This window comes from Orussus abietinus, unplaced genomic scaffold (assembly GCF_000612105.2).
Source record: "Orussus abietinus isolate OABI.00-Male unplaced genomic scaffold, Oabi_2.0 scaffold23, whole genome shotgun sequence".
In the NCBI taxonomy this organism is placed as follows: domain Eukaryota; kingdom Metazoa; phylum Arthropoda; class Insecta; order Hymenoptera; family Orussidae; genus Orussus; species Orussus abietinus.
In genome coordinates this window covers 438,895-580,954 of record NW_019394258.1, presented here as the reverse complement: position 1 = coordinate 580,954, position 142,060 = coordinate 438,895, and the positions used below count along the sequence as shown (strand labels likewise).

The 142,060-nt window shown below is 49.6% G+C and overlaps 6 protein-coding genes across 9 annotated transcripts in view; 2 read left to right on the top strand and 4 right to left on the bottom strand.

Annotated features, from left to right (window-relative positions):
- LOC105696644 (zwei Ig domain protein zig-8) overlaps window positions 1-12,031 on the bottom strand; it is a 19,422-nt gene extending 7,391 nt beyond the window's left edge. The window contains exons 1-2 of the mRNA XM_012419264.1: window positions 11,905-12,031; window positions 8,787-8,983 (exon numbers count right to left, since the gene is read on the bottom strand). Coding sequence (XP_012274687.1) covers window positions 8,787-8,983; window positions 11,905-12,031 — 324 coding nt within the window. The remainder of the gene's footprint in view (window positions 1-8,786; window positions 8,984-11,904) is intronic.
- Window positions 12,032-39,169: 27,138 nt separating this feature from the next.
- Window positions 39,170-40,306, bottom strand: LOC105696656 (histone deacetylase complex subunit SAP18). The gene is made up of 4 exons (XM_012419276.1): window positions 40,213-40,306; window positions 39,882-39,988; window positions 39,608-39,802; window positions 39,170-39,538 (listed from the first exon to the last, which is right to left on the bottom strand). Exons 1-4 carry the CDS (start codon window positions 40,282-40,284, stop codon window positions 39,445-39,447), a joined length of 468 nt encoding a protein of 155 aa, XP_012274699.1. The 5' UTR covers window positions 40,285-40,306; the 3' UTR covers window positions 39,170-39,444.
- Window positions 40,307-40,920: 614 nt separating this feature from the next.
- On the top strand, window positions 40,921-49,381 carry LOC105696654 (neurogenic protein big brain). The gene is made up of 4 exons (XM_012419274.1): window positions 40,921-41,695; window positions 41,905-42,031; window positions 47,488-47,695; window positions 47,777-49,381. Exons 1-4 carry the CDS (start codon window positions 41,386-41,388, stop codon window positions 48,887-48,889), a joined length of 1,758 nt encoding a protein of 585 aa, XP_012274697.1. The 5' UTR covers window positions 40,921-41,385; the 3' UTR covers window positions 48,890-49,381.
- Window positions 49,382-49,560: 179 nt separating this feature from the next.
- On the bottom strand, window positions 49,561-54,331 carry LOC105696706 (cholinesterase). 2 transcript variants are annotated; one of them, XM_012419399.1, is made up of 12 exons: window positions 54,032-54,331; window positions 53,397-53,686; window positions 53,084-53,213; window positions 52,869-53,022; window positions 52,620-52,797; window positions 52,127-52,533; window positions 51,870-52,060; window positions 51,615-51,801; window positions 51,435-51,540; window positions 51,145-51,340; window positions 50,933-51,048; window positions 49,561-50,630 (listed from the first exon to the last, which is right to left on the bottom strand). In XM_012419399.1, the coding sequence occupies exons 1-12, from the start codon at window positions 54,287-54,289 to the stop codon at window positions 50,255-50,257; spliced, it is 2,589 nt and encodes an 862-aa protein (XP_012274822.1). In that variant the 5' UTR covers window positions 54,290-54,331; the 3' UTR covers window positions 49,561-50,254. The 2 variants fall into 2 exon arrangements, with proteins under 2 accessions (XP_012274822.1, XP_012274823.1); XM_012419400.1 differs by having other exon boundaries at window positions 50,498-50,630; window positions 50,923-51,048.
- A 521-nt stretch (window positions 54,332-54,852) lies between these two features.
- LOC105696675 (probable multidrug resistance-associated protein lethal(2)03659) lies at window positions 54,853-67,598 on the top strand. 3 transcript variants are annotated; one of them, XM_023434672.1, is made up of 16 exons: window positions 54,853-55,101; window positions 55,162-55,205; window positions 58,124-58,238; window positions 59,786-60,085; window positions 61,264-61,694; window positions 62,331-62,487; window positions 62,716-62,927; window positions 63,029-63,423; window positions 63,515-63,729; window positions 63,814-64,032; window positions 64,095-64,278; window positions 64,352-64,531; window positions 64,607-65,048; window positions 65,211-65,583; window positions 65,655-66,351; window positions 66,443-67,598. In XM_023434672.1, exons 3-16 carry the CDS (start codon window positions 58,162-58,164, stop codon window positions 66,584-66,586), a joined length of 4,026 nt encoding a protein of 1,341 aa, XP_023290440.1. In that variant the 5' UTR covers window positions 54,853-55,101; window positions 55,162-55,205; window positions 58,124-58,161; the 3' UTR covers window positions 66,587-67,598. The 3 variants fall into 3 exon arrangements, with proteins under 3 accessions (XP_023290440.1, XP_012274748.1, XP_023290437.1); XM_012419325.2 differs by having other exon boundaries at window positions 54,854-55,101; window positions 55,162-55,221; XM_023434669.1 differs by lacking the exon at window positions 55,162-55,205 and having other exon boundaries at window positions 54,855-55,101.
- Window positions 67,599-67,742: 144 nt separating this feature from the next.
- Window positions 67,743-138,885, bottom strand: LOC105696709 (single Ig IL-1-related receptor). The gene is made up of 7 exons (XM_012419404.2): window positions 138,218-138,885; window positions 96,674-96,855; window positions 85,505-85,718; window positions 74,345-74,478; window positions 73,627-73,791; window positions 72,119-72,256; window positions 67,743-71,623 (listed from the first exon to the last, which is right to left on the bottom strand). Exons 1-7 carry the CDS (start codon window positions 138,493-138,495, stop codon window positions 71,169-71,171), a joined length of 1,566 nt encoding a protein of 521 aa, XP_012274827.1. The 5' UTR covers window positions 138,496-138,885; the 3' UTR covers window positions 67,743-71,168.
- Window positions 138,886-142,060: the final 3,175 nt, after the last annotated feature.

Genomic DNA, 142,060 nt, shown 5'->3' with positions numbered 1-142,060 from the left:
CTTCCATACGTGATTTACTCTCTAAATTTTCCGAAATCTACGAGAATTTACCGAGGATTCGGCGGGGTGCAATCAAAGAGCTCCTCTTTGAGGGAAAGTCCTTCGGCATTTCCTCGAGGTATCCTCGGGGGGGCGTAAAGGGGCGATTAAAAATTGCAAATTCCCTCTCCGGGGCACTGTCTCGGGAAAAAGAGTCTCTCCTCCCCATCCCAAGAGAACAATGGCTCCAGAGGTGGGCGACGAGGAAGTTACCCTGGGGTGTCGCCGAGATTTTTTGCGTGACCGGACTTCTGGCCGCGAGATCGGAGCAAACTGTGTCGCAAAATGGCCGGGGGTTGGAGTATATCCGAAAAAGACTGGCTTCTTTTAGTGTGCAGAGGCGAGCAATCGCCTTCAGTTGGGTATTTTGAAAATTCGCATCACGAGTTATCCGAGGTCGATAACTCTTTTCGGGCCGCAGAGGTCCGTCCCCCCGACCCCCCCGCGAAGGGAAATGTATATTTCACTGTCGTGCCTGACTTGCTCTATTCACTGGCCGGGGGATATCCATGTCGGAGTAAACCGATAAAAAATTCCCCGTTGTAAATTCAATGACTTCGTGCAACTCCCGGACTGCCCCGTCGATTTCCCACCGGGTGTCCGGGCAGGACTCCTCGGTTTTCCAGGCTCCCGAAATCCATCTCTGGAGAGGGCTTTTCCATTAAGCGGGCTGATATTTCTCTCGGGTCATTTAATTTCCGCGGTGGTACTAACTAGGCGGGACATGGCGAAAACACGAGAGATTTTCGATGACCGGATTGCGAGGACGGATGGGGAGGCGACCGATTCTGGATAGCCCCCGGGGGAGGGAATAAAATGAATATAACGAATAAAACGAATAGACAAAACCCGAGGACGGCCGATGAATGAAATAAATAAATGACGCCCATCAATCGAGCGGACGAGACGCGCCGTTTCGCCCGGATTGAAGCGGCCGATAAGAGGACCTTCTCTTTTTACCGAAGTAGTCCGCTCGCGAAGGGAGGAAAAAAGGTGAAAAACGCCATGTAAACTTTCGGAGCATCAGGGGGAGCCTCCACCCTCCCAGTTCCCAACTTTTTGACTTCGATGCCGACAAGATGGCAGCCACCTGCCCGAGGAGGCGTCAGCCTTTTTACGAGGATCTCGACCTGTCGACGGTATGAAAGAAAAAAGAGTAGAAAAAAAAAAATCCTACCCGGAAACTTGCAAATCACTCGACGCAGTGTCTCCTTTACCGTCCACTTTCTCTGGGGCACAATGGAGGTGCCTTTTTGTCCGACTTTCCAAGTTTAAGGACATTGGCGAGGCGGATTCTAAGGGGAGGTTCGGAGTCGGGTCGTTTTCTTTCCTTTTTCCCTTTATTTCTGTACTTCCGCCGAATGGACGACTCGAGAGTATCGAGTGGCCTCGGCGGGGGGGAAATTCGGCGGAAACGTCGCATAAAATTGGATCGGGCCCATCGGACGATGGACGGCCGACGGAGTGATTCATCTCTGGCCGTCCCGCGGAAACGATGGGTCGGACCCCGTGCCCATCGGAGCTGGTGGACACCAAAAAATGATCCATCTCCGCCGGCCGATAGTTTCTGCGTCATAATGTGCGCGGACAGTCGATTTCGCGTCAGGTCCGCGATACGGCCGTGATGAATGCGATATGGCTGAAAACCAGGGCCCTATCCGATAACTCCTCGACGTTTACCTTACCATCATAAATTTCAGCCCCACTCGCGCGCGTCCACTGGCCAGGGATCGTATACGACCTCATCGGTCGTGAAAGAAAAGCACCCGGCCGAGTCGCGAGATCATCCCCATAAACGCGAGATTTATTAACGAGTTTTTGTGTTTAAACCGTGAACGAGGGGCCAAAAAAGGACACACTCGTGATGGATACCATTGGAAGCTACTCGGCTCCCGTCCGATATCTCCTTGACGTTTACCTTACCATCATAAATTCCGCCCCCCGCGAACACAGGGCTCCGGCGTATCTTCCCCTATATCCACGTCGGCCTGCCTCTTCCTCCGTGGCCGCGTTATCAATTTCGAAAGAAGAGACGCTGCCAAGATCGCGCCGATCCTGGGGAGGGCCGGTGACATCTCCCCGAAGGACGATAAATTTAAAATAAAGTAGCTCGCCTAAATGTCGCCTCGCCCGGGGAGGGTAAAAGGAGATTTTTCCGCCTAATAATCCCGGCCTCTCCAATGTCGGCCGGGACGGGGCCGTGCATAAATAACCGGCGCAATTTCAGGAGAACTTGACCCCCTTGGGCTGTGTCAGGCGTTTCGCCACTTCCGGGGGCACATCCCGATCCAGCTCCGTATTCCGCTTTCCCGATTCGCCCTCTTCACCCTTTTAATTCGACGTCTCTCCCCCTGGAACGAGTCTCGTTACGGGCGCGATTACGCGGCACGTATCATCGGTAAATTCCTCATTTACGTATGTTACGTCCCGGCGGTGCGTAACGCAATTACGCAGCCCGGGTAACGCAGGGAACGGACCTCTGAAAAGGGGGACCTCGAGGCTCGTTACTCTAAAATTACCTGACAGGAATTACATGACAAAGTACTGCCGCATTAATGGCCCATTAACGCGCCGATCGCAAGAACGACGGCCTGACTAATTGCATCTCGGAAATGCGAAATCTAACCCCGAGTTTCGGCCATATTGGCCGGAGTCGTATCTCTTCGAGTCATATCTTGTAGTTTAATAATTTTATTCCTCGACCACTGAGGGTGGAATTGCCCCTCTCGAGAGGGGACACCTCGAAGGAGGTCCCCGGATCGATGATCGGTCGCAAAGCGAGCTGATTGCGATCACAGGGGATCAATGGGGCGGCTCTTGAAGCGGGTGGAATTTCATTATCCAGTAATTAGGCCCAATCGAGCAGCGCCAATCGCTCTAACTCGCAACAATCGAGGCCCTGGGACTTGTTTCCGAAATATTCCTCGACAAATCATACGACATGAAATTTTTCCCCGCGAGATTTCCCGCGTCTTATCGCAAAACCCTTGCGGACCCATTAAACAAAAAATCGGGATTTTTCGCGCTAGGTTAATTACCTAAAAAGTGTGTGCAGATATTAACCATGTTTGGATAAAATAGAGAAGAACGTAAGAGATTCCGAGCCAGGGGAAGAGAATTCCCCCGAGTTTCCAGCTGGAAGAAAAGCAAGTTCAGCCAGAGAGGAGGGTTTAGCTCCACTCTCCTCCAGCGTTCGTTTTTTATTTCCCATTTTTATGAAACGTTATCGGGTTAGTACGCACGGGCCAAAACCGTTGACAAGCCAATGCCCGAGTCGTAAATCCCGGGAAATCGGCCCCTAGGGCTCGACCGAGTCGGGAAAAGCGAGGAAAAGTGACGTACAATTAGGTCGACCCGAGGGAGAAGGGAGGGGAAAAATTCGAGAGAAAGAGAGAGAAAAGGGATCTAAAATGGCAAAGAGGATTTTCATTAAAGAGGAGGTCTTCTTGCTAGGGGAAAAATCTACTGTCCACGCGACGAGGGGGAGAGGCTCTGGAATTTCGCGAAACTGTTATTCCCCGATAAGGAGGGGGCAAAAAATCGGCGCGTTTAATCCCGGGGGCGGGCACGTGAAAAACGCTCCCCCTTTTCCCGAGATTTATTGCGGCAGTCAAGCAAATCTCTCGCCCCCGCCTCCTGAAGTCTTCACCCCCTCCATGGAGGAAGATCGGCCTCGGAGGAAAAAAAGGGGTCGAAACGTTTGGCGCCAGGTAGGGATGTTCATTGACCAGAAAATTTGGTAAATCGAAGAGCGATCGATCCTTTTCGTATTTACATTCACCCTAATTAAAATAAATTATTCGGTAAAGTAGAAAAGATAAAAATGCGCGACGAGTGAGAAGCTGAGAGGAGGAATGGGAGTAGCGGCGCACGTGGGTGTGCGAGGGGAGGGGGCGGCGGGGACTGCGGGCTATATAAGGCAGCGCGGAGACGGTAGCGGCATTCGGCGGGGAGCTCTCGAGGGGTGAGGACCGAGAGGTTGGTAAGTATTGAAACTCCGGGTAAAACGAAGGAAGTGGTAAAGTAGGTGAAGTAGGGTTACCTAGGTGGGTCCCAAATGCAGTACCTCCCCCGTGAACCCGGGAAAGGCAGGCCGTCCTCTACTGCTGAACGACGTCGCCTTGCGATTCACTGCGGTAAGGTTAGTCCGGTTCATCGGAAATCGGGCAGTCTTCGGGAGCCCTCCTTTTTCTGTTTTAGCCGGGCTTTCAACGGCGGCTGGAGGGAACATCTCCGACATGGCGCATTCATCGATCGGACAAAAATCGGGCTCGGTTGATTAATCGACAGGGTCGATTCGCGTCAGGTGAATCATCCCGGGCAAACGGTGCACGTAGGTACAGTCAATACTTTATCGGAGCCACGTACGCTTTACCGATGGCCGCTCCGTGAACTTTTCCCCCTCTTACAGGCCGCTAAATTCATTGCGGCTGTTACAGGCGGTCGAGCCGTGAGATATCGTGCGAGTCGGCCCGTTATTTCTCTTAACAATAGCGGATTCATAGACTCCGAGGAGAGATCAACCCTGGGTGAGAAATCTTCGAAAACTGAGCCCTTTCTCTGTAAATTTCGCCAGGGATTACGGTAATTACCAGTGGGTAATTCCCGTAATTCTCACCGTTTGTAAAACGAGCTTCTCCTAAGTCATTAAGAGATACTTAAAAGCGGGTTTTTCAAAAACGCGCTTGCTTATGTATATATATATATATATATATATTTGTATATAAATCTGTATCCACGTCTTCAGCCGCTCAAGAGACCTCGCAAAGAAGCTGGGAAAGCCAGGAAGAAAAACCCGCTTGAGCCCTTCATATGTCAAGTGACTTGAAACGTGCCTTTCCCACTGACTGGAAATAACTCGATGACGTTCGAGGATCAGCCGATGTTAGAGGATGCTCAAACTCTGGTCCATTTCCCCCCTGGTCTCGTCGACACCCTGACCGGCCAATTACTGCAAATCGAACCTCGGAAATCCTCCCTGGCGAGATTAAGTGTTGCCTAATTAATCGACACGAAATATCGCCGGGATTTCCTTTCTCATCTGCATATCCTTAACCGAGCGAAGTCGGGGATCGTCCTTTTTAAGGCGAATCCCGAAATCCCTAGCTTGACTCCGGAATGGCCAACCACGCTTTTTAACGACCCCTCCTGGGAAAGAAATGATCTCCCTTAGAGTCCGAGATCATTTCGATGAAGCTCGAGCCCCCCTCCGTTTTCGGACACCTTACTTTATCGACGTTCGGGTCGATACATCCTCGTTTGAGGTTAATTGGCCCGCCGATACGGGGCCAATTAATCGAGCCTCGACCAGCCGGAGGGAAATTTGCCCGGTATGAAGTTCAAATTTGCCCAGACTCATACGACGTGCATTTAAGCCCATCAGCGATCTATCGAGGGCGTTAAACGATATCGGGATGGGTTTCTACCCTCGACCATATCTTCAGGACTCGCAGGTGAGGTCGATTTTTCTCCATTCTGGAGGGAAAGCCCTACGCGTTCTCCCTTGATTAATCGAGGATCAAACGCCGGGCTCCAGGGAAATTTCCTCGACATTATTCTTGCAGAGGACGCTGGATAAAGTGTACGGGGTAAGGTTGTCACGTCTCTTGCGGGGAAACGGTCCAATTTAAAGGCGTCTTCAGGACTACGGGGTAACCTAAATAAGGCTCGACGCTCGCAAGGCTTGATCGTAAGTTCCCGGGTTAGCTGGAGCCGCGTAACGACGTTAATTAGAGACAATTTAATACATTCGCCTAAGTCCTCTCGAGAGCGTAGCACGCAGTTACGCGATTACGAGATGCTCTCGCGAGCCATAGCGCCAGATTTTGACTCGTCCTTTGACGAGGACCTCCCGAAGGACCTTAAAGAAATGGTCGGCCTTGAATTTCCCTGGCATGGCCACTTGATTGCGAGGACATAACGCCGTATAACCTCGAGGGGGAGATATATCCTCGAGGTGACGCGATAATTCGACTTTTTACGACGGATAAGCCGCGGGATGTTTTATTTCCCGAACCATCCCGCGGAAACCCCGGCATTTTCTCCAGGCGCGTCATAACGCGACGTATGGATCTTTATTTTATAGGCACGCATCCGCCGTAAACGCGCCCGGTGATAAATAAGGCCTGAGTGATCTGCCATCGACGCCCTGAGAGACTTCAGAAGGGCCGGAGTTAGAGGCACTTGAGAGAGGTCCAGGCGTGACCGTGGTTTATTTCTCTCCAAAATAAAAAGAAATAAAAAAGGGAAGGTAAAAGTGCCCTTTGCGGCGCCCTGGGGGAGGAAAAAAGCGCCCCTTCGGTGGTGTCGAGATCAACCCTTCCCGCTTTCCGATAATTATTGGAAGTCTTCCAAGATTCGGCGGACCGGCGCCCTTCTACAGGGCACAGATCGATGCCCGGGTTGACGGAATTATCCGAACACGGGAGGGGGCTTAATCGTAAATCCCCCGGGTTAACTCGAGGTGTAACGACGTTAATTAAAGACAATTTAATGCGTTCCCTAGAGCACCCTTAATGGCGCCGTCGCGCAGTTTCCCGATTATTACGGACGCCCTTGCGAGGTGCAATATCGAGCCGATCGACGAGGAGGGCTCACGGAGGGCGATCCATCTCGGCAGCGATCTTCGGGGAGAAAAATTCCCGGAGAAAAAAAAAAGAAACTCCAAGAAGATTTAATTATACGCAGAGACGAGGCCGCGGGGATGCGCTAAATGTCCGAGGCAAGGTTACTTCGACGAGTTCCGGGGACATTTTGAAAAGCACCCCCTGCTACATCCTGGAATTGCTCTCTCACGATACAAGGTCCCCGGCAAAGATTTCACCACGTTACGGGTAACTTAGCAAACTCGCAAGAGGCCCTTTAAGGTGAAGTGAAACACGTCGAGGAACTTGATCGACGTCGGTAAAGAAGATTCTTCTAAATGTCTACGTCGCCGAGGTTCGTTTTTATATCGACAGCCGTGTCGAATAATATTGGGTATTGTACCAAATGGCATACTCCACCTGTCGTTACCGTACAATAGACCTCCTAATTACCACGTGGCCCTGCAAATTGCGTAGCCCCGACACAGCGCGTGCACGATTCGTCAAAGTTCACGTTTTTCGACTACACACCTCCGAGGAGACTTTCCCGAAGTACCCGTAAAGCTCCTCGAAATTATCATCGCGTGTACTAGTCCCGCTATCGGCGATTTATTCCGGCGTTATCGGAGCGCCGTGTTCCCTGGCAAAATAATCCAAATGAAGCTCGCCCCCTCCCCCGTCGTAGGCCGAGGGACTCCGCCGTAATTTCCGGCATTAAGCCGGCTCGAAAGGGCGATAATTAACAGCAGCTTCCACGTACCAACGATCGCCTTACCATGTAATTACGGGGCCGGGGATTGTGATCCGTAACACCCGCGAGACGCGAGTTTCGCTATTCGATCGTCCTTCTCGACGAGTCCCACTCTTCATTCGTTAATTCCCCTCGAAGCGAGCCCTCCTAATTAAAAGTTACGGTCATTAGGCGTACCGAGTTAGTTAATAACGAACCACGCGACATCCGGTTCCGGAACTCCTCCTGAAATCCCTTCCCAATGTCCAGGACGAAGAGTCCTCCCGTTGCCTCCGGATTGGAGCCGGCCTTAATCGTGCCACTGGGCCACATATTGCGGCGGATTTTCCGCGACGTGCACTTAGAATAAAGGACCTGGCTTAGGAGACGGAGATACGCCTTTATTCGCGGGGGGGGGGGGAGGCAAACGCTGCAAGGCAGCGATATTGCCATATTTAATATGCCGCATAACTCCCCCGGTTTTCCGCGACAGTTGGGCGAGTAACGTCGCCGATTTGCTCGGCATTTTTTTGCGGCCGGGTGTTTGAAAAGAAAAAAAGAAGAAGAAAATTGGAACGATCAATTGCTATCAAGCCCCCGCGGTAACGCATGAAATCAAAGGGGAGGGGGTGTGTAGGGGGGCAATGCAATCGAGACTAATTTCAACAGCGGTTGAATTCGTGAAAGGCCGAGCCGTGCGTGAGCGGCCTCGCAATTGCCGTATAAACCGAATTTCCGCGGCGCCTCTCCACCTCTCTTTCTCTCTCAGCCTCGTTAACAAAACAATAAATAATTTTTCCCCGCCGATGAATAATGCAGGAGGAGTCCCCGTTAATCGGGGAAGCGGGGCGAATGCCAGTCAATTTCATGCATTAGAAACTTGGCCCCGATTATCCCTGGCACGAGCTGCTGCACCGGAGTGCAGTGCATACATCCCCCCACGGCCATAAACAATTAAACAATTATGTCAAACATAAAAGCCCCCGAGCACTTGACTCCGCACCGACAGGGGGGTGGGATTGCGAAAAGCAATGCTGAAAGCACGATTAATAATGGCCGGTTGATAAATAATGTCGACCTGCGCCCCCGAGGTTTCTCATTTTCGGGCCCTTTTCTTCGTGGGTCCCGGTTTTCCTTCGGGGGGAGGGAAAGTCGAGAGAGGTCCAGATAAGTAGGGAATCGGAGGAATCGGCTGGTGGACCTGGCGGCGGTTTTTCATCCCGATAATAGTGATAACGTTCAATTGGAATAACCCGCGGTCGCGGTGCACACTTACGGTAATTGCAGACGAAGTTGCGGAGGGGTGCAAACGATGGCCGAGGGTGTATTAACGATCTTATCGATCGGTTCAACGGCAGGAGGGGGGTGGGAGGTAATCTTGCAGGTCGCAAGATGGGGAGGAAGAGGCTGATTGATAAATATGGAGCACTGACCATGCCGTCGCCGATGTTGCGCACCACGCAGGGCAAAAGCGCCGTTGAGCCCGACTGGGCTGACACAATGGTGGAGTTGGGGGTGCCAAATGTCATGGGGATGACCGTCGACAGGTCCAGGTCGGAGGTCTTCGAGGCCCTCTCCAGGGAATTCCCATTGGCCCCCTGCATCTCCGCACTGGCCGCCATGGGGCTGTCTGAAAAATGAAACTCGATGAGACCCTCGAACTCTGACCTGCCTACCTTGGGATAATTAATAACCTAATCAAGAAGGCGCGAAAAGAAAAAATGGCGAGGCAGAAACCCTCGGCGAAACACCTGTTGCTCCCCGATCGGCAAGGGTCCCCGGGTCACCGCATCGATTCATCGACGTCCCTGGAAAGTCACCTGGAAAATCGCTCCCTAAATGCGATCCCTAGAGAGGAGACACCAGGTGGTGGCGGTCCGGAAAAATGCGGGAACGCGGGAAATAAATGGGAGGTCTCTTAACCCTGGGGACCGTTCCACCCTGGCGTTGCCGTTTGACGTCCCCCTCGTATTTTCCGTCTACCCTGCCCTAAACGGCGCCCCTAAGCGGGTTTAATCCTCGAACCAGGGCACGAGATTTGTCCTGCCTAGGCTCATGTTTAACCCATCTCCAGGCTCCACCTGCAGGGGGTCGCGGAGTGACGTTCGAGGGTGCGGCAAACGCGATTCCTGGGGGCGTCCCGTAGGAATTCCTAATACTTATTTACACGCGGGGGAGGGCAGATTGGGGGATGCGTCGACTGCGAGGGAGGCTTCCCTGGGTAACCCGCTTTCAGGGGGCCCGATGCACCTGCGCCACCTGCCGAGGGGCGGTTGACGCTCCGGAAAGCTGCTTTCTGGGGACGAGAGAGGGGATCGAGTCATGGCGGAAAATTGTCCACGGTTAGGGGAATCCCCGGGAAAGAATTACTACGGACGGCCCGGCTTGTTTAGTCGACGTTAATTCCCCGGCTCGAGCGCTCCAGGGTCGGGCTCCATTAAATTAGCCCATTAGATTAGGCCGTTAAATTAGACCATTAAATTAGACCATTAAATTAGACCAATGAAAGGTGCGTCGCCGCCGACACCCCTCTAGGTCGCATTATGCAAATTACGCCCTGCGAGCGGCTGCATTGATCGGCCTCGAGTTTTTGTCTCTGCAGGGGTCCTCCCAAGGGGTGTCTCGACAGGGGTGGGTCTCCCTTCCTGAAGAGGTACCCCCAAAAGCTCCCGGTTGACCCAGCTTCCTTGAGTAGGTCCTTATCAGCCGTTTCTTAAGATATTAACGAGCAGAGCCGCACCCTGGCCGGAAACGGCGAAACAAACGCCGGATGCAGTTTCTTGAATAGGAGCCCGGGAGGAAACAAGGGCGCAAAAATTTCGCGCCAGGATTCCTCGGTTCTTCCTGATCTTCCGTCTTGTTCTTCCACGTCTCGCGACGTCCCTTCTGCCTCGAGACAACGAAACTGCCCCAACGTTCATCCACTCGGATAATCCGAGGACGCTCTCCTGGGCGAAATGCAGAGCTCAGACTTTCCTCGGAGGATCGTCGTCGCTGTTGCCTTGAGAAAAGGAAGAAAAGAAAAAGAGATATTCTCGAATGAAAAAGAACCCCGCCCTTCCCCCCCCTGCCTTCCTCGAGGACGAAATTGGGGTGGCGCCTCCGAAACTCTCGTAAAAACCGAGAGGCACCCCTTGTTGGACATCGGTTGCAGGCCGGCCTTGGAGATATTAAGAAATACTTCCACCCTCTTTTTCAGGTGGGGGATTTTCCCCCGCAGAGGGCACGACCCATACCGAAATCCTGCTCTCTTTTCTATGGGGTCGAACCCCACAAATTGGAGTCTGGACCCAAACACCAGGCCAGAGGACTTCGGAATTTTTGGCAGATATTCATTAGGTTCGTCCATTCATTGCTCGCTCCTGGGAATCATGGAACCGGACGGTTCCATCGGGTGGTCCTGTTTTTTACTTTATTTTTCTTTTTTTACCTAGTCCCTCGTCCGCTAGATATTTTCCACGGCGAAATGACGGCGAGTTATCGATCTCCTGATTGCTCGCTCGGAAAGAGGCATCGGACCGTGCCGGAACGAGTGTCAACTGTGCTTGAAAGCAAATACCGATTCGACGCGGTGCCGTTTCCCAACAGGGCGGAACAATGCGAATCACAATACATATTGGGTCACTCCGAGCCTACGCGTTCTACGTTCCCGGTGATGTTTCAATGTTTCGAAGTTTCGAGAGCCATTAAGTCGCCTGCACGGACCGCGCCGTATCGACTTCCCCAGAAAACCGAGAACCCCCCGGTCGATCAAGAGTTCCCCCGGAAAAGAAATCGATTATCTACCCGAGAGTCACCTAACCTCGATCGATTAATTTCCAGCGCACCTCTCCTTCGCTCTGGAGCGATCCTCGAGGACTATTTACGACGTGGACGCACCTCGGGGCTGGAACATCCATGGCACGTGGTCAATGTACGGAGGTTTAATGGACAAATTCTGCAACGGGCCCTCGAGTCATCGATATAGACGGGAATACCTCCACGGACATTCTGGCGAGGGAGGAAAAATCTCGGGATGGGTAAAGTGTACCTTGGGGAACGTTTAACCCCCCCGGGTCGTAAGCCCTGACCTAAATCGGTGACGTTTTCAGGAACCTGGAAGTCTGAAAAAAAAAAAATCGAGGTGTCGCTCATGTAGGAATATTGGACCATGACCACTGCAGTCTGGTCCAGATTCTGGTACCTCTGAAATCTCAAAATCCTTTATCAATCTCAAACCTCTTTATCTATCGCAGTAGTTCCGTTTCTCCGCCGCGTTGGAACGCCAAGCCTAAATCGGTGACGTTTTCAGGTACACCCGAACGCCTGAAAACGTCAAAAAAAGAAATAGAGGTGTTGGTCATGCAGGGACATCAAACCACGACCGCTGCAGTCTCTGCTCGAATTTCTGGTACCTCTGAAATCTCACATTATCTATCTCGGTGATGCTATTATCTTACGGTTCGAGATTCACGGTTTATTATACGCTAAAGGAACGTCGGACGTGCAGTTACTTCCGCTGCGCATGATGGTGGATTCCATTAACAGGAGTAATGAGAAATCTGAGCTCACCAGCGCGCAGGCCGAAATTGAGCAGCACGGCGAGCAGCAAAGCCGCAGCGGTGCGGAGCCCGCGGAAGAGATGGAGCGGATTGAACGCGTGCGGAGGGCCGGATCGAGCGGCCTCTCGTAGCTCCATTTCGCAGATACGCGGCGAACCTCCTAGCCGCTTCTTCTCTCAGACGCCACATCCACCAGGTTAGTTTTTCCTCGATCTCGGGCCCAGGAAGTGGAGGCGTCGATGGCTAAGGATCGTCCTATCCGCTTCTTGCCCACCCCGTCGTCAAAGTCCGCTCCCAGGACGGCGCTATTGCTGGAGTTTGCGGCGGCACGTCGCGGCGTCCTCTTCTTGTCTCGGCGTCAACTTCAAAATGGCCACCCCGGACATTGACCGATCCTGGAAGACGATATAACAGGCCTCGTTATCCTGGCCGATAAGTTGGACGCTAACGCGCAGCGGGCAATTACATTCCCAAGGACCCTCGCGACCCTAGGACGAGAAGACATCCGAAGGAAGAGTTAGTAAAGAGATTTCCCGGATGGAGAACAAGTACCCCGGGAGGAGGCAAGAGACCCGTCTAGATCCGCATAAGATAACGAGATACGCCGCGGAAAATATTTATAACTCCCTCGAGATAAGATAGTTTAAGTATAACCAGTAGAAGAAAATCGACGGACTCGGCGGGAAGTTAAAATGGGTTTCGTATTGGGTAGAAGACTTAACGAGGACTGGGGCTTCTTGTTAGGCGGTACAGAAGTCGAGTGCGTGCGAGAGAGCGCGGAAAAAACTTGGCAGGATCCCTCGACCGGAAGTCAGGGATTTTCGCTCGACAGGCTTCCCGGGACGACGTCACCTGGGAGGCGTCGAACGCGGGGAATTCTCTCGGAGGATTGATCCCGATCGGCGACCCTGAAGAGATAGCTCCATCAATCGAAGACCGCAGAACTCGAGGGGGGAATTTATAATGCACGACTCGGTGCTTTCGGCGTGGTGCGAAGAATTGCGTCGCCCCTTGTAGCCATTTTGCAAATTGCCCGTGGCACCTGCGAAGGCCGCCATGTTTTATGGAGTCCATCTATCAGGGGGACGTCTTACCGGTGGGGGTCTTCTTATTTTTTCGTTCTTTTTTCTGCGGGATGGACGGCCATCGGGACATATTTACCGTTTCGTCGCGGCCAAAGGCTTCCGGAAAACGCGGTTACCAGGACCACGTGGGAGGAACGTCGGCGAGGCAAAGGCTTCCGGCTGCATCCGGTTCAAAGGAAATCCTTCTACATGCGTACATACGCTTTCGAGAGCTCCGAAAAACCTCCCTCGGAAGTCCGCATCTCCATCGATTCCTAGACGTGACTTTGAGACCGCAAACAGTTCCTTAGAGACCTTAAGCTGAAGTGAAACCCCCTTAAAATCAGTCGATTCGAATACAACACTTTTTCTTAAGGGTATTAGACCAAACTGTCCGAAACTTTGACACGTCACTCCTGATCATCTAAGAATTGTCCTGGCACATTCGAAATTTGGATTTTTGGACAACATTTTTTAACACAGCCCAAACCAGAACCAAAATGGCGTCGAGCTCTCATATTTCGATCAATATACAATTATCGAAAGCTCTGACATAAGAATCGAAAGGGTCAGGACAATTTTACGACAATTTAGAACACTCTGATAATCGATAAACTCGCATTTGAAAGGGATAAGGGCAAAAAAAGTGTTGTACGTGCTTCTATGCTAAAACGATGCCGCGAACAGGAGAGTCCTCCGAGCATCGTCCTGCCGGAAGACGCGTTTGGCCGGCAGACCGGTAAACGGAAGCTCCGCCATTTTCTCGCGGAAACCTCCTTGGCGAGCCGGAGAAGTAATTAAAATCCCAACTGGAGCGCGGGGGAGCTTCCGGGGGAATATTTATTGAGGAGTTCCCCGGAATCGGGGGAACTTTTCGGTAACAAGTTCGCCGGCCGCACAAAAGGACGAGCCCTCCAGGAAGCCGCAATTACGGGACGGAAGGAAAAAGAGAGGGGTCGGAACCGCTCCGCAAACTGGCCCGGAAGTAGTGCGACCCTTCGTGTTGATTTTGGGGTCGGCCCCGGTACAATTTGAATTTCAATCGGATTGCAACCGAGGACCGAAGACGCCCAGCGCGGATGCAAATGCGCCCGAAGAGAAGGACGTTTCGCCGCCGATAAAATCCGCGATCCCGTCCATCTCGTCCCAAGTGGTACCCGTCGACGTTCCTGGAGGGTCGCCCCCTCATCGGCCGAGATCCCGGCGATAAACGACGGGAAATGGCGGAAAGGATCCCGAAAGAAATCCGCTCCTTCCCACCCTAGAGCCGGAAGGAAGTCCTCGAGTTCCAGCGGGGTCCCCTTCAAAGGCCGGCCTCGAATACTTGGCCGGCCCTGTGGAAGAGTTTCCAGCACTCGAGGAAGTTTCGCCATTGATCGGCGGACAAGCGGCTAGCTCGATGCAAAACGTCCGGCAGCGAAATTACACGTCGGATGATGGGCCTGCAAACACGATTCGGCAATCATGGAGCCGCGACTCGTGGTCGACTTTGGATTTTGATTCGGCAGTTGGGAACTTAAAGTGATACGAAAGGGTCGATCTAGATATATCAATCTCTGGAAATATTTATAAAACTTCTCCAAACTGGGTGCACCGAATAAAAAGTGCAAAAAAAGAAAAACTCCGACCCACGATCATGGAGGCCTTAACGAAGGAGGGCCTTCTTGAAACTCGGGCAATTTCATGTTTCAAGAATAATTGTCTTGCATTCCCCCCCTGATGAGAATGAAAAAGGGACATTTCTCTTCGTCATGTCTCGCCGTCGATCGACTCGCTCAATGCAAAACGTCCAGCAACGAAATTACACGTCGGATGATGGGCCTGCAAACACGATTCGGCAATCATGGAGCCGCGACTCGTGGCCGTCGGCCAATCGACTTTGGATTTTGTTAAGCCGTTGGGAACTTAGGGGAACCGGTTAACGAGAGATAAACGAACACGGATCCTCCGGTGCTTTTCGCCCCTGTCCGGCATTCCGGACGACCGACCCAATTTCCAGGAGTGGCCGGTTTAGCGGGACGCAAACGAGCCCGAAAAGCGCGCGCGACACTCGCGAGTTCATCTCCTGTCCGATGGGACAGGGTTTCATTTGTTTTTAATTAGCGCCCGGGGACACGGCCAACGCGAAATGGCCAGAAAATCTAGTCACAAAGTGTCCCTCGTTAGCAGAGACCAGGAGATATGGAGCTGATGGGGTTGGTCTCCTTTCAGCACCATTTCTCGAGGGCCGATGCCCGTTTAGCTACCACTAAATCGCCATGGACCACAAGATGCGGTGCTCGTCCCAAATTCGTCTCTGCTGGGCCAGAAATTCTACCTTCCGTGTTTTCACTCCAAACACCAAACGGACGCTTCGAGAAACACCCTCTGAGCGGCTTTGTACCCGGCGATATCACCGCTGGTCAACAGGAAATGGAAATCAGAAGCCAGGAGAGATGGAGCTCATGAGATTGGTCTCCTTTTCGTACCGAAGTCAGTTTAGCTGCGTATAGGTCGCCATGGACCACAAGATGTGGTGCTCGCCCCAGCTTCGCTCCTGCTGGGCCAGGAATTCCACGTTCCGTGTTTTCAATCAAAACACCAAGCGGATGGTCCAAGAAACAATCTCTGAGCGGTTTTGTACCCGGCGAAATCACCGCTGATGATCAACAGGAAATGGAAATCAGAAGCCAGGAGAAATGGAGCTCATGAGATTGGTCTCCTTTTCGCACCGAAGTCAGTTTAGTTGCCTGTAGGTCGCCATGGACCACAAGATGTCGTCGGCGAAATCACCACTGATGGTCAATAGGAAATGGAAATCAGAAGCCAGGGAAAATGGAGCTCATGAGATTGGTCTCCTTTTCGTACCGAAGTCAGTTTAGCTGCCTATAGGTCGCCATGGACCACAAGATGTGGTGCTCGCCCCAGCTTCGCTCCTGCTGGGCCAGAAATTCTACGTTCCGTGTTTTCAATCAAAATACCAAGCGAATGCTCCAAGAAACAGTCTCTGAGCGGTTTTGTACCCGGCGAAATCACCGCTGATGGTCAACAGGAAATGGAAATCAGAAGCCAGGAAAAATTGAGCTCATGAGATTGGTCTCCTTTTCGTACCGAAGTCAGTTTAGCTACCTGTAGGTCGCCATGGACCACAAGATGTGGTGCCTGCCCCAGCTTCGCTCCTGCTGGGCCAGGAATTCCACGTTCCGTGTTTTCAATCAAAACACCAAGCGGATGGTCCAAGAAACAATCTCTGAGCGGCTTTGTGCCCTGTGAAATCACCGGCTCCGCCGACTCATCGAACATAACGAGGTGACCAGCACCGGTATGCGAGCCCTGCAAACGTAATCCAGCTTCGGGCCGGCGTTTCATTTGTTTTTAATCAACGTCCTCGGATGCAGCGACAGGCAAGCCGGAATCTAAACACAAGGTGCAGTTCGTTAACGAACACGCCGATGGAGGACCGGATGAAGAGCGCCAGGAAGCGTCGCGGGGGGTCAGAAAAACCAGGATCCCTTTGTCAGAGGCGATTGCGTCGGCGAGGTCCCGGGCTGGACCACCCAGGGAAATCCACCTCGCATATCGGCCCAAAGATACGTCGGGAAGTTGGGGAGGCACCAGCTGATGACGTCCCGGCACTCATCGACGTCCTTCGAGTCATCTTCGCGACCGAGCAATAATTTCTCAAGGTTTAGGCGGCGGGGCCATCTTCGAAATTCCCTAACTACTCGGTCGCCAATGCAAACCGATTGGACGGGTCGGCGATAAAACCCGAGGGATCGACGGAGTTGCTGGCAGAATGCGAGATCCAACAGCCAACTCCGGGAAAATGGGAGAAATTCTGGAATTCTGGCGCTCATCGACGAGCGACTTGCTCCGGCTGGACCCACGTTTCGGGAGCTGATAAAACTCGTATCGGGAGTTCTCCATCGCGATCACGTCGCTTCCGATAAGGCCACTTTACATGCTAGCTCACGCCTGGATGAGGTGCCTGGATCCCTTCGCGGGGAGTCCGTCCAGGACCCCGAAGACAAAAAAACAGGACCCTCTGAACAAATTCGAGCCACAATCCAGCCCGCGGTGAATCGACAAAAGGGAGCAAAAGACGTTCCGAAAATCCCTCGCAAGGATTTTCGGCTCCGGAGCTTCTTTTCCAGAAACCATCGCGATCTCGAAGAGGTGTCCTGATCAAACCCACCTCGAAGGATCCTACTTAAAGGACTCGAAGGGTGCAGTTGGAAGAATCGAAGAAACAGCCCCTGGATCTACAAACCATTCCATGTTGGACCTGGAAAAGGAGCAAGAGGTGTTTCCTTCCTAACCATCCAAAGCCGTTCAAGGATCCCCGGCTCCGCAGCTTCCTGGAACTTCGTCCTGGGGCGTAACGGATATTTATTTGACAATACTTAGCGAGGGATGAGAATTTACGGAGGACTCGCGAGTTTGGACAACCGAGAGTCCGCGGAGTCTCCCGGTTTTCGCAGAAGCGATGGCCCCCTCCCTCCGGGGTCTCCTTCCCCGGAAGTGTCCTCTCGAGTCGTCGGCTCCTCCACCCGGAAGAGGATCTCCAGGACTCGAGGGCCCAGTTCGCCGCGTTAATTCCGCGGAACTCGATCTCGAACGAGCGATTCCATTACCCTAAGCGTCCCTATCGCTTTCTGGCTGCTCATCACGAGGGTGTTAAAACTCGAATAGGACTTCCTGCCCAAATTGAATCCCTTCGGCATCCCCTCCCGATGGCCCCGTCTCCAGGATCCTCCCCCACGTCTCAAAATCTAAGCCCATCCAAGTTTCAGACATTCAAAGCGGGCGATAAAATCCCCAGCTCCATATAGAAGGATCCAAATAGTTGGAGTAAAAAAATCCGACGGCAGGAGAGAAGGGGAGGAAAATTGCCCTTAATATTTCACCCAAGGGATCCTCTCTTCCAGAGGGACGTGGGGGATGTCAGCTCCCGCTGACCGGACCAATTCCATAAAACTCGCCGATGGAATTAGCCAAGTTGGTTTCACCCTTAAGCGGCGTACCTCCGCGAGATGCCGGAACTTTTGCCGAACTTTCTATCTCGAATTAATTCCCTCCATCCGTTCCGGCGGAAGCCTCGATATCCCGGACGCCCCCGGGTATGGGAGTTCCTCCCCAGATAAAAGTCCGTCCTACGGAAGGGGGCCGACGATCGTCTCCCGAGAGCTCCGGGGAATTCGACGGGGGAGTCTTCGACCTCCCTCGGGAATTCCGCGGAAATGACGCGCGGTTAAAATTCCCACACCTGCCGCGGGGGCTGAAAAACAGCGAAGCTCCCCCTGCCGCGTATAAACGCGGTTATGTACGTACATACGGTTATTATACGCGGTACATACGTATTACATACGTCTATACAATCTCGGGCACCATTCCTCCCCAGAGGGTGGCGGGTCGAGGGGCCGTCAAATCTGCGAGTTTCATTAGAATGCCGTCTACATAATCCCGCGAGTCCCCTTATTGACGATCCTTGTCGAATCCGCAGGAGTCGGGGCCGACGGAAAAATATTCCGCGTCTCCTTCGAGACATCGTGCCACGCGTTTGCCGACGAAACGAACCGTGGAATGGGGTCTCGGGCTGATTGGCGATCACATTAGAGAGACCTCGAAGAGGAGCAAATCCTTGTTCTTTCCGTTTCTTTACCGCGGACAACCTTGGAAGAGAGCGACGCACCTGCTGGAGAGAGAGAAAAGGAGCTCCGTAAACCCCGTCAAAGTTTCAGAGCACTCCGCTGCGGGTGCTTTCCGCCCACCCCTTGCGTTTATTCATTATTAGAGCAGTCCCGCGATTTCCGCTGCGTCCTCCACGCGGCCGAGTTTTCGCGCGGAATCGATACCGCCCGCCTAACAAGGTGAGGGTGCAGAGAGCATGGGTAAATATTCCCAACCCTCGTGAGAGGGGGATGCAGGGCGAGACCATGAGGGTGGAGTCGTCGAATCTCGTCGGGTGAAACAATTTCGCGTGGGGTTCTCTATGGGGATGGAAATGGGTGCCGATGAGTATCTATGGGTACCCATGAGTATCAGCTGACAAGGAGGGTCGATGGGCGCTGCAGGCTTTTCCAGCTGTTTCTGAAGACACCTCGCAAGAATCGAGGCAATATGCCGGCACCGGCTTAGAGAGGGCATCTCGAGTCCTCGTTTAAAGCCGCAGTACTAAACCGGGAATGACGCGAGTCGGCCCTCCCCTCCGCAATCCCGGCTGAAAGCCCAGCGCCCGAAAACACTCATTTGCATACCCACCCACCCCGCGAGGGCAAGTTCGCGCGAACAAAGCGACTCCTCGCGCGGTCCCTTTCAAGCCCCAACTTCCGCAGGCACTCGTTTGCACTTCTTCCGGGCCTAGGGAAATTCGATTTGCATTCATCGCGGGAAAACGATTCCGCCGTGGATCCGATAATCCCTCTTAAGAGGCGCGACCTCGGCGAGGAGTCCCGCGGGTCTAGAGGGGTGCTCCGAAATTCTTACAATAATTTTTCCCATTTTCCAAATCCTTCGAATTCCCCAAATTTGCTCGAATTCATGAAAAGTCAGGAAATTCTTTCAAATCTGCCGAATCCGCCAAATTCAGGCGCGCCCGCGGGGGTCGGCAGCCCTCGAGGAGCATGACACGACCTCGGGGTCATTTTAAATAAATTATCGGGATTACCCCGGTCATTACGATTCCAAATGAAGGGGGCCCAATAGCCTGTAAACGCGCCGGGCGAATCGGACGGCGCGCATTTAATTCCTAATTAATATTAACGTCACGGCCGGTGCGCGCGCATTAGCCCCTCGCTCGCGGCCCCATTCCCTCTCCCTCGGGAAAGGGGCTCGTCGCGTCGGTCTCCTCTCCGATCCTTTTTCTACATGTAGATTCTTGTCCAAGTGGCGCGCGTCGCTTCGAGTTCCCTTTAATTACCGAGACAACGGGGCGCAACGCGTCGTGGAAAATGGAAACGCGAGGGTACGCGGAATTAAAGTCTCCCTTAAGACCGGAGGACGCGTTTAAAATTCGGGCCTATCATTCCGCCCCTGTTTCCGCATCTCGTCGCGTGCATCCCGCGCTTTCCTAACCCAGTTTCCATTGAAGACCCCCTGCGAAGATGCGACACGCCAACCCCAGGGGGTATGACCGCATCTCCGCAGGACAAAGGAGGAAAATTCCCAGGAGGCCCAGTAGCCATCTAAACGATGGGTTTTCCGGCACAAGGAGAAGAAAAAAAATCACGTTCGCGAAGAACAAGGCCGCCCCCCGGGGGGTGGTCGCCGCATCCCCTCAGAACAAAGGAGGAAAATTCAGAGGACCTCCGGTAGCCATTTAAGCGATGCGTTTTCCGACACGAAGGAAAGGAATCACGTTCGGAAAATGGCACAAGGTCGACCTCGCGATAAACGCCAAGGTTTTACGAGGATAAATAAAGGGGAAGGTGGGTGCGCGTATTTTTTATCGCCCCCGTTCCAGGGAAAGGGGGGTTAACCCCCCCGCGGAAACCCCTAATGGAGGCCTTAAAGACCGCGCCAGGATCTCCTCCGGCTTCCTCATCCTTCCGTTTAAGTAAGGAAAAATAAGTAAGGACAAATAAACCCGGCAGACTCGTCAAAGTTTCTCCACGTTCCAGAGTTTGCTTCCGGGATCAGGAGTTCGTCCTCGGGTCTCGGTTCCCGTCCAGGAGGCGCCCCAGAAGTTCTAGGTGTGCCCCGAAACCGATCGCCGAAGAGATTCGCCCAACACCTGTGCGCTCCCTCGAAGTTTCGACGAGTAAAGGGGAAAAGCCCCGGCGAGGGGGAGGAAATATATAAAAAAGAAAGAGAAAGAGGGGGGCTAGGGAGTAAGCAGTGGAAATGAATTATGGAATCTTGCCGCGAGATTCGCGCTCCGGGCCGGAAATTATGAAACGGCGAGAGGCGCCGGCTTCGGGGGAACCGCCCTAGAAATGGGGAAAAATGGGGGAAAGAAAAAAGAAAAGTGTGGGGGGGGAAGAGGAATTTCGCCGGCCCGTTCATCCGGGGCGAGTAAAATCGCTCGCGAGGGGGCAAAAAAGGCCCTCGTATAAGCCGGTGTCAAAAAGGCATAAATATGAACGAGGCCGTTTCCCCGGTGGAAAAGGAAGAGAAAAAAAAAGAAGAGTCGGAGAAAGGGGGTGGACCGGAAATATGAACGAGCTCGTCGCGTTTCTACATATGTGGAACGAGGAAACGAGCAGGACACCCAGGTCCTCCTCGGGTCTCGTAAAACCGCTGCCCGGCAATTGCGGCGACCACGTCGCGTGACTTACGCCGTGTTTATAGACAGGAACTCCGTACTTGAAACCCGGAATACCTTGGAATACCCGAGGATGTTGTTACGGTAAATACCGCCTCCATGGGAAGTGCACAAAGTCGGCCCGAAATATGACTCGACGCGGTGAAAATGATCCCCTCGGAGGGAAGATCCACCCCCTCGGTTGCGTCGCTCGGCAAATTGAACGACTTGGTGGTGATTTAAGAGTCTGGATTAGAGGAGGAGGTCCTTCCCTCCGGACCAAGGGGATGTCGCCCATTCGGACGAAAACCTAGCTCGGAAAGAAGTACAACAATTATACCCACGCGTCCGCGAATCTCTGCGATCGTCCTGCGTCGCGTAAATTTCAAAATGGCGGCGTTAAGGTTAAGTGAAACACGTCGAGGAACTTGATCGACGTCGGTGAAGAAGATTTTTCTAAATGCCCACGTCGCCGACGTTCGTTTTTATATCGACAGCTGTGTAGAATTATATTGGATATTGTACCAAATGGCATACTCCACCCGTCGTTTTCGTACAATAATTATAAAGAAATCGAAGTAAAACTCCAGAAATCCTCTGGATTCGTGATTTCTGGAGCCCTAATCTCTGCAGAGGGACCCCCTGCCCCATCTGTGATTTCCAGGTCAATTAAATTTTCACTCCGAGACCTCGTATTCCCATCGTTTTAGCATAGAAACGCATACAACACTTTTTTTGCCCTTATCCCGTTCAAATGCGAGTTCATCGATTACCAGAGTGTTGTAAATTGTCGTAAAATTGTCCTGACCCTTTCAAGTCTCATATCAGAGCCTTCGATAATTGTACATCGATCGAAATATGAGAGCTCGGCGCCATTTTGGTTCTTGTCTGGGGTAAGTTAAAAAATTTCAATGTGTCAGGACAATTCTCAGATGATCAGGAGTGATGTGTAAAAGTTTCGGACAGTTTGGTCTTTTACCCTTAAAAAAAGTGTTATATTCGAATCAACTGATTTGAAGGGGGTTTCACTTCACCTTAAGTATTTTTAAATGCCTCTTCGCCTCTCTTTCGCAAGTTCCGGGTTTCACGTGGATGTCACCCTACCCGCGTACTGTTTTTACGGTTAAATTAATCCCTATCGGGTTCCAGGGGGGAAGAGGGGAATCCAGCGGGATTCCTACAAAAGCTCGGCGCTTGTTCGAGGTATCGCCGAGGACTCGATACGCGATGCCAGGACTCGCGGAAAGAGCGGGTCCGGATTTCGGAAACGTAATCCCTCATCGGCGGTACCACGCGGCTCGATTTCCCTGACGTAATGAACGCGTGCGAGGCCATTAACGTGATTTAGAGGCGGGCGTCCCGAATCGCGGCAGTTAATAAAATCGAACCGACGTAAACTGCGGATTCGACACGGTCCAGAAATTGGGGACGAGTTGGTCCTCGCAAGGGGTCCTAGAAAAGGGCCCAGCGGGCTGGGGAATTTCCTCGTCCCCTAGAAAGTCCCGTCCATCCCCTTAAACGGCCGGCTGATGGAAGCGCGAAAAGTGGCCATCTAAGCCCTCCCCTGGCCGAGAGATCCACGGAGGACGTCGAGGCACCTACGCAGGTATTACTTAAGCGCACATCTCGCCTATTTACGGGCCGCGTGTTGCCACCGAGTGGTAAATCCCGTTTTAAAGCGCGGCGACGACGCCATTAGGGGCCTCTTCAGGGCGGGAAGCCAGCTGCCGTCTCGAGTCCGAAAGGATTTCTCTCGTAATTATTCCCAGCCCCCCCGTCCCCCGGAGGACTCTGGAAACCCGCGGACTGGATTAAACGCTGAAGAGGCAAGGTCGGCCCTGCACGGGAGGTAGGCCAACTTTGCCAGGGTCGAGAACATCGGGAACGAGGAACTCGACCTGGCTAATTTTAATCAACACTCCAGAGGAAGAGGAACCTCGTCCTCCGGAAATCCTTCCGGAGAGTATTAACAAGGAGGGAGGGAAAAAGGACTCTTAGGGGTTGCCGAGATCCTGAGGAATTAGGCGCCGTTAATGCCCCTCCTGGATCGATCAGACCTCGTGGCCTGTCCAGATAATCAAGAGGGCTCGATCGATCAGGATGGATATTCCATGGAAAGAAATGATAAGTGATTAAACAACAGGGTGGAAGAGCATTTTTCGATTATGCCGCGTCGAAGCCCCTCGCGGACGTCCCCCACGTCGATATTCCGCGATATTGCTCCGCGGCTTTGGAGACCACTCGTGATAATTGCAGTAATGAACGAGGACGTACTCGTACACGCGCGCCTGCTCGTCGGTCGAGTTTTTCTCCCCCCGTGGGTGTAGGGTTGTCTCTGGACCGCAGTGGTACCAGATCCTGCAGGACCCTTTGACAAAAACCGGATAAAGGGGAGCTTCCGGATTCGCTTCCCGGGAAGGAACGTGCGTTTCCGCTCCCCCCTTGCTCCCTCGCTCGCCCTATTTTCGACTTTCCGGACCCTGAAGGGAGTCGTCCAAGTTCCCTTCTCCCTTCTATGGGGTCCTGGAAGGGGAGACGCGGAAAAGGGCCTCCTCGATCGCCACCCTACATCTCTTAGGATGGTTACGTTCGAGAGAAACACTTTCCCCGGTCCTGAAAATCCTCTTTGGCGTTTGATCTCGCGGGGATTTATGCGAGCAAAGATGTCGCCGGATTTGGGCTGGGGTGGCTTCAATTTCCCGGCCCATGAATAAATTTTCCCCGGGACCGAGGCGCGGACAAAGCCGCGCCCAGTCGGACACCCGAAAACGCAACCACCGGCGACATCTTCCCCGAAGTTCTCCCCGAAGGAGCGACATTATCCCCGGGAATCCTCGGCAAAGGACCCCGATAGGATCTCCCTTTGACCCGACGACGGGGACCCGAGATGCGAAACTACATATCTAGGACAAAGGAAAAGCGTCGGTCTCCAAAATGGCCGCCAAACGACGCGCCTCTCCTTTGCAGTGTTTTCCCTGGGAAATGAGTCAGAAACCGGCGGAAGGAGGGAAAATAGACGGCAAAGTGATAAGTGAAAATATGTCCTGGGAGAGATGCGGAACCACCGGGTGCACCCGGGGAATCGAGTCTTTTTTCCGAGGTCGACCTTCGGCTCCAAAATGGCCGCGATCGACGAGGAGGGGCGAGAGAGAAGCGGGAGCACGACGGCTGGAAAGAAAGAAGAAAAGGAAAACCAGGAAACTCAGAAAAGGGGAAAAAAAAAAGTCCGATCTAGGAACCTTTCCCTGAAACGCGGCGCGGCGTATAAAACGCGTCCCCTGAGGGGTGGGTCGGGATATATCGACTCGCGATATATCGAACTCTTTTTCCGCGGCCCCGAATTGGACCGCCGTCGTTTCCTTGGTATTCTCGAGATCCCCGCTAACGAGGGCCCGGAATAAGGTCGTAGAGGTAACGCAACACCGAAGCTCCGAAGCCGTGGCAGGAGATCGAAGAGCTGACGGCGTGAGCTCAGCGCTTCGCACTTTCGAGGCTCGAGTCCTTTCAGAGTCGGGATTTGTGGCCGCATCGCCTACAGCGTAACCGCATTAACGCTGGCCGGGTCGTTAGTCGCGGAAGGGAAACGCAGGAGAGAGAAAAAAAGCCGATCGGGATCCCGCGGGATGAGGATTTATCGCGACCCCCTCTTGGCTTCCGAGACCGACCGACGACCCCACGGCCATCTTGGCGACGTCCTAAGGGTCGGACTGCAGTCCGGGTCGTGAATTTTTCACCGGCCGGGGTGCAATCCTGGAACCAGGGTCAATTATACGGAATTCTCCCTCCCCTGATATATCGGTTTGATGCATAAGTCATTGCGCATTTTTTTCAAATATAAAAATGCCCCCAGAAATTAAATGTTTTAACACGATCTTATATGTTATTTTGAAGAGAAATTTTTCCTCTACAAGGCAGGGTTTTAATATTCCTGTTAGATTTAATTTTTGAGTCCATTTCTCTGGTAATTGTCGCGGATTTTCACGGATAAGCTGGTTCAATCGCTCTTCGTCAAATTCAACCGGGCGTCCAGAGCGAGCGCTGTCTGAGTTCGAAATTTCCATTTTTAAAGCGCGAAAACCATCATCGAGCCGTCCTTGTGGTCATAGCTTCTTCTCCGTATATAGCGCAAATTTCACGAGCCGCTCTGGAAGCATTTGAGCCGCGATTAAACTCGATCGAAAGAAAGGGTCGGAAATGCTCATTTTTGTCCACCTGACCCTCCACTTTTAATTGCCTGAAAATTCGCAAAAATGAAATCTAACGAAAATATTAAAACACTGTCTTGTAGAGCAATCATTTCTCTTTAAAGTAACATATAACGTTATGTTAAAACATTTAATTTCTGCGGGCATTTATATATTTGAAAAAAATCCGCAATCACTTATGCACCAACCCAATAAAAAGAAACAGCTATCCAGCGGCACTCCTGCCATTAATTGGAAAGAAAAGGCGGAAAAATGATGGAGGCGCGCGAAAGTGGAACCCCACTCGGACGAAGACCGATTTCCGACATGTCGGAAGTATCGCTCGCGAGGGTAATTTTTCTGCCCGTAGAGAAGGGCATGCTCGGTCCTGCAGAATAACGGAAACGCATAATCCGGGGAGCTTTTTCCGGGATGTTCCAGGCCGATACGCGAATATGGGGTGTAGTCGAAACTCTCCTCGAAATCGGTCCTACGCTCTTCCACGCACCGGGCCGCGTTTCGGGCGTGCTCCAATTCCTGGGCGCAAAACCATCCCCTGGGATCACCCCCTGCGGGCAGCAGCGGCCGCTTTAAAATAATCCCCGACCCTCGTAAAAGGTTTATCCCCTCTTAAAGTAATCAGTTCGCCCGGTCACTGGCCCTTTTTCCCTAAACCGTCCGAATTCCCGGCGTTTACGAGGCCCTCGCCTCCGCAGCGGCCGTTCCTCCGCGTAAAGCCCGGGAAGGTTACACGCATGGAACGAGGTGTTCCAATTTGCCGCGACAAATTCCGATCGACCGTTCCCTAGGTCCCGTGGGACGTTTTGCGATACGCAGAGCCACCAATTTTCCGGGGACGGGGAACCTTCGGATATCTCGAAAGGTTTTCCTTGTCAGGGCGGAAAGCTGCGGTTTCGGCCAGGTTTTCGGCGGGTCGCGCAATCCGCGCGTACACGGCCCCGCAATTCGGCCGTCCATTAGGGTCGCGCCCGGAGACCTCATCAGCGGCGGGGCGATTGTCGCGAAATCGATTTCGCGATTAGGGAACCACCTCCCTCCCAGGCGGTTCCCGTAAAACCCGGGGCCGTCCCAGGAGGTCCTGTCCACCATCCCTGCGGAATCCTGCGCCCCCTGTTACCAGGGCCAGATCCGCGACTACGGTAACGCGTGCAACCGCAAAACCGCAGCGCCGCAGACTCATTGAAGACCGTCCACCCAATGTTCCAAAACTCCACTTCCACCCCGGAAAAAAAAAAAAATAGGAAAATTAAGCCTACGAAGCACAAGAAAGACCTCGGGTCCTGCTTTATTTTCTCCAGTCCTCCTTTCAACCTTCCGCGTCCTGCTTCGTTCGAACGAAGTCGAAATTCGAGTCTAAGAGTGGAAGAAATTTAAATATCCGCCATGTTGAAGAACCAAAGGGGGACCTCAGACCAATGAGAGAATATCTCATTGAACCCCGTTTAAGACCTACAATTGAAGGTTCTGAGTGGGATAAAAATTCGAGTCTAAGAGTAGAATAAAAATGAGCAGGATAAAAATTCGAATCTAAGAGTAGAAGAAATTTAAATACCCGCCACATTGAAGAACCAAAAGAGGACCTCAGACCAATGAGAGTATATCTCATTGAAACTCATTTAAGACCTACAATTGAAGGTTCTGAGTAGGATGAAAATGTCTATCAGGGAAATCGAACGAGTCAAGCCAGGAGGAAATCACACCGGTTCTCTTGGAAGATCGAGGTGGAAAATGAGGATAAGGGTGTTCAAGAAATCTTTCTTGCGCCAGAACAGGTGGATTATCGCCGCGAGTCCACCCATCCCCAAAGCTGTGTCTAAAAAGATGGCGATCGAGAGTCGATCGGGATTTCCCCTCAAAGAGGAAGACGAATCCCCAGCTGTATCACAATCGGGCCATCCCCGCAAGGGAAGCTCATCTCTGCTAAGGTCGGCTCCCCGAGGTTGATTTCCCGACCAGCGAGGCGCAATTTGCAGTTAACGGCTGGAACCTCGGCTCCCTCCCTAAGTTCCCCATCGGAATCAGCCAGACTCATTGGGGGATCTTCTGGGGCATTTACATCTCGGCTGCGGAGACGGCGCCGCGGAAGCCGTTCCATTTCAAGCGGAAATGCAGGGGCCAGGGTAATGGAGAAAAGGGTGGAGGGACCAGTCATTCCGTCATCCCTGATCGTCCCTGAATAAACCTGGTCTATCGGTTCGCCACTAAGTTAAATTCGGTCGAAAGAGAGCAGAACCCACGGAAGGACCCTTGATTAAAGGAGAAACCTCCCCCGGGTCCTCCTCCCGAGGATTACACCAAGTGGAGAGGAATCCCTGCCGATCTGGAGGCATTCCGGATTACCACTTTATTCCACTCGACGTTGTCCCACGACGGAGAGGGGACTCTCAAAGGGTGGAGATTAGCGAGGAGGGGCTCGATCGAGGTCCTTAAACCAAAGAAGGACGATATCGAATTCAGGTCCTCGTCCGGACCGATTAAGCGACCTCGTCGAAGACCTCGGTGGAGGGTCCGATCGACGCACCGCAAGACTCGACTCGACGGGACTTTATCCACTTTCTTCGCCGAGTTAAGCGGCGCTAAAGTCACGCCCGGGTGGAGGAACCGCGAAGGACTCATCCTCCGGCGATTTGACGGTGGAATTGGTCCTGGGATGGGAAAAGTCGCGGTAACGACGCCGAGTCCGGCGACACCTCTCGTCCGATCCAATTAAGCGTCGTAACGGGGAACTCTTCTTCGAGGTAGAGAACGTATCCCTCCTCGCCACCTCCGGATGAGCAGGAAGAACGTCCCCGCGTTCCGTTCGATTATAACTTCCGAAGGACTCGGTGTTACTCCAGAAGAAGTGCGGTTAAGTCGGGAAGTTAAGCTGCCGCGTAAGGACGCCTCATTCGGGTCTACCTCGACGCGAAGCGTCAGAGATATTCGAAAGGGGCTTTAAAATATCTCCCTTTTTCCGAAGTCACCAGGACGCGGGATCTCGATTCGATTGGTCCCGTCCAATCGAGCTCGGTCCTTGTCGATCATCGAGAGGGGTCGAATAAACTCGAAGCTCAGTCGCGGTCTTGGCCACGTAGCGCGACGTCAGGATTTTCCATCGGTGCCCCGAATTAAAAGACTTCATTTAACCAAAGAAATATTTCTTCCTACAGTCCCAATGAAACGTTCCGTTAAGGTGAAGTGAAACACTTTTAAGTGTAAGTTAAGTTGAAGTACAACACTTTTTTTAAAGGGTATTAGACCAAACTGTTCGAAACTTTGACACATTACTCCTGACCATCTAAGAATTGTCCTGACACGTTCGAAATTTGGATTTTTGGAAACAATTTTTTAACTCTGCCCAGACCAGAACCAAAATGGCGTCGAGCTCTCATATTTCGATCAATATACAATTATCTAAGGCTCTGATATGAGAATCGAAAGGGTCAGGACAATTTTACGACAATTTAGAACATTCTGATAATCGATAAACTCGCATTTGAAAGGGATAAGGGCAAAAAAGTGTTGTATACGCTTCTGTGTTAAAATGATGGTAATACGAGGTCTCGGAGGGAAAATTTAATTGACCTGGAAATCACAGATGGCGCAGGGGGTCCCTCTGCAGTGAATTAGGGCCCCAAAAAGCACGAATCCAGAGGATTTCTTGAGTTTTACTTAGATTTCCTGATATTTATTGTACGAAAAGGACAGGTGGAGTATGCCATTTGGCACAATACCCAATATAATTCGACCCAGCTGTCAATATAAAAACGAACGTCAGCAACGTAGGCATTTAGAAAAATCTTCTTTATCGACGTCGATCAAGTTCCTCGGCGCGTTTCACTTCACCTTAATTCAAAGTGAAATCATTGGACTTCGATAAATTCTCACGATGACGAATAAATATTGCCTCCAACTTATTCGAGTTCCCTCGAGTCGAATGATTGTTCTTAGGATCAACGAAACATTTCTTTGATTCAATGAGATGTTTCTCCCAGCACGTGATGTCCCATAAAAATGAAGCGACACCCAAGGCTCCTTTCAATCACGCGGGGGTTAATCATCGTTAATCACCTCTTGCCGAAGATCGTTTCGATCGGTCGTCCGAGACTGAGCTCGAGTCTTAACCTCGACTATCGACGTCGGGAATTCGAGCGATGGAACGTCCCATAAAAATGAAGCGAATCCCGGTGGATCCCATCACCCGAAGGCTCGTTTCAATCGCGAGGTGTTAATCATCGTTAATCACCTTTCGCCCCAGGTCGGTCCACGGGGAGCGTCGAGTCCGACTGATCCAGCGTTCGAATTAACGAGCCCATCCGGCCGTTTAACGCCACCGGACGATCCCGTATTTGCCCCGGATGAGTTGATCGAATTAGCCCCGTAGCCCGAAGGACCGACCACGGTGCCCGATCGGGATATCTCCAGGGCAAAACGTCGAACAGCACCAGGATCGCCTCCAGAGTCCAAACCCGAAGAGACCCCCAAACTTGGAAGCTTCCCCAGCCTCCCTATCGCGTTCCCCGGTATCGTCCACCCTTGGATTAGCATAACGGCGGGACTTAGGACGGCGCAAAATTACATAATTAAATAACGACGGAAATTATTCACGGATTAGTGCGCGGAGCATTAGGTCGGAAGGAGCGAAGGACCTAGAGTCTCATCGGAGCGCGTTACCCGGGTCGCCCTAATCTGTCCTAATGTACCTTAAGGTATCATCCGGATAAGGATTAGGGTAAACCAGAAGATGCACGACCTCTGGTGCCAGCTCCCCCCCGAATTCGCGCCCCCGCCCGAATCCCGGATGCAAATATCGAACGTAAGATCGATCGCCCTCGGAACCGCGAAACGACCAACGTCTCTCTCTTCGCGTTCAAGAGTCAAGGGTCGCTCGTACAAAATCCCCATCTCCGGCGTTAACCCCCGACCCCCGGCCCTCCGCCGTCGAATTAATCTCCCGAAGGACTCGCGGGACAGTTTGAAATTAGAATCTCCATCCCGAAAAGGTCGAGGCACCATTATCGAGACACCAGGCCGCACTCCATCACTGTCGAAAGCTACCCAAAAACCCTCTCCGGCGCCGGGACGCTCACCGGCCGTGAGCCCTCGGCCCAAAGCCGCGCCATCTTTCGCCACGAGACTTACGGATATCCGTGACGACTCGGTGGGACTTCGATGCGAGAGTTACGTAGGAGAAATTTCATCCGAGGCACCTCACCCATACGGGACGGAGCACCGGTCCTCCACACTCATTAACCCGAAACATTCGTAATAAGCACCGTCGCCGAGCCGAGGTCGTCGGTAAAACTCGTAGAAGCGTCCGGAATAACGAGAAGGCGCGACCGGGTGTAGACGCCGGTCGGCGTCGCGGATGCACCTGACATGGGAGAATCGGGGCAGGACGCAGCGCCACCTCCCGGCGCTAATTCGCGGCCGCGACTCAAGCGAAGTCCCGCAGAGTCAGAAGCGCGAGTCCCGCAGTCGGACGCCGACAGCGAACCCGGACGAGTACCCTACCTGGGTATGTGGGATCGGCGACGCAACCGCGAGGAGGGGGTGGGGGACAACTCCGCCCCGAGCGTCGAGTCCCCCAGAGCGCGTTCCCCGGCGGCGCGGACCGCGCATCGAGTCGCCACCCGGCAGCCGCCGCCGGAGGACCTGCCGACTCGACGGGCCCCGCGCGAGTGCCGAACCACGGCGCGCAGCGGCGGGCACGTGGCCCCGAGCCGCCGAGGCCGGCAGCCAATCAGCGCGGCCGATCGCGCGGCGGCCAATCGGCGCGCCGCTCGGCCCGCCGCGATTGGTCGGCGTCCGAGGTCCCGAGGCGGGGTGGGGGGTATAAGGCTCGCGGCGCGATCTCGGTAATCGGCAGTACGGCGTCGGACGCGACCCGCGCTGGTCCCGGCCTGGAGCACACTGCCCGGCGCGGCCCTTTGCGCCGCTCTCGGGGCGGCGACCGTCCGGGTGGGGACGCTCCGCCGAGGAGGGGATGCGCCCCGACTACGCCGGCGAAGATACTAGCGCCCTGCGCGCGAGCTTTCCGAAAGTGCGCGCCCTTGCGAGGGGCGCGCACCTGGGCGCGGCGCCGATCCGGCATCGATCGAACGAGTTAAGCGCTTCCGGTTAATCCTAAGAAAGGATAATAGTAAAAAGGTACCCAATGTCCCTTTGTTTCGTTATCGGGTAGCACGAGATGTGAGTAAGTCAATCGCGAGGCATTCGAGGAATGGATAGGGGGCTCTCCCATCTCCTGGCGATACACGACGCGCCCCATTGTTAATTATTGGAAATTACTTGCCAGGGGGGAATTAGGGGAGCAGGGGATACGGGGACGCCCAGGCGAGGCAATTTTCCGGCGCCGCCAAAGCGGGCGAAACGGACCGGAAGGATCGATCACGGAGCAATTCCTTCGGCGCGGACGCGCGGCAGACTTCAAAGGATCCAGGGGACTCCGGGTAAATGAAAGAGTGCGAGAAGAATCGCAGACGGCGGGAGACGACAGGACGAGGAGGTGCACACCCGCGGTTTTTTTTTTTTTTCAAGAGGACTAAGAGGAACACCCACGCGCCTTTTTCAAGGACCCGCGTCGAGGGACCCCGAGGAAGCCTCGATAGGACGGTTTTAATTTCTCGCGCGGTCTCCCGGGAAATGGGGGAGAAAAAAAAAAAGGAAAAGAAAGAACCGGAGGGAAAACGTTAATCCCGCGCTTTTTGCCGCAAAGCGGCGGTTTCGGAACTCCTCCGTCGGGCGTGAAATTCACCCCGGCCGATGAGGACGAAACTTTTCCACTCGCAAGTTGGAAACCAGGGTTTCTCTGTCTCTTTCTGGGAACGTTCAACTCCCGGTCAACTCGCGGCCAATGCTCCCCCCCTCACGGGTGAAATAATTTATGCCGCGGAATTCCGGCCGCAGCTCGGAATTCCATTTTCCCGGCGAATTTTCGCAGGGGCTGCGGCTGCTTTTTTTCAAGGCCTCTCTTCACCGAAGACAGAAAGAGAGAAATACGATTCGAAAATAAATCGCGCTTTGACTTTAGTTTCGTCCAATTTTTTAATCTCCACCCCACGGCATTATCGTCTCGAAATGTTCGCGAAAGCCACCTCGAGGTATCCACGGAAATTCGACGGGCCGAAAGAGAGTCGGCCCGCTTTTCGCACGCGGAATCGAAACCGGAAGCTGCTGAACATGCGGAGTCGTTCCTGCGGAATTGGGAGCGGCTTCTTCCACCGGGGTGACTCGATGATGCGTTCTTGCCGCGAGGCCGCGGCGCCGAAGAAAACGCAACGCGGAACGCGTACGCCAGCTACGGAGCCTTCTAAAAAGGGATCCCTGCAGCGTAACAATGCCTTTAATTATCCCCCTCGAGTAACGTGAATTGCGTGTGCAGATACATACGCATCCGTTGTAATTTTGCGAAAATTTTCCCGCGGTTCCTCTCCGCGGAGGAGACCCCGGCAAAATTTCCGATCCGCGGAAACGGGTCACGCGAGTATTTCCGCGCGGGTTCATTTTTCAAGGAACGTGGGAAAACGATGGGTGGCCCGGGTCCCGGTCAATTACCGGGACCACTCGGACAGGGATGGGAAAATATTTCCCTCCTTGAAAATTCATCGGCGGAAGGGAGGAATCCTGGACGAGGTTAAGGTGAAGTGAAACGCGTCGAGGAACTTGATCAACGTCGATAAAAAAGATTTTTCTAAATGCCTACGTTGCCGACGTTCATTTTTATATTGACAGCTGTACCGAATTATATTGGGTATTGTGCCAAATGGCATACTCCACCTGTCGTTTTCGTACAATAAATATCAAGAAATCGAAGTAAAACTCCAGAAATCCTCTGGATTCGTGCTTTCTGGGGCCCTAATTCACTGCAGAAGGATTCCCTGCGCCATCTGTGATTTCCAGGTCAATTAAATTTTCACTCCGAGACCTCGTATTACCATCGTTTTAGCATAGAAGCGCATACAACACTTTTTTTGCCCTTATCCCGTTCACATGCGAGTTTATCGATTACCAGAGTGTTCTAAATTGTCGTAAAATTGTCCTGACCCTTTCGATTCTCATATCAGAGCCTTCAATAATTGTATATTGATCGAAATATGAGAGCTCGACGCCATTCTGCTTCTGGTCTGGGCAGTGTTACAAAAACTTTTTCCAAAAATCCAAATTTCGAATGTGTCAGGACAATTCTTAGACGATCAGGAGTGATGTGTCAAAGTTTCGGGCAGTTTGGTCTAATACCCTTTAAAAAAAGTGTTGTATTCGAATCGACCGATTTGAAGGGTCTTTCACTTCACCTTAAGCATCCCCGGGAAAAAGGAGGGAAATGCCCCGGGGCGGAATGTCCCCCGCGGAGCCGCATCGGATTAACCCCCGGAGATGTTGGTAACGTCCGAGTGCGAGTCTCTCCTTCGAGGGGGAGGGGAAAAGTGGGTTTCCTTAAACTTCTACGTTGATCGAGTTGCCATTATTTACGCGGCGCGCATCGTGCGCCGGACGCTACGTGTACACGGGGAACCCTGGCATTGAATTAAGACCGTATTAGCCGTCTATTGTCGGCACGGAGGACTCGGGGAAAACGGAACAACGAGCAGAGGGACTCTTTTGTCTCTTTTCCCCACCTCGATTCCACCCCATCTCCGCTCCAATACATGTCATAGTACCGTCGCCGTTATTTATCGACTGTATCGCATCTACAAGAAGAGAAAAAAAAAAGTACCCCGTTTCCTGGTGAACCTTCTGACGCTCCACCTTCGTTCTCGCGCCCCGGGGCACGTCGCGAGGACTCGTTCAATTTCCACCTCGTGCTTCCTCGACGCGGTTGTTAAAAATCCAGCGACCAAACTCGTCCTTAAGGGGTTACACCACTTTGACCGACCCGAAAATTACGGTTTTTCAAGAATTTTTTTTTTAAGAATTAAAAACGTTTTTATCCAAATTAAAGTACAGTAAGGCATTATACTACTATTAAACCAAAAAATGCCTTTTTTGCATATTTTTTATTTATAAAAATGGCGGCTTGAAAGGCGATTTACCAGAGCGCTGCGAAAATCGATGATCGTGCGGTGGGCACGATAACTCAGTCCAGGTTTAAGTTAGAACAATAAACGAAAAAGAATTAGTATCTGTAGCCCAAAGACTAACGAAATACGTAGCCGTTTTCAAAAATATGCATCTTTCACAAAATGGCATCGATTTGATAGGAAAGATACGTATTTTGCCCTAAATTTCGTTAATTAATGTTGCACAAAAAATGCGAATATCAATACATTGAAAGAAACCATACGTATTTCGCTGGATAAACATATCGCGAATAAAATAAAAAAAAGAATCAAGACGATTGATTGAAAATTGACGGGGCTAGAGTGCCCACCGATTTTTCAAATGCAGTTTTAAGAAAAACGCGTTTACACCTATACACCTGCCCACCGCACGATCACCGATTTTCGCAGTGAGCGAGATTAATAGTAGTATAATAACTTACTGTACTTTAATTTGGATAAAAACGTTACAACTCTTAAAAAAAAAAATTCTCGAAAAACCGTAACTTTTGGGTGCGTCAAAGTGGTGTAACCCCCTAATAAAGAACAAAATGAACCGAGTCCGTACGGTATTCATATTCTTATACCAAACCACCCCCTAAATTGGGGTGTTTTTATATAAATGTCGCGAGGACTCGGAAAATGTCCACCTTGTGGAAGATGCGAGAAGGATCACTCACGGTCCAGAAAGACTAAACTCCCCCTTAGTGACGAAAAGGTTATTCTAGTCGACGCGACAATGTCTTTGGGGCAAACCACCCCCTGGGGGGAGCGTTTTTGTAGGCGTCCCGCGATAATAATCAGAGCGGGGAGAGGGGTGGGTCGCGGTCCCCCAATTTCGGAAGAGAGTTACCGGTGCGAGCTTAGAGTTATCGCTATCCGGTAATCGCGTCCCATGGAAACGTCCCCTGGCCGGGAGAAGTTATGTCCAGGCACTCGCGCGTGTACCGTATAAAGTGCGCCGTGTGTGCCCCGTGTACACGGTGCGGTACATCGAGTACCACGTGCTCGCCTCGGTACGGGGCAGTCGATACACGCATCGGGAGGAAAAGGAGAGCCGACCGACCCGGCCCCGGGCGCACCTGTGCTCGCACCTGATCCAGATCAGCCGAAGAGGACCCCGAAGTGTCCCTCGAGAAATTCAATAAAAAATGTTCTGCGGCTGCAAAAGCCAAGCCAACGGTCGAATGTCCCATTGTACATCACGTAGTGATGACTTACGACCCCGGATGACTTATCGCGCCGCGAATTATACGTTATCGGCGGGACGGGCCTATCAGGCGAACGCGTTTTGCGGAGGCCTGTCCGGCGCGGAACGCCCGCCACGCCCGACAGACGTCCTAACTCGACGATGACAGCCACCGATACTGTCGGTGTGGGTACCACTTGAATTTACAGGAGCCCACACGGCCCGACATTACTCGAGGGTGGTTCGCCCAGAATGTGCATTGTATTCCTTGTCGGCGGCGAGAATGCGTGTACCGCGTCATGCACCTAAGTTGCGCACTCAATTATGGCATAAAGCCAAAGGGGTAGAAGAGGGGGCACCGAACTTGAATTTAACGCGATGCCACGAATTACGGTGCTCTTTAACATAATTTATGAAGGAAACCCCGCCCGATGCGATGCAGAGTTTACGGCCGTTTCTCTTTTCGCCTCCGTTTGTAATTCCCTACCCCCCCTCGAAATTTTTTTAAACGTTTCATATTTTCCCTGGGAAGACGAAGCGACTTTCTGGGACCTCGTTTCTCTCGTTCCTGTGAACCTTACCTAAAAATCGATTTCATATCCCCCGAGAGCGGTACCCCGTACATCGAGGTCCACCCGACGGTTGTTCCGAGTACAATGCGCATTGTATTCCTTGTCAGGAAGGGGGGTACCCCTAACGACCGGGTGTATACCGAATTTCGCGTTAAGTCTCGACATAAATTCAGGACGAATGGATCTCTAAAATAAATTAAGGATCGACACGGTGCCCCCGGAACTTTACCGTAGATCAATGGTACCGCAGATGCGAGAATTACCTAAGGAACCTATCGGCGACACGGATCGGAATAATTGATCTTGACAAGGGATTAAGAGAACATCGGGCCGCTCATCATGACCTACGTTAACACCTCACCGACCGGAAGCCTATTAATCGATATCGCGATACCCGCGATCGCGATTTACATCCAAATTCCCCGGTCGGTAAAGCGTTAATAGGACGATAATTAATCTACTCCCTAAGTTTTATATCCGATTACGGCGCACTTAATATANTATATATATCTCGCTTATTAATCGTTCCATGTACTTAGAGGGATTTTCCGACGGAAACAATAATCCCAATAACGCTCTAATTTATTCTAAGTCCCATCTTGGCTTCGACCTAATCCCCTAGGCGTCCCGGGATTATTCCCCGGCAAATTGGGCCGGATGATAGCTGCATCTAAGAGATAATTGCGCCGTGCAAAATAACGCGGTAGAGGACCAATTCGACGTTTCCAGGGGGGAACGTAAACGCGCGTTGCACGCCCAAATGGGAACAATTTGAAGGGCCTACGTACCGACGTAATCTCCATACAGGCGGGGAGGGAACTCGTTCCCTTCAATCTATTTTTTTGATTTTTTTTTTTACCTTCCTGCCGATTTTCCCTTTTCACCCTTTCCCTTTATAGAAACGCGGCGTAAACCGCGTCCATGGTAGCGATCGAGCCGCGGTATAAAATAACGTGCAATCTTCGCACACGTCCCCCGGGTCGGCCGCATTCGTTAATTTCATTCCTCTTTTTAGTCCGGACCCGAACCATCGGCGATGTAAACCGGATATCAGAGTGTGCTCTGGATGGACGGAAACAAAAATAATAATAATAATCCCGCATCGCGAATAATTGAAGAATTAAACCCTTGAAAGCCCATTGAAAATACGCCGAATGTGGTCCGCGCGTATTTTTGCGATATAAAACCGAAGAACAAAAAAAAAAGAAAAAACAAAAAATGAAAAAGGTCAACCCTTCGCTCGATAGACCTCGTTAAACGGTGGAACGAGAGAGACAAACTGATAGCCGGTCAATATCCCTCCACCCCTTCTCGTTTTCTTTCCGATAAGCCGTTTAACCGTCGGGAATTAATTTATTCCCCGTTGTAATTAATTTCGCCTCGCCAGTCGCGAAACGCCCGCTCGCTTAATTCGCTGCAACGGACGGAGCGCTCTTAGGAGGGATGCAGCGGATGCCTTTAACCACGATATGAAGTTCCTTGATAATTTATAGTGTAAGCCCAGATGTTAAGTGAATAAATTTACCCGGGGGCGAAAATTTACTCCTGCGACGACGCGACCCGGGGAGGTACCCTAGAAACGCCGCGCTTTATTAGTTTTCGTGCCGAGGCCAATTTAAATATGTCAAAAGTGCAATTGACACGCGGAATGCCGTATCGGGTTTCCTCGTCCTTTCCGAAGGTAACACGGCGCGAGTTTCCCCGAAATCCCCGGATCTGTTCGGAATTAAAGGGGACTTTTGAGTGATATATCTCGCCTTAATGCGCCGGCATTATTGGTCTTGTGATGTCGGTCATAGTAATTCGCCCCCGCCTCCATTATACACCTGGCAAACGAATTCGAATTTCATGCTTAAGTATAATTAGATGCGGAATTGCGTATTTCGCGTCCTATGTTTACTGACCAGGAGGCACCCCCTTCGGTAACCCAAATGCTTTGTGCACAATTATTTCAACTTTGAATACCTAATTCTATTTATCCGCACACGCAACGACTGCACAACAAACATTTCCCTTGCAGAGAATTCCGTGCCTTCAATTAGCCGAAATTTACCCGCAACGCGTGAACCTCGAATTACATCGGAACTGTCTACCGTGTAAAAAGAGCACGTGGAAAATTCTCGACATTTCGACCCGATCGGCTAACCTAGGAAATCGGTCTTTACTTCGCAATTTCCAAACGGTTTGCATATCATGGAAATTTAATGAAAGGCATCGCAAAACCCTGCAAAAGATCGAAGCAAGATGCCTTTAGATGGTGCACTTCCGATGCACTCCCCGCAGCCCGCAGACGAGCGCTCGAGTTTCATGCTAATTTATAATGGATTCCGATGTTAAATAAATAAATTATGCGCCGCAGAAATTCCCCCGGCTGCGCCGGAAGTCGTACCAGAACGAACCCCGTGAAACATCGCGGTTTATTAGGTGTCTCGGGCTGCGAAGGAATTCCTACTAATTTATAATAGGTCCCTGCACTAAAGGGATCGGTTTACGGGAATGAGAATTTACTCGGCACCGGGGGGGAAGGGGTACGAAACAATTCGGAACATTAACCTTCGCCCCGGTTTCCTTTCGTTTACACGTCTCGCCTAGATTCGGGACGTAGACCGTAGAATCTACGGCATTCCTCTTGAAATCCAAAAACGAGCTCCTAAAATCGGAAATAAACAGGAAATTTTGCTTAAAGTCGATTCATTCGTGGGAAATTAATTACGGAAAATAAACGATACCTTTTTAAGCCGTCAAATCCTCCGAAAAGGCTGGTGCGGATAAACCGCAAGTGGATTCTATCTCGTACGGCCATCGGAACGTGGCGCAATAATTTACAACTGGACCTGATGCCGACTAGATAAATCGCCCGTCGTGGAAATTCACTTGCCGAGTACATGTCACTGTTTATTAGTTTTCACCTAGAATGGAAACTCGAGCAGGGGCCGGCAAAACGGTTCCCATTGTAACTCCACCCTCACCACAGGATCGACGCCTCTACAAAATTGTACACGTGGAATTCATTCGCGTAGTTCTCATATATTCACACATGTATTTGGTACAAGACTTACGATACTATCTCTGTATTTGTATCACTTTGTATGGTACAGTCATTAATTTAAACGGGTCATTCTTAGTGCCTCTCTTACACGATGTCAACGAATTGAGTAACTTCGGGCAAATGAAAGGAAGGAATACTGTGTAAACTGTGCAAAAAATCTTGTCAGGAATGAATATAAAGTGTTAAAGAAACATAGAAAATCAAATACTATATAGAAGAATTTTTCACTTATATCAGTATTGCCTAAGACCTCCTCGACGGATCATGGGCTGCATCATTCTGTTGGGTGGAGTAATAGAGATGTCCAGGTAATCGCCTATTGTAAACCTGAAGAGTAAAAATAGTATTTACGATAACCGAAGTGTCAGAATACAATGTTATATTATTTAAAATTACCTCGCTTGGGCCAGGGTTTTATTGTCGTCGGCACCTTTTTGCCCCGAGCAAGTTACGCCAATTTCTCTCATGCGGTAGCCAGAGTTACGCAATTCAGGAGTAACCAGAGAGAAATCGAAGTACGTCCCTTTGCTGCGGGCGTCGGGATTAACTTCTTTGACCAGTCCCGTAATCTCTCTCAACGTAGCATCCATCCTTTCGAAAGAAAAATTAACCCAACGATATGTGGCTGGCGATTAAAATATTTTTAATCATGCAAATCGTTACAACATACCAGGTGTAAATTTGCAATTCATTCGACGGCACATTCCCTCTGCTGTATTCTACGATGTTGTGGTGTCGTCCGGTATTACAAAATACCCGGAGAAGAAGAGGACACGTCTGAAATAAAATATTACCATTGAATGCATGCCGAGGATAATTTTTAAAATTTGCTACAAGTCAAGCAGTTTCCAGAAAACACTATCAATGCTGGACGCACAGAGAGCAAAGTTGGCGTCACTTCATAGGTTATGTATCACACATTTTTCGCAAACATAGCATTCCACCCGTTCCACATAATCGCTCGTCACTATTAATAGATAATAACCTAAATTGAGAATTACCTTTTCTCTATCTACCGGCTTTTCCGGGATTTGTTTCTCGTCAACAACCATGGACTCCAACGCGGTCGCCATTTTGTCTTCCTCTGCCGATGAATTCAGCATTCTCCATTCCCTATTTACCTACAATTCCGAGAATAGTGCTGCCCTCTCCCTTCCATCGATAATAAACCGACAGTCGACATCCACGCTTCCGTAATATTCCAAGTCGATCAGTCTACAGCGCCGCCTGGCGACGACTCGGAAAACTAAAATCGCGAATGTCGACCTAACAGATTCCCGTCATGCGCGCACAAAATTGCAATTATCCAAAAAAAATGAATTGCATCCCTAACCTTAAAATCTAAAATCACCTAAAACTTCCCTAGAATCTGGAGAATAATACCCGAGATAGCAGAAATTACAGGATTTAGTTAAACTTTGTTTAGCAGCATCGACATTGTTAAACGGTTCCTCCACCTCCCTTTCGCGGTAACGGCACGCCGAGCCATGCAAAACCCCAAAAACCTAAATCAACCTAAACTGGTTCGGAGCGAAGTCCGCCAGTGTCCGAGCAGATGCACGGCGGTGGGTGCATGGTGGGGGTGTGGAGCGAGCCGAGGCGCCGCTCGCCCACTTGTTCGGCCTGTCACTCGAAAGCGAGTTGCCGTCGGGGCAACATCAGCGCCCTCCCAGTCCCACCCCTCGACGGTCTCCGCGCGCAAATGTGAGCCGCTTAAGCCTTAAACGGAGCAAAGTAAGTGCGCCCTCGCCGCTTCTCCTGTTCCGTCGCCGTTCCACTGGAGCCGCGCCCCTATTGGCGGAGAGCCCGCAGATCCAGGAGAAAGTGAACTCAAGGAGATGCGAACAGTGCCGAGGGCCAACTTACCCAAGGACTCCGCGATTCGCGGGTAGTCCGTTCGATCGGATCCAAGGGAAAGCACCGGAACTCCCCGATCGGCAGGTGGCGCGGATGGAGCGGAACGAAGCCGGCAACGATTTCGGCGTTTGAAAGTGGAAATCGGCTCACCGAGTGGCGGATTATTCCCCGACGTCCTGACTCGTATCGATACCTCGATGATCTAAGACCCTCCGAGCGAAGGATGTCGCCGACGTGAAGACGCTGATCCCGGGCATAGAAAGTATCCAGGTATACTACCGTATATATTCTACATAGCGACCAGGAAAAAGGGCAAGATGAACGCCGAAGCCGTGCCGCGGGAGGTCAACGCCAACATCGTCAGTCTGCTGAACAAGTTGTCGGCCCTTCGAGAGAGCACCGGCGAGCCCTTGGCCAGGGCCGTGCCGATGTCCACCGAGGCGCGGAGCCTCGAATTCTGGAGGGCGGTCGCCGTCGAGTGCTTTGCTACGTTTCTTTTCGCCCTGGTCGTTTCCGGGGCCGCTGCGGCCTCCGCCGTTTCCGGTAGCGGCCTTTCCGTCCTGGCCACCGCTATTGCGTCCGGGTTCTCCATCGCCGCGATCTCCATGATCTTCGGGCACGTAAGCGGTAAGCCACTGCATTCATATAAAAATTTCATCTTTTGCAACACGCTATATATATAACTTCCCGAAAAAAATAAAAGAAATTAATACACTCGTACATGCCTCTGGATAAGCATTGGGAGCTAAAATGATAATATAAGGAAGTTAAGTTTTCAAGAATTAGAATATTATATGACGAATATTTTTACTTAAATAAATGCTGTCTCTTTTTAGGTGGACACGCGAATCCTGTGGTGTCGATATCCTTCGCCCTGTCCAGGAGGATCTCTCTGTTACGAGCGATTCTCTATGTAGCGGCACAATGCGGCGGTGGAATTGCCGGTGCAGCCATGCTCTACGGGTGAGTGCAAACCGTCCTCGAATTTCTCATCTATATTTACCCCGGAAGGGAAGGAACTCCCGAAAATGTGGGATTCCTTTTTTTTCCCCTCCCCCTATACGGCGAGCCTTGCAAGTCATACTCTGGGTTACTTGCATAATAAGCGCAGGGCTTTCATGCTTGATATATCCTGCTTTCTTTTTTTTCCCCCCCAGAGTCTATGAAAAATGTTGCCCCGGTGGATATTATTAATGGAAAAATCGGAATACCTCTCCTGCCTCGTCATTATTTACCGAGTATGCACGTTTACTTGGTGCCGGTGCATGTGCAGAAAAAAAAGAAAAAGAAGAGAAGGAGAAGGGGAGACGTAACGCATCCCCGGGAAGGGTGTCCGTGTGTTTTACACCAGGAGATAGGGAGGAACTTACACAGTTGTACACGACGCCGCATAGATCGCGTAAACCATGGCACACATGACCGAGTCGCAACAGATGCACTCTTTTTTACGAGGGGTCGTGGCCGAAATGCAATGGAATATAAGTGGCCGGGGGCAAAGTCCCCTGAGACGTCTCAGTTAGGGAAACCCTGCGGTCACCCGGTTAACTAGAGTATTGTTCGATTATTATTTCAGTACATATCACGCACTTGTTACCTCTTTGTATGGTGGCTCGTATGGTGGCTCCAGGACTGATAAAACGCCTCCCGCCGGCGCTTTTTATGGCGCCCTTAAACGCGTCCTAAGGGAGCGACGCATTATGCGCGCGATTTATGCGATCTGTGCGGCTCGTGCGAATTGTGCATTAAATTAAACCGCCCTCCCCGGTTCGATATTTTTTTTTCTCCCGCGAGGAGGAACCATGCGAGGCAGCATAGAAAGCCTTCCCCGACGCTGTGAAGTCGGTAACTTTTCGCGTCTGAAGCGTCGGTCGCCCTGTTTTCATACGAGATCCAGAGGGGGCTTTCCCCTATTCCCCGCGTAATCATTTAATTGGACGGCAAGGAAGGTCAAAACAAAAGGCGACTCTCGTAATTGTGACAATTGCCTCGGCGCGTTGCTTTCGAGTCGTCGGCGCCGTTTCGTCGCCGCGACGTTCCTCCCTTCCGTTCTTTTCCGCGGTGCAGCTGCGCCGACTTTCCGTGGGTTTGCTGGACGAGTTCGCTTCTTTTTTCTTTTTTCATTTTTCTTTTTTTCACGCGTTCGCTTTTTCACCGGCCGGAAGAATTCGCCCGATGGTCCTGACGGAGAAATTAGGCTCGATCCCGGTTCGAGAAATTCCAGGTCCGCGTGCCCCATGTAATCGTCGCCTTCCCTCGGCCTAGGAACTTCGCCAACGCCAGACACTCACCCTGGTCCCCGAGACCCAAGAGTTCCACTTTCCAAAGTTCGACTCCGATAATTGCAACATCTGCCGTCTCGCTGTCGCGTGTCTCCTCGAGAGATGCGCTCGCCTTTCGTGAAACTTGTCCCGGCCGCGTGCACGGGCCCCATAGGTATTCATTATATATATCTCCGTCTTACGGGCCCGCTCCTCTTGATCTTTTTTGGTCCAGGGAACATCTGCGGCAGCTGCGAGGCGGTGGCCGTAAGGACGAGAGAGGCAGGTGCGCCGAACCTCCGAACTCCCTCTCTCTTCCTCGCTCCCCCGCCAATTATCCCTCGGCTGCCTTTTTCTGCCTTTCTCCGTCCTCCCTCTCTCTCCCGCACCCGCGGCCGCCGCTCGCCCTCTCTCCCTCGCTCCTTCTCTTTCCGCCGGGAATCTAGGAGCGGGCCCCGGACGCGTGCAACGCCCTATCCTGCCGCCGACCAGGCGTCGTCCCTCCCTCGAGGAATGCTGAGGAACACCCGAATAAATATGCATTAACGATATCTCTCCACGAATCGTCCATGGGTCTGCGAAGAATCGAAGGTTAAAGTGAGACTTCAGGCGGGAGCAAACGAGACGCGGCGGCCATCTTGAATTTCTACCCACGCACTCAGTTTCCGAATTTGCGAAAAGCGTAGCTCTTTAAATACATTTAAAACGCGTGCCAAAGGGCATAGACGCTGGTATCGGATTCAGGGTTTGTGTTATCATACAGAGGAACGTGAACATCACGAATTTCGGGGGGTAACGGGTACTTTAGAGCATTTTATTTCCATTTGAAAAAAGGCGAAAGCGCTTGCGGACCAAGATCCAACATGGCGGCCGTCTCGTCCTGCCCCTCGAGAGTTACTTGGCTGTGCTCTCGATTCTTTTTTTTTTTCTTCTTCTTCATGGATCTACGGTCCCTGGCAAGCTCCGCTGTTTGGCAAGTTCTTCTCGGATTGTATATACAGGGTGGTGCAGTGCCAAAGCCGGGGCGAGTAGAAATGATCGATGCACTTGATTCGAGGCCCCGGGGGCAACCTGTGCCCCGTTTCGCCGATTCACACGCGGGGGTTCGGTGCCCCCGAGACCGATAGATTTTAAACAGCTCTCGATTCGAGTGCGGAAGCCCCGCTAGCTCTTTAACGAGCTATTGATACTCCCCGATCCCCCTGCCTGCGTCACCCTCCGCACATTCGCGGACGTGAACGTAGACACTCATACTTTTACCCTGTACACGGGGCAACATATGAATGGGATATCCAGCGCTCTCAGGACGCCCTCCTCTGGTATCACGTGCACCCCCTCTCGGTGAAAACCGCACATGCGATATGGTAAACGGGGAGCTAATACGGAGTCGACATGATTCCATTATAAAGTCGAGGCTGGGAAACTCTTCGCCCGACGAAATCGACGCGAGGCGAATCCACGTGAGAAACGTCACATGCGAGATACGCCCTCGATTCCTTTGGGGGTTTGCCCCCCCTACTTTTCAAAGCACGTGGACGCTTTTGCGTTACCTGGTTTCCCTCGCTTTGCCACGACGAGGCTGGGGTATAAAAAGTGGACGCGAGGAGTGCCTTCGTATCGGAATTCTCGATGAAACACTCGACTCGTGGAGGAACCGGCGCTCGGTGTACAGAGAGGGTCCCTCCCTTTCTTTCGAGTGCAGAACGTCCACCGCACAAAATGGAGCGGACGGGATGCGGAGGAAAGGGGAGGAAAAAATGCCGAGTCGCGGCGACGGTATCCGCGGGCTGTCCCGCACAAGGGAAGATCGGCACAATGCACGGGGATCTCTTTTAATGCTCGGCCCCCGGGAAGGCCGATCCAAGATGGCCGATCAAAAGGGCCCTAGGTGCCCACAAAAGGGCAGGGGCAGGAAACGCACGCCCACGCATGCTCCTTCCAGGTGCACCTTTCGACACGGAGAGGATTATCTGCGTACATGCTTTACGCACCTCCTGGCCGCAAGGTCCAGGGGGATGTTTGCACCTAGCCACCCTAAGGGTGTACCTATTGATTACTAGGCCGATGAAATTCAATGATTTGACGTTTGTTTATCCTAGGTTCTAATGAAATTCTTAATTGCACGGCTTGAGCGAGAAAAGTGAATTTCGGGAGAAATTTGATATTGGGCGCGACATTTACTCGGAATTGCGACGATTTATTGGGGTGAAATAATTATCTGTGGAATGAAGAAAATATTTCTTCGGTTCAATGAATTTCTTTTTTCTTTTTTTTCTTCCTCTCAGGGTGTGGACGCGTATATGGAATTTAATAAAATTGTCACGTCGAGGAAAATCTCAGCTGATTAATTCGAGGGTCGCCAGGACGAAGCGGCCGAAGTGCCCCGATTTTGTATGTCCTCGCTGATTGCTTTGTGCCTTTTGATTTCCGGTTCCATAACGGGATCCTTGGAGAGGGTTTTTCGCGCAGATCCTTCGACGGACCCACCGGTCCTGGATCAGCCTGTATAGGTGGAAGACCCAACCTATACGAGGGGGGGGCGGGGGTCGAGCTGGGGCAGCTGTTCCGAGATACCGACGGATCCTCCTCGGCCCTCTAAATCGTACCATTTGCCTTCTTCCAAAGAAACACGTGGCAGCCACATGTTGCTCCAAAAGGAATCTCCATCCTCGGCCGCCACCCTCGGCCCCTGACAAAGGATCCTTGGGGGCTCCGTGATTATTTCCAGACAATGTCGAGGATCTCTCCCGGAATCGGCGAGCGCCTCTCTCCCCCCTGCGAGGCGATCCTTCCAGTTTCCTTTTTATTTTCACTCTTACTTTCAATTACATATTCCTTTTTTATTTTATTTTCCCCTTTCCTTTTCCGGCAGCCTCGACTCGTCCGACTCCAGTTGGGAGCTAACGAGTCGACCCTTTGACGGAACGAACGAGGGAAGAAGGCGCGAGGGAACGCGAAGAGAGGTCCAAATGTTTCCAAAGTCGGGACCATCTGTTGGCAACTTGGGCCCAACCTAACTTCGCTTAATCCGGACCCTCCCTTTTCTTTTTCTCTTTTTTTTTTTTCACTCGGACGACTCCTCCGTCGTGCTCAACCTCCTTCCCGGAGGGCCATTGACTGGTCGCCGTGCCGATCGAATCGGAGCTTTGCGATAATTTATGCACGACCCTTAAGGTGAAGTCAAACACGTCGAGGAACTTGATCGACGTCGATAAAGAAGATTCTTCTAAATGCCCACGTTGCCGACATTCGTTTTTATATTGACAGCTGGGTCGAATTGTATTGGGTATTGTACCAAATGGCATACTCCACCTGTCGTTTTCGTACAATAAATATCAGGAAATCGAAGCAAAACTCCAGAAATCCTCTGGATTCGTGATTTCTGGGGCCCTAATTGACTGCAGAGGGACCCCCAGCGCCATCTGTGATTTCCAGGTCAATTAAATTTTCACTCCGAGACCTCGTATTACCATCGTTTTAGCATAGAGGCGCATACAACACTTTTTTTGCCCTTATCCCGTTCAAATGCGAGTTTATCGATTACCAGAGTGTTCTAAATTGTCGTAAAATTGTCCTGACCCTTTAGTTTCTCATATCAGAGCCTTCGATAATTATATATTAATTCGAAATATGAGAGCTCGACGCCATTTTGGTTCTGGTCTGGGCTGAGTTAAACAATTTTGTTAAGAAATCCAAATTTTATATGTGTCAGGACAATTATTAGATGATCGGGAGTGATGTGTCGAAGTTTCGAACAGTTTGGTCTTTTGAAACGCTGCACCCTCTACCTTCCCCCTGTACCGAGATTCCGGGATCTTAGGATCCTCGACGTAGCACCCCTCGTAGCAGGGATTCCGGATTTCAGGATCCTCGAGGCTGCATCCCGAAATACGCCAATCCGAAATATGGTCGTCGGACCTTGAAGCTCAGGGAAAAGGTGCGCCATTGCGCAGGTAAAATTCCTTTCAACGGAATCTGAACGGCTGTTCTACCTGATTCACCTGGGTTCCCGTTTGCGCACAGCCGTCGGGCCTCGAGAGATTCCAAAATTGAGGATCGATCTAACGGTTTGAAATAATATCATAGAAGGTGTCAGGACGCATGGTGAAGGATTCCCCGATTTGGTAGAATAATAACGAGTGGGCGAATTTCTGCTTTCAGGGTGACCACTCCATCCGGAACGCAGACGCTGACTTCGTCGGGGCGGCTAGGAGGAGCCATAGAGAGACTTCTGGTGGAGCTGACCCTGTCGGTCCTGATAGTCCTGGCACATTTGGCGTCGGAATTGCCGAAGGCCCTTCCGGTGACGGTCTCCACGAAGCCTGCCGTTATCCTAGCAGCTGCTTACACCGCTGCGACTCTCGTCTCGGTGACTAAAAAATTCATATTCATTAGTTAAAGCCGCACAGTGTCCCGAGATGTTTGAAATAACGTTTGTCAATTCTTTCAGAGTCCTTTCCTGAATCCCGCGCGAGCCCTGGGCCTGGCCTTCGTGATGAACCGCTGGGAGAACCACTGGGTGTACTGGGTAGGACCTCTCTCAGGGGGAGCGATAGCCGCTCTCCTCCACGAGTACGTCCTCTGTCCTAAACGTCAGAGAGAGTCCTGCGACATCGACGACGGGGACAACTCCTCGATCCGGTCGGACGACGACCCATACGACGATTTGGACAAGCCGTCCGGGTCGAAGTTCCCGGAGGGCTGCGCGACGTACAGACCGGTTGCGGGAGGAATCTTGTCCTCGGTGTACAGCGCCGCCCCGTCCGGTGGGATAGACCACGTAGAGCCGATCTACAGTGGGACGAAGTCGCTTTACTGTAAGTCACCTCCCCTGACGAGGGCGAATCTGAACAGGTCGCAGAGCGTGTACGCCAAGTCCACGTCAGGGCCAAGGGACGGCCTGATGATCCCGAAGCCGGGGCCCTTGATCCCCGCGAGGAGCCTCTACCCGATGAGAATCGGCCAGAACAGCCAGCCCACCGCCAGGGACAACGGCCAGACCCTGCAGCCTCCCCAGGCCTCGCAGAGCCACACGCCCAGCCAGAACTACAACAGCACCAACCAGAACATGCAGAACCAGCTGCAGCAGTGCACGCAGAGTATATACGGCATTCGGGGCATCTCCACGAGCTTGAACACCCGGGAGAACGGGATCTACGGGGTGTCGACGAGTTCCGGGATATATGGACGTGCCCCTGCGCCTCAACCTGCTGCGCCGCAGGGCCCTCAACAGCAGCAGAGTGGCCAACCCTCAGGGCAGAACTCCAGTCACCAGTCCCACAGGAACAGTCCTCCTGTTGTGAACTCCGACAGCGGGGCCACCTCCAGGAGACCCGAGAGCATGTACGGCCACGTTTCTCGGAGAAGCGACGACTCCGCTTATGGCAGCTACCAGGGATCCACTAGGGGGAACTACGGCAAGGTTCCTGGCCCTGCTGGACCAAATGGCCCACCTGGACCTCCGCAGTACAGGGATCAGAACAGGCCTCCGCCTGCGGGGCCGTTGCAGCAGAACCAGAACGCGCAGAACTTCCAGCGGAACTCGCCTAACCCTCAGTACTAATTAATACTGAATATGTGCGGTAGAAAGGAACATGGCGAGGACGAGTAGGGAAAATAACCCAAGTGATGTTTCCAACCGAAACGTTAGTAGGGTGATCCATGACGAGTTGGAGATTAATGTACGCGTTGAGAGAACGTCCTGCTTGCCTGTTAACGGTCAAGTGATATTTTTACACTGCCAGTCAATATTCTTCGTGAGATTGTAGATCTAAAAGACGCAATGGTCTTGGAAAGTCTGAGTGTATCTGTAATATCAGGGCTCGCCCTGTATAGAGTGCGATGAAAGTTGTATCGTTAGGTACTAATCATTTGTATATACCACTTATATTTATTACTTTATGCTTATATACATAGGCGCTGTATCGAGTGATAAATGTCATGTTTTTAGAGACCTTCGATAGATATCTAATTCACCTAAACCCTAGTTTCCTGTTGCGGTAGAACTCTACCTAGGATCGTGCATGACAATTTTTATGCGAACAATTGTTTTTAGATCTATATAAAATATTTATTATATTTGATAGAACTATATCATCGATACAGCTGCTTTTCGAATCAACTTTAATCTTTGAAGGACGAGCTTTAAGGTAATGACAAATAATAAATGCATCGATTTTGTTTATAAACATATAAACTCTTTATTGATATAAAACGTAAAAACAATGTGTTACGCTACGGACGGTTCTGTGTTAAGCAATATTCTTGTACATATACAATACGATCTTTAAAAGATCATAACCGTCAATGATTGGTCACATAATTCGTACCGATTGGACTTAGTTCACTATTGTATAAAATCCTTGTGATAATTTGATATCAAAATGTTCGTGTTTGGTCAGTGGTCAGGTATGTACAATTTAAGTAAAATACAAAGTAAATTCACGCGTTGCATTAATTAAAGGCACATAATTATCCTTAATTCTACTAAAAAAAAAAAACGCGCAAAGACGTATAAAATTAATGGTAGGCACTTTCTTACAGCTAATTGTAAACCTATAAATAATTTGCACTTTTGTGGGACTATCTCTAGATGAGCAGTAGCGAATATTGCAATTATTACAATTGGCAGTAGTACAAAATTTCTTAATTATACGGTGGGCTTTTTCCAGTTAAACGAATGTGCTTGGTAATTACTTTGTACGTTAATTATATGCATAGGCAAAAGTATACTTAGGAATGTACTGAGAATGTTATGCAACAATAAGTGCACTTTTTGTGAACTGTCTATCGAAATGTTTGCATGGCTGAGGTCGGTAAGCTTATGATTATGTGATGCAGCAATTGAAGTAATGCTGCACACGTGGAAATACACGCACACCATACACCAAAAATTGATTTGAAAACCAAGTGAACGTAAACCGAAAATTCACACAGCTGTTTGAGGAACCCCTTGCACAACGTGAGTCTTACTCTTACCTCTGGGTATCGTAGACTGGCTCGTGGTCTTGTTGAGCCTTGGTTGACCATTCGGTGAGCTTGTAACAAAACCCTCTGAACGAATATCCTTGAGAGAAGTGTTCGAGTTGCTCCTCAAAGAAGGAGTCGAACTGAATTTTCTGTTTTGCGCCAAACGCTGTTGCAACTTCTCTTCGTCTTGCCGTGGCACCCTGGTTTTTATTGGTGGTGCATCCCGATATTCGTAGACATTCTCTTTCGACGTCCTCGTAATATTTTCCACCCCCTCGGAGTGGTCTTCCTCTTGTACCATTAGAATGTCTCTACTGTAGTAATGGTCTGACTCTCTATGAATGTGCATCAACGGCAATGTATCAATATAAAAAAAAATTATCAAAGGTGAATAATAATAAATTAACATTAATTATCTCTAATTCCAGTGCACAGATTTAATTTGCATGGTTGAACCTAATCCTCGCATGCACTACAAACCCTCGGGCAATAGGTAGGTTCGAGATGAGTGAACTTAACCCCACTTTTCCGCATGTCGATTGTCTATGAAATCAACGTCGAAGTTAACACTCGCCTCGATCCTACCGACTACTTAGGTGTAGTTACATGAAAACCGTTCTCGTTTACCTTTGCTTACCTTTTGGCGTTACGCCACAGCATGCAACAGACTACGCACAGAACGATTAATAACAAACATGCCGTTGACATGGACCAAAATGCAATTTGCAGCGGTTGCTTCGGCTCCCACCAGTACTGTTAAAAATAAAAGCGATAGAAAATAATATTAACAGGATATGCTTTTTTTTAAGTCTATATAATACTGTCAATAGTTGCAACAATAAATGTTACCTCTGTAACAGGAGGATACGTCGGCACCAATCGACCGATCACAGTTGGTAGATACATCGACCAAAATGCACTCTCAGTTTGTCGATAATTTAACAGAATCGAACTATTATATGTTGTATTGATGTTTAAGTAGCGCAACTGACCTTGCTTTGCTACTTCAAAATGCAGTCCCAAAATCTGCTCAGGTGTTGGGTTTCTAAAGCAACGAAATCGATAACAGGCCAAAAATATTTATAAGAAATATTCTACAGGTAAAATTCAATGATAAATATTTTGCTTTTAATTCTTACCCGTATTTCGCAAAATTACTGTATGCTTTCATGAAGAAATAACTCATATTCCGATCACTGTCAGTCCACATGTCTCGCCTGAGCTTTAGGTTTTGTGGAAAGAATTCTGGAAAGGCAGATAACATTATTTTAAAAAATGCTAACAATATGTTAGATATTTAAAGAATCGGAAAGACTCACCGACATCCATGAAAGGTGCTCCGGTTAATAACAAATACTCTGTATCGTGCGGCACTCTTCTCCAAATTGGTTGGTTCAAAGCTTCGATTGTAGTATTCAAGACGTACAAATAAACTGGTACTCCTTTCTCAACCAAGAGCTTGGCTATTTTGTCAAACGGTGCAATGTAGAGGAAATCACTCAGGAGCTAAACAAAACAATAATAAATTTTCGGAGTCCTTACCAATATTCCAATGTTCAACCAACAGTACTTACATTGACATACTGATCCCGAATGTGCGTAACATTATTTGGATCAGGCCAGTATGTGTACATATACTTTATGGCTTCATAAACACCGAGTGGATTGAGAGTATAATTATACCGAAGCACCAGCTCCCAAACTTTTTGTTCAAACGTCTCCATATTGATGTAGTACTGACTCCGTTCCAAAGTAGCATTATTGTCTAAAAACATTTCTTTTCATAGCATGTTAATTAATTTTACTTGAATATAGTGATCGCATTACTTACATATAATGAACGCAGCTTCCTGAGTCGTTACACCAGCCATGTAAGCAATGTCAGGTCTAAATTTGCCCTTCTTAATGCTTTCCTCTGGGGTTTCAGTAAAAAAATGCCAATCGGAGGCTCTCCAGGATTCGTACCAATCATCTCTTGGTACCGTATAATTTATATCCAAAACTGGACCCCAAGGAAACATACCCACATCAGGAGTGAGCTCGGCATTACTAAGTTCAAAAGAATTTCGACTGTCTTTTAAACATTGTACTAATTTCCAACTGCTTTCTATGCTACAGCCAACAAGCTTTCCATAAATTCTCGAAGTATTCTGAGCTCGATACTTATCAACGATCAGTGCCCAATCAGACAATGCAGAACCAGACTGTGCTATAACTTTTGACACCAGATCACGAGTCCTACAATTAACAAACGTTTATTATTACAGGAGGACATTAGAAACCAGAATAGAAAAGAAATATTTAATTATAACGGAATTATTCACCTTGGTGCGACCATTAACAGACCAGCACTTGCTGCACCTGCACCTGGCCCGAATAGTGTAATAGACTTCGGATCACCATTGAAATACTTGATATTATCATAGACCCATCGCAACGCTGTGGCCTGGTCAAGAATTCCGTAATTTCCTGGACTGTTTTCATCGCCGGTACTTAGAAATCCTAAAATCAAGAGAATGTGCAATTGACAGTTTAATGCTATCGGTTTAAAAATATTGGAATGTAACTCTCACCTAAAGCACCTAAACGATAATTAATTGAAACGACAATGACATCATGGAAGCCAGCTAACATGTGCGCTGGGAATACATTACTCGTTCCATGAGTAAATTCTCCTCCATGAATGTATAGCATTACAGGATATGGATGGGCTAATCCATATGTATTCTATAATAACACATATGGAAGTCACAACTGGAAAGTAGAATACATTGTGCAGTCAACTTACATTGGGGGTAAAAATATTTAAATATAGGCAGTCTTCGTCAACGTCACGAATGCCTTTAGTTATTCCTGTGTATACACTGGGCTGCGGACACGCAGGGCCCCAGTCCACTGCCTGTAAAAGCTGCCAGCCCCTGAAATTTTATAATGAGATAATTTCAGATCTATCCTCTGAAATTATATCTTGTCTGTATATGCTAACTGCTATTTTGTTCCAATGACCGAACAGGTCCGCCATTGACATACACGTGGTAGTCAAATGAAGAAAAATGAATTCTTATTAATAAATTATTGTTTCAGTTTATTATTTAACCAACCTATGAGGTCTAGGTGGCTTAAAGCGGCCTTCCTTTGTAGGTGGCATAGCATAAGGAATTCCCAGAAACACGTTAACACTTTTTGTGACTCGTTCAACAGGCACGCTCCAGGGTCTATGTCTCGCTTCAGGATTATCATACAAATAGACTTTAAAACCTTGAACTTGTCCATAATCTGTGGTCACATAAATATCTCTGTCTAAATTTTTGGAGTCTGGTCTTTCCTTTCCTTGTAGATTTTCTCGCCAGCCTCCCAGGATTCCAGGTAGGAAATATCTTGGTGTCGTGTCCTAATGAACAAAACGGTATCGTGATCGGAACTTATCTATACTGACAAACATCCAATTAAATGCATCCACTATCGTTCTTTTCCTATGCAATATTTCAAGCATTTTCTACATTTCATTTCTCAACCAATTGAGACCGGTCGCGGGTCATAATTAACTTCCTCGGAACTCGAGTCTCAGACGCCATTCCAGAATGAATCATCATCGTGTAATAAATATCATTGTGTATGTCTCGCTAATATCTCTTTTTTTCTTTCCATTCAGAAAAATTACAAGTAAAAATTCAGAAGAGAGCAGAGCACAGTGATTCATTCCAAATAAAAAATTAACAAAGATAAAAAGCGTTACCCCATAATTGTAGCGATTTTCCGGGGCACGAGTGGGTATTCCGTGTATTGGATCAAGATAGCTGGGCTGGTTCCCATACCTCCGGTCCTTGTAAAAGTAGGTCTTATAACCTTCAATATTGGATGGCACGTAAACGCCATCCCGGTTATATTGACGACCTCCTTCGGGAATCGGCACCTGACAATGAACTGTCAAACTCAACGATAACAACAACAAACCGACAGGAACTGTCAAAAGGTAGACAGGTCTGTGACCCATACTTCACTTTCACGTATTTACGGACGCGCCTTATCGTGTTTTTTTGACACGCCCCCGAGCAGGGAGTAGCAGAGAGTGCTCACTCTTCGGTTTTACTCGCTATCGACAAGTCGCGTCACTTAGCGGCCTCCGATCATAACTATCCCAGCGTGGACACAAACCTTGTCCTACTGTTCACATTGGGTGTCACACAGAGCCCGGCACAGCGATGCGTCAAACGCAGTTCCTACTCGCTTTTCATCCTCGACGCGTTGACGCTTTGTGTGACATCCGACGCGCTCGATATCACACACTTTATAAGTAACAGAGCGATCCCAAAGATGGCGCTCACATCGCGCTAAAAATTCGAACTGATCGACTTCGCTTTTCTCTCTGATTGGCAATCGTGCAGATTCTTGTAAGGCGATTGGTCCATAAATCTCTCCGGGCGCCGTCATAATTCCGCGGACCAATTATCAGCGAGTATTCTGGAACAATCGACTAATCTCGATACCCGACGGTCCGGGGCGATTTGATACTCGACTCGCGCCGACGCGATTAATCCGTGATACGGGGGAAATAAAATAATTGAAAGTGAGTAGAATCGCTATATGGGTCGAGTAATTTATGGTCACGTGGCTGGCCTGGGGCAAATCTGGGGTTAAGTAGTCCGTACGCGAAAGAGTTGAGCGCAGTTGAGTAACGGCCTTCGCGTTAAGTGGATGTCGGTCTCCTTCTGACATGCCAAAGAATTAACTGCCAATCTTTCGCGCAGCGATGGGATCGTGAGGATTTTTTAACCGAACTTTATCTTCGTTTTAATAACTTCGTCGGTGAGTACTTGCCAGTATTACTGACTGACCCGGGCATGACAGGTGCGATTTTTATTACAGATCCGATTGTCCGAAATAATCGTGCAGAAGACGGAGCGAGCTCGGTAATTCGACTCGCGTGTACGTACGCTAATAATTCGTTAGACTCTTTGGGACGAATTATTCACATTTCATCGATAAGCAGAGGCTAGCGTTATTGCGGCACTCCCGTTATATAAATTCGAGCAATTTACAGAGATCAAATCGCGACCTGCTTGCGGACTGTTCAAATTCCTTGCTACTTATTATATAAGCTATTTGGTTTTGTCAGCCTGCAGTTGCCTTATCAGGGAAAAGGGAGATCTTTATCACCACTTGGATCGGCCATGGTGACGATGAGTAATGAAAATCATGCTTTGTTATTCTTAGTCCTGTTATGTAGAGAGAGTTCCGTAGGTATGTCACAAGGTATTTTACAATCGTTAGGAATCGTTGGGAAGCTTGTTAAATTTGCGTGCGGTTTCTCATCACGTATTCAGTTTCCAAGGATTTATGGAAAAATAGAAGTCTGGCGTGTATTTTACAGCCGTCACGTATTTTTGGTTTATTGTATTCGGCTTTGAAATAGTCCAATTATCATATCTCTGAAGTCTAAAACGTGCTCATGGTTGCTTTTGTCTGGCTGAAATCGCATAATGTATCTCTGCCTTTGTAAAAAAGTCGCATGTAATCCTAACCTTTACCATCTCCATAATCTAAGATTTTATATTGCAATGAAATTGACCAAGAATATGTAATTTCTCTGGAAGGCCTTAAGTAAGCTAACGACTGAGTCGTCAAGACATTCTGAGATGTGACAAGAAATTGTCTACACGTTTTTTCCAAGGTCAGTGAATATTCCGGAAAATGTAAACAGAGATACGAAGGCATAAGACCGTGCAATGAAACGTTCCCAGGACATGCCAGGAGAAAATAAACCAACGATGGGTCTGTTTATGAAATAATCTCAGCCCAGCTCAGACTTGTAGAATTTAACAGACTTCCACTAATTGTCGGAAAGTTTATAGCCGTAGCACTGATTGGCAAGACTTGGTTCGCCTTTCTTGCCACTCGAGCAACTCAATTTCTGGTGTAACATTACTGTCAATTGTAAATACTAAACGTCTATTATTCAACCTTGCTTGTAGGTAATGTCAGATGAAACGGTGCACTGATTACATGCGAGAGCCATCCAAAGTAGAGGCAATATCCTGTTTTATTCACACTAGCAAGAATTGTAAGCTCACTTACACACTTGGGCAGATCGCACATCGCTGTGTGATTTATTCGATGAAAGAAATGTCCACATGAGTAGCTGACAAGACGGTATAATGCTTTTGACTAACCATTGTTTGTTTTCATATCTCTGTTTAACACCAGGCTGGTTTTCTTATCTGAGAAAGTGGAATTAGCATTTACACGTTTATTCATGACCAGGTACGCCACCCAGGGTATGCGGTCTGATATCTTGTTCTAGGATTTCGAGGATTATCGGACAACTTTCTACCCCTGAGGTATTTTCCATCCCTGAGAGTCGAGAGAAAAATATTTAGGGTATGAAAGCCGCGCTAAAAGTGATGTGAAGTAGGCTCGTAGTCGAGGGGAACGCTCCGAAGGTTTCTTTCAGTGTTTAAAAGTGTAAAAGTCGTTATCAACAGTGAGGTGCTTATTTGTCGCAAGCGAGTGGAAGCTAGTTAATCAAGCTTATAAGGGGCCATTTATTGACAGCCTTGCTTATCCGCTCCCCGGGAGGCTATCTATCGTTGTCTACCGATGTCAACAGGAGTAATTCTAAACTCCCAATGTCGCAAGACATTTCCTGCAATCTACAGGTTGATTCTTATTTGGGCTTGTCTTTTTCTTCTGAGTGGCTGCCGCGATAGACCTGTTTACTCATGCGTACGCCGCTTCCAGGTAAATCACCTCATTTCTTGACTTCAAGATAATGAATTTTCCTCGTCGTGTTTTACTCCTTGAATAGAATCCTCATAATGAGCGCCGGCAATAAATCTCGCGATTAAAAAACAAAACAAAAAAAAAACACCGGTTTTCACGTACCCGATTAAGTTTCCCTATTTGACGCTCGCTCAGTCACTTGCAAATTCTCCTCTCTCCTTTGAGATAATGATTCTTAGGTTTATTACTGTGTACGATCTTTTTTCAGAAATATACGAGCTGTAAAATGAGCCGCAGAATGAGCGGAGTTCCGGAAGAGTTTTCCCGGGAAATGAAATTCCACTTAAGTCCGGTCGATCTCGTTATGTAACGTCGAGGCGCAAAGTTGAGGCAGCACTTTTTCTTCTTTCCTTCACTCTTATTATTATTAGGAAGAGGTCTTTCTTGTTTTCTTTTTTGAGGATGAACTAATCACGAGGAAAGTTTCAAGCGGCAATCTGCTGATAAATGACTGGAGAAATTAAAATAAGATTGCACGATGATGACGCGGACCTGGCAAACGTGATACCGTTCTCGGGAATTGAAATCTGTTCAGGTTGCAAGGCATGACTCCTGATTACTCCGTTGATTGTTTCTGTAATGTCCAGACACTTCTACACCTGCAGTTCCTTGTTCCGTTTCTTCGGAAACTAAGGAAATGTCGTTACGTCAAGGCTCTACAAATTGCCGAGTTCCAACTGTTCTTGGACCTGATTTTGAGATGAACTTTGCTGATCACCTTGTCCTGCCCCTCGTACGAAATGGTCTGAAAATACTTTGTGACGTAACCGATGGAATGGAATATGAATGAAAGAATATACGTGCGGTTTCGGGGCGTTTAAAAACTAGTCACGAGTGAAATCCCGACTTTCCTCGTGAATCCTGATTCTAAGATATAACGGGGCCGTCCGTACTCCCACGGAATATTGGAACTAGTCCTGGTCCTGGTCCTTTCTTTTTTATTTTTAATCCGAGTTCCTGCAGGTGAAAGTTCCAACTTTCGTCATTGCAGAGCTTGGCCGTGTTCAGGATAACTCACGCTCCCATTTTCGTTATTTTCCTTTTTCAGGAACCAAGGAAACCGCATGAAGCACAACCCGCAAAACCATGGACAGCAAGGCAGAACGGGAAAAGGTGAAGAATCCTCGAGAGGGGGCGAATCCCCTGAGTGTCTTAACATTCTCGTAAGTGGTAAACAATTAATGCATCACGGTCTCAAGATTGTTGTTTCTAGGATACCCTTAACTCCACTCTTACGAGCAGCGCCACTGATAACTTGTAACTCCTATCCTGGTGGCCGCGGTTATCGGCTCGGCCTGTAAAAAGTCAAATCTAGCATGTAGACCGACCAATTGCGCTAATTATGTTTAGGTTTACGTCATCGAGCCAGTATCCTTCTACAATTAAAATCGCATCGTCACCCGTTTTCGGTATTTTTTTGTTTTTTTCTTGTATATTGTTTTACCAATGGCCGACCAACTGCGCTAATTATGTTTAGGTTTACGTCATCGAGCCAGTATCCTTCTACAATTAAAATCGCATCGTCACCCGTTTTCGGGATATTTTTTTTCTTCTGGTGTTTTGTTTTACTAATGGCCTTCGAAGCCTTTCGCAAATACTTTGGGTGCCGGAACAAATAGCCTTATCGAAAAGTATCTTGTTTTCCGCGAAACGCGACAAACACCGAGCCTTGGAATAATCCTTACACGCCGCGGTGACTTGTTTCCTCGTAATCCGCCTGTTAAGACCTTAAGGCAATCCCTATCTGCTGTGGCGAATTTTTAATCGAGCCGCAGGATCGGTATATGGGCGAAGAAATCGGTAAATATAATTATATAAGCACGCCGAGCTAACGTGTCATTCTCGTTCAGGGAAGAAAGCGTCAGGTCGGATTAATTCCGGCTACTTAGTTGCTCGGCGTTATGCAATTGATTACGTACTAATCGTTATCACTGCGCGATGATTAAGCCCGGTTAGATTCTCGCTACCTTGGCATCTTGTCTCGACATTTTCTCTCCGACGTCTCTTTATGAATCTGGAGCCTGTTCTTTCGATTAAGGTGAAGTGAAACACGTCGAGGAACTCGATCGACGTCGACAAAGATTTTTCTAAATGCCTACGTTGCCGACGTTCGTTTTTATATTGACAGCTGTATCGAATTATATTGAGCATTGTACCAAATGGCATACTCCACCTCTCGTTTTCGTACAATAATTATAAAGAAATCGAAGTAAAACTCCAGAAATCCTCTGGATTCGTGCTTTCTGGGACCCTAATTGACTGCAGAGGGACCCCCTGCGCCATCTATGATTTCCAGGTCAATTAAATTTTCACTCCGAGACCTCGTATTCCCATCGTTTTAGCATAGAAGCGCATACAACACTTTTTTTGCCTTTATCCCGTTCAAATGCGAGTTTATCGATTACCAGAGTGTTCTAAATTGTCGTAAAATTGTCCTGATCCTTTCGTTTCTCATATCGGAGCCTTCTATAATTATATATTAATCGAAATATGAGAGCTCGACGCCATTTTGGTTCTGGTCTGGGCAGAGTTTAAAAATTGTTTCCAAAAATCCAAATTTTGAATGCGTCAGGACAATTCTTAGACGATCATGTGTCAAAGTTTCGGACAGTTTGGTCTAATACCCTTAAAAAAAAAAAGTGTTGTATTCGAATCGACTGATTTGAAGGGGGTTTCACTTCACCTTAACCGCTCATCTTTCCTTCGACAGATGGATCCTACGCACATTCTGGCTGGGTTATCAGAGGGACCTGGAGGTGACCGACTTGTACAGTCCCCTGAAGGAGCACACGAGTAGCATCCTTGGGGAGAAGATCTCCTCGGCCTGGCAGGACGAGTGCAAGCGCATCAGTAAATATCAAAAGCAACGTGCCAAGAGAAAAGATGGCAAGGGCGAGGATAAGGACGAGAAGGGACCGGAGCCGAGCCTCATGCGCGTCCTGATAAAGTGCTTCGGCACTCCGGTCATGTTCTATGGAATTGCCTTGGCCATAATGGAGATATTACTCAGGTACGGCCGATTACTCGTAGCTCCCTTTTTGCCCTGCCACGGTGCAAGTCATGCTCTCACTTTGTCGGAATGACGAGCTACGTGCCGAGGGATTTTCCTTAACTCGGGTCATCGGATTCCTTCAAATCAGGAGTGACTAAGACTTCCGCCGATGGCAGTGGACGGCGATCGACCTCGATCTCAAAATACCTCAGATTTTCCCCGAGTCATGAATCGACGCCGTTAGTTGGTTTTCGTTACACGTTCTTTTCTTTTTTTTTCTCCCGTATTGACTTTACCTACGGTGGACTGACGAGATTACCTCCGATTGCGCAACCTCGGCGTTTACCGGGCTGCGCCGTCGCAGATAACGATTACGAACTCCCAACGCGATTCCCTCGATTTTCGAGGGTTCTGGAAGAAATTGACACGTGTTAAGGGGGGCCCGACGAACGGATCCTCTTTCCCGATGTCGCTTAGAATCGCTTATCACGAGACACGAGTGCACGTCGTGGATGTGCAACTACCCGGCTCAATCTCTCCGACCGATGCAGCGGACCTCGCCTTCCACGCGGTTCGATTCACATGACGATATTATATATTACGCAGATTGTTGCAACCGTTGTTCCTCGGTCTGCTGATCCGTTACTATCTACTGAAAGTCCCGTATGTGCCGATCCACCGAGCCCAGGGTGTCGCGGAGGTGGAACTCGAGGAAAAGGAAGATGCTACCAGACCGTTAAGTCCCCAAGCCCCTTGCTCCTCTACCTATCGACCCTCCGTATGCAAAACATCGGACAATTCGGGTAGTTCAACAGTACATGAGATACTTCTGGCTTTGCTAGTCGGTCCTAAATAGTCTCGGCGCCGATCGCTTCTCAATTCGACTAGCAATATAGGGGGATTACATGTACGACGTTAAAGCCAATTCCCTACTAAAACCCGTGTGGGAATTTAATAACACGAATTAAGCGTTTGCGAATGTAGTCTAGGTCAGTGATGCCTATGCACGGTCTGTGCTCCGGGCGTAGACGACAGCTCGGTTATCACGCGCTGATTAATTCTGACGTTTTTTCTTCTTTTTTTTTTCTCCCCCTTTTTCTTCTGGGAGAGTTCAGCTTCGATATTAGCGATCTACGCTGTAAGACCTCGTTCGGACTTATGCCAGACCCGATGTGCTCTAATTGTTGGCGGTGCAGGGTGATGCAGCCGCTGTTCCTGGCGCGGCTGCTGCAGTATTACGAGAAGAAGAACAGCAGCATCACGAAGGAGGAGGCGTATCTGTACGCGGGAGGGGTCGTCATGTGCTCGGCTATAAACATTTTCGTCATCCACCCGTACATGATGGCGATCCTGCACATGGGGATGAAGATCCGAGTCGCCTGCTGCAGTCTCATCTACAGGAAGGCCTTGAGGCTCTCGAAAACGGCCTTGGGAGAGACCACTGTAGGTCAGGCCGTAAATCTCCTCTCGAACGACGTCAACCGATTCGACGTGGCCATCATCTTCCTGCACTATTTATGGATCGGCCCCCTGGAGACCATGATCGTCATGTACTTCATGTACAGGGAAGTCGAGAACTCCGCGATCATCGGCGTGGCGTCGTTACTTATGTTTATTCCGCTGCAAGGTAAGCAGCTGATAATTACCACCGCTTATACGAGTTCGGGAATATGTATTTAAGGTGAAGTGAAACACGTCGAGGAACTTGATCGACGTCGATAAAGAAGATTTTTCTAAATGCCTACGCTGCCGACGTTCGTTTTTATATCGACAGCTAGGTCGAATTATATTGGATATTGTACCAAATGGCATACTCCACCTGCCGTTTTCGTACAATACATATCAAGAAATCGAAGCAAAACTCCAGAAATCCTCTGGATTCGTGATTTCTGGGGCCCTAATTGACTGCAGAGGGACCCCCTGCGCCATCAGTGATTTCCAGGTCAATTAAATTTTCACTCCGAGGCCTCGTATTACCATCGTTTTGGCATAGAAGCGCATACAACACTTTTTTTGTCTTTGGGCTAAGTTAAAAAATCCAAATTTTGAATGCATCAGGACAATTCTTAGACGATCAGGAGTGATGTGTCAAAGTTTCGGACAGTTTGGTCCAATACCCTTAAAAAAAAGTGTTGTATTCGAATCGACTGATTTGAAGGGGGTTTCACTTCACCTTAAACTCCCCGATGACCGAATTCCTGGATCGCAAATCTCTTATGGGAGTTAATTCGGTTATATGGTAAGACTGATTTCGTGTTTTTAGGATTCCTCGGGAAGAGGTCGTCCGTACTTAGACTACGCACTGCCATTAGGACCGATGAGAGGGTCCGCTTGACCAACGAGATCATCGGAGGCATCCAGGCTATCAAGATGTACACGTGGGAGAAGCCCTTTAGCGCACTCGTCGACTTTGCCAGAAGGTGCGTCTTGATAAGTCCTGACGAGCATGGTCGGATGAGGTGGAGTAAGACTTGTCCATCTTCGTATAAAGAGCTGAAAAAAATTAGGCCAACGCTTACTCCGTCGAGCTCGCCTAAAATCATTTCGGAGACAATTTTCTTGTCCGCCTCAATTGGTCCCAATCAGTGCCAGGACCTAGCAGTTTGATGATTCGTAGGGTGCGATGTACTCTTCTTGTTTGCCCGCAGAAAGGAGGTCAACGTTATCAGAGCGACGTCCTACATCAGAGGTGTGATCATGTCCTTCATAATATTCACTACGAGACTTTCGCTGTTCATAACCGTGCTTCATTACGTCCTCGCAAGTAACTCCAAGGGACGGATAAATGCGGAAATAGTGTTCATGCTGACTGCGTACTATAATATACTGCGTCAGACCATGACGGTGTTCTTCCCACAGGGTAATTATGCGAAGGCGCGCGAGAAATGTCGCTTCTTCAAGGTGGTTCCTGGATACGAAGCCCTTTGTTTTCTCTTTTTTCTTTTATCTCGTTTCTTGCAGGAATCACTCAAGTGGCTGAGGCTATCGTATCGATCAGGCGATTGCAGAAATTCATGCTGTACGAGGAAGTGGGAATGGTGGAGAACGCTGCCGATGATAAGCAGGACACCGCGGAGAACAGCAATAGTAATGAGAAAAATAAATCCGAGCCGAGTGAGAACAATAAGAAGGAGAGCGTGGAGAAGATCGAGACGAACGACGAGGATGGAACTATCCTTATGGAGAATTGCTACGCCAAGTGGGTGCTGGACCACGAGGAGGACACCTTGCAGAACATCAATATAAAGGTTAAGCCAGGTGAATTGGTGGCTGTCGTTGGGCAGGTTGGCTCAGGGAAGACGAGTCTCCTTCACGTTCTTCTGAAGGAGCTGCCTATTCAGTCTGGGACGTTACAGGTTCGTATGCCCCGGTGGGAATCTCGTCAAATTTGCCGTTCTAATTTTCTCCGCTTGCCTGGTGAGTTACATCGATTTTTTGTTGACGCAGGTAAAAGGCAAAATCGCGTATGCCAGTCAGGAACCCTGGCTCTTTGCTGGCTCCGTAAGGCAGAATATACTGTTCGGTCGGAAGATGGACCATCGGCGGTACGAGAACGTGGTTAATGTTTGCCAGTTGAAGAGAGACTTCAGTCTGCTGCCTTTTGGCGATAAGACTATCGTCGGCGAACGAGGGATCAGTCTTTCTGGCGGCCAGCGTGCTAGGTCGGTTTGCCGGGAGAAAAATAGGATTGATACGTTTTAATAACAACGGAATGTTCTTAATCGCTCGTTGACGCTTTTTAACAGGGTCAACCTGGCGAGGGCAGTCTACGCAGATGCGGCGATCTATCTCCTGGACGACCCTCTGAGTGCCGTGGACACGCACGTCGGTAAGCACATGTTCCAGGAGTGCATCGACAAGTACTTGAAAGGCAAAACCAGGATCCTGGTGACCCACCAGATACAACACCTCAGCAACGCCGACAGGATCATCGTGTTAAAAGACGGCGTCATCCAAGCGGAAGGGTACGCATCTCGTAACAACCGATTCCATATATAAATTCAAACCGGAACGTTTGTACCATCAGGACGTACTCGGAATTGGGAGCAATGGGCGTCGATTTTGGCCGACTGTTGGAAGTCCAAACGCAAACCGACGAACAGGTCGCTTCGGCTCCGGCAAGCAGGAGCAATTCTCGACACACCAGTATCACTTCCTTATCGTCGTTCATGACGAACGACACCAATAAACAGCAGGACGAGCCAGCCGAGGTATGGAGGAACCACCTTGACGAAGTGCCGTTGATATCGCTTAACGGGGAATTTAATGAAGGCTATTTCATAGGTCGCTGAAATGCGCAGCGTAGGGACTGTCGGTGGCTGGGTGTACCTGTCCTATCTAAGAGCTGGTGGAAACTGGGGTATTGTCATCGGTATCTTCCTATTGTGCGTCTTTGCTCAAATGGCTGCTAGCGGTGGAGACTTCTTCATCGCTCGTTGGGTCTCGATGGAGGAGCAGGAAGACGTTAGTTACTTAATGAATTCTTGTCGCCGGTTTAACATCAGCACAGCCTAGAACACGGGGGAATAATATTTACAGAAAAGCGCGGAAACGGGATACGTGAGACCGTTGAGCAGCGAGGTCTGCATCTACATCTACACCGCCCTGACGGTGCTAACCATCATCGTGACCTTGGCCCGCTCGTTCTCCTTCTTCGCGATGTGCATGAGAGCCTCGATGCGCCTCCACAATCGGATGTTCCAGTGCATCTGCCGGGCGACCATGCGCTTCTTCAACACTAACACCTCGGGCCGGATCCTGAACCGCTTCTCTAAAGACATGGGAGCCATAGACGAGCTCCTGCCCACGGCCTTGATCGACTGCGTGCAGATCGGCCTGACTCTTCTGGGCATCATCGCCGTGGTAGCCATCGCGAATCCCTGGCTGCTGGTGCCCACCGTGTTCGTCGGCATCATCTTCTACTATCTGAGGGTGTTCTACCTCTCCACCAGTAGGAGCGTCAAGCGTCTCGAAGGAGTCAGTGAGTACCGTCGTAATGTAATATCCCGTTTTTACCCAATCCACCTGGAGGACTATCGGACCCTCGTCGTCGGTAGGGAACCTCGTTAGTCTCTAAGTCATACATTACCCTCGGTAAATCGGTTACGATGAACCATTCGGTGTAACGATAAACGGTCGCCAGCCCGTTCGCCGGTGTTCGCACACCTGAACGCAACTCTCCAGGGCATGACGACGATCCGGGCCTTCGACGCCGGGAAGACCCTCACCAAAGAGTTCGACCACCACCAGGACCTCCACTCGTCTTCCTGGTACATATTCATCGCGTCCTCCCGAGCCTTTGGCTTCTGGCTGGACGTCATCTGCGTCATCTACATCGCCTTAGTCACCCTAAGCTTCCTGGTCCTCTACTCGGACGATAATAAGCCGGATGGAGGGAACGTGGGTCTGGCCATCACCCAGAGTATCGGTCTCACGGGGATGTTCCAGTGGGGCATGCGACAGAGTGCGGAGCTGGAGAATCAGATGACCTCCGTGGAGAGGGTCCTGGAGTACACGTAAGTCTTACGCGTGTGTATTTTTTTTTTTCTTGGTCGGCACGATGACGAGAACCCTCCGGTTTTCTCAGGAACGTGGAGAGCGAGCCACCCCTGGAGAGCACGCCGGAGAAGAAGCCTCCGAAGGATTGGCCGCAGAGCGGGAAGATGGAGTTCAAGGAAGTATTCCTGAGATACTCCCCGACGGAACCGCCTGTCCTGAAGAACCTGAACTTCGTGATCCAGCCTCGCGAGAAGATCGGCATCGTCGGCAGGACCGGAGCCGGGAAGTCGTCCTTGATTTCGGCCCTCTTCCGACTGGCCGATATCGAGGGCCAGGTCGTGATCGACGGAGTGGCTGTCGGGGAAATCGGCCTGCACGACCTCCGCTCGAAGATCAGCATCATCCCGCAGGAGCCGTTCCTCTTCTCTGGGACCTTGCGGAGGAACCTGGACCCCTTTGACTCCTACACGGACGACGTGCTCTGGCGGGCCCTGGAGGAGGTCGAGCTGAAGGAAATGGGCCTGGAGGCCCACGTTACCGAGGGCGGTACCAATCTCAGCGTGGGCCAGCGCCAGTTGGTCTGCCTAGCCCGAGCTATCGTCCAGAACAATCCCATCCTGGTCCTGGACGAGGCAACGGCGAACGTCGACCCGCGCACCGACGAGCTCATCCAGACCGCCATTCGCCAGAAATTCGAGAACAACACCGTACTGACGATCGCCCACAGACTTAACACCGTTATGGACAGCGACCGCATCCTGGTGATGGACGCTGGCACTGTCGTGGTAACCATTTCGTTACTTCCTCGGTCAAATCAACCTCCGATTACCATACTCCCCACCTAGAGCTCTTCTGAATTTTTTCAAAAAATTTCAGGAATTCGACCATCCTCACTTACTGCTCCAGAAGGAAAAGGGATACCTACAAGGCATGGTCAAGCAGACCGGAAGGTCCATGGCGGAGGCGCTGACTGCGGTCGCTCGCAAGAACTATCTGGAAAGGACTTCGACGACACTTTAAGAGGGATAATCACCGTGCCGCTGTTATTCACAGTATTCTAGCGTGCCAGATCGCGATAGGCCGCGAGGACAGTCTTAGTCAAAGTCTCTCTTTCTCCCCCGTGTCTCCTATATCTTCGTCCTTCTTTTTTACGGACTTGCGGAGAACGCTCCCCTCAGGCCTCCCCGCGATGTCTTCACGGTGTCCTCCCATCGCCGTCGCATTTTTCTAACGCGGTGTATTTTCTCGGAGACTGACAGAGATTCTAGATTAATCTTTCTAAGTACTTTGTAAAACTCAAGTCGGCGCGATACAGTATTAATGCCGTGTACCCTCCTGGCTCGGTGCAGCGCGCGAGACGGTCGTGCTCTTTTTTTTTTTGTTCCTTTTCCTCCATGCCGCACGAATCGCGAGTTTCCGCGTAGAGACCTCCGCTCTTCGGGGTAGGGTTCCTGGCATGTAACGGCGTGACTTACACCCGCTATGACTATACTCGACGGGTTTTAATACTTAGGAGAAACGTACGTAAGGATTACGTATCCACGGAGAGATCGGCCCGTGACGTCGCGCGTTAATGCCCCGTCACGGGATAAATTGCATACAAGGTGCCGATTGTAATGGCGTACTTACGGTGTCCATTGTTAACACTTGGTGCTCGTTTGCGAGGGACGTGGAAATCGTGCCCGAGCAACGTCCCCCCCCTCCCACGAAGGAAAAAAAAAATATGAAAATGTCACAAAATAATGGTGCTCAAATACCCCTCCCCGCAGTGCTGCACGATAAGTGCGTTTTGTCGCGGTACTGATAAATGTAGCGTCCTAGTACTCGCGATAAGTTAATGCCGGATCTCTCTTATGGGTCCCGCGGTACGCGATGGAAAGCGTCCCTTGTATAATTGGTCTAATCAAAAATCCTGTCCGCAAGTGTAACGCGTAAATGTGGTGCCGTTGCCGTAGTATAGAAGCGATCGCCTTAAATACAAGTGCCTGTATATTGAAAGATTGTACATGAAATATAGATAGATGGAATTGTTTACATTGTATAACCGAGAGCTCTAGATTAGTGGTGCCTGAGGTGCCGGCTCAGGAAGCCCGACTCGTAGCCAAAGTACGTCACGTTTATCATTCCTGTCCTTAGAGAACTACAACGACAGTGGTTAAACTGTGAGATTCGCTAGTGCATCGCCATCTTTCTTTATTGTACAATTTCGACGCAGCGGTGTTTACAGCGGTCCCGTTATCGTTAACTGCTAGTAAAAAAGAGAGGGTGGAAAATGGTACGAACGTAGGATATCCCCCGGGAGTCGGAGATACACCCGGGGTACTCCTCGAAATGATCGCGATCCCCACCTTGCCTCGTTAAGTGTCCTGCAAAACGGCTGCGACGGCCTTAAAGGAAATGGTTACGTCTTTACGTCTAACGTCAAACGTTTCCTTGTAACGAGAGGAGGAGGAAAGGTTTTACATGCCCGAACGACTTGGTTAGGAACTCTGTGCAGTGGCGGACATGAATGCCTCCCCTGATGATACGACATTGCCTGTGCAAGATTGGGAGGGCATTGATGTCTCCCAGTGCACACTGTATTGGCAATTCCTATCGAGGGGAATTAACGTTTCCTCTCCGCGGTAGAGACGAAAAAAAAAAGGGGGAAAAAAATGCAAGAAACAGTACGTCGAGTAAATGACTGGATTTACTTGAGGGGACGGGTAAAAACGACGGGGCAATCTTCATTCCGAGGGGGGAATCCTTGATCCGATCGCGCGACGAGAGAAAATAAAAAAAGCCTTCGCTTCGTTCCTCGATTCTGAAATTCTCCTCGAATCGTCGATCGGGAGGGATTCTTCATTATTTTTTTCTTTTTCTTTTTGTTCACCTTATGTATACGCTAAAACTATTTACTCTGCTTACCCAGCTCGCAATAACTGCTTGTCGCAAAAAAGATAACCCAAGCATATCCTCGCGAGACGAGTACACTAGTGTGTCGTAATACTGACAGTAAAGAGATTACAGTAACGTTAAAATTAAGCTCACTGTATAACTCCGGCTGAAATGGCTAAATTACGGTTACGCTTACGGGTGTAATTACAGGCTACGGTTACAAGTAGTAGTTATGGTAGGCATACTCTAGGTATAGTAAGTAGGGTCAGAAATGCGTCCTTTCCGCGAATCATGCGCTAAAGGGGAGGTAAATGGTCGGACGTGTAAACGAGGTGGATTTTCACCGTCACGATGAAATGCGATTTCTCTCGCTTTTTTAAAAATGTCTAAAATTTCTGAAATTTCCCCGGCTAAAAGGAGACCGGATTAAAACGTTAAAATGTAGACATCTCGGAAAGGACGCGTCCCTGCGTGGAAATAATGCAGATCTCTCGAGGAGTGACGCTCGTGGGGCCTTGGTCGGTTTACCGTTGTTATGGTTTTAAGAAGATGACAAAAAAAGAAAGAAAATCCCGCTGTACACGTTGCCTAAATCCTACGCGGTTAAAACCAACCAGAAAACGAGTATCGCGACGAAAATGCGATAATTCGAGTCCTAGATTAAAATACAAACTCGCCATTTCCAGGCGCGAAGCGACACTTATGTGTGATTTTTCCTTGAGAACGTTTTCTATATATTCATATATATATATGTAAAAAAAGAAGTAAAAATAATAATTACTCATCGTGGGAAATGAAACGTTACCGCCGTGGGTCATACGACGACGTGGACGATAAAATACTTTCAGCAGTTGTAAAAGAAACTATACAAGTCGCGGTTAATGTCTTACATCGAACACCGCGTTCGGCAGCATTAAGAGCAATTTGGACGGTAAAAAAGGGATGATCGGTCGGTAGAATGATTATAAAAAGGAAAAGAGAGGGAGAGATGGGGAGAAATAACGTTCTAACGTGCAAGAGAACACCGCGCGCAGAGCCAAGACGCGCGGCGAAAGGCCTTTTCACTTCTCTTGGGGCTTTTAACATAAATAATAGGGCTAGCTAAATAAATAAGGATAACTACACGATGCTCCCAATATATACAGAAGAACGACTGCGAGAAGTGCGGCGGTACCTTGGGGAAGGGAAATGCAACCCTGGAGGCGCGCTTTCCCCTCCGCCGAAGAGACACAGCACGACGAGAAGGAAGACTTTAGTTTTTCTCGTTATTTCGGTACAATCGGAGATTAGCGATGGCTACAATGGCCCGGGGGTTGTACGTCAAGGTGTACCCAACGGCATTTCAAAGCCGACAAACTGACGTACCGATCGCTCACGAATCGGTATTCCTTAATTGCCGGTGGCGGGGTTTACGTTGATTAGATTCGCAGGCGCGATTAGACTTTACAGCGGTGATCGATCCGTTAAGGATATGGCATCTTAGGGGTCAATTGTTCATGAAACTTTTCACCGAATAGGGTGCACCAATTTGTTTGAAATTTTACCACACGAATAAGGAGACCCTGAGGTAGGTCCTGGAGCTCGCGAAATGTCATTTGTTATTAAAATCGTTGAAAATAGGTATAAAGAAATTATCTTAAAATCGAGATTTCATGGGTTTCAGGACCTCCCTTAGCGCCTCCATATTCACATTGTCAAGTCTGAGACGATTCGGTACACCCAATTCGGAGGAAAGTATCGTAAGCGATACCTCTTTGACGCCACTTTCACATCGCCTTAACGATCGGGCGGTACCTCCTCATTTTTGTAGAAAAAAGATGAAGGGTACACGGAATTATCGGGACGATCCAGAGGGCGAACAACGAGAAGCGCGAGTTCGGTGCGCAATGTCGAGCCTTTCGTTGTCTCCGAGGGTATCCGAGAACCGTCAGGCCGGGAAAAATCGATGGGTCCCGAATTCGCGGCAAAAGGCGTCTAATTATGAGATCCCTAACATTTCCAGACATTTACAGGGAAGAGAGGACCCCGTGGGAACGATTATTCCCAGGCACAAGGACCGGGAGGTGCACTTCTGCGAGCCAGGACGAACGCTATGGTGCAGGGTGAATCGTACGCCTCGACGAAAGTGACTACAATTATTACAAGGACTATACATCGTTGCGCTCGTCCTGGCTAGGAAAAGCTTGCTCCTTGCGCGTCGCAATAATCGTTACCACGGGATCCTCGAGTTCGAACTTTCCAGTCTACTGCCTCGTCGTTCAGGTTCGCCCTAATTTGACTGGTGGACAATTTGACGGAAACGTCGAACGTCAAGCCAAGAGAGGAACGGGAGGTGAACCTTCGCGCGAGAGGTCGGAAATCCAAGGATACGCATTTACAAAGATCCCTATAAGTCACTAGGGACTCCTCTTGAACGATACTCCTCCCTCGTGCGCGAACGCGAATCCCTATCGAGGCTTAATTATCGACGTCGCCGTAATTATCGGCATTCGCCTTTAACGGTGACTCGGTAGTCGTCAAAGAGTAAGGACTACCATCCGAGGTGAGGTCCCTGGAGCGAGAACTACGAGGTCTTGAGGACCCCGAGGACCTCCCCAAACTTCTCTAGGGAACCCTGCCATCCCAAAATGTCCTTAAACACCTGCAAAAGGTGTGTCTTCGTCGTCGGAGCGCCTTCGTTTCCCAGGACTCGGTCCTGCGTCCGGACCAGGACGAGGTCCTGCGTCTAGACCAGGACCTCCAGGCTCTCCCTTGAGCGGGCCTTCTGCTGGCCGGACTTGCCGTTGGCCTGGACTATCATGGCTACCGATTGACACCCTCCGTCAGATCCTGTCGGTCTCACGGCCGGCATGGCCAGTCTCAGCTTGTACCAGAACTTGTAGCCTCCGACTCCTGTCCCTCCGCCCTCGTCCCAGCGCAGGATCTTGACGCGATCCTGGCCCGATCCCGCGGCTGCCCCGTCGTTCACCGTCACCCTTCCCGAGGACTTGGCCATTGTCGTCGTCGCCGAGTGCGGCAGCTCCTTCAGGGCGACCAGGATCGTCCTCGTCGAGAGGGAGGCTAGCTGCTTCAAGACCGCAGCCACCCCTGCGTCGTTCCAGACGTTCCCCAGGGACGCGGGACTCAGCACCACCAGGACTCTCCTTGCCGAGGAGGAGTGCGGCCCGATTTCCAGGCCCCCTGGAAAGAGACATCACATTTATCCATAATTAAATAATAACTGTAAATTTATATTTAACCTTACAGTAAAAGAAAATAATTGAAATCCAAGGTAACCACGTGGATTGGGAGTTTCCTCGAGGAGGGACGTCAAGCGAGGGGTCTGCCGCTTCCGCCTGAAATTTCCGGTTCCGGTCGCGGGTCTCGAAATTACGTCGGTGCCTGTTTATCGGCGTAATCCGATTGGGGGAGCCGACGAGGCCTGGATAAAGAGAGGAACTCGGGACCCCGGCGAGGAGGAAACTTCAGGATTCGATTTGCCGGAAACTGGGCTGCGATTTCCCGCTCTCTAAGGATTCCCTCCCCCGTCCTTTCTCTCTCCCGAAGGAGTTCCCGGTTATACGCGTGCGGCTTCCTCTCGTGATGCACTTATTCTCCCGCTCGGCCTCGAGGGAATTTACTACCGCCTCGAGAGCACGAGGGCTCCTTTCAATTTTTATATTCAACGAGACTCACAATTCTGATGCAGGTGAGACAGCTCCAGGGCGGTGCACTTGTATCGGTGCCTCGACTCCAAGGTGGGAATCAGGATGCCCACCACCAGGTTCGAGTCCTTCTCGTGGTAACACACCAGCGCGTCGCAGTCCTTGCCGTCTGGAAGTCAGACATCTATTCGTCAATTATACAGAAAAATGTGTCTCCTCTCAGGAAAAGCCGAGAAAAAGCTAAAAGAAAAAAAAAGAAGAAGACGAAGAAGTCATCGAGGTCGCCCGAGAGGCGCTGCGCCATTCTGCCTGAGGATTCGAGAGAGAAAAAAAAAGGGAAAAAAAATACTAAACCACAATGAAAGACATTCAAAATACATTTGCAAGTCGGACAAATCGGAGGCGCGATTTCGCTGATCCTCGACTTCCTGCCGGGTCCCAGGCTCGGAATTGTATTCGGTCGGCCACCGCGTCTGGATTTTCGCTTTTTCCGCCCACGTGGCGAGAAATCACGTTCCCTGTCGTGCCTCGGTTACAAGGGACTGCTATCGGGTGTCCGGTGAATCGAGTTACAGGTATGGTTGCAAACTAATCGACGGCCCAGGTGACACGAAGACTCCCCTTACGAGGGACCCTGGCGTTCTCTCCGGAAATTCAATTACGCCGCGTCGGGGCGCCTTCTGGGACGAATGGGATCTAATGGGATCGAACGGGATCGAATGGGATCGAACGGGATCGACTGGTCCCGATTCGGCGAACCTGCCGGGAGGTAAAGTCCCTTTTGTAGCGAAGGAGCTCTCCTCGTTACGTGTCGGCTCGTTAGTCGCGATCCCTCGGCGTAGATCGGACTGTCGATGCCGATCCCTGCCTCTTTACGCCTCGGAATGCGTCCCTCGGGAGCACACCCTCGGGAAACAATGGACGGCCAGGTGAGAATTGAAAATCCGCCGGTAGCTCGATAATTCCATGCAAAAACGCGGGACTCGCCGCGCCCTGGGGCCGACCCCTGGCGCGACGAGAGGATGTCTCGGGGTCTGAATGTCTGAATGTCTGGGATGTCTCGACATCGGGATGTCTGAACGTCCCGACGTAAGTGTGGGTCTGCATCCCGATGAGTCGAGATGTTAAATCGCCGATACGTCCGACTCGCGGATTTTCCGCCTGCTTTGTTCGTAGATCCTCGGCCTACTGGTTGGCGGATAAATCTCCATCGATCAGTTTGGAATTTCGATTAGCGACGAGTAGAATGGATATCCTGGCGTTGATCTTGAATGTTGGCCTGGGAAAAGGGGTAAGGCCGTGAAATCAAGAGCCATCGATAGGAGTGTCCTTTTTTCTTCTTGGTCCTTTTGTTCCTTTTTTATTCTTTTTTTTTATTCTTTTTTATTCTTTTTTTATTCTTTTTTTACTCTTTTTTTATCCAGACGTCCTTCCGGCAGGAATTGTCTCCGCAGTGGCGCTCTCGGGCGACTCGGTCGGAAAAGAGGAAGCGCAAAGTAAGCGCGAAGAGGAAGGATATGTCAAGGAGCCAATAATTACCATTTTCCTCGAGAGGAGCAAACCTGTCCCGACAAAGAAGTGCCATAGGGAGCCAGCATCGGGCGTAAAACGCAGCCGCGGAAAACACCAGGACGACCACCAGAACGGCCAGGAGGAGGGACTTCCTCCAGGATCCGTTTTGCAGTCCCAACACGAACTGGGGCTCTGAAAAAAAAAAAGAAAAAGGGAATTAGAATCGATTATCTGTACCTCAATAGCAGACCTAGCCGCTGATAATTATACCAAATCGATATCAACCTCGATCTGAGATTAAAAACGGAGGTCCTATCAAGGACTAGACTCCAGGTATGAATTTAATTCCGGCCGCCTTACCTGAATATCCTGAAGGTGTAAAGAGTAATTAACACCTGCTCGGAGTCGCGTAAGAATGAAAAATGAAACGAAGTGAGGAATACGGGAAAAGTGCCCCTCTTCTACGGGGGTTTACTTTCCCCGGGATGAATAAATAACGGGGAATTGCATTTAAAGTCCACCGAGCCGTTGAAAGGTTAATTAAAACGAGGGAAGAGGAAGAGACTGCTCGGAGTAATTCCCGTTAACGGTAATTATACCGCGGGGAAACCGTACCTCGAGAAAGCGAGGCATCTTTAGAGGCGGACTGGACCGTGCTCTGTCCTCAGGGAGAAGAAGGGAAAAAAAAACGGGAAAAAAGAAAATATTTTACAGCGACTCGATGGAAATTGGAGCGAAGGGTTACCTTGGCGATAAATGTGAGCAGGCAGCGTTATTTCCTCGTCGACGCCGTTGCTAACCTCGCACTTGTACTCCCCGTAATCCTCGAGAGCGATGTCCTCGATTTCCAAGTAGGATCCGATGATGTGCTCGTCTTCCCTAGGGACATAAAATGGAACCAGGCTGGTAAGAACTCGAAATCCAGAGGGGGGAAATTTAGGAGACGGGTTTACTGCGAGTCTGGGACAAATTAGACTCGTCCTCCAGGATTTCGAGAGGGGACGGACAGGATTTCCATCCTAAAAGCTCCAGTTACCCCTAGATTGCCATCGCGATTCTTAAAAATCATACCGCCTGCGGAGCTATTTTTAATATTCTTAATATCCTTAATATTCTCCTTTTAATATGCCCTTTTACCGGAATTCCGATTTTCCGAGGATAACGCGGATCCGACTTTTAATCCGCGAGATTTCACCTCGACGCCGTAAGCCGGAGGGTGCATCACGTTTTTAATTTTACAGGGGGACTGCTGGATCCACCCTCGGATCCCTGCATCTTATATGCAGGGAGATTGTAGCTGCGAGGGAGGAATAATATGGAAATTCGGAGCAGTCGCCGGCGCTGTACTAAATGGCCGGCATTACGGTGTACGTACACGGACGTCGCATCCCGGTAATAAAGTTACCCGACAAAGCCCCGCAAGACTGGTGGATAATTCCGTAAACTGCCCCCAATCGAGTAAGCTGATTAATTTCGGGGAGTTCAGCCGAACCGAGCCCCCGAGGCAAGGGGTTGATCCCTCCTCCCTTATCCATAACAAATTTTATAACGAATTAATGTATACCCTAGGAACTGCAAGAAATAAGGTGATTTTTTTTTTAATTAATCCCCATTTGATGATAATGCCCCAGGCCTGGATATCAAATTTAATAAACAAATTTTATAACGAATTAATGCATACCCTAGGTACTGCAAGAAATAAGGTGATTTTTTTTTAATTAATCCCCATTTGATGATAATGCCCCAGGCCTCGATATCAATTTCGGAGAAGAGTAAGGGGTGCGTCTCGATACCTCGATGTTCGATCAAATTGGAGAGAGGGTCCACACTTTGGGGACACTTTTTCGCCATTTAAACCACGTCGCACGGCATCTCCTCCCCGGGGGCGAAGCTGCACCCCGAGGGCTGGAACCGCTCGTTACCTCGAAATTGCCGTTTAGAGTTTACCTTCGTTTTGTTCCGCTCGTTACCGAGCCTCGCGGCGGGCTGCACGTGCATAATATTAAATATTATTCCGCGAGGATCGACGCGCCACGGCGAGAATTTACGAGTCGAGGGGCGGCCGATTTCTTCGACTCTTCAACGGGGTCGAAGAGGTGAACCACGAAGAGCCTTACAAGAGGCCCGAATAATTCGCGAAACCACTCGAGATAAAGTCATAAATACAGCGCGAGTGCACCCTTATCGAACGCCGGCTGGTCGGTCTCGGTTTCTCCTCCGGAAGCGACTATTTTCCTTTCCGGAAACGGCCATCTGGAGTCGCTTCGAACTTCTCGGACGGCCTCCACCTTGCCCTGGACGTCCCAATTAAGACCACGCCGGCGTCGGCAGGAAACTTTCGCGATGGCTTGGTTATATCGGGTTCCCCATTATCGGAGAATATGTATAGATATATATGTATATACCCGTGTGTATATAAATATATATGCCATCGACCATCGAGTCGACTCTTGCGCCCGGAGCGCTCGAGCGGTACCAAAATGGCGGCCGAAGAGCAGCCGCTCTTTGAGCGGCTTTAACACCGACTCGGATGCGATTTGTACTCGGTCGACCGGAATCGCGGAGAATTCCTCGATGCGAACCGATGAAGAAACCAGCGGACGAGGATCCGAAGGAATTCTCGACCGGGAAACGATGAGCGAGTTGGGAAATCAGTGGAACCCGAAGAGGGAGGAATAAATGGTACTTGGGGCTCCGAGAGGTGGATCTCGATATTCCTTCGATGTTTTCTTCCTATTCTCTATACGACCAGGTGGAATTATTTTCAAATTGGCTCTTTCTCCGCTTTTTCTTCGGGTTTACGGGTGTAAGGACCGTGGGACCAGGAACTGGGAACGAAGTAGGATGTCGAGATATGTCATCGGGAGGTCCTTTGAGGTTTCCGGCCCGGAGGTGGATGGACCCCAGGAGTGGCCAGATAAGGTAGGGTCGCCATCTTGGAGAACGAAAGTCACGCGATGACCGCCCTATCGCGATCGAGAAAAAGCCACGAGATGAACGCAGGGGATAAACCGTGCGTGATGAATCGCCGGATGCTGAAGAGCGGTCCTCGGAATTTGACCGCGGAAGGTAAAGGCGTCTCCTTTTCACGTTTTATTCCCCCTTTTTCAGAAATTTCTCCCGAAATTTCCGCTCCTACCGGAGCGCAGGGACGACGTCGAGTCGGATGGACGGCTTGCAAAGGGCCGCTCAAAGCGGAGACATTAACGCTCTGTGTCCCATTATTGGCAATATCTCTCGGATCAAAACGAAATAATCCCGCCGACAGGGCCGTTAAACGGAATATATTTGCCGCGACGTCACTTTATTTGACGCTTCATTGTGCCCGAACGGCCGACTCGACTTTTAGCGCTTATAAAGCCCGCCGGGGACGCCATCGCCATTTTACAATGCTTTTTACCGAGGACAAACAGCCGATATACGCAGTTCTCGGGTCAAATCGGACAATTTGGCCGCGTCGAAATACCCATCGCTTCAAATATTTCCTGCTTCGATCATTTATTTCCCGTCCGATTCCGATCGAGTGCTCCTCGGCTCGGAGAGAGTAGTCGACCATCGAGGTAAATCACGCAATCGGGAAATCAATTTTCAATCTAAAATCCCTGAAATCGTCTAAAATAATAATTATTCGTCAATTAAAGGGTATCGTATACCGAATACTTTGAAACTTTACAACGTGAACAGGGAGACTATAAGGAAGGTCCCGAAACTCACGAAATTTCAATTCTTTTCTAATTTGTTTATAGGCATTTTAAAAATACTTTATAAAGAATGAAATTTCACGAGTTTCAGGACCTACCTTAGGATCTCCGTATTCACGTTTTAAAGTATGAAAGGATTTGAGACATCCAGTTCTTAGAAAAGTTTTATGAACAATTGAGCTTTCGAATGCCGCTTTCAGATCCCCTTAATAAATCTGGGAAAATTCATGGGACTACGGTGTTACTTTTCAGGTGTTTTTTTTTTTTTTCTTGCAGCAGATTTGTGGGATTGTTAGGGGGAATTTCAGGTAGACACGTGTTCCGTGACATTAGTCGGGGTGTAATTTCTAACTTGGGTCGAGGTTGCGTCACTGAATTAGTAAGCAGTAATTAAGCGATCACCGGAGGCCATTAATCTCTGGGTTCCAAACAGGATCACACGGCTCGGTCTCCCCCTCTAGAAATTAGCAATCAGAGCCGGTAATCCGGGATATTAGCGGACACGGGGCTCCGATTTGATAGTCCTCGTCGGTCACGATAACCAGATCGTCCCGAACTTTATCAATCACCGTGATACGAGCCAGGAAGAGTCCGGAATGGAATCGAGCCCTCGACTAATTAATACTCTCGCCGAGGTTCGCTCAAAGGCGACTTTTCGTCCCCCTCGTCGAACAGGTGGCAGGTGCAGGTGCATCGGTGCAAATTAGCCTGACACCGAACCTGCAAATAACACGAGCAGCGTAAAACCTGCACGGGAATTAATTACGCGGACCAAGAAGTTCTCTCCTGCGAGGCGAAGTTAATTTACCGGAGGTGAAAAGTTGAGCTCCAGGGCGCAATAAGAATTTCCTTATTCATGGCGGCGTTGCGCCCCCCTCGGAAAATTATCCCCTGCAGGGGGGCGGAATCCAACATCTTGAGGGAAGTCTTTTCCCTCGGGAATTGACATCCCCCAGGACTTTGGGATCCTTTCAGGACTCTTACCTAGGTGGGAATTCGCCTCAGGAATTAAACTGCTGATTTGTCCCTTGGAGAAATTTCCTATGCTTTAAATTAAGAAAATTAATCTGGGCGCGAGAGTGTCTCTTAAAATCGGGAATGAGCGAGGGTATGTTTTTTGTTTATTTTTTTTTTGGGAGAGAGAGAAAAATTGTAGAGGGTCGCCGGGGCCCAAAATAAAGGCTTTGGGAATCGTGGAAGAAGAAACGAAGCGACTCTTCTCGAAGGAGGCCCGAAGAAGATTCTCTCGCGACAGGGCGATGCCGAGTTTCATGGCCGAGCCGAGTTATTAGCCTTACCGCGAACGCCAATGACCGTCGGGACTTTTCTAGGGAATCCATTTCTCTCCCGTTGCGCTATTCCTCCCGGGATCGGGGAAGAATGAAGATCCTGACCGCCGAGAAGGAGTCAGCCTCCGCGCCGGCGAGAGTTACCGGTGCTCTTCCAGGAATACCCGAGTAGAGCTCGTCCTTACAAGATGCTTCTCGAATGAAGATGTTTCCACCGCCCTCGAGATTCCCCCAAACTCGTCCTAGTGACTTCTGCCTCGCGGGAAGAGATAAAAAAGAGATCTGCATTTCTTTTCTCCGTTCCCCCCTCGCTTCCCTAGAGCTATGAAATACGAAATTTCAGAGTTTTCGCAAATGTCCCTATAAAAGTATTGCAGAAATCCGAAATTTCCTGGGTGTCAGGACCTTCCTTATAGCCAGAACATATTCCCCTCGTAAAGTTTCAAATTCAATTTCTTTCACGGCCAATTTCAAGTCACCTTAACACATTCGCGACCGGTAGATTTTTTCCGTTTCAAATACTGAGTACCGGGGAAAATAATGAAATTCTGAAATTAGTTGCCGCAAACTTGTATCGTGTGTCGTTATGGACGTGATTCACGTCAGCGGTAATCAGGAATAGAATTTAAAATGGCGTGAATTAACGTCGGCAGTCGCGAATGTGTTAAGGTGTACAGTAGTTAGATGACACCTGAAAAAAGTCCTATCTCCTGCGAGACCCTCGGTAATTCGAAAGTTCCGAATTTTCTAGGGAACACGAAATGTCTATCTCCGTTGAATCCATTTCCAGTGGTCGTCGGAAAAAATGGAGAAGAACCTCGGCGAGCACCGTTAACGGCACGGAGGGAAATTCCTGGGCACTTGACTCGGCAAGAAGTACGAAGTATCGGTGTTATCGGCCCCCGGTAATAACTATTAACGCCTCTCTTCCTGGCTCACCTCGGCCATCGGCACTCTTTCCGATAGTTTACGCCGAAGCCTCCGAATGGCCCCTTTCTGGGGAATAATGGATAACATTACGCGACTGCTCCGAACCGGCCGCCAAGGCAATAAACGATCAATTTATTCTCGCTTCCAGAATAAAAAAGTCTCCATGTCCCCCCGGAAAGAATTCAGAAGTCCCATAGAAGCCAAGAGAGACGCATATAGGAAGGCTATTATGTGTAAAATAAAGAAAGACTGCAGCTCGATACATATCGCCATAAGATTAAAAAACATGGAGAGATGGTTACAGCGCCGCCATCCGTTGGCTTAACGTACTAATTATCGCGCATCGAAGGTCCGTATCCTTCTGGGCTTCTATAGGGACTTCTGAATTCTTTTCCCCCAGCCTTAGAAAAAGCAACGAAGGTGAGATATCTCGGTGATAATTCTATTAAACATTTAAATAAAATCGATGACGGCTTGCGAGGCCGAGCGACGCGCGGAGTCGGGAAATCAAGATGGCGGACGGCGGGAGTTCTTTTCCAGGAGAAGGGGCGGGTCATCGGGGGAAATAAAGGAGACCTAGGATCGTCGGAATCGGGAATATTCCCGTGGGCACTATGGCGGAACATCCACGCGTCGACGAGCGGGTTATCCTGGCAGAACGGCGGCGAATTACCCTGCCATTCCCATCGCTATGTGGTGCGATTTCGGGCGATTCGGTTCGATCGGTGCAAAGGATTGGGGTGTAATAAAGTCATAGGTATACACGTGTCTACGTACATGTCGGTATATACACATGTATAAACGCTGAAGGAGGTTAGTTGGAAGCGAGACGGAGAATAATCGACAGAGGAGGTAAAGGAGAAAAGGACAAGGGAAGAGCGACAGAAAGGATTCGCTGAACCAACAAAATGTGATTTCACGGCTGACCGAGTGAAGCCTTCGGACTGCGCATTGCCGACAAAGAACGCTAACGCGTGTCCTTATCCAAGGATTCGTTTTTCACTTCGAGAAGGACCTCCCCGTGTTTTTCCTCGGCAATTTCAGGGAACAGAGAACAGGGGAATAAAGCGGTACCAAAATACGTAACCTCATTCCTGGAATGGGATGAAAAGATAATCGAAGAGAGAATTTCGACCCCGCGAATCGGTGATAACCCCGAATGATAATCGGCGACCGGGAGGCGATATCGCGAATCGATCGATCCGATTCACGACTCATTACCAGAAGTGCCGGAATCACGGAACGAGGTCGACGGACGAATTGGAGACATGCCCCGGGGTCGTGGAGCCGTCCATGTACCGATGTATGTGCTTTTGCATGGAAGGTACATATGTGCAGGACGAGTACACAAGTCGCATAGATTGGGCCGATACCAGGTAGTTACTCGAGTAAGCCGTCCATAGGACATGGACCACCCGTGTTCCTCGAATAGTCCTTCGTTGCATCTGTAACACGGGAACCAAAATGGCGGCCCGTTCTCCACTAGTCGGGTCCGAGATTAAGAGCGAAAACCGAAAATTCTACCAAAATATACGGAACAAGGAATTAAGTGAATTAAATGAAACTAATTAAATGAGATAAATTAATAAAATAAATCAAAGGAAAATCCAAGCGAACCCTATTTCCCTCCCACCCCGAGCCTCGAAAGTCGGCCGGGTTTCGCGCCAAATATGTATCCCCATGTGCATATTACGTTATATATCGTGATACCAGTCTAGACCAGGGATAAAGATACAGGGTTAGCAGTTACCACCCGAGTAAGCAGTCCGCAGAACATGGACCACCCATGTTTCTTGGCGAGCCATCGATTACATCCGCGATATCGGGACCAAAATGGCCGCCGTCTCCTTGCACCTTCGGCTACCAGTCACCACCTCGTCATCCTCGCGGAATCTCTCTCTTATCCGACTCTTTCTCTCCTTCGTATCACCCCGGTCCTGCGATGGACCGACAGGTCGCCATCAATCCGGCTCCCTTTTCTTTCGGAGAGATCCCTATCTTATCGGCGATATTAATGCCGAAGTCTCGAGCCTGGACCCGAGGGCAGCCGTAAGTCTTGACACGACTTCCGGTTCCCTGAACAATGGCTTGCATTCCCTATGCATTGCTCGTGCATCGCAACGAGCGTGCCCTGAGGTGTCCATGGTCTTGCGCGCGTCTTGCTCAACCGCCGCCATTTTGGAGAACGCCCGAATCGACCGCCACCGTAATTCAAAGTGCGATCGCAAACCTCGTTCCCCCCTCTCATTGCATAAAACCGAGGTACACCGCCGACTCTCTGTACCCTATACTTCACGCAGAGGGGAAATCGACGTTTCGACAAATCGTTCTAACGCGACGCTAATAGGCAGCTCGATTTTTTTCTTCCATACGGTAACATTCAATTGCCCAGATCGAGGGGAGCAAACGAGACGCCATTACCGACTTCGCGCAATTAAATGTATACATATAAATAAAAAGAAAAAAGAGGGCGCCTTCGCTCGGACCGATCGAGTTTTTGCGTCCTCGGGTTCACGACGTTAAAAGTCATGTACCTTAATTACAGGTGATCACCTGTACTGCCTCGTAGGTGCTCACCCTCGATCATCTCGGAGTCGATATATGTGCGATATACCTCTCGGTGAACTGATTCGCGATCGAAGGAGGATTTTTTTTCAAGGATTCATTTGTTTCGTTCCTTCTTTCAGCATCCCTCGTTTCTCTCCAGTAGGAAGATCGCTCGCAGCCTCCCTAATCCTGGAGCATAAATCTCGCTCTCTCGCTCTCTCTCTCTCTAAAAGGGCGCATCCGGTAAATCCGCGGCGCCCAGCTAATTTGGCTTTTAACGCAATCTCTAATGGGCGTATTCGCGCTATCAATAAGCGCAGCATCCGGACCACTTGGATCCTCTCGGCGTGGGGTCAAACGAATCGTGAACTCTCGTCCCCGGGGAGGATTTTCCCAGGCGGGGTTTCCGAATTTCCCTTCCGCTCCCAGAGCAGCCTTTGATAAACGCCCGTAAATAATTGCTTATTGCACGCCAGGCCAAGAACGGACCGATGCCGGAACAAAGTGGGAAAACGCCACCCGACGCTCCTCCGCGGTTTTGCCACATTTTTTCCTCCCCGGTCGGCCCTTTGTTGTCGCGCGCCGACGAGAGGCGACAAAACGAGGAATTAAACGATCGTTCCTCTTCTTTCTACCTCTTTTTGACTTTCCGGAAGTTCCGAAGGTTCCCAAACTAACGGAAATCTACGACGTCGTTAGTATAAATTATTACCCACGTGTACCAAAAAGAAAAAAAAGAATAAAAAAACACTTCATTAATTCAAAGAAAAATTAACTCTCGTCAATTTCAGTGAAATCATTATTCCTTGCACTAATAAAATATTTCTTCGGCTCAATGCATATCTTTTTTCCTTTTTTTCCTCAGAGTGGAGGCATAGCCACGAAGAAGGGGAGCACGCACAAATTCCCTCCACCTTTTATCTAATCTAGTATCTATGGTTAATATAGTATCTATGGATCTGGAATCTACTCTCTATGTAACTTATTACCCCGATAAAAGGATGGAAAAGGAAGACCGAGCGAACCGGTCGAGTGGAGGTATACATTCTCCATCTCGGTATCGCACGGGGGGTACGTGGAGGCGCACAAAAAACAGGAGGGGGGCGATCGGGGGAGGCTGGCGACGCGACCGGGCGGAAAGGACAGGGATAGGGATCGGGATCGAGGAGGAGAGGATCGGTTCGCGAAAGAGCGGACCGGAGGAGAGGTATCATTAGAGTAATGACGGAGCGCGAGCGGCAGGAGCGATGAGAGAGATTCCCGAGTTCTTGTTCCGAAGCTCCGCGAAGGCCACGTCGTCCCTCCCTTCTGGCCTCCCCCTTCACCCCGCGGCCGCGGACAGTTTGTCCGGCCGTTATTACGTGTATAATGCCCTCTACAGGGCGACGCAAAAAGGGTAATCGGCCCTCAGGTGGAGGGCACGGTCGGCCCTTCGGGGAAACCGGCCGATCTGGACCAAAGGGGTCTCGCTCTTATCGAGGTAGAGAAGAAGGGATGATTAATTTCATCCCGGTGATAGACGTTACCCCGATGAATTTTACTCCGATAATCGATTGTACGGGAATAAAGAGATGTATATAAAGCTGGAATTGCCACTTTAGCACGATTCAATAAGATTGGCCGCAAAATTGATTGCTAATTTATTGCACAAGAAAACAAAAATTTTTTTGCTCTTATACCTTTCCGAAAAATGGTGGCGATGTCAGCTTTGTATAAAGCTAGCACTGCCACGATAAAAAACAATTATTAAGTAAATGTTCATCGATGAATTATATACCAGAACTTGTTGCTAATTAATTGCTCGCAGAAAAACCAAATTTCAATTTTCAAACCTACAGTAATTAGCGATCAATTCCCACGTGAAGAAATAGTTCGATTCTCCCATGTATTTCATTGTGATCATCACTAGGGGTGAGCAAAAAAATTGAAATTTGATTTTTCTGCTAGCAATTAATTAGCAATAAATTCTGATATGTAATCCATCGATGAACGTTTACTTAATAATTATTTTTTATTGTGGCACTTTATATAAAGCTGACAACGCCAGAATTTTTCGGAAAAGTACAAGAGCAAAGTATTGTTTTTTTATGCGATAGAATAGCAATGAATTAGCAATAAATTTTGCAACAAATTTTATTGAATTGTGCTAAAGTTGCAATTCCAGCTTTATATACATAAGAAAGAGGCAGGATGGAAACGGTAGAGGAGGAGACCGCAGCCAAGACGAATCCGCGAGGACGCGGATCAGCGATTCCGCGACTCCGCGGTTTCGCGATCCGCCTCGGCCTCGTTTCTTCCCTCAGGAGGAATGGCCGGTAGTTTGGGGCAAGGATCGAGGGTTTTTCGCGTGGTCTTCGACATTACGGATTCGTCGTAAAGTTTACGCTGGTTCATGGAAGAGGCGAGGGAGAAAAAGGGCGCTACGACGGCCGGGGGGTTTAAAGGGACCTCTTCCGAGTTCCAATTTCGCGGAACGGCCGCGGGAGGGAAACCTGCGGATTTCGAGTCTCCTGGAAGCATTAAACCGGCCGGCTTTCGAGGAGACAATCAGAGAAAGTGGACGCGCGGAGGACCCTGGAAATAATTAGAAGGCACGGGAACCGTGGAACGAATCGCAGGGGAGAGGGGCCGGTCCGAGGACGCTTTTTTGTCCCCGGGTTCGACTCGTGTCCTGCCCCTTTAGCCTCGCTCCGCCGAGTCCTGCGAGTTTTTCCGACCTAAGAGAAGGACGGATCCTCTCTTCCCTGCCTCTTAAAAATTCCCCTGGACTCGCTCCGATCCTGGGAATTATTATTCATTTTTACCTCCCTCTCTCTCTCGGCGAAAGGAACGGCAGAATTTATCCTCCTTCGGCATGCCCTTTATAAATCGAAATCTAGAGGTCCTGACTCGGTTCTTCTCCTGCAGGATAATTCTATCTAGGAAAGGGGGCCTTCTCTCGAGACATGTTCGACGATTTTTTAGATTTAAACGATGTACGTATAGAAGGGTACTCGGCTTTTTGTATCCCCCAGGATAATTCTCCTCGGGGAACGAAGCCATCCTTGGTGACGTCTATTTTCCCGAAATTACCGAGGGGAACCAGACCCGAAGACCCGCGCGACTGTCTCGGGGACGACGATCGAGGAACGTGACGCCTCGAACTCGTTCGGGACATATTCTGGACGCGTCTGTCGTCCTCGAAGACACGCGAGGGATCCTCGAATAAGTTCCGGAAACGTGTCGACTCCTCCAGACGTTTTCTGCACTCAATTGGACACGCAAACGGTGCACTGTTCTCCAGAAGGAAAAAGCCCAGGAAAATGCGACGTTCGTCGCGTTTTCCAAGACGTCTCAGGAAGATTTCTGTGTCGTATAGATGGGCGATAGATATATATACACACGTATATATGATCATATATTATATATATATGAGAGTCGGGAATCTCAAACACTCACCGAGACACCCGGTGTTGCGATATTCTCCCGTGGTTCGGAAGAGTGACGTTGCTGCCCACCCTGGACCAGGTGACGGAATTCTTGGCATCCGGGAGATCGACTTTTCCTAGGTAAGCTTCGCAGAAGAGCCTGGCCGTGCCACCAAGGGGGACCAACTGCGAGGCCGGCTTGTAAGTCGGCAACGGCTTCCCGGTGTAACCACTGGTGTCCTCTCCTGCAACAAACGAGGTACCGCTGTAACGAGTCCACGTGAGCGGTCCTCGGAAAAACTCGTCCTTAAAAATCCAATTCGTCGCGCCTCCACCGAGACATCCTGGAGAATCCTCGCGAAGTTCGCTCCGAGACGCCTCGATGTCCTCGCATCGAGGAAAAGTCCATATCCCCCCGCCGATATTTTCCCTCGGCCGGAGAAAATTCATCCATCGAGGAGGAAAGTTTATTAAGTTCTTACGTCTTATTAAAAAATAAAGTACAAGACCAGAACCCAAGAATATAAAATCAGGACCAGGATAATCTCGCGGTTGTTCGTAGGAAAAAAATTCATTCCCGTTTCCTGAGTCCACGTTGTTTCCTACTGCCCTGAGAAAAAATAATAATTTCACTGAACGAAAGAAATATTTCATTGAATGGTACCGAAGGAATACTTAATTCAATGAATAATTATGTTATATTCAAAAATAATTCTTTGAATTATTCCTTTGGTACTGTACAGTTTTCTTTGGTTCGATGAATTCTTTCTTTTTGTTAGTTTTGTTCTCCCCTTTTTTTCTTTTCCCTTGAGATTCGCACAATTTTTCGTGCTTCGATCAGTGTCGATCCTCGGGTCCGAAATTCTCCAGTTCGACAGCATTTCGCGTTATTTTCTATCGCTCTGAGAAAAAATAATTTCACTGAACGAAAAAAAATATTTCCTTGAATAGTACCGAAGGAATGAATAATTATGTCACTGGAATGAACTCGAATTAATTGGGCGCAACATTTCTTCGGAAATTTTGACAATTAATTTGAGTTCATTTTAGTCAAAGAGATATTCTTTGAATTATTCCTTTGGTACCGTACAGAGGAATGTTTTTTTTGGTTCGATGAATTCTTTCTTTCTGTTTATTTTTTTCTCCCCTTTTTTCTTTTCCCTTGAGATTCGCGCAATTTTTCGTGCTTCGATCAGGGTCGATCCTCGGGTCCGAAATTCTCCAGTTCGACAGGATTTCGCATTCCCGGCCTCGCAAGGTGCTTATTACAAAGTTCGAACGATCCGTTCGTGCAATCTGGAGAGAGAGCTTGGTCGGAATCGGAAATTAGCGAGATAGAAGGGGAAGCTGTAATCGACTCGATCGGAGAAACTCGCCGAGGCCCGGCATTACCGAAACGAACGATCGGGAAAAATTATAGTGATCCCCTAGAACGGATCACTAGGAAGCGCCGCGTGATCGCGAGGCACGATCGACCCGAGATCGATTCTCGCGCCCGAATCGATCGGCGATCGATCGCAGAAATTTGCATCGAGCCTCGTTCTCCGAGGAAAGCAAGACCGATGTCGATTTAATGCCAACGGTGAATTTGCATCTCCGAGACCTCTGCCAGGGAGATCGATCGGAAGCGACCGATTTGTCGATCGGGATCGATCGACGACAACAATGCCGTACCTCTATGCATACGTACACAAAGCGAAAGAAAAATCCATTGAACCGAAGAATAATTATTATCCTCGAATAACCTCAAATAAATGGTCACAATTCAATTAAAAAAAGAATTAAAATAGCTATTAGGAGCATTCGAAAGTGAATCACGACAAGTGATTAGAGGGCCTAATCGATCGAGGGTGATAAAAAGGTACCTGTGTCATACGACACGTTCGCAGAGAATTTAATTGTCTAAAAATCCGACCTGGCGATTACTTTGGATAAAAAATGAAAAAGCTTTTAGGATGATCCGATCGGCCGATCGCGTATTCTAAAAGGAAGGCAGGGTGAGTAACGACGCTCGATAAGGCGTTATCACGGATCGATCGCGATTCGGGACGATCCTGGAGATCCGAGTTATGGTTCAATCGTGATCTCGGCTGCCCCGACATTACCGGGTCTAACTTATGCCCGTCGTTCGCGGCTTTATCGGCTTCTATCCTCTAGGCTCGGGAATTAGATCGAGGCACTTCTCGAGCGACAAGATCTCTGGATCGCTCGGATAACCCGAAAGAGGAGCGTCCAGGCCGCGACCTCGATCTATCGCGAGTCGAGATCTGTAGATGGGATTATTCGCTATTATTAACGTCCTCATAACCCGAGAGAAATCATAAATATCGCGGAAATGGCCCCTCATAAAATAATTATTCATTTCAAGGAGGAGCTATAAATACACCGTTAACAAGAATTCATAAAATGCATACCCTTTTAGTACATAAAGTTGCAGGAAAATTATAAATTTCATGGTCTAATGAATTAGTACACATTTATTATAAAATTCTAAGTAAATTTACAATTTTATAACACCATGTTGTAATCCTGTAAAATTGCGGAGATAAATTATAAGTCTGAGATTCGAGAGTCATTTAGCACGCATTGATTGCAAAACTTTGACACGAGTTTTTTCAATTTACGATCGTTTACCTAGGTTTATTTTTAAACAAATTTAATCGATATATGACTATTATCGGTGGTTTAAACTGAACCATCGATCGACAAATTTCTAACATATATTATACGTTTTATTTGAAAATATGTTGTAAAATTAGCACGCCATGCCTGAGTGAGACTTCCAAGAAAAATCTTATAAAATTATAATATTTCATTTAACACATTCGCGACCGCTGACGTGAATTCACGTCATTTTAAATTCTATTCCTGATTACCGCTGACGTGAATTCACGTCATTTTAAATTCTATTCCTGATTACCGCTGACGTGAATTCACGTCATTTTAAATTCTATTCCTGATTACCGCTGACGTGAATTCACGTCATTTTAAATTCTATTCCTGATTACCGCAGACGTGAATCACGTCCATAACGATACACGATACAAGTAAGCGGCAACCTGTTTAAGAATTTCATTATTTTCGCCGGTACTCGGTATTTAAAACGGAAAAAATTAGCCGGTCGCGAATGTGTTAACACTGCGCAATCGGGATTTCTCGTAGACTCAAATTCGCCATCTCGTCTCCTTTCCTCCAAAAGGGGACGACCCGAGATCAGAATATTAAGTAGGCATGTTCTACCATTTCCACCTCCACTTTTTCGTTCCTTCCGAATCGAATAATTACGGGAATGCAATGGTGCCGAAGTTTCCGCCACCTTCGTGTCGGTCCCCTGGTTCGCGTTTTTACCTTCCTCGCCGATAGTTTACGTGCCGCCTTGCCGGCCCGGAAAGTTAGGCCAGCTCGGAAAAGTTTCCTCGAGTTGGAGTGGAAGGAGCTTTTTTGCAGGTGGAACACGAGCGCCAGGCCGCACTTTCTTGTTAAACGAGTTCCCTTCGAGGTGTGCCATATCGAAACTCGAGACAAGATGGAACGTCGGGTCTCCTTCTGGTTCCCGTTAAACGGTTTCGTTATACGCGACCGCCCTAACCGATCGATCGATCGATCGATCTCGCGTTGGACCTCCCCGAGTGATCTGCTCAGCTTCCGAGAAGAGTTAATTCAATGATTAATTCCAGCCACTGATAGCACTCTGCCGGAGATTAGGATTGAAAAGAAGGGAATAAAATCCATGTATCTCTTTCCCAGAAGCCGACAGTGCCCGGCCTTCCGCGTAATCACTATCGCGAGTACGTGCAACCGTACACCGACCTTAACGCGCCCACTGATAACGAATTACGCGGACGACGGACATCCGCGAGGATGTCCGATGCACCGATGAGGAACGTTAAGGCGGCAAGCGGACGAGACGGCACGGAAAGGCCGTTAAACGGCGCTTACGAGTGACGTTGATGCCGGGGATCCCGGAAACGGCTTGGCGAAACTCAATTTTCACCGACCTCCCTCGACAATAAATATATTAAATTTCAGTAAAATATCAATTTTATTCACCCTCTTAAGGGGATGTCAAAGTGGCATCCGAAAGCTCAATCGTTCATAAAACTTATCTACGAACTGGGTGTCTCAAATCGTTTCATACTTTAAAACGCGAATACGGAGACCCTAAGAAAGGTCCTGAAACTCGCGAAATTTCAATTCTCATAAACTATTTTTAAAATATCTATAAACAAATTAGAAAAGAATTGAAATTTCATGAGTTTCAGGACCTTCCTTACAGTTTCCCTATTCACGTTGTAAAGTTTCAAACTATTCCGTAAACCAAGTTGGGAGAAAGGTTTTATAAACAAAACCTCCTCGACACCACTTTCGCATCGCCTTAAGAATAATTTATTATTAAAAGTCGACGAGTACGTGGTTAAAAAGATGAAAAAAAAATAATAAAGAAACCGAATACAAAGTCCGAGAAAAATGTTTACAAAATTCTCGTCGTTAGCAGATCGCTCTTATATATTAAATTTATTCATTTCGGTAATTTGGCAATTTTTATTTAATTGTCCCCGCCTCGCTGGGAAGTCAACGAGTACATAGTTGAGTACGTAAGAAATCGATTAAAATGACTGTAAAAAAATTTTTTTTTTCTCTTCAAAATTCTCATTAGAGATACCGCCCTGATACCCCTTATCGCGACCGCGATGACGACACCATCCGGGTCTTCAAAGCCTTCCGACGTTTCCGAGAACGCCTCGCGAATTCGCGGGCGTCAGCTCGGCGGATTCCAGGCGTGGTGACACTTCGCCGATGCCGTCATCGCAGAAGTCGCAAAAACCGCAGAGACCATTCTCTGATAACGACAGGGGGCCGAGCAAAGCCTTATCAGGGGATCCCCGAGTCCCCGAAATTTCGGCGTCGAGAAATGTCGGCCAATCCGTGAGAAACGCGGGGATGCACCCACGTGTCGCGGCCTGCAATACCGGCGACAGATAATCGTTATCACGGCGCACTTGGCCCGAGTGGTTGCGGGCATCATCGAGCCGCCCTTATCAGCGAGCGCCCTTATCACCGAGTTCCACGTACGGAGCTTTATGCTCGCCGAACCGAGCTTAATGCACGTGCGTGCAACACTTTCGTCGAGGACGGACAAACGGAGGGTCAGGAAGGGATGAGGACACATGGAGAAAAAGAGAAAATGGAAAAAAGAGAGGCGAGATAAAATCCCGAGGAGAACGGAGAGTCCTTCCTGGTACAGATAACGAAGCTCGAGTCGACACTGCTGGGTTTACTCTTTCTCTCCCTTCCGTCTCCTTTATTCCTCCTCTGCCTATTATTCCTCGTAAATTTCCACCAGGAGCTCAAAATGCTCAGCCATTAAAATAAGAACGAAAAAAAATTGGAATTGATACCCGAAATGGAATTATCAAAATTTAGAGCAAAGTCAAGTTTAATATTATTTTTCCTGATATGGATATAATGCTACATTTGGAAAATCTAATTTATTTGACAATAAAGCGGCGAGTGTTGACAGTAAAAATTGTAATAATCCTCCGGACGATTTATTGTTCCTTTTTTTTTTTTTTGGAGCACGAGTCGCGGCTTCGCGGGGGGTCGTCGTATAATCTTGAAATCGCTTCCGACCGTCCCGGAGCGGGTCGTGTGTTCGAGATAATGCAATTGTAGCACTAACTGCATCCATACTGCCGGTCTCGCGTACACCCGCGTAATGCATAACCCACAAGGGGCACTGACTGCAATTACGAGTACGAGATGACGGATGCACCCGCGCGTCCGGTTAACACATTATGGGGCTTATCGGTGGTTGATCTGTATCTTACGTCACTGATAACGGATGCACATGAACCACTTAATACTTCCCAAGTACCCAAAGGACAAATAAAAAGCCCTCGAACACCCTCCTTATTAAATCCCCCGATCTGAATAAAAATGATAGATCTGTATCTTGCGTCACTGATAACGGATGCACATGAACCACGTAATACCTCCCAAGTACCCAAAGGACAAATAAAAAGCCCTCGAACACCCTCCTTATTAAATCCCCCGATCTGAATAAAAATGATGGGTCTTCTGAAATTTTTCTGATTTTTCAGAAATTTCCTTTTTAGGTTATGAGGCGTTTCGCGAGAGTACCCGAAGGTCATACTTGATTTTTCCCTTTATCGTTGGGAGTTTTGTTCATTCCTTCTATGTTAATAATCTTAAGCCGCAATTCTCGCGATGAAAGATGGAGTCGCCGATAACGAAGGTCGGGTCAAGAGGTTAAACGCACAAAGTGCGTGCGAAATGTCCGCAAACCCCGCGTAAAATTAATTGCGGGCCGCGAGGCGTTATTCCCAATTTCCACGGTCGCCCGCGCAAATTGCGCAGGTTTGTTCGGCACTCGTTTATCAATTCTCGCCGAGCCGCCCACGTGAGCGTTGCCCGTTAATTATCTAATATTATGTTTATATTAGAGGAACGTATCGTTAGAGTAACGAGTTCGCAGGAGTGCTTATTAAGTCGTTAGCCGTCGAGCATTACCGGCCATAAGTCGCGCGACGAGTGCAACGAGTACACGAGAAATCAATTTGTCCTTTACATCGAATTAAGCCTATCAGCGTTATCGAGTCTAATTTCTCCGCCATATATCCAAGAAATTAATCGAGACGTAAGACCGGTCAACAATTACATTTCTCGCGACCTAACGATTTAATTGGTCAGGTGATAAAAGCAAAGGTGAGAAGATATATAAAATATGGTTTGAAATAATTCCTTTCTCGTAGGGTTTGTCATTGAAGGGTGTTTAGAAATTCGAGAGGTAAACATGGCGGAAAGGGGGGGGAAATGGAAGCGCCGATAAGCTCGTGATAAAAAGGCGACACCGAGACAGTTAAGCGATCACGGCGACGGCAGGATGGCGACCGTCGAACTCCAGGACGGTTCTTTACCGGTTTAAGTCTCTTCTCTTACTTCTCCACCCTGTCCTCCACCTCTTGAGCCCACCTCCGCCCTTTGAGACGACCAAAGAGGGGAAAAGGAAATCCAAGGAAATTCTCCAAGCGGCATCGAGTGCTTCGATCTTTTCCACGGGGAGGGCCCTCGACATCTCAAATCGCGTCTCTCGTTAAATCTTCCCATTCATCTCAAGTAACAGCGCATTCGAAGTCGGAGGCAAAATTCAGCATCCCAATTCCAGGTGTCTCAAAATCGATTTTCCGAAAAAAAAAAACAAGAAAAAAAAAGAGAAAAAGAAATCTGTGCGCGTCACTTCCGCCTTTTCCCAGCCTCGTCCAACGTGTGACATCTGAAATCCCCTTCAAATCACTCGATTCGAATACAACACTTTTTTTAAAGGGTATTAGACCAAAATGTCCGAAACTTTGACACATCACTCCTGATCATCTAAAAATTGTCCTGACGCATTCAAAATTTGGATTTTTGAAAAAATCAGAAATTTTGTCAATATAAAAAGGAACATCGGCAACGTAGGCATTTAGAAGAATCTTCTTTATCGACGTCGATCAAGTTACTCGACGTGTTTCACTTCACCTTAATCCTGAATAACTCGGTAAATAATCCTTGGGGGGAAAACTCGAGAAAAGAGTTATCTCTCGGAAATTTCGTCAACTTCCAGTTCTGGGACACCGTGTACAGGAATCGAGAGGCTGCTCGAAGAGGGCCCCGAAGAGGAGCTCGAAGAGGAACAGGGTGCCAATCTCGCAGGTAAACTCGCGCGTTAAACGGCCCCTTACGAGGCCGTTTAACGAGCCTTGCCAGGAAGGCAACGAGGCCCGAGGTTGCGATCTCCGGCAAGGTGTCACCGACGTGATCATAAACGAGTCGTTAAAGTACATTATGTTGGACGGAACAAACGAGGTGGCGGATCTTCGGCACCGACGGCGTCCACTTTGTCGAATGGGTGAGGACTATCTCGGGCCCGGCAGGTCCGATGGGAATTTATGGGCCCGTGATGGAAATAAGATTACCACGTAAATGGAGGAATATCGGTTTTTAGAGCCCATTGATCATGGTCCCCCGGTGTTTGCTCGTGGTCCACCTAATGGAGCCGAATCCGTTTAGCGGAGGTCTTGCTCTCTTTGGCCGTCTGGACGTCCGTCGAGACATGGCCTCGACATGGCGGGTCCTAAACCACCGGAGAAAAGGCAGGATCCAAGGAAACGTCTCGTCCGAGGTCCAGGATCTCTCCAAGGCCCCGATCTCTCCCGCAAACCCGAAGAGCATCCTGCTTCCAAGGACAAGGTCTCTCAGCCTCCGATAAATCGGCCGATCGGACGCGCCATTTAACTCCCGCAAACCTTCCCTCCCATGCATGCAAATGGACCTTACTTAAAGTATTTCAATGATCATTAATAATTATTGCCATAGATCCGACGCGATCCCTTCGGTTCATCGCCCAACGCCCGGGCTGGGTTGTACCTCGCGGGGATGTTTTCAAATTCATGAATGAAAAATTTGTACGAATTTAATGAGTAATTTTTTTACGGGGGTGGAAGGGCACGATGAAGGGGAAAATATATGGAAAAGTTTCACGGGACGACCCCGGGCGACTTGGGAATCAACGGCGACGGGATCGGCGCATAACTCGGGTAAGTGACGGCCGGTCTCGTAAATAAGTCGTAAACCTCGTATAAGGAGTAGAGAGAGAGTTAAGCGAGGCAGAAGAAGTCGCGACGAAGAACCCATAAATATGTACGCCGAAAAAGAAAGTGAACCGAGGGAGAGGAGTCCATCAACGAGGGGCCCCGAGGTGACGAGGCGTCGTCGTAAAGAAGACCCCATGAGACCCACGTGGCGTCGGTCGACCTGACAGCTGTCAAACTCGACTTCGCCGTTAAATCTTAAAACATTGCCACGATGCACAAGATACCGGTCTCACCTAACTCGTGCCAATTGCGAGGCATCGCCCGATTTTTATGTCATAAAAATCCCCTCTATACATACGAAATCCCGTTGGAGGATAAATTGATTTATTAATAAATAATAATTATATATAGATGTATTGAAAAATATAGGCAGTTGAAAAAGCTCTCTAGAGCGCTCAAGCTTTATGTCACTACCGGGCGAGATGAAAAGGGAGGCAAAAAGCGCTCGCGAATTGGGAGGCATCACGTATGTGAGAATTAGTTCTAATTAAAGCCAAGTCCAAGAGATTACTGCCACCTTTATGAGCCGTATTTTCGCAGGAACGCGATTGCGCAGTCTTGACTCGACACACAGGAATGACGAGGGGAATACGTATACGTATTCCCATGGCATTCCTGTCGCGTTAACCAGCACTCGATGGGCACGGTTTAATGATTATTACCAATAAAACGGAAAAACAAACTCGAGTTAAGATTATGCGAGAAGGCGTAATCCGCGGCCTCGTTCCACGTTTTAGCGCGTGATTAGTCCCCGACACGTGTCGAGGGTGAGAAAAATGTCTAATGAAAATTCAACTCCTCTGGGATCCTCTGCACATTTAATAACCATTTTTAATGATCTGATTAAATAAGACGAGCCATCGAGTAGGCGCCGATTGAATAAATAGTGATAAAAATAAAGATGGGAATTTCATCTCCTTCCGAGCGAGTCTTAGGGCGATAAGAAAATGAAGAATGGCAAATTTCTACGCGAGGCAGACGGAGAAGAAAAAAAAGAATAATGTAAATTCACTTTAACGAGAGCCCCTTGCCACTTCCTCCCGAAGGCTCGGATCGGGCGGCGAGTTTACACGCGCTAAAACGCACCCCCGATGGACGTAAACCCGATTTTCCCGGTTTACAGCCCCACTCCTCGTTCCGCGTGGCAACGACTCGTCGTTTCCGCGTTTCCTGGTCCCGGGGTACGAAACGAATGTACGGGGATCTGCATTATTGAAATTCCTGAACGGAGTCGAAAACTCGGAATCGCGAGAATGGACGATTTGAGGGTGGAAAGAAAAAGAAAGGAAATGCGCGGAAGAAAAAAAATCAAGGCGGCTTGGAAAGGGAAAGGATAGAATCGAAAAACTAGAGGGGAACCCCCGTTCATTTGCATGCCAAAGACCTTGTCAACAATTTTTCTCGGTCGTGGATTCCGCCTAGTCGGCGCGATTCCGCTTTTCCCCGCTCGGCGTTTCCGTCCCCCGAATCGCGGGCATTCAACGTGCGGTCGTTCCGCCGGGGTTTCCGCGGAAACGCAACGAGGCGCGATAACATGGGACAGCGGATTAACGTGTCTAAGTGTTGAGCATCCCCCTAGACGGATGAGTATGAATATTCACGAGCGATGAGGTGCACCAGGGTGGAAGCGCTGATAAAATTCAGGGTTAAGGAGATTCCCCATAGACCGGGGAAAAGACGAGAGGACGGGAAGGAACCGTGGAAAAGCGTGGGAAAAAGAAATTAACCTGGGGAGGTCCGATTAAATTAGTCATTAATTAATTATCCCCAGGGGTTGGTCTAGGGTGGGGGAATGGGATCTCGAGCCGGGTCCTGGGAAAGCCGTCCAGGATCAAAGGGACGCGGATATCTGAGGTCCTTTCGGAAGTTCCGCGGCCGCAACCGCAATCTCCGATTTCGCAATTGCGGTACGGAGAGATGCAAAGCGGATCCCCGGATGATCCTGGCTGTCATGTTAATTGCAGAAGAGTGCCAGCCCCGTTCGCGGTTTCAACCTCATGGGCCGCATGCCGAAGAACGGGCCAAGGCCATGGGACCCCATGAAGAAGATGCCCCCGATTTAGGTACTCCTATGCCCTCGGAGAAATGACCGAAACTGGAATTTCAAGGTGATATAAAAATGTGATATATAAATACGAAAAAGTCAATTATTTATAAAACTCATCTCTAAACTGGGTGCAACAAATTATCTAAAACTTTAACACGTGACTATGGAGGCTCTAATGAACAACGCGTTTTCTTTTTTTTTTTTTTCGAAAATAGAAATTTCATGAGCAGCGGGTTATTCTTCAGGGCCTCCATAATCACGTGTTAATGTTTCCGATAATTCGGTGCACTCAGTTTGGCAAAAAATTATATAAATATTTTGACTTCTTGTTATGTACGTATATCACACTTTCATATCACCTTAAGTACTTGATTGTAATTCGCGTCACCCCAGTGAATGGTATTCCTGGAGGTAATTTCGTTGGTGTTCTCAAGAATTTAAGGTTCATTAATGAGAGTGGGCATGTTTTATATCGTGGGGGTTAATTTTCGGTATTTACCTAGAACCGCGAGGGTGATGTCACCCTCCAGAGTGGTCGTGTCGTTTCTGGCTTGGCAGGAGTAGCGGCCAGCATCCGAGGCCCTCACCTCTTGGGTGTAGATGGTCTGGTTCGCACTTTCAGGATACAGGATGAAGTGGCTCTCCCCACCTGGCCAGGGATAAGCTCGGTTGTCCTTGTACCTGGAAAACCGAGAAAACGGCGATGAGACTCGAAGAAAAATTCCCAGGAAAATGAAAGCATCCACAAGGGCTCTTTTCGACTTAAGGCGACACCCTGAGGAGACAGATATCCCGCAGGATCGGATCCTTCGACGGATCTCCCGCGACGCTTTTAAGATACGATCTACCGAATAGCGAAACAAAATGCCCGCGGGAGATGTGATTTCCTTTATGTATTTTTTTTTAATATAGATCAAGAGACTGGCGCGCTTCATGGCAGCTGGTACCGCCTTGTGACACGTTCTAAGTGCGATCAGCAGGTGAATTCCGTTGTTTCGAAAGGTAAACCGATACTTCCACCGAGGGGCAGTCGGTTTGGTCGCAAGAAAGGCAGAAACACTCGAGAGATGTGGCACAGGTTGCGGGAACCCGGGGCACGCCAAGAGGGGGCTCATAGAAACACCTATAATTGAGGCCTTACCGGCAAAAAGTTGTTACGTGCCATCAGCCTCTTCACTTTGTTACCCCTGTTTACCGCAAAATGAACGGCATACTCGTTAGCATTTAGTGCCTTTGCATGAGGAGCAACGCCGTATAACCACCACTTCTAGCTCCATCATCCGAATTTATCAGCGGCAGGAAAATCCCGTCTACACGTCATTGAACACCGACATCTCAATCCAGAAGCTCGTTTGATCCATCAGCCCGATACGAAGCTAATATCCCTAGATCCATCCAGTTATGAACATTTTTCTTTTTTTTTTCTTATTATTTCAATCAGACCGTTCCACCTTGGATCTTCTCCCGAGTGAAATCGTTGACTAACTTGAGATTGGAATTAATTTCGGGAGTTTAATTAATGAATAACAAAATTTCTTATCTGGCTATTTAGCGTAGGACAATGTCAATGGGTACTTTTCGAGGGGATTTTTCTTGCCACTCCAAAATCGGACACAGCTTTTCGTCCTTTCCGCCCTGTAAGACTCGGAGAGTCCTCCTCCCATTCTTTTCGCGAATGGCAAATAACCGAGGCACGTGTCGCAGAAATCGACATCCTATCCTTTCACCAAGTCCTACTCTCTTTCTCTCCGGGTTCCACTCTTTTGGAAAATCCAATTTCTCGCGTCGCGCATTAAACTGTCGCCGTCTCGTCCCCGTGTCGGTTTCCTCGCGATTGACTTTCCCCGGGAATCGATTTCCCACTTTTCCGGCTAAAAGAACCGCCCGAGACTCTCGACAGACTCCAAGGAAGGAAACTCCCCCTCGAAAAGAGAATTGGCATAAAAAAGTGCACCATTGCGAGTGAAAAATTCCACCAGTACAATTTTTTTTTTCAAGGGTATTAGACCAAACTGTCCGAAACTTTGACACGTCACTCCTGATCATCTAAGATTTGTCCTGACACGTTCAAAATTTGGATTTTGGAAAAAATTTTTTAATTCTGCCCAGACCAGAACCAAAATGGCGTCGAGCTCTCATATTTCGATCCATATACAATTATCGAAGGCTCTGATATGAGAAACGAAAGGGTCAGGACAATTTTACGAGAATTTAGAACACTCTGGTAATCGATAAACTCGCATTTGAACGGGATAAAGGCAAAAAAAGTGTTGTATGCGCTTCTATGCTAAAACGATGGTAATACGAGGTCTCGGAGTGAAAATTTAATTGACCTGGAAATCACAGATGGCGCAGGGGGTCCCTCTGCAGTCAATTAGGGCCCCAGAAAGCACGAATCCAGAGGATTTCTGGAGATTTACTTCGATTCCTTGATATTTATTGTACGAAAACGACAGGTGGAGTATGCCATTTGGTACAATATCCAATATAATTCGACACAGCCGTCGATATAAAAACGAACATTGGCAACGTAGGCATTTAGATGAATCTTCTTTATCCACGTCGATCAAGTTACTCGACGTGTTTCACTTCACCTTAAATCGTCAAATCCCGCTATACGTGATATTGGACAATTATATGTTAACAAGGTGTCTGTCTCGGATGCAACGGTGCACCCTGCGTGCAAACTCGCCGGGAAAAATTCTCGCGCGTAGCCGGGAATTGCAACACACTTGCTCGTTGCACAAACTCGACACGCGATGCGCGACAGGTTGCGTGCATCCTCGGCTTTTACACTGTTAAAAAAGAATTCATAAAACTCATACACTTTTGGTACATAAGATTGCGGTATAATTATAAATTTAGTGTCTTAACAGCGAATTTGAACACATTTATTAGAAAATTCTAAGTGAATGTATAATTTCATGAACTCCGTGTTGTAATTTTCTGAAATTCCGGAGAATAATTACAAATTGGATATTTCAAAGTCATTTGGTACGCACTGTTTGTAAATTTCTTATACGAGCTTCCAATCTTATGATCGTTCACGTAGGTTTATTTTTAAACAAATTTCTTTATTTATTAAAGATAACAAGTATCGGTGGTACTGCCGGAGAAGCATTGTAACGAGATTCTTGAGTGGGGAAAAGTACTCAAAGGATATTTTAAATCATGGACAGCGTACTTGCCACTTTTCCGTGAGTTCCAAGTTCGATAATGGCAAAAAGATATCTTTTTTCGGCGTTTAAGGCGGGCTGTCTCTAAAATCGTCTATTGTTTGTCTGCAGAGAAAACGTTTAAAATGAAGTACCGATCGACACGAATTGATAACATATATTACGAATATGTTACACATACTAAGTTTCTAATATATGTCATACGTATTATTTGAAAATATGTTATAAAATTAGCGTACCACGTGTGAATAAGACTTCCAACGAAAATGTTATGAAATTATAATTTTTTTCTTTTTTTAACAGTGTACGCAATTACGACATTAAAAGGATTCCCAAATCGCGTTATCACGGAGAGCCCTCGCGGCGCGGCGAGGAAAATCGGAGGAAAAGAGGGCGAGGAAAAAATTGGGGACACGAGAACGCCTCGGCGTAGGTGCGATCGATCGGTAATTGCGATTCTCGGTATCCGACGAAAGCGATCGTCGGGCTTAGACCCCTCGGTAATACACACCGTCACGCAACCTATCCCGATGCGTTCGCGTTTAACGCTCGCCCGACTGCCGACAATTTCTGCACGCGAGCGACAAGAGCAAATTCCGCAGTCGAGCGAACACCCGACCGAACGCACATTGCGAAGAAAAAGCTAAGAAAAAAAAAAAAATAAATAAATTTCATCCAAGACATTCAGACATTAAATTCTTCCCGTTCTCTCACCCTATACTATGTCCCAAGACCGAGGAAAAAGAATTCCCCTGAATCAAATGACTATTCCTTAAAAAAAAAAAAAAAAAAGTCAAATTAACATTTTGTCCATTGAGAGGAAAAAGAAAATTACTTCAGTGAAATAATTATCCCTTGAGTTAAGAAATGATTTCGCAGGTGGTGGTTTTACGCGAATGAGAATCGCGGTGCGCGTATAGGGATTGAATATCGGTGATAAGAACCGCGTTAATTATGTTACGATTTACCGCGGAGATTGAGGTGAAAAGTGTATAGTACCTTCCAGGGTCTTATTAATCGGAGAGCGCGGACGCACCGCCTCGAATTTCTTGCCCCACCTTCGGGGAACTCCGAGGGACGTAGGGAAACTAACTTATGATAAGCTCGTAGGGACAAAAAGCTACCCGGGAACCCGTTTAACCAGAAGTGCACGACCTCGGGCGCTGCATCTAGGTGCATCTAGGCGCACCGAGCCAAGTCAGGGGTACGCTGAGGATGCAGCGCGCGAGGGCCTCGTCGCGTCCGCGCAGCGGAGGAGGTCCTCGGTCCCCGCGTCTACATCGGCCGACATGGGAGCCGCAAAATGGTCGTTAACCCGGCACACGACGGCCATAGAGGACGCCGTGTAACGACTGGTGCTTCGGGAGGATCGTTGTTACGGACGACCACACGGTCATCCTCCTTCCCCGGCCTTTCGGAGGATATTTCGTCGGGAGTTATCGCCGCCCCCCGCGAAGAACACCCTCCACAGCAGAGATGATCGAACGCGGAAGAGCATTGAAAAAGATGAAAAAGAAAAAAAAAGAAAAAGAGAGAAATATTAAATTCGGCGAGTTTCTACAGATTGCGCCCTCCCTCGGATTGAAATTAGACTTAAAAAAGCATTTCTTTTCCGACAGAAAGCGGAAATTAAGCCGGAAATAAAGGGAATCTCGAGTACGGTACATGCGGTACTTGTAAAATGAAGGAAACACTTTTTTTTTTTCTTTTTCTGGTACACAGAATAATAATATTGTAATGTATCCCGAATCGTAGGGGAGATTTTTTTGGCAATTACTTTTGCCACTTGCTCCATCTTGGATGTGAGCGGTCCGATGCCGGTCGACGGATTTACGGGGCTGTAATTTCTCCCTCCCGGATTGCATGGATGTAGGGAGGGGCCGAGAGTCGACAATGTTGCGGGAAGTATTGTCGGTCCCGGGAGGACTCGACGGAACGGGAGAAAAAGGAAGGAGGAACTGTCGAACCGGTTCATGAACGCAGAATGGAGCCGGCGTAATGACCACTTACACGCGTTAAGGAGATCCGGCGTACAGCCCGCGGGTCCAGGGGGACAAGGGGTGCGTCGTATGTCTCCCGAAATTGGCCATTCCCCGATAGTTTGTCGTCAAAATGTAACACGTAGAGGAGGGCTCGCGTGTTCCTCCACTTCCGAGAAGGAATTACCGCCGAGAAATTACCCCGTCCGGCGGCCATCTTTTTCTTCCCACCAGTCTAAAAAGACGCGTCCCCGAGCTGTCTCCGAGAAGCTTTCAAAATTTCCCCCACCCCGAGAGAAGACTACTAGGTGGCTGAAACAAATATATATAATGTACATAATTGCAAGAGACAATTATTTCAATTATCAAGCAGCATATTTTTTTTCTTCCTCACCGGGCATTGATATTAATTTCATTTTCGAAAGGGTAGCCCGTAGAGGGTGAATTTTATTATTTCTCGATATTACCTCAATTTTAATGCCACTTTGAATATTCGAGTATGTGGAATTTACGGGGGTCCCTTTTTTTGACGGAGGATGAGAAAAACGAGTCGGGGGGACCCGCGGATTTTCCGCGACGAGCAGTCGGCCGATCGGCGATTTCCTCGCAAATCGCCGGATGCGAGGGTGCAATGGGGCCTAACGACTTCGCGAAAACACCGCGGGGGTATATAACGAGGGAAAGTACGTTTTCTCGTAGCGGGGGATCGATCTCTCGCTATAACGCGGCGCGCGGCAATCTTCCAATTTTCGCTTCGCGGAAGCCATTAGAAAGAGGAGGGGGAAAAAGAAAAATGAAGAAAAGGGGAGAAAAATGGAAAAGCCGAAGGAGGGAACGCCGCGTTCGAGCCCTAACGCAGTCGTCGTACTCGCACCCGTAATCGCCTTCCGGGAACCTGAAGCGTTGCCCTGCGTACACGTGTTGCGTATTGACGACAAATTACCGGCCAATTGCCAATGGTTCCCCTCCTCGACGGAAGAAATTGCGGAAACGCGATCGAGTGGAATTAAGACGATGAGCATGTGATGGGGAAAATCTATTTAGCGGATGTCGCGATTATTTCCGTTAATTGCGGAATTTACGGAAATTTACGGCCGTCTCGGGTTAATCTTTACGAGGGAATTCCCTCTATCCGGGGGATGTGCGAACGACATGGCCGTGCCGGGGGTTGATGGAGCGCCCCTCGTAGGGGAGGCGTAACGAAGTCCTATCGCGAGGACGTGTCTCTCCGACGAGACGAGACGAGACGAGACGAGCTGAGAGGAGAGGAGACGAGAGGAGACGAGAGGAGACGAGAGAAGACGAGAGGAGACGAGAGGAGACGAGAGAAGAGGAGACGAGTCGTCAGTCTCTACGGAGTGCCACGAGGGCTCTCTCCGTTTCGCTTCAAGATTAAGTAAGAACACCTAGAAGAGGAGAGAAGAGGAAAGAAAAGAAGAAAGAGGTATCTTCATCCCCTCCACCTGCTCCGAAGATCGATATTCTCAACGCCGCGGGAAGAAAAAAAAATCTAATCCAGAAAAAGACGTCAGATTTTATCCAAGACCGGTACCTTCTGCCAAACGATGATAATAGAAAAGAATAGTGCAAAAAATGTACATCTGACTTTTCATGAGAAAAAAAAATTCAAGGGAACTCGAAGGGAGGAAAAATGATGTCCGATTTGTGTTTAGGGCGGAGGAAAAGAAAAAGGGAAAGTGAAAATTCAAATCACGCCATCGCGCAGAGAAGCGGCGCGACCAATCTCGACTGGCTTCTCAAACGGGGGGCACTTTCGCCCCCCTCGATCCCTCCCCCTCGGAGGCGATCGTGCTCGCATCCGCGAAAGAAACGATTCTAAGCGAAGCGAGACGGGAGGCGACTCCCTTCCAGGGGAGCCAAGAGACAAAGGCGATCTCGTCTCTCTCCTTTTCTCCCCCGGAGAGCGGAGATCCCGAACGGGACGAGACGAGACGAGAAGAGACGCGCGCGGGTAGTATAACGATAATGGGTGGGTGCATCCTCCGAAGGATAGAAATAATGACGCCGCGTCCGGTGCAGGCGGTTTCGCCTCCCGTTTTTTATCCTCACCCTCCCCGAGGGGTGCAAAAAACCGGGAGGAGGGAAGAAGGGGAGAGAGGAGGAAAAATAGAGAGGCCGGCCAATTTTCGGGCCTGGCCGCTCGGATACAGAAAATCGCCGGTTCCTCCTCGGAGCAAGGATAGAGTCGCTCTTTCCTGAGCTCTAAAAAGATCCGAGGAGATTTGAAGAAAAGATCTGAAAAGCTACGAAAAGTTAGACTAAAAGAGGGATCGGGAAAAGTCGCGGAAAGAGGGGGGACCGATAAACAGGGAGGACGAAACTCGCAATGGGGTAAGGCTCATCTCGCGCCTTGATGGATGGGAGGCTGCGGGGGGTCCTCGAGATAGAAAAAAGGAACAAGAGGAGACCTCTCCCCTATCGACCTCGGAGAACGGTGACGTCTTAAGCGTCGATGCCGACTTTGGCTGCACTTTGTTAGGGGATAAGGGAGGAAGTTTCGGCCCGAGGAGAGTTTAATGGAAAAGTATGAGCAGCTCCTCGAGGCGGGTGGTAATGGTGTCCCCGGGTCACGAGGAGGGTCTTCTTTTATTTTTCTAGACCTTCCTTCCTGCTTTTTGGATATCCTGACGAAGTGCGACCAGCTCCTCCAGGCGAGGATGGCGGGTGGCCATTTTCGGCAGGGTGGAAGGGAAAGAGGGGAGATGGCGACCCATCGAGATGAGCGATCAACTGGACCGGGGGGACTGGGGCGATAAATTTTGATTCCCTGGGGAACGCGGTTTGGAGTCAAAGGCGAAGTGGCCAATGACCGATAGGCGACACTTTCGACCACTCTTGACCACTCTTGACCAGTCCTGACCACTCCCGGCCGCCCTTGACCGCTCTCGACCACCTGGACCATCAGCATCCAAATGGACCCGCGATATCTCGGGGCCATTAGGCTATCTCGTCCTCCTCGTCCCTCGTCCCGGGATCGACAGGTCGGGAACGAAGAGGAGCAAGCGCGAATCTTCGTGGGAGCCCGTGGGAGCAGGCCGACCTTGACCGTGGGCAGATCGGGCCCCGTCCGGCGGATGGTCGGATGGTCGGATGAGGAGGATAGGACGAAAGAGGCGAAAAAGGCGAAAATGGAGAAAAAGGAGAAAAAGGCGGATAGAACGAACAGCCATGCCGGGTCGGCCGAGGGGGGAAGAGGCAATTCGAGGCGAGCCTTAAGCTCCTGTCTCGTCTCGTCTCTTCTCTTCTCTCCAGGAAAGCTCGAAGGAAGGAAATTGCCGGCCAGGGAGCCCCGACTTAGAGGATTCCGACTCTAGCTCGTTCGTTTTCGTCGCGACGACCGACGTCGAGGTGGTCCTTTACAAAGGGAAAAAATAAAAATGAAAAACCGGGGACACCTTCCCCACTCGCCAAAATTAAAGTCCGCCAGTTCTCGCCGACCAAGGATCGCCTCCTGACGTTCAGACACCCTTAACTCGAAACGTGAAAAATCGACTGGGGGGATTTTTCCCGCAAACCTCCCTTAAACTCGCGGATGCGCGCGCAGGCTCGCAATTCCGTCCTCTCCCGGGGGCGTAAGTATGCTAATCGGCTTTCCGCGACGACTTCGTCCCGGGAAAGCGTTACTTTGCATCCGGGGATCCGGGAGCGAGACAAATTACGGATTCAGAAATCCCGACCAGGGCGAAGGTGGGCGGAAAGGGGAGATTCGCCCGGGGGGAGTCGCGAGCCGCGAAACGGGAATCCCCTTAACATCGCGCGTACAAATTCCGAACGTCCTCGACTAAGTGCGCCCTCAATGTATATACTTAACGCTGGGGGAAAAGAGTCGGCTAATGCGGTCCTTAAGGGGGTGGATTTTATTAAAATTTCTATACATCCGAGTGACGGACAGCCGACCGCCCACTTCACCTAGGGTATCATTACAGGGCCTCGCAAGCCAAGTTGCGGTAACTCGTTTTCGATCGAGCTATTACTTAGTTGCAAAGCATTACGAGAAAGGGTTCATCCCTTGGGGGGAGAAGAAAAGAACGAAGAAGAAGAGGGGCCTGAAAATGGGAAAAATTTGCGTGAAATTACGAGAAGTTTGACGTAAAGACGCTCGCGCCTGCGCGTTGCGTGTATTTGGCGGGAGGCTCTACCGGGATTCCTGGGGCACACGTGAGTAGGAGAAATTCGATGGATTCCACCCTTTTGTATCCTTCCCTCTCGATCGAAGGAGAGTGAGATATTATTCAGCGACGTATCATGACAATGTCTTCATCCCTCCGAGAGGAGGCGGGGAAGCGGGAAAATTCGCGAAAAATCAGGGAAAGGGGAAGTGCGCGCGAGAAATAGGGATTCGAGGGATTCCACCCTTTACTTGCATTCCGTTCCGACCGGGAAGGGGAGAAAGAAATGATGCAGCACTGGGAAACCTTCGGGAGATCAAAGCGCCTTCGGAACAGGGGTGGAAAATGCATTCTTCCGGTCCCCAGGGTGCGCAGAGGAAATCCTCACCCTCGGAGAAATCATCCCTAGGAACGAGCTGTCGAAATCGATCGAGAGAAATTCTCTCGTACCCCGGGGGGCGGAAGTCACGACCAGGGGGGAATCATTCGCTCCAGGAAGTGAGAGGGAAATTCTATAAGTGGGAAAACTCGGGAAAAAAAGAAAAGGGTGAATTCGAGGGCACCCCGACGACGCGTGCTTTCATCTCCTTGAGAGGGGAGGGGAAAAAACCCGATGCATCGCAGGGGGAGATGAAAGCGTCTCCGAAGGGCGGAGAATGGAAAATGCACTTTTCCGACCTCCTCGGGGGTGCAAAGGAAGGAACGAGGAATCTCGAGAGTGGAGGAACTTCCCCGGGTGCATCGGTAAAACCAGTCGTAAAAATTAATCGAGCACATCGGGACCGAGCGTGACAACGGGGATGAAAAACCGAGAAGGAGTGAAAAACGTTCCAAGCAAAGAGGGGGCTGCTGAAAAGCGGACGGAAAAATCCCTCCCTTTGGGCCGGGAAATACGGCGGGAAAGAATACGTCGCGTGGTTAAATCTCGCCCATACTATTTTTGGCGAAGCCGCGGAAAATGCGGGGAGGGTGGTAAGAGGGAAAGAAAAGGAATCCGAGGAAAACCACCAGGGAGCCTTTTTCCTCCACCTCCGTGCCTACTCCCCCACAGGCGAAAAAAGGATTACAAGGGAAGAAGAGGAGCAAAAAGTAATTCGGGATTCACTTTGCCAGGGAAACGCGATTATTTAAATTCCGGGATGCATCGCCAGGCGAGAGAGGATGGAGAAACTACCCCTTGTATGAATTAATAGGGCGAAAAGAAAATTCCTACTTCAGGATATGGAGGTCGCGATCTGGCAAGGGGTTCCTCGATTTTTTCATACACTTTCGCGAGCTCTCTTTGATCCAGACTCGAGAAAGGCGAACATGGCGTTGCTCAACGTCGTCCGGGATGCACTATTCCTGGTGCACCGGGCAATAAACGATAAACGCAATGCCGGGGAGCGCTATTTCGGCACGTTCGATCAGGACGTGGCCAAAGAGTCGAGAGGTCGACGAGCGATTGGATTTCCTTGATCCGCGGGGGCTTTGAGTGGCCCCGAAACCCCGAATAGCTCCGAAAGGGGTTTCGAATTTGCCGATGGAAACGAAATTCGCCGAATCGGGAGAGGAACCAACGGGGATTTTCGAAAACCCGAAATCGATCCCTCGAAATTTCCTAACCCGGTGGCCATCTTTCTCTGGGACAAAGAAAAAAAAAATGGATCGACTCGAATCTCCGACTTTCAGCTTCGAAAGCAACCCTTCTCCTCGAGACTCGAATCTTTCAAATGCCTCACATAACTTCGATCGACTCCGGGTGGAGGTACCCCAGGAATATTTCCAGCTGGAAGTAGGACCTCTCCCTAAAAATCGGAAATTCATGGCCCAGCCGGACGGAATCTCTTATCACGGGACCGCTCGTTTCATTCGGGAATTTTATACCAGATAAGAGTTCTCCCCGAGTCTTCAGGGTTGAAAGGGGAGGCCGAGTAATTAAGTTAAACCCTGTCCACGCCACTTGGAGGGCTCTTGCCTTAATCGAATCCACTTGAAACGCTGCTTTAGACTCGTCGCTCGTCTGCATCATCCGCTTAAAAAAACCACCCCCCTCGTTAACGGGTTGATCTTCTCAAAATTAAAAACTTCAAAAATATTCCACGCTCGTGCAGGGTGTTCGTCGATCGTTTACCGAAACTCCTCCTTCGGGTGTCGGGTGTTAATTTATCAGTGAAATATTAGATCTCAAAATGACTTGTCTTTCGTGCAGGGCTGGGCTTGGTCCGTTTAATTTATCTCCTCAAAATCCGATCTTGAAGGGTACTTCTCTTGTCTTTTATGCAGCGCGAGATGCACCCGTAGTGCGACCTCGTCGAGCGCGACGAACCCTAACCTAGCCCAACCCGACCTGACCTACCCCACGCCGATAGTCGCCACTCGCGACTAGAGTCCCCGATCGTATCTCACGACTCCTACTAATTGCGAAGTGGACGAATGGACGAAGGGACGAGCAGCCAATAAGGAGAGCCCTGAGAGAGACAGAAAAGCCGAGGTGGGCGAGCAAATAACGAATAAAAAGGGATAAGCGTCGCCCTGAAAAGAACGGTCTATGGATCTATACGTGCGCGCGGCCATAAATATATCCCTATTCCTACATACGCATATCCCTATATCCACATACACATATACATATTCCGTGCCATGTAAGTACACGACTTTTTGGCCCCGACGATATCTCCATCGAAGAAATCCTCGCGGGTGGTCCCGGTCTCGTTCGCATTGCAAATCATCGTCTCTTTTCTGTGCTCATTCCGGTTTGCCGGAATTCAGCCGAGATACGGCGTTTAATGCCACCGAGATATTTCTCACGGGTCGAAAGGGTATGAAAAAAAAATCACGGATAAATCGTCACGGTCAAAAAAATCGATTCGGTAGGGGCGGAATTTTTGGGCTGTTTTCTGTTTTTCTTTTCCAGCGGGAAATTGGAAAATCCGAGGAGCGGCTGGAGAGGGCGCCGCGCCGCGAATGGGACGCCAAGAGACGCCGCGGAAAACCGGGAAAAATTGCGGGGGTTGACATATCGTTAGGGAACGGTTTCCCGGGCAATCAGCCTGAAAGCACGACACTTCGCTCCTCGAAGTGTTTCCATTCGAAGGGACGCAACGGCGAGACCGTGGCAATTTGCAAATGGACACTTGGCGCTGGAAGGGAGTCGTCAAGAAAGGAAAGCAAAGTCGATCTTTAGCGAGTACTTTGCCAAGAAAGGAGTTACAAGGCCGTCGATATTCCGGGGATTAAATTCCCGTTGAAAGAGGGGGGTAAAAATAAAACCTGAATTACATGAGAGAGAGAGAGAAAAAAACAATTGATCCAGAGGAAAAGGTGTGGGAGTTTTTATGAATTTTCATTTCGTCGAGGAATTTGCAGGGAAACGGTGCGGCGGGGGGTGATGGCTCGATTTTCAGAAATCGTATCCCCGGTCTCGGCACCTGCGATCTTCCTTCTTTTTTTTTTCTTTTCTTCTTCTTTTCTCTCCAAATTACAAACCTTCCCAACCTTGTAAACGCGCCAAGCTCACGCCCGACCGCCAAGTTGGCAATCGATTCCGCGAGGCCGCGTGGCCCTCTGTTTCCAGGGAACGCACGGTCCGCCGAGTTCACAGAAACCCCCTTATGGGAAATCGATGACGGCTCTTAATGCAGGACTTATACACCCCATTTTATATGAAACATTCACAGACACCCCAGCCGAGCGGATAAAGTCGTCAGAAGGTGGGACTTAGCTCGAAAATTCGTCGAAAAGTTGGTCCTCTTGAGCGAGGTCGTAACAATCGTGAACTTCTCGATCGAAGTCCTCGAAATCCCGGCCAAGATTCACCTCCGATAATTTAAGACTCCCGAAACATCAGAGAAATGATTAGGGATGACTGCAGATATAGAAAAAAAAATTACGGAAATCGAGGAAATTTATGAAAAGGGGATGCGCGGAATAAAGGGAGAATTTGGTCCTCTTGAGCGAGGTCGTAACGATCGTGAACTTCTCGATCGAAGTTCTCGAAATCCCGGCCAAGATTCACCTCCGATAATTTAAGACTTCCGAAACATCAGAGAAATGATTAGGGGTGACTGCAGATATATAAAAAAAAATTATGGAAATCGAGGAAATTTATGAAAAGGGGATGCGCGGAATAAAGGGGGAATCGATTCCTAAGGGCAATTGCGGGCCGTCGATTCGGGCTCATCCAGGGGGCTAAGTGGAGCACGGGGGTGCGAGACCCCCTTGTTCGCGTTTCACGGAAGCGAGGGTGTGTCCGATTCTTAAAGCGTTCGCAACCCTTTCCCAGAAAACTCAGGAAAACGGGCGCGACTGCACGCGACCCCAAGTTCTCGCGACGAGCCACCCCCTTTTCACCCACCCCGACCGAAAATCTCGTTTATTAACGCCGGTCGAACGACGACAATTCGTAATAATTCACGCGTGATATTTTATTCTTTCGTTTATTTCCTCCAGGAAAATTTTCGGGATTCGAGGGCCCTTCGAGTGCCGCTCCCCCGCCCACCCCCACGTGTCCTGGCTGCGCGATTAATAATTTATTTACTAAAGAGTCTCGTTTAGAGCCGACACCTCCGTTGCGGAGGAAAACGAGCCGTGAAAACTCGACTTTCCCTCTCGTCACTCCGCACTTCCGACCTAGAAGAACCGCCCCACTTTTGGGGGTGGCTTTTTCCCCAACTCGAGAGACATCCGGGCCGCCCGAGTGCTCCCCCGTTAACCGGAAAAGCGATGGGAGCTTTTCTCCCTAAAAGCCGGGAAAGCGCGACGATAAACGCTCATTTGGTTCGGGCAAACGTTAACGAATTTCCCACTCGGCCGAGATAAAGCGACGCCTCCACCGAGTGCATTTCTTCCCTTTAACCGACACGTATAGGATAAAATGAAAAAAGGCAACGAGAAAATAATACACGGCCGAAAATTATGAAATGAATTATTCATTACGTATAGTACCAATGAAATTCAGGGAGTCAAAAATAAAAATACGAGGCGCAAAGTTCGTAACGAATTATCACTTCTCTACGGTCAATCGTAATCTAGAGTCGCAAGGAAACGGCGCGAGAAAAGTCCTCGGTCCAGATATTAATTTTTTTTTTCTTCTTCTCCTTTAATTCTCGTTCCAGAATTGCGGTACTTGTTAGAGGTAGTTGGAAAAAAAAAAATTAGAGCGACTGGAAATCGTCGATACGCAACGATACGTCGCGGAAGGGGCAGGGCCGAGCGACAGGCATCCATTATCATTGGTGGCACGAGTAATTGGCAGTTGGCAGGAATAATTGGCAAGAAAACGGCTCCGGCAATCTCATGCCATACTCTCTCGCGGTAATTGCCGATCTTGCGAAATCCCGTGCGGGTTTTTCTTATACCGCCGCGTTTCCCAATCGCGGGAATTTCTGTCTCCTCCTCCTCTGTCCATTTCCTCGATCTCGCCAGCCCTCCTCGAGGAAATTCGGAAAAGTCCAGTCGGATCTCAAGAGATCCGCGAATGGAGGTGAAAGCCGGAGAAATCTCACTCTCCGGGAACTTCTCTCCGTATCGGGCTCCCTTGATAATCCCTCGCGACTGCGACTGATAAATCGGGAAAGTGCGTAACAAAAAAAAAATAAAAAATAAAACGAGGTGGTACAATCAATTTCGAAAAAAGAAATAATAATTCCGCCTCGCCTATCGATCGATAACGATTGCTAATTAAATCGAACTCTCGGCACCGGGCAGCAGCGACCGACGGGATCCCCTCTCGTTTACATTTTCCGCCCGGGCGGAAAATAACCGCGGGACTCGACGGGAACGCAAACTCCGGAAAGCCTGGCGAATGGAGAATTTCCAGAGAGAAATCGGCGAGATGTGCCGTAGAAAACGCATTAGAACTAAAATTTCAGGTTGGAAAAATCCCTTATGAAAAAAAATGTCTATCGCACATCCCCATATAATATTCGAGAAACTTTTACATTTTTATACGTATCTTGGGACTCGAGATAGGTCACTTCCATTTCACAACTCTCCATATTTCTTCGCCGCGTATTTCATAATTTTTCATATTCCTTCGCCGCGTATTTCATAATTTTTCATATTCCTTCGCCGCGTATTTCATAATTTTTCATATTTCTTCGCCGCGTATTTCATAATTTTTCATATTTCTTCGCCGCGTATTTCATAATTCTCCATATTTCTTCGCCGCATATTTCATAATTCTCCATATTTCTTCGCCGCGTAATTCATAATTTTTCATATTTCTTCGCCGCGTATTTCATAATTTTTCATATTCCTTCGCCGCGTATTTCATAATTTTCTAATATTTCTTCGGCCACGTGTTTCATAGTCCGTGTCTCGCTTTCATTTCCAGGTGGCCATTCATTTCATTTCCAATGATTTCATGTATACGACGAAACCAGCGGTTCGAGTTCCGCATTCGTGGGCCTCGAGGACGTCGTTTCCCTGAAAAGATCGAACAACGACCGGGGCGATCCGTTCCTTAAGGGTGTTACACGTCCGAAGAATAGGGCTACAAAGGGCGGTCCCCGCCAGCGCCGCGGGAGGTCGAGGCCTCGTCCAGGATTCCAGGAACGAGGGATCCCCGTCCTTAAAGGACGCGCCGCTCGGCGTTTCTCGGTTTCAACCGACGAGGGCCGGGACTGCCGCTAATTCGCACCTTCCTCAGGGCCGAGAACGTCGCCCCGAGCGCGGCAATCGTAAAAAAGTCCCCATTCCTGGGCGAAATTGCCCTGACAAAATTCGAGTGAATTCCCGCGAGAGCCCGAAGGCCATTCGCAAGCTGCGGAAATCGCGGGACCACCGTCGCGGAAGTCCGCGATCCCCTCTAAATTCGGTGTCCAACCGAGCGCGGCGGGCGTCACACGGGCCCGCGTCATCGCGTAAATCCGTATTTTTCCCTGGGGGAAAAAAAAAAGAAAAAAAAAAGAACAGTCGTACCGACGAGAGTACGAAGAATCTCGACGGGAGACTAACGCGGAATGAATGAACCCAATGGCCAGCTGGGCGGAAAATCGGGACGCTGGTTTTGCGGAAAACCCGCCCGTGGAGGAGGACCCCCCGCAGGGCCCTTTTGTGTCCCCCGACTTTGCGACCCCGAAATCGGCCCTTCTCACGTGGAGCGACACCCCGCTAGATGCTCTCTTTTGTCAGAGGTGAAATGAACACTTCACCCAAAATCGAGAGTCCCGTAGCCATCGAGCGCGCGTATCTTGTGTTCCGAAAGAAGATTGACAAAAAGGGGGAAAAACACGAAAATAATGGCGGCGGTATTTCAAGGAGGTATCGTAAAACCAGGGAATTCTTGTACGAGGAAGACGCGATACAGGCTGTTAACGGCTCTTAAGTGGGATCCGAATTAAGGTGAGAGGATCACGGCTCGGAGATAAGTCGGGCAAATGTGCAGAACCGTGAGAAGGAAACGGAGAGCCCGAAAACGAGTCGAGGGAAGGCGGTTGGGCAGGTCCCTCTCGTAGGCTAATTTGTAGGTAGACGTATCGCGAGCAGACGATCCCGGCTCGGAGGGAACCAGTCGTTAAACAACCGACCACGCTGTAGATGCTTGTCTAATCGTCGCAAGAAAGGGAAAGAGGTAGCAAAGTAGCGTCGAAAGTGCCACCTGCTCCACGGGGCCGATTCCGAGTCCATGGTGGTCGGGAAGTCTCGTTTCGGTTTCCATTCCTCCATAGGAAACGAGGCAAAAGACCCTAGATCTCTATCGAGACCGTAGACGAATTCCTCCATCCACGTCCGTCCGACCGATCCGTCGAAACTCGAGGAAATTCCTCCGGAAAAAAAATCTTTTTCAAAAAATGTATTAAGGTGATGTGAAAGTGGCATCGAAGAGGTTTTGTTTATAATACTTTTCTCCCATCTGGATTTACCAAATAGTTTGAAACTTACAACGTGAATAGGGAGCCTATAAGGAAGGTCCTGAAACTCGTGAAATTTCAATTCTTATCAAATTTGTTTATAGGTATTTTAAATATAGTTTATAAAAAATGAAATTTCCCGAGGGTCAGGACCTATCTTAGGGGCTCCATATTCGCGTTTTAAAGTATGAATCGATTTGAGACGCCCGGTTCGTAGAAAAGTTTTATGAACGATTGAGCTTTCGGATGCCACTTTCACAGCCAGCCAATTAAGGTGAAGTGAAACACGTCGAGGAACTTGATCTACGTCGATGAAGATGATTTTTCTAAATGCCTACGTTGCCGACGTTCGTTTTTATATTGACAACTGTGTCGAATTATATTGGATATTGTACCAAATGGCATACTCCACCTGCCGTTTTCGTACAATAAATATCAAGAAATCGAAGTGAAACTCCAGAAATCCTCTGGATTCGTGCTTTCTGGGGCCCTAATTGACTGCAGAGGGACCCCCTGCGCCATCTGTGATTTCCAGGTCAATTAAATTTTCCCTCCGAGACCTCGTATTCCCATCGTTTTGGCATAGAAGCGCATACACCACTTTTTTTGCCTTTATCCCGTTCAAATGCGAGTTTATCGATTACCAGAGTGTTCTAAATTGTCGTAAAATTGTCCTGACCCTTTCGTTTCCCATATCAGAGCCTTCGATAATTGTAGATTGATCGAAATGTGAGAGCTCGACGCCATTTTGGGTCTGGTCTGGGCTAAGTTAAAGATATTTTTCCAAAAATCCAAACTTCGAATGTGTCAGGACAATTCTTAGATGATCAGGAGCGACGTGTCAAAGTTTCGGACAGTTTGGTCTAATGCCCTGAAAAAAAAGTGTTGTATTCGAATGGACTGATTTGAAGGGGGTTTCACTTCACCTTAAAACATTTTCTTCGCCATAAATTTGGATGTTCTTTTATTAACAAAATAGAAATACGGAAGACCTCTTTTCAGCGACTTCCGTCGATGCGTCTTCTGGAAACTCTTCGGGTCCCACGCGTTATGACCGTTTCGCGAGCGCGCGTAATGTCGGCGCGTTTTTTCCGCGGGTCGCGGGCCGCTCTCGCACAATGGCCGCTGCCGACGAGCCGCGACGTCCTGTATTACCGTGGACCGGCATGACTCGTATTTTTGTTCCTGGCCGCAAAAATGGCCGACCGACGAGACGCGTCCTGGTCCTTTGTTCCCGAGGTACAGTTACGCGAGGAAACGTAACCCGCGGGATTGCTCCTTTCTTTCTCACGAAGTCTCTCCGGCTCGAGAACTGCTTCGAACCCTCGGGAGGATTCGGCGAAGCCCCATTTTTTGGATAATTTCATGCCTCCGAGGGCCCTCTAAAAGAGAAACAACGGAAGAGTACCATTTGTCCTTAAATTAGGCGCGATGAATTTCGACGGCCGGTGCGCAGAACGTTCAACCGAACCTACTGCGCAGCCGGGTACAAAATTACTGGACTCCCCATGCCCGATACCTGGTCGGGTTTAAAAGTTCCCCCAAATCAATCTAACGACACCTGAAACTCGGGGATATCAATCGCCCGAGAGAAATGGAATCTCCGTTGCGAGGAAATGCGGAAAAGCGTCTGGATTTTTCTAGAGCGACTTCGCCTGTTTTCTTTCCTCGTTTTTTTTTTTTTTTTTTTTTTTTCTCTCTCTCCGTATCTCTATAATTGGCTCCGTGCCCGACAGGCGAGAGTGCTTCGAGGAAGAGGCGAAAAAGCGTGAAACTTCCTCCTTCCTCTAGGCCAAACGCGGCCTTTTCCCCGGGTGCGGAATCCGCCGCGGCCGGCAAACCAGCCGGGCTACGTCGCGGTCTGCGATTACGCTCGGGAATTTCAAGGAAAACGTCATTCCCTCGTTTACCTCGGCATTGTTTCGTCCGACTCATCCGGGAGGATGTTTCCGGCAGGAAAATAGCCTCTTAATCGCGGCACAATAATCGCATGACGTCTCCGGGTAAGTCCCGCAAGGTGCGGAATTTCTCCGCGGTCTCCGCGGGATCGGTAAATCAAAATAGGACAAAACGAAAATAGAAAAATCCCCTCGAGGGAGGAAAAAAAAAATTCACACAGAATCTCGGTGAGATTATCAACGGTATACCATGTCGGATAATTGAGGTATACCGAGATAACGAGAACAACGAGGTCAATTTCCCGGACCTCGTCGAGGTCCTTTGGCTTTTCCGCCCAAGGCTGCGTTCCAGGTGAAAGGGGAGAGCTTTTCGTTTGGCGTAACGGCATGCGAGCGGAGCTTCCGCGCGGAAACCGCAGGAATCTAATGGCCCTTGTTACAGGCCAGAACCGCGTCATTCGAGCAGGAAGGGAGTCGTCACGCACCGCGCAATGTGCGTTTCGCATGAGACCTCGTTAGGGCACGCACTTGTCCCTTAGACCATGTACATCTAGACCTCGGATCGGACCTCCCACTCCCAGATTTTCAGTATGCAAAATGGCTTTAACTGTCTGGGTGAGTAGTCATTACACGTGGTACATTCGCTTACCCCTTCCACAGATATGCAAGGTCTAGATATTTGCGATCTAAGACTTGTCCCACAAAGAGCGAGAGTGCGATAAGCCACAAAGTCCTGATACCTTCGACAAGTTCCAGTAATCAAGGATTTAATTGCTGAATTAATTACCAATGAAATCGTGGAAAAGGTAGGGCGATCGGGAGACTCTTTCCGAGGAGGTGCCCCCAGGAGCAAACGTCCCGAGTCCCGAGGGAAAGTTCGATCCCGGAGTTCGGAGTCCCAAGTATCGCCCCCGCGAATAAATCCGCCGGGACCCCCCGCGACCCCCCGGCGAGGTGTAACTCTCTCGGGGATCTCTCCAATTAAGGACGCCTCCCGGTCCCGGGAGTTTCCCGAGAGTTCGCCCGGAGGACTCCGAATTGCCTCGGAACGAGGTCTCGCCTTTGAGAGGAGCCTCGTCGCCTCCTACCGCTTACTCGCTCCCAGGGTACGAGGGGGGACAGAGAGGGCTCGAAGGTGGAGGTCTCGGAAGTGGAGGTGTCCCGGAGGTGGCGAGGAGGATCCGAGTTTTCAACGACGCCTCGAGAGTCGCCTTCGAATTTGCCCCCGAGGAGGAACCGCGCTCTCGCCAACTTTTCTCGATCCTCGACAGCACCTCGAGACGAAAAGTCGCCGATAAAAATTCATGCGATTTTTACTTCCATTAAACCCTTTAACTTGTGTGCTCGAGTTAATTCGAGCGCGCTAAACAGGCCAAACTGTGCACACTCGAAATAATTTGAGCGTCGTTGTATATTATGCTATTATAATTTTTCACCCTCGAATATAATCGAGAATTTTATTTTTTTGCCAAGACAATGTTCTAGTGTTTCTTTACATAAAAAAAAAATTATTTATTTTGTCCGGTTTTTTTAATCTGTGCGTTAAGGGGTTAAAGAAAAGAAAAAAAAAGGAAAAAAAATGATTTTACCCCTGATATAAAAATCCAGCCATCTTACCCAGACTCGTCTCCTAAATCATAACATGCACGTGAAATCTCGGTTGGTGACAAAAAAAATACCGTGATAACGTTTGGAATTTACTTTTTTCTTTTCTCTTCTTCTTTTTTTAATTTCAATTTCGGAGGCTATTCGGAGCCAACGGGCAAAGAGGAAGCGGGTCGCTTTTCGACCTCTTTAGACTTTTTGATAACGATAAGCTCGCCGGCCCTCCGGGGCAGTTTCGGGTCGCGAGTCGCGATTCGAATCTTAGAGTCGGCCCGACGAATCGCCGAGACTCGTAAATCAGCCTGCCAGGGCCGAGATTATGCGCGGAATGAGTCCGCCCGCGGGCCGACTTTGCGGAAGAACGGAGAGAGAGAGAGGGAGGGAGCGTCTACCTCGTACCTTTTGCCTCCTACCCCCTCTGCCTCCTTTCTTCGCTCGCTAGGGTATCCCTTTCGGGACGCGATGCGAGGAGTTCCCCTTCGGCCCGGCGCGGGCAAACCTAACCTCGAAATTGCGGGCTCCCGCTCCAAGGCATACATTAGGGGCCCGCCGAACCAAAGGAAAGAGTCGACCGAACGGGCCCCGAGTGGAAACAGGGCGAAAAGGGACGAAAAAACCTCTCCGCCGGAACGATTTTCGGGACGCCGAGTGAGCGTTTAGTCGCACGAATTACTCCGCCGCGGCGGCCATCTTGGATCCGTCCGTACATTTCCAAGAGCGAATTCTAGCACTCCATCCTCTCGTTCCTCGTCCTGGAATCGATGAAAGATCTTCCAGTCCATCCAAATTGCCGTCCCCTCGCTCGCCAATTTTCCAAATCTGAATTCTCACATTCCATCGCCATTTTGCCGCGTCCTGGGATCGGCGAAAGATTTTCTACGTTATCCAAAATGGCGTGATCGTTTACTTTTCAGATCTGAATCTTTACATTCTATTATTCTCCACATCCTGGGATCGGCGAAAGATTTTCTAGGTTATCCAAAATGGCGTGATCGTTTACTTTTCAGATCTGAATCTTTACATTCTATTATTCTCCACATCCTGGGATCGGAAAGATTTTCTAGGTTATCCAAAATGGCGTCATCGGCGGTGACGCATGCGCAGGAAGGTCGCGGTCCGCGTGGATCCGGTCCGACAAGGACGAGGCGATCTCTCATCTCCGTCGGCGACATTCAAGAGCACTAAACCCGACATACTCGAAAGACGTAAACCCTTCCGGTTGGAGGACTTGGGGACGACTTCATCGACCCCGTCGCCTCCGTGGGACTGGTCCCCCCCTCCGAAGCGGGGGGAAAAAAAGGGATGTCGAACGCGAGAAAAAAACACGCGAACAAATCTATGGAATCTGTCGGGACATCCGCTACCTGAAAGCCCAAGGGGTCCAGAAAACAGAGGACCGGAGGAAAGGAGAAAAGGAGCAAAAGGAAGGACCGAGGGCCTAAACGCGAGTCCGAACAACCTGTCGGAGGGGCCCGCCGAAATTCCGCCACGTACCGGGTGTCGCCCCGAAAACCCGCAAGGGGGTCCCTTAGATGACCCTCCATTGACCGAGTTTCTTCCACGACTTCCCCCGAGCGCCGCCATCTTGGACGCTCCCGCGCGTCCTCCTCGATCTCCCCGAATTTAAATAAAATTACTCTCCCATCTAATCTCATATCTGTCCAACCGAATACCCAAACCCATTCGTATAATAGGACTCGGTGGAAATTCCAATCGAGGAACGAGATTTATTTCTTACCAGCGGGCGAAATAAAAATAAATAGCGCCGCTCCTTCGTCTCTCGGGTGGTTGTCGTCGAATTTCTTCCAGGACAATGGTAAACGTTTTAAGATCGCGAGGACGATTTAATCGAGGATTAACGCTGTAGGTGGGATTTAGGATGGCTGCCCGATTTTCGAGGCATTTCTCGGGCGGAAACTTCTTCGCGGGGTTTCCGGCCGATTCGCCGCCCCGTGTTTGCGCAACGCCGAGGCCATCATGGCGGGCCCCGACGAGACTCGATTTTGCGATCGTTCGCGCCGGAAATGAGAAAACGCGGACGGCCCCCCTGCACCCGCGTGCGGAATGTCGATCGCCCTCCTTCCTTCTCCATCGCGGCGACGCCTGCGCGAAAGCATTCCGACGTTTCCGTCGCGAGACCCGCTCCTTTTGTTCCACGCACGGCATACTAATGCGGGAGAAGAATAAAAGAACAAAAAGAAAATAGAAAATGGCCGCGCCAAGACGCAAGAAGCGACGCGCTCGAAATGAGAAAAGAAGGAGAGACAAGGTGGGCCGCGATATACCGCGGCATTGAAAACAAACGATTGCCCGTCAATTTCCCCAAATTACCGAATTAAGTGAAAATGGAATCACGAGAGGAAAAAAGCGACGTCGATATGTATCACGGGACCCGGGCGTGGCGGCCATCTTTCTTTTCTCGGCGCCAGGAAGGAGATATTCCTATTTCTCGTACTTCCTTACTTTTCCACCCCCGAAATACTGGGAATTAGGAACGGCCGTCTCGAGTTTCTCGATCCCTCCTCGTGCCTAGAGCTTCCATGGAGAAATTCGAGAAGAAGGTCTACCTGCGCGTCCACTTCCGGTTCGGTTCAGCTCGGACGTTGTTGGGGGAGGGACGCGGAAAATCGCCGAGGAAAATTTAATACCGGGGTGATGAAAAGGGTCTTTTTCTTTCTCCCGCTCTCTTCATTCGTCATACGTCGCGGTGTCATGTCTGGTCGGAAGGAATTAAAAGATTCTTGAATATTCCATAAAAGTAATCCTTACAACTGGCTTGGGTTGTATGGGGTCCCCTGGTACGTACGCGAAGCGCTACGTAACGTAATATTCATTATCGATATAATGTAAAATTTAATAAAATAGTTATTACGATGGTTGATATATAAGTAATTGGAGGGGTAAGTTACGTGGGACGTAAGAGAGGATCCCCTGAACCAATCAAGCTCTCGTATTCCCCTGGAGCCGGATTCCCCTGTAGCCGGGCTTCGTGCCTCGACTCGGAAAGTCGAGGTCGAGCTCGAGATTGACTCCCAGGACGAAACTCGTGCTCCACTCGAAAAGCTCGAATTGTTCGGCTGAAAGGTCCTCCATCTTGAAAATGGTCTACTCGCGCGTTTCCCTCCAGTCTACACGTGAGACGTGCCTCCACCTTATCACGGGCCCTATCTAGTCATTAAGGAAATCGGCGTTTCGGGAGATAGACTATCCTTCCCCGAAATCCGTGCGTGTGGTTTCTCACGTAGTAATCGTTAACGATCTGAGGCAATCCAGAGAAACGACGTGCATCGGATCGCCCGTCTTGGGCAATCGAGAAACCGTCCAATGAAATTGCTGGCGATAAAGTATAAAATAAAAGGTTTTTTTTTTCCCCTCAATTTGTATCGATTGTATCGTAACAAATGTCAAAGTCCGTCCTTCAATGGAAAGTCCTGGTTACTCCAGGAAGAGCGTTAGGTCGCGATCCAGATTCGCCGTTCCTTCGGGAGGGTTCCGATAACGATCGGCAAGGAGGCGCGCTACCTTGCCGGCCACGCGTATCACAGACCCGTTCGGAACAAAGGGAAGTTACGGCGTTTCATGGCCCCGAGTCCCTTCGAACTTTGCCACGCATCCTCCGACTGGTTCCTCTCCACGTCCCGGAGGCATCCGCAACCGTCCTGGAGATTGGCCTTCGGTCCAGCACAGCATCCCATTTAATTTACCGCGCCCTTACATAAACCCTACTTTTAAATCTTCCAAACATGCCGCAAGCCTCGACCACAAGGGGTTGGCAAATTAATTGCAAACACTTCGAATTCGATTTTTCGCATTTTCAAAAACGTGGATCGGATCCTTAAGATGATACAATACGTGCCAAAAAATCCACGTATTTATATTCATAAAACTTTTCTCCAAACTGGGTGCACCGAATTATCTGAGACTTTAACACGTGATTATGAAGGTTCTAAGGAAGAGCGCGCTGCCGGTGAAATTTTATCTTTCGAAAGAAAAATTATCTCCCTCTGGTTCTTGTCCAAGATAATTGCAAACTTTCCATCCAGGAATGAAATTTCACGAGGAAATTTCTTCCTCGGAGCCTCCATAATCACGTGTTAAAGTATCAGATTATTCGGTGCAGTCACTTTGAAGAAAAGTTTTATACATACATATATGTTGACCTTTTGGTACGTATATATCACACTTTCGTATCACCTTAAATCCGGGATCGAGGAGAAGGGATATCAGGGACGGTCGACGTTCTTTGTCAGACGGCGCCGAATGCATAAAAGCGACACCGAGCGCCCTCGATGTCCTCTCGAGTGAAAGCGTACTCGTGTACTTGCGTACTCGCGTGTGCGTAACTCGAGCCGAGCACCTTCGACTCTACGGCGCGCTCTCCGACTTTCTCGGCGGGTTAACTTCGAGAGTTTCGACGAGGGGGGAAAAAAGAAAGAAAAAAAAAATGAAAAAAGAAGACCAAAAAAGGAAAAAAAATCCGGACGGCAGTCGCGTTTACGAGTAATCACCCCGGTACTCTCGGTAATTTAGAGCAGGTCGACCTATCGGGGGGGAGGGGGGTGATTAACGACACCCCAGGGAAGATACGAGCGAGTCTCCCAGCATCCGCGGAATTCGAGCGCGACCCTCCCGGAATATGTATCGACGTACTTAGGGTCGATTAATGCCGCACGTTACTTCCGCTCTCCTCCACCTCTCTTTCCCCGCGAATCTTCGATTCGCGCGATTAATCGCGTCGGTGGACTCGTTCGCCCCTAGAATTACCTCCCACGAGGTTTAATCCGTGACCCGAGATTAATTTCTTCATTCCTCCTGTCCCAGACGGAGGGCTTGGGAGCCTCGACCTACCCCAAGCTCGCGATATCGGTTAGGAATCTTTTTTATTTTATAATTCCTTTATCGCGTCCGATTGGGAATATTTATTATTTTTTTTTTTTTTTTCGAGGCTTCTATATGAGCGCGGTCGGGCCCGAGAGTACGTGGGAGGCGTTATCAGAGCTCGTTAACGGTTCAGATATTTTTAAAAAATTTTTCCCTTGTCACCTGATAATTGCTATTCGAGGCGGGAGCGAGTTCCGCGCGTTGCTCGGACGAGGAGTCGGAGCGACAAAGGAGCGCCGATATGCCCACCTATACGGCGCGCACCCGCGATAACCACCTACGGGCACCACCTACAGGAAGCGGCGTTCCGTCCTCGACGTCCGGTCTCGCTTTTTATAGACAGAGACGCGTCTATTCTCGAGCCGTCATCGAATTAATATTCCCGCCGCGGGCATACGGCCGAAGGTGATTCTTATCAAGGGGGGCGCGTGGAGGGCGATATCACAGGTAAACGCCGAATCGAGTGATTACCAATAGCACCTCTCCTAATCACGTGCAACCGTGCACCGTAAGTCCCGAAACCCTCCCAAGGAGAGGTAGAGTCTCGCGCCAAGTGCGACGGAATTTTTGTCGCAATTACCGATAGAGTATCCCGCGCAAAGTACACCCGAGCACCTGCGCATACCTATAATATAGGCACGCAACGAGGTGCGTCGCGACGCATTTTTCGGCGGCTCTCCGAGGACTCTTTTCATCGGCGAGGGCAATTCCAAGAAGCGAGCCGGCAATGCCGACATCCTCGTAAACCTCGGCCGCCCCCACCGCGCGTTTCCTTTCACGTACGCGTATCACTTGCACAATGTGCGCCACGTACCTCGTACAAAGGAATTTTATAATCACCGAACGAGCCCCCCTCCCGTCTCACCGACGTGCACTTCGTGCAATCATCCCCAGCCCTTCCTGTTCGCGGCTGCCCGACGTTTCCTACTTGGTAATTCCCTCCTCCATTTTCCATCGGCGATACACATCGCGCATTTACATTCAATGACCCGGTGCGCACCCTACGGGTGTTAGGTGTTCTTTTCTTTTTATTTTTTCTGGGGATAAAAATTGCTCAATGAACGCGATATCTGTGTATATATATTCAGGATGAGCAAGACTTTATCCGCCCTGCCGTTCCTTGCTAAAAGTGCAAATGTCTCTTTTCTCGTGCACGTTAATCCGCGTCCAGTACTCGGGTAATAAATTCTCGCGAGTCGCGGTTTCCCTCGTTCCGCCGAACCGCGTCCCCTTTTTTTCCGGCCGCTAATCCGCAGCCGCGCGCGCGTTGTCGGCGCGTGTTAATATCCACGAGAGTGAGGGGAACCGAATGAAAAAGAATCACCGCCGGTCGTTCCCCCGTACCGAAATCGGCCACGAGGCGAGATATATCCGACTGGGGTCATCCGTCCTCTTTTACGCGGCGACGTTCCGCGAGATTTCCGTGTTTGCGGATGGCCGTATCTATTTTATCGGGTCCGCGTCGTAAAAAGACAGAGAGAGAGAGAGAAAAATAAAAACAGGCAGGTAATTGTTCCCTCGGCAGGAATTTTTGAAAAGAGGTGGTCCATGGGGTGGCGTTCAATGCAGCGAGTGCTGTTATCGAATTTTTTAAACATTCTTATCAAAAGGTGGTCCTTGGGATACATCCTTATCAAGAGGTGGTCCATGGGGTGGCATTCAATCCAACGGGCGCCGCTATAGAATTTTTTAAATATCCTTATCAAAAGTTGATCTATGGGGTGGCGTTCAATCTAACAGGTGCCGCTATCGAATTTTTTAAACATCCTCATCAAAAGGTGGTCCATGGGGTGGCGTTCAAACCAGAGGGCACCGCCCTCGCCCCATGGACCGCTCCGGGCGTAAACTCGAGATCGAGTCTCGCCGAAGCTCCGACGAAGTATGGGACCTATAAAACTCGGCCACCCCCTTTTTCCACCCACCGTGCGCTTTCAATTCCCAAAGTATATATCCGAGGTAATACACGGTTCACGCGGAAACACGGGGTCGTATACCGCCCCATCCAACACCCGAGGCGCCGAAAGTGCATACGAAGTGCATACGAAGTACATAGGGCGCACATAAAGTGCACAAAGTCGCGCCACCCTTCGTCGTTCCCCCTGGAAATTTCATCCGCTCCCCTCGTCGCGGGTCCCGGCGTCCCTAGGGAGCAACAGGCACGATCGTCCTTCGATGCACCGTTGCACTTATAGTGCAACGAGGTGCCGAAAAAAAGAAATTCCTCCCCGAGATCTAATATTCCCCGAGTTAGGGGCCAAATGTGTGGACCATCACACATGATTATAAAAAATGTCAAATTATCACGTGACGCAAGGCAACGCGGCGTGGTGCCCTCGGTGCACGGTTGCGCTTGCCCCTTTATATATACCCAAGTGCACGCAGCTCTCCGTTCCCGTTTTCCGGGGTCCCCCCGCGCGTCCCTACAAGGCCCGGGTGCAACAAGTAGGTAATCGATTTTCATGAAAAAGAGCGCGAGAGGTCCCGCTGGGGGGAGGGGGGCACGACGGAGCGAATCGGCGAGCGGGCATTGTCGTAACAACGCCGGCCGATGTCGGTGCCGGACCCGACGAGGCGGGTTTTTGCGCGCCGCGATTGCGCGGCGGATCGGCCGCGGCGGATTCCCGCTTTCTCGCGGCCCTCCGGCTGGATATCTCCTCTCCTCTTGCCTGCCGGGATGCATTCCGGGCCGCGACTCGGGGACGCGTGAGCGATGCGACAGCGACGCGACGACGACGCGTCGGGGACGCGTCGAGGACGCGCGAGCGATGTGACAGCGACGCGACAGCGACGCGTCAACGGTGCGAGCGATGCTGCTGTATCGCGTGAACTATCGATAAATTAATTAATTTATCAGGATTAATTATTCGACCAACATAAATCGTCATAATTCCGTTAAAACGTCGCGTCCAAATCATTCGAGATTAATTGAGGGAAACGATCATTCCTCGGATCATCGAGATGTCTCGTTGGGACCATTCAGAGATATTTCTTCGGTTCAATGTATTTCCTTTTTTTTTTTTTTCTTTTTTCTTTTTCTCTCGGTGCAAGGCGAGCAGTCCGACCGGAGAAGGGCGCAACGGTAGGCGAACGGAAGGACACTCGAGCGGCCGCCTTTGCCTCCACCGGTCGGTCGCAATATCGTTAGCGAGCCGTGTGTTTTACCTTTCAAAGGGTTCGCCAACTCTTCGCGGAATATGGGAAAGAAAGGGACCCGGCGACGAGGTAATAGGCGGCCCGACGAGGCGGCTCCATTATCCTCGACTTTGTGCGACCGACCGGCTCTCTCCCGTCCGGCCCAGGGTGCACCCGGTGCATCGAATGCAACGACTTCTCGGCGGTTTGTAATAAAAACTTCCTACGAGTGGGAAGAAGGAGAAAAATAAGGAAAGGAAGAAACATAAGAGAAGAAAAAACAAAGGAAAAGGGGGAGGCCGACGAAAACAAGGAGAAGCCGGAAAACGAAGACGCAATTACGGTTTCGAGCGATTGGTCTCGCGGCGGGAACGGAGGAAATGCGGGGAGGGGAACCGATTTCAGGGGAATTCAATTAGCTCCTGGAAGTTCCCTGGACGGGACGCGGCTCCTCCAGGAGGCTCCCGGTTAACTCGATTAGCCCGTTCCCGAGGGACCGCCGAGGCGAGAAGATCAGCCGGTCTCGCGCGCTTTCCTCGGACACTCGGCCCTTCCAGGAGGGAAAAACCATCCCCCAGGGAACACCTAAACGGGATCCATTAACGCCGGATCGCATATTCCCCCCGACGCCTCGCTTAACCTCTGAGAGTGGTCCTGCGAGAAGTAAAGAGTCTCCTCTCGTAAAGAGGCCGAGTCTCGCACCAAGCGCATTGGGCGCATCCCCGTATCGATAAGGAATATTAGATATTAATTAATCGACAGGGAGATTAAATACATTACGGAGAGAGAGCGAGCAGAGAGACGTCTCCCATTAGCGTTCGAGGTAAAGAGGCCAAAAAAAAAATTGTAAAAGTAAGAAAAAAAAAATTAAAAAGAGAAGAGAGAAAAACGGGGGGAAAAGGGAGTAAAATCCCAGCTCGTCCCGCCGTCTCCGCGGGTGGAATTTAAATGCGACTTCGCGTAACCGAGGTCAAGGAATTCCAGCTTCGAGAGGGAGAGTAAGACCCATTGTAATTTCATAGCCGCGCTCGCTCGAGTTACCTAACGCTCGCTCCGGCGCATGCGAACACGCCGTTCCGTATCGGCGTTCTTGCTCCCGTATCAGGTAATTCCGCCTGCGGAGAAGAAAAAAAGAAAGAAAAAGGAAGCGAAGGTCCGAACGAATTACGCGTCTCGAAAATCAATCGCCGGGCCTCTCGCGAGGGAACCAGTTACCTCGAGAGGGAACCAGAGGGACCGATCGTTGACTCCGACTGCCCCTCCCCCCTCGAATTATTTATCCCGTATGGCCTATTAATATCGAGAACGGTCGTTGATATCGGGACGAATTTCCTCCCCCCGAGGGTCACTCGAAACTCCACAGTTCGAGCCCTTTCCCCCAGGTGAAAGCACTCTCGGCCTCGGTACTTGACCGGCAATTCGCACCGGTGGCCGTTCCCGTACGGTACCGGCCACTTACCGGCCAATTATTGCCCAATTATTGGCCAATTATCTTCTGGAAGTTATCCGGCATGCTAATGACCCGAGAGGCGGCTCTTTTCGCCCCCTTTCCGAATTAAATCGGGCGAGAAAATAAGGCGACCATTTTCCGCCGCCCGAAAAAGTGAGGTCGAAGAATCTGAAGAAGATGAGGAGAAAAAAAAAAGAAAAAAAAGAGGGAAAAATCGAAGGGAATTCCCGGGACCTCCGGAAGACATTTTTTACCTTTCCCCTCCTTGGACCATAGTCTACGTGATCTTCATCTAGAATTATTTATTTATTTATTTATTTATTATTCCCGTATACCAGATATCTTAGCAAGCAGAACTCTGACCGAGTTGCCGGTATCGGTCTCGAGGAACAATGAGAAAAGTAACGCGTCGTCGGCAAGCTCACCTGGTAAAAAGACAATTCCCCCTCCCCTCGGCCTCCACGACCCGTAAAAAAGAAAAATCAAAGAGCAGGCAGGAAACTCCCATTCAGGCCTCGCCGGAGGAAAAAAAAAGGAACTGTCGCTCATTCTCACGCCGGGCCGATGCAAACTAGTTCCGAGTAAGCGCGTTCGAGGAACGACCGGTTACGCTCGTCCGCGTTAGTACGAGCGAGTGAGAACGAGGGAGGATCGTGAAAGAGGGAGAGAGAGGGAGGATCGTGAAAGAGGGAGAGAGAGGGAGAGAGGGAGCGGGTAGGAGCGACTGACGGCGAGCGAGAGGGAGACAACACGTGCAAGAGCGAGACAACACGTGTAAGAGCGAGTCATTTGGCCGAATCTCCATTATCCATTATTAACGAAACGATCCCAGAAATATATACAAAATATTCCTACTCGAATGAGACTTCGAAAAAAAAATATCACAAACCTATGATATCATTCGTAGCAGTCTCGCCGTGGTCATGAAGGAATAAATAAAAAAAGAAAGAAAGAATAAGAAATGTAAGGAAGGTACACGTGTAAGAGCGAGTCATTTGGCCGAATCTCCATTAGCCATTATTAACGAAACGATCCCAGAAATATATACAAAATATTCCTGCTCGAATGAGACTTCCAAAAAAAAATATCACAAACCTATGATATCATTCGTAGCAGTCTCGCCGTGCTCATGAAGGAATAAAGGAAAAAGAAAAAAAAAGAAAGAAAGAATAAGAAATGTAAGGAAAATACCAATATCTCGGTACGACTGGGGAGGAATAAATCGCATCAGTGGACTCACCCCTCTTCCTCCACCTTGGTATTTCTATTTCCAGTGAGTCGCGCAAAGGCGAATAAAAACCGAGGGGAAGGAACAAAAAGAAGAAAAAAAAAAGAGAGAGGGAGAAGGACTCCCCCCGCAAAGAAAACGCCGCAATTCCTTCGCGCTCCCCCTTAGAGGGCGGAAAATTTCCCGAGTGGGGAAAAGTTTACGAAGTTTATTTAACGAAGGGGAGGAGGGAGGAGGGCCCGCAATAGCGCAGAGCGGGCTCCGAAATATGTGCATGCACCCGAGTGCACATTTATCGAGCACCGCGAGTCTCTGCACTTTCGCGTGTCGCTCCACTATTCGCATCCGGAGGTGCGAAGGAAACGTTCCCGGGTAAACAAGTCCGGGCGAAAAGTCGCGGGAATGAGATCCAAAAGGCACGGAAAAGAAAAATAGACATTCATTAAAAAAAAAAAAAAAGAAAAAAGAAAAAAAAGAAGGAAAGAAAAAAGGCATTTCCGCGAGGCGGAATTATCGGGAGGAAAATCAGATCCGCGACCGGGAATAAAATTCAGAGGGTGGAGGGTGAGTCCAGCGACGAATGGAAATTATTCCCCCGTTACGGTCGACCTGCCTGTCGAGGGAGGGGGGGGGACAATCGGAGGCCGGAGATTACTCTCCGCTGCGGAATCCGCGAGAGAGCATTTCCGCGGGTCGCGGTTCCGCGGACGGACGTCGGTCGGCCCGTAAGGCCGCTCGCGGGTTATTTTTTACAACCCCCCCCGCGGTCGAGAATTTCCGGAGAGAGTCAAACCGCGAGGGTACGGGGGGTAGGAGGGAGGAGGGAGGCAGCCCGCGTATCCCGCCGTAATTTGGACAGGCGAGTTGGCAGCCCCCCATTTGGGGGTGGATTCCCCCCTCCGGAGGGAGGAGGGTCGATATATCGGAAAATCGACGGTGCGGAGAGAAAGACCGGGAGAGAAGCACCGCGGAACGCTCGCGGTTCCTCCGGGCTTCCGGAAACTGGAGCCAGGAACTCACCATCGATCGCGATCTAACCGCCCTCCCCGGTCCCGATTTTTACGTCCCCCGACTTCCGGTTGAATCAGGATTTCTCTCGCGATTTTCCGTGGGGTTCACGAGGAAAGCGACCGGAAAAATTCACCCCGCGTCCCGTTTCCCTCCCCCCGGCCGAATTAATCGGCAAATTTTTTCCGCCGTAAACCGCGGAGCGGGGGACCGATTAAATTCGGGAGGATAGAGAAAAAGAAAAAGAATTGAGGGAAGTGGAGAGAGAAAAAAAAGGGAGAGGAGAGGTTAGCGCGCCGCCGTATTCGGGCGCGAGTCGACCTACGGGAATCCGCGGTGGTACGGTGGACGACGTTAACGCCTTCCTGGGGTGTACCGGCTACGCCGCGGTCCCGGGGAAGGCGCTCATGTCTGGCCGTGTACCCTCGAATCGTCCCTCGCCCGGTACGCACTGCGCGCATTATGTGCGAGCTCCCCGCGTAATTACATACAAGGTGGGCGTACGGTGGGTGAGTTACGGTCCAAGTCGGTGCACGTACCGCATCTGGTACGGGGGAAGCCGGTAACACGTAGACGCATGATTTACCGGGCACTGCTCGCGCGAGATCGCACAGTGATCCGTCTTACTCGGGCGTTGCGTTCCGGTCCAGCGTCCGGCATTTCTCGGGTGCATCCGAAAGAGATGGAGAGTTGGAAAAAAAATAACGATAATAATAATAATTAAACGTACCCGATTGAACGAGAAAATGCGACAACGCAGATGTCTTAATTTCCTCATTACCAATTGAATAATAATAATTAAACGTACCCGATTGAACGAGAAAATGCGACAACGCAGATGTCTTAATTTCCTCATTACCAATTGAATAATAATAATAAACGTACCCGATTGAACGAGAAAATGCGACAACGCAGATGTCTTAATTTCCTCATTACCAATTGAATAATAATAATAAACGTACCCGATTGAACGAGAAAATGCGACAACGCAGGTGCCTTAATTTCCTCATTATCAATTGAATAATAATAATTAAACGTACCCGATTGAACAAGAAAATGCGACAACGCAGATGTCGTAATTTCCTCAATATCAATTGAATAATAATAATTAAACGTAACTGATTGAACGAGAAAATGTGACAACGCAAATGTCTTAATTTCCTCATTATTAATTGAATAATAATAATTAAACGTACCCGATTGAACGAGAAAATGCGACAACGCAAATGTCTTAATTACCTCATTATCAATTGAATAATAATAAACGTACTCGATTGAACGAGAAAATGTAACAACGCAAATGCCTAAACCTTCTGCATTGTCTAAATTGAACCTGGGACCGCCGCAACGTCTTCCGGGTCTCGGGAATCGGTCGCGAGGCCGGTCGCATCGACCGGAGCGGTTCCTTTAACGTGGTGTACTTACGAGGAGTTTTATCGGCCAGGGGGGTCGCACATACCGGAGGCTCGATTTCCGACTCGTTGGAACAAAAACCCGGGGGGGCACGGAGCATTATTTCGGCGGTCGCGAAACGAGACCGTTTCCCGAGTATTCGACCCCGGGAAAACGAAAACGAAAAAAAAAAACGGAGAGAGAGAGAAAAAATATCCGACCCGCCATTTTTTTCCCGGACGTATCTCCCCGCAATCCCGGGCTTGATTTACCGCCCGCGTCCCGAGGGTCCCGAAACGATCCCGGAAGGGCTTCCGCGGGTATAACGAAGGCGCGGGACAGGATATGGGTGGGAAAAAGAAGAAAAAAAACGAAATTATCGAAAATAAAGAAAAATAATTAAAGAGAGGGAGATAGGCCGACGCGCCCGAGTGATAAGCCCCGTGATAAGTGTCCTATCCCTGGCCGTGTAATTGCAGGATTGATCCGTACGCGCTGCGGGACACACAATACGTATAATTACCTTCCTGGAAATTATAGTTCTCATTGTAACGCGAGATTGCTATCCCCTGTATCGAGGGTTGCCCGCCCCCCCCCCTTCCTCCTCACCTCCCCCGGGGTGACAATTATCCGCGGTTAGCGGGCTCGCGACAGCGATTCCCCCATCCCTTGTCCCCGGGAAAGCCTCGTTCGACGACCTTTCCCGAGAGTGAATAAAGTTTCTCCCTATTTCCCCGTGATTCATCCCTGCACCTTTTCCTTCCTTCCCTGCGCCCCTGACTCGGTACATCGGCGCGAACCTGCAACAAGTCGCGATGCACCTGACAGAGCACGTGCGTCGCCGTCAGCGCAAGGACGCCTTTTAACCCTTAGAATGGTTCTCAAAGCCGGGATGCAATTCCCCGAGGGTGGAGGGCCCACTCGAGAGGCGAGGTGGGTGGAAAAATCGCGGGGTCTTCCACGGGCTCGAGCCACAGGTTGCCAGCAGGTGCAGGTGCCCGGCTGTGTTAACCTGTAATCCAGGGCGCGGTGCAAACAAAATGAACAGGCTTATCGGAACGTTTCCGTGATGTTAGGCGTCATGTTGTTTCGTTTGTGACTTTTTTCTTTTTTTTTTTTCAAACGAAAACCAGAGCTGTTCATAAAGTCAAAGAAATTCCGAAATCGTGGAAATTTGGATTTTTCGACTGTAATGGATTCTCCGACGTTAGGAAAATTCAGAGCCTCCCAGAACCTCGAAAACGTTAAAATGACCATTTTCGGAACGTTTCTTTTTTTTTTTTTAACAGTCCTGGTTTCTGTAAAAAAAATATATATATGGAACAAAGTCTGCATAAATAGAAACATTCCTGTAAGCCTGTTAAATTTGTTTGTACATCAGACTGGACTCCGGGTTCACGCAGCTCAAGTGCCCCCCTGTTCACTTGTATTATAAATAAGCAATAAAAATGCAATAAATTTTGGTGTATGATTTATGCGATTATGCTGGCGGCGCTGTTAGCTTTAGGGACGTCCTCTGTTCCGCGCTCCTCCACCCTCCCTGCGGCCGAAAACGAAGAAAATGGCTTTTCCATGGCGCCCGATCTCCCGTCGTATGTCGAGCCCCTAACCATTATGGGGTGGAAACTCGAGTTTGGACGCCTAGGCAAACCGTCGCGAGTAATCCACCCCGGCTACCCGGAGATACCCGGGTGAATCCCCTGTCGCAACCCCTTCGGCGTCGAGGGATGCGCTAATTCCCAACACGGGCCCCCTCCCCCCTCGCCTAGCTGCTGCTCCTCTAATTCGGTAGTTGGGGAACAGCTAGCCGGGGCGTCTTCGCAATTTCGGCAACTCCGGGCCTCCAATATCCCCGGGCTCGGTGGCTCGTGGTGACGCCTCCCCGACAACGGGACCGACCCCCGTAATTGTCGGCGAAAGGGCGACTTCGGCCACCCCCGAGGCAATTCCGAGAGATACCCGGAGAAATTGTGCCGGTCGACTTGAAGATAAAAAACATATACCTAGGGAAGATTNCGAAAATTCACTCGAGACAATTTTTATCCGACCCTTTGCAATGACGATTATGAACGAACCGATTAAATTCCTAACCAGAGCACCCTGGATCGATTCGATCATCTACGTTTCACCTGGAGGCGGAAATTCACTCGAGACAATTTTTATCCGACCCTTTGCAATGACGATTATGAACGAACCGATTAAATTCCTCACCAGAGCAGCCTGAATCGATTCGATCCTTTGCAATGACGATTATGAACGAACCGCTTAAATTGCTCACCAGAGCACCCTGGATCGATTCGACCATCTACGTTTCACCTGGAGGCGAAAATTCACTCGAGACAATTTTTATCCGACCCTTTGCAATGACGATTATGAACGAACCGATTAAATTCCTAACCAGAGCACCCTGGATCGATTCGATCATCTACGTTTCACCTGGAGGCGGAAATTCACTCGAGACAATTTTTATCCGACCCTTTGCAATGACGATTATGAACGAACCGATTAAATTCCTCACCAGAGCAGCCTGAATCGATTCGATCCTTTGCAATGACGATTATGAACGAACCGATTAAATTGCTCACCAGAGCACCCTGGATCGATTCGACCATCTACGTTTCACCTGGAGGCGAAAATTCACCCGAGTCAATTTTTAACCGACCCATCACAATAATTATTAACGGACGAATTAAATCCCCGCCCGCGCAGTCTGGATCGATTCGACTATACGTTTCATCTGATGGGAAAAATTCAGCCGGGGGGGGAATTTTTATCCGACCGTTTGCAATTTGATTTCATACACCGAAATATCTCCCTATCCGGGTGAAAATGAAATGAGAGGAAACCCGAGGGGCGCGTCCCGGAAGGGGCATTTCGCCCCCGGCCGGAAGCGGGGCGGCGAGTCGCCGGAAGTCCGACGCTGGCCGGCCCTGCGGGATCCGCGGGGCGAGATAAAAATAGAGGAGGGAGAAAAACGGCAGGGGTAAAAAAATAAAGGTAGAAAAAGAAAGGTGGGGGAGATATGAAACCCTCGCGACAGCTGGCCCTCGCGTTCGGACCTCTCCGCGAAGGAACGGCCGCCACTTGGAACGCAATCCAGGCACGCGACGATAAATCCATCGCGAGATATCGAGCGACATAAAAAAGTAGACTCCCCGAGATCCGACGAACTCCCACGGTGGGATAAGAACGGAGATAAAAGATCATCCGTCTTAAAACGCAGAAAACACCGCGGCGTACATTATCATAATTTTCTCGGTCATTAAATGTCCCCCTCCTGCAATACCCATTTTTTTTCTTCAATTTTAATACACGGCTCGAATTGAGAACCTCCTTCATTTTTCAAGTCGTTTAAAAAAAGGGATCCTCTCCATGCCCTTACGATGGGGAGGAAGGGGGAAAAAAATAAGAGTATGTTCGATAATACAAGAATTTCGATGTAGAGTTAATTTTCAAAATGCCCGTCCCTCCCCTCTTCCTTCCCCCTCGCACGGGTGGTCGGGAATCGGTACGGACGGGCTATCAGGAAGGGGGAAAAGGGGGCGAAAAAAAGGAGCAGCGGGGGGAGAAGGGGCCCCACCACGCGAGAGGGGGGGAGTCCTGGCCAGTGATTGCCGACATCCGTTATTTCGAAAGAGCGTCCCCGGCCTGGTGTAATATATCCCCATCCTGCACGCCAGAATCATTATCCCTAATGACTCGCGCGTGTCGTCCAGGCGAAACCGCCCCGCGCGGGTTTTCCGCCCGGAAGCCGCGGCCAACTGACCCCGGGTCAGCATTCCCGTCCATTTTCCGGGACCTTGCCTAAAGCCCGTTAAAGAGGGGACAAAAGAAAAAAAAGACGACTCCTTTTTCCCAGGTCGCGACAGGTGATCGTCGCCCTGTGTCTCCGGGCCTCACCTGTCGTCCCCCCTCGCCGATGAGTTTCCTGGAATCGTTGAAAGGGGGAAATCCCCCGAGGGGGGAACGCCTCCCAAATTCGACAATACTCGCGTCCTGCTTAAAAAAATAAATAAATAAAAATAAGAGCAACAGTAAAAAAAATATCTAAAAAATGAAATTCCTCATTTTTTGAAGGAATAAAGCAATCACCAAATTCCCTGCCGAGGTACGCTTTTTCATCAGCCGGCAAGTGACAGAACCCCCTGTGACGAAAAGAGCTAGCAGCTTTATTCGCCTTCCCTCCCCCCGATTCTACGTAAATCATAATCGAACATAACCGCGACCTCCGATTTCGCGGAAACCGCCAGCGATATCTCTCGATAAACTTCCGCGAAAAAAATGAAAAAATAAAAAAACAAGGGAGAGAAAAAAAGAGCCTCGCGAACGAACCGCGGCGTGAAAATTACGAGTTCGGCCATGGGTACCCGCAGTGGATAAAATCGTGCCGGCGTGAAATCCCGCAACCAAAGTTCCTAGGAAAAAAATAAATAAATAAATAAAATAATAAAAAATATACAAATCATAGTCGGACATATCCGCGACCTCCGATTTCGCGGAAACCGCCGGCGATATCTCTCGATAAACTTCCGCGAAAAAAATGAAAAAAAAAAAACAAGGGAGAGAAAAAAAAAAGAGCCTCACAAACGAACCGCGGCGTGAAAATTACGAGTTCGGCCATGGATACCCGCAGTAGATAAAATCGTGCCGGCGTGAAATCCCGCAACCAAAGTTCCTAGGGAAAAAAAAAAATAAATAAATAAATAAATAAAAAATATACACGTTTATATAAATATGAAGGAAAGCCTAAAGAGGACAGCTCTCGTAGAGGAAGAAAGAGGCCGCGAGTCGGGCATGGCGAAACGCATCGCGAGGGGCAGAGAGAGATAGAAACAGAAAGAGAGAGAGAGCGACGGTGCGAAATCGGCCTCCGGTTATGTAATTGATATCGTAAACAACGCCGAGGGAGCAAAATCGTTGAAAAGAGAGGAAAAGAGGGAACGAGCGAGAGGTAGCTCGGTGGGGGCGCAATATATCGCTTCAACGAAGCGCGAACGACTCGGCGGTTCCCGGTAACGATTGCGTGGGCGTGCAAGAAAAATCCGATGACACGGTTACACACGTATTCCGCGGGTATTCCGCGCGTACCCGCGCTCGCGTGAGCAGGCCGTGCGAAGAGGAGTTAAAGTCGTCGGAGGTAACCCCGAGGGGTAACAGGTGCAATCCCGAGGGTCGGCCCTCGAGGATTCCCTTTCGCGTTCCTCGCCCATTTTTTACACCCCCTACCCCCCCCCCCACTTACCACCCTCCGGTAAAGCGAATCCGTCCCTAATGGAATATCAGCCGGTTATTACGGAGTCTACGTGAAGTTACGGGGAGTACAAAGCGATGCGCCAGTCGCTCCCCCTGTTTTACCTGGCGAGCTAACCCGCCGTCCAGGTTCACCCGATAAGTGCAATTTACATATCCCCCCTCCAAAAAAAAAAAACATGGTGCAGCGTGCGGAGTCGCTACAAACCCGCCACATTTGATTCCACCCCTCCACCTCCGCGAAAGAGCTCGCGATTCAACTTAAATGACATAGAAATTAAAATTAAGGCTCGAGTTAATTAAAAATCCGTACACTGTTTCAGGTAACGGGGGGGGAGAGAGAGAGATAGAGAGGTTCCCCCGAGGGGAGTCGAATGTACCTTTGTACAGGTTACGACGTTACCTTTAGTGCACTTTGTGAATACAGAATTCCCCGTTTCATATTTGCACAAACGGGGTGGAAGGGAGGGATGCCCCGACGAGGGGGGAGGGACGGGCGAAAAAAGGAACCAGGATATCCTCAATTATCGTAGAAGAGCGACAGGCGAGTGCTTTGACGTCGGATTCATCCCCGGTAGGGATGTGCATCCCCAGGTGGGTAGTTAATAAAAAATAAGGGTTGGATTCCACGGCCCCCTTTATGGCGGTCGGGGGGGAGGGGGGGGTCGCAGGAGATGAGAAAACTGCGGTTTCAACCCCCCGAGGAGCGGTCTCGCGAGGTGGGTACACGGGAAGGGGGAGGGGGGGAAGAGGTGTAGGGTGCATACATGGTGAGTGCCGAGGGTGTACAGGTCTGTGTACCCCGTATACAGTCCTGGGTATAGTCCGTGGACAGGACGTCGCACCTGGGACCTCGGCGACGCCTCGGGCACAATGGAGCCCTCGTAAAGTCCCATTTGCACGGGGCCATAATGGAGTCCCGTGGACATCCAATAAAGTGCACTTTCGAGGGTCCTCCCGCGCGTCCCGGGCGTCCTTTTGTGGCGGTCCCTCCGCGGTCTCGCTCCCTCAGGATCTCCCCCCCTCTCGCCCTCGACCTCGAGGGCGCGCGCCTCGACCTCGCCCCGAACTTTTGTCCGGCGTCGTTGACTTCGTTCCCGGGCACTTGTGCCGGGCCAGGAGAGAGTGAGTTAGGGAGTGCCGGGAGGGGAATTTTCGGTTTTTGCCCCCCTCCCGCCTTACGACGACGCATCTCGGCCGTACCTCTCCCGGGTACCCGGAGGGTAATTGGCCCGAGCCAAGGGGGAGGGCCAGGAGGGAGCAGGACCCTCGGTAATTGGTTTAAAGTCGAGGGCACGCTTTACGAGCGCAATTTCGTTGTCTCCCATTGCCCGAGAGGGCCACCTCTCCTCGCGACTAGTCCCGTGGTACAGGGACCGAGGGGGCACCCGGAAGAAAATTGGGGGAAAAAAAAAGATATCGGAAAAAGTACCCCCTCGACCCCTGGAAAACCACTCCGAGGTACGAATATCACCATCCCGACGTTCCTCGCGACGCGAGGTATTAATAAATAAATCTACCCTCGTATAAATAAATATAAATACGCCATACGTTTCGTTCCCCTTTTCTCTCCCCTCTGGACCCCCCTTTTTCCTCCCGGAGAGAGGCCAGGACTCGAGCAACGGACGTTTCGCGCTTAACCCCGATAGGAACGATCTTCCATTGTTTCCGCGCGACGTTAAACGTCGCTTAATGGCGATTCCGCGAAAGTGGGAGGACTCTGGTCGAGCTCCCTCCCGGCAATGTCGCGCGGCAGGAAAAGGAGGACAGAAGGGGGTCAAGATTGAAGTACCCGGTGGGGTCCAGGTTGGCTCGATCGTGCCGACGGGAATCCGGGGGTTGCCTTAAGGTCGGCCGGAAAATCTCCTGTCGGGATACTCGGAGAGATAACTTGCTCGGCGTTAACGCCCGGGCAATCGCGCGAGCCAATTTTGCAAAAGCAAACTGCGGGCCGCGCCGACCGCCTCCCGGTTGCCTTTGTGCCTCGGCTTCGCAAATGTCTACACACCGCGGGCCCTTGTTTATTCGCGTTACCACCTCTCCGGGCATAGCCATTTCCCCCCCCCGTCCAAGCTGGAAACCCATTGGCACAAATCGCGGAAACCGTATCCCACATACCGCGGAGTACCCCGAGTGCCCGTAAAAAGGTTCAGAACTGCGTAAAACATCCGCGGTTGAATCTCCCGATTCTACGTGCGCCTTTCATAAAGGCAGTCATTGAAAATGACAAAAGAAAAGGGGGGTGAAAAAATAGAAACCGCGGCTTAATCCAGATCTAATATTAATCGCGTGGAGCGCCGTCGGTATTTTCGTTCCCTTCGCAGAATCGGCGACCCGCGGTAAACAGAGCCGCGACATCCGCGGATAACGAGGCTCGTGATTTACATACATAAACTCGGTGGGGGGGATCGAGTGGCGACTCGAAATACACTTTACAACGCCGCGGCCCAGATAAGTGGCCGATAAGAGGGGGCGCACAATTCGGGCGGCACGCTCGCCGAGGGACTGGCAATAAAGGCATAAAGTCCTCTCGCCTGACAATGTATTCCCTGTTGTCGGGATTCGTTCCTCGCCAACGTCGGCCTTCAATGTCAACTAGATGGGTCTTCGGACCACTCGGCGGCGCACCTTCTCCGGGTCGGCTGGCATTTAGCCCCTCGAAAACACTTTGCGAAGTCGGCGCATTGAAAACAGCGAAATGGTTGGAACTTGTCAGAAGTGGTACCATCCCACGTGGGCCATCTGTCATCGACGATCGCATTCCTTGAAATCCTACGTACATCCCATACCAGAGTGATGTACCGATATTCCAGATACTCTCTAAAAACGACTACTTTTATCACTCCGTTTGTCAGGAAACTCGGTAGAGTTTCGCGCCAAGTATACATTCCCATACGTTGTATACACATACTGGATCGCCAAAATGGGACTTGGTACTTTTAATCGTAACGATTGTTATAGCCGAATCGAGGGAGGAAAGCGTAATCGGAGCGGGGTACCGAATTTCCAGGGTTTCCAGGAGACGGTCCTGGAGCTTCACCGTGAGGTAACCGTGGGTAGAATCGCGGGAAATACTCACCACTCGATGCTGCGGTACCCTCTGAGACAGCAGTGAATGGCCTTGAAGGCGCCGAGGTTGGCGTACTCGGTGGTGACGACCTCCTTGGTGAACCTGAGGCCCCCCGGTAGGTTGTCGAACTTGTGCATGGAACAGTAGTCCTTGAGCTCGTTGGCCGCCGGGACGCCGGAAGAGGCGGCGAGGAGCAGAATGACCGTGGCTACGTGACGGCGGGACATTTTCGGGGCACGTGGCGCGTGCGGCCCGCCCGGTGAGTCCTCGCGGACGCGCGCCGCCATTTTGGGGACACGTGACAGGCGCTGGAGCGGCGGGGGTCGGGCGGCCAGGGTCCGCGGAAGGCACCAGGGGTCGGCGGGCGGCCGGGTCACGGCATGGTCCGCGCGTGCGCGGCGCGTCCGCGACGCAATTGGCCGACCGGCGGAATCGGCGGCGCGTCGGTAAGGCAGGGGGTGGCGCCCCTCGGGTTTCCGACTCGTGTTTGTCCTCAAACACCGCGACCGCGAACCGAGTGTTTGCCCCCGACGTCAAATAGTACTCATCGGCGTCTCTCGGGCCGACTTTCCTCCCACTTCACTCGCGCACCTATCGCGACTCGAGAAATCCGGAGAACTCTCGGGAGTTCACGTCGAACAACGCTCCGAAATTGGCAGCCGATACGCGCACCTCGAGCGTCGGCGACTCACTGGCGCGGCGCGGTCGGGGCTCCGAGTCGCGCGCCGATTCGAAATGGGCCGCCTGTTGCCTCGTGCGCGCTCGGCCACCTTCGGCCGGACTCGGCCGCTCTCGGCTCCCTGCCCTGGTGAATGGGCCAACGCACAGTGGTTCGCATTAATGGCTCGCCGGCCGAACTGTCGAACGCTCCTAGACGAGGAATTAATGAACTTTCCGAACAAACTGCGTCCCCGTCCGGGGCATAAATCCGGGGAGCGAACTCGCGCAATTTCAACCGTCACTCCCATGGCGGGATTTAACTCGCGAAGTCTGACCTTTGCTCCTTTACGATCAAACAAAATTCAACGCCTCGAGTACTTTTATCAATAATCCATACGACTCGTTCACACGCGTCTCCGGTCCCTCGGCGATTCCACCTAGGTCCCGTTTCACAAAAGATTGCGTCATCCCTCTCCAGCGCGAGGTCACCGAGATACCTGCCGAGTGATTCACGATTTCCCGAAGACGTCGCTCCGGGTCGGGAAGGAAGATCCGATAGTTTGCAACCACCCTGTGCATGCTTTCGAGAGGATTGGTCAACGGCCGAGTTTAGTGTAAACTAGCGAGCAGAGACACGCCTCGTAAGCGGAATGCTCCCACCGGCAGTCGTTCTTGGAATCTGGCCATCGAGTAACCGCACGAGCAGAGAGACACTCGGTGTACCCGAAATTCCTCAATGAACCTGCGACGCGTTAACGTAAACAAACATTCTCGGAGTCACGGGTATTTGACTTGTTAAGCACACACCGATCGCCTCCGAGCTGACGTGAAACTTACAATTCGTTTGGCTCTCACCGCTACATCTTCGGGCTTTCTTTACCCGAGGTTATTCCTACCGACGTGACGAGAGTGCAAGATATATCGTCCACAGGTGAGTCGGCTCGTCCATTTTTCTTCCCCCTGTTCAACATCCTCGGCACGGAAGAACGTCGACATTATTCCCAGGTATTTAGGGGAATAAATTTCCTTAACGCGATGAAAATCCAGATATCGCTTCGGTGGTACTCCCAAAGCTCGGTGCACTCGCGCCATGCAATCCCCACGGCCTGCGGTCATGCGGCGCGTAGTAAATAATCTGAAAACAAATCAATAGCCCGTGTTAAATATTTTAACAGCTCCAACCATGGAACGTTGGGAGTTCTCCCCGGGCGCGAATCGCGCCTCTAATTTCCACCGGGTGGAAAGTTCCGGCCGAACTTTTTCCCGGAACATCCGACCATACGTCGGGGGCTTGCAGAAGGTAATCGGGTACTTACTTTTAATTATAAGTTGAATTCCTACCTCGCCACTACGTGCCGGCCCGGGCTTCGACGACGACGCATTAATAATCTTTCCGTCGAGGAGGCGCGGTATTCCCAAGGACGGGGACAGGAAGTTCGATTGTTTCGCCGGCAATAATTCTGCCCAAGTCCTCGGATAATGCGACTCGGCTCCTGGAAGAATCGACGTTTCAATTCGGAGTTCCCGCCGAAGTTCACGTACGCGGTATTACTTCTCCTCGGAGGGTGCTCCACCGTCCGTGCCGTCGACCTCCTAAAGTCATCATTCAAGTTTCCGCGATCGGCCATTTCTCCGAGGGGATCGCAAAAAGGGTCGATCGATCTTTTCCGCGACAACTTCCTGCTGGGACGCCGCGATAGATTGCATTGTACCATGACTTATGCGCCGTGAAATAAGATTTATTCACCGCGGGCGAGTACCTGGCAATTACTGCTCCACTAGGAGCGTTTTCTCGGTCGATGGTCTGTCGGCATTAAAATTTCAATAAATTACCTGGCATTTTTTCCGTCCCCCGTTGGGTCTTGCTCGACGCTATGTCGGGTCATTTAACATTCTCCGGTTTTTTTTTTCCACCGCAAAACCTTTTCCGTTACAACTTTCTCAGGAAACGTCTCGATAAATTCCACCGTGGTATTACTCCTCGTATTGTGCCGCGTTGTACCTGATAAAGTGTAGAGTCAAATTAATATTTCTCAGGGCGATAATCTTCTTTCACGGCCGCCGTCGGTAATATCGACTCCAGTGGGAATAAAATGTACCCCCCCTCTTTCCAATCGCCGTAACGATTGGAGGTGGTCGAATCGTTCAATTACTACATTACCGATACGTCGTGCTTGTTTTCTATCGGCGCGTGGCTTAATAACAGTTATCACGTACTGCGCGTGCGTAATTGCCCGCCCTAACGCAGTTCTCGTAAAATACGCTTAACATCCCGTCTTTGAAAAGTACACACTATGCGGAACGTACGATTGTTATTTCTTACGCGTCCACTTACATAAACAAGTAAACACCTTTATCTCTCTCTTACACTCGAGGACTGCTTCCTCTTAGCACTCGCCATGGCAGAAGAAATGGTCATTTGGTACCCGTTCAATCTGCAGGAATAAACAAAATATCCTAATATTAATAATCTCTCACTTTTTGATTTTCCTTGCCTCGTATTTCTTTTTGTGTTTTTTTTTTTCGAACGATATTTCCTGATATTTTTCACGTGGTATATTTCGAATGGAGGTTGGAAATGGATTTAAAAAAAGTCTGAGTCCAGTTGTATCCCGGCTGTGCGTTGGTTGCCGAACATGGAGCCGAACGTTTCGCCGGTCCAATAAACTCGTTTAACCGAGTCTCAGGAAGCGATCGTGTTCGCTTCCGCGAAACATGTCGTTTTTCACAACGACGAATCCGGCTTGGCCAATGCGGACGAGTCGCCGCGTGATTGGTCCTCGAGCGGATAATAAACCGTTGGAAATTACTTTCTCCGGGCGTAAAAATACGAGAAATAGTCTCGCGAAAATGTCTGTCTCACGTTTCACAAGGCGAGGTAACACGTGATCGATACGTTTCGCCTGTACGGATGTTAAGGTGATATGAAAGTGCCATATACGTATGACACGGTCTGAAACTTTAACACGTGATTATGGAGGCCCCAAGGAAGAACACGATGCTCGTAAAATTATATTTTTCGGAAAAAACTGTCTTTTTTTGGTTCTTGTCAGAGATAAATACAGACTTTTTTCGAAGAATGAAATTTCACTGGCATCGCCTTCTTCCTTAGGGCCTCCATAATCTCGTGATGAGGCTTCAAATGATTCGGTGCACCCAGTTTGGAGAAAAGTTTGATAAATGTTTACACGT

Coding starts and splice junctions, on each gene's coding strand:
- LOC105696656 (XM_012419276.1), bottom strand. CDS start 40,284: ATGGCGACCGCGTTGGAGTCCATGGTTGTTGACGAGAAACAAATCCCG. Junction 39,803..39,881: donor GAATTGCAAATTTACACCTG/GTATGTTGTAAC, acceptor TTCTTTCGAAAG/GATGGATGCTACGTTGAGAG. Junction 39,539..39,607: donor AAAACCCTGGCCCAAGCGAG/GTAATTTTAAAT, acceptor TTTACTCTTCAG/GTTTACAATAGGCGATTACC.
- LOC105696654 (XM_012419274.1), top strand. CDS start 41,386: ATGAACGCCGAAGCCGTGCCGCGGGAGGTCAACGCCAACATCGTCAGT. Junction 41,696..41,904: donor GATCTTCGGGCACGTAAGCG/GTAAGCCACTGC, acceptor GTCTCTTTTTAG/GTGGACACGCGAATCCTGTG. Junction 42,032..47,487: donor GGTGCAGCCATGCTCTACGG/GTGAGTGCAAAC, acceptor TTCTGCTTTCAG/GGTGACCACTCCATCCGGAA.
- LOC105696706 (XM_012419399.1), bottom strand. CDS start 54,289: ATGGGTCACAGACCTGTCTACCTTTTGACAGTTCCTGTCGGTTTGTTG. Junction 53,687..54,031: donor AAAATCGCTACAATTATGGG/GTAACGCTTTTT, acceptor TTTGTTCATTAG/GACACGACACCAAGATATTT. Junction 52,061..52,126: donor GGAAGCTGCGTTCATTATAT/GTAAGTAATGCG, acceptor AAATGTTTTTAG/ACAATAATGCTACTTTGGAA.
- LOC105696675 (XM_023434672.1), top strand. CDS start 58,162: ATGGACAGCAAGGCAGAACGGGAAAAGGTGAAGAATCCTCGAGAGGGG. Junction 62,488..62,715: donor CTCGTCGACTTTGCCAGAAG/GTGCGTCTTGAT, acceptor GTTTGCCCGCAG/AAAGGAGGTCAACGTTATCA. Junction 64,033..64,094: donor GGCGTCATCCAAGCGGAAGG/GTACGCATCTCG, acceptor TTGTACCATCAG/GACGTACTCGGAATTGGGAG.
- LOC105696709 (XM_012419404.2), bottom strand. CDS start 138,495: ATGGCGGCGCGCGTCCGCGAGGACTCACCGGGCGGGCCGCACGCGCCA. Junction 96,856..138,217: donor GGGTACCGCAGCATCGAGTG/GTGAGTATTTCC, acceptor TCGGTTTTCCAG/GTACAAGGACAACCGAGCTT. Junction 73,792..74,344: donor TGCTCACATTTATCGCCAAG/GTAACCCTTCGC, acceptor TTTTTTTTTCAG/AGCCCCAGTTCGTGTTGGGA.